The following is a 144,179-nucleotide window of genomic DNA, read 5'->3' as shown; positions in this document are numbered from 1 at the left end:
AGTTCAGTCAGGGGCAATGCCACTGTGGCAAAGTTAGGAATAAAAGACCGTAAAAATTGGTGAACCCCAAGAAACTTTGCAATTGTGTCCTGATCTTTGGGGGCTCCCAACTCAGCAAATCTTTGACCTTGCCCGGATCCTTTTCAATCCCTTTTGCTGAGACACGATAGCCCAGAAAATCCACCTTCTCTTGGTGGAACTCACACTTGGACAATTTTCACATAATTGATTGGCTTTGAAATGCTTCAATACCTCCCAGACCAAGTACACATGTTCCTCCACGGTCTCTAAATACAGTAAAATATAATCCCCAAAAATGAGGCCCTTTTCTCAGCCAGGAAGAATTGGGCCCCTCTCTGGATTTCTGGATCCTGGGCACCCACCAAGGTGGCCATCCAATCTTCCATCCAGGCCAACCTGTCTCTTAGGTCAATGTTCTCCAGGGTGGCTGCGGTCTCTACATCCACCGTGGTTCATTGAGGCTCGTACTTCCAACTCGTGAACATGGGTTCATTGTACTTGGACCGGGTTGCCAGCCTTCTATGGTTGGTGACGTACCACTCTAGAAAAGGCTCATGCCAGCCTGGGGTGTCCAAAGGTAGGGCCACCCCAGACTGGGGATCTCCTGCAAACGTCGCCCGGGCACAAGTCCCCAGTTGGAGTGGCGTACCGGTATCAGTGGCCTTCATCTTGCCCCCCTTTGGTCCTGCTGCTCCATCAGCTAGCTTCTCCTCCTGGCCGGCCGCTTGCTCTTCTTCATGGTCTGACATGTCAGGGCCACAAGACTGTGAAAGTTGGTGAGTTTCAGCTTACTGTCAGGTTGATAGACTGGAAACTTCTTAGGAAGAAAGCATTTATTTTCCAAGCAGATCGATATCTTAGACTATCAAATCTGAAACTGGCAAGTACATTCAAAAGACAATACTTTTACCCCAAAGTTTTCCCGCTCAAAAATTATAATAATAATAACGATAATAATAATGATAATGATGATGATGATGATGATGATGATGATGATAATAATAATAATAATAATAATATTTATTTCCCGCCTCTCCCGACAGGCTCGAGGTGGGTCACAACATCTAATCCCATTAAAATTCCCATTAAAACATCAATCTACTAACTTGACGGCTAAAAATCCCATCCCTCCCCCAATTATCAAAGAGGTGAAGAGGAAAGGATAGGGGAGTAGCGTACACTCCAACTTCTAGGGGGGGAGCGATGTCCCTGATTCGCTGACCCCAGCCTCAACCATAGACCTGGTGGAAGAGCTCCGTTTTACAGGCCCTGCGGAAAGCTGACATATCCCGCAGGGCCCACAGATCACCCGGGAGCTCATTCCACCAGGTAGGGGCCAGGACTGAAAAAGCCCTGGCCCTGGTCGAGGCTAGGCACGCTTCCTTCAGGCCGGGGACAACCAACAGGTTCTCACCCACAGAGCGTAAGGCCCTGTGGGGGGCATAGAGCGATAGGCGGTCCCTCAGGTATGTGGGTCCCAACCCGCATATGGCCTTGAAGGTTAAAACCAAAACCCTGAACTGGATCCGGGCAGCAATTGGCAGCCAATGCAGCTGCCTCAGCACCGGCTGGATGTGGGCCCTCCAAGATGTTCCAGTGAGGACCCTGGCAGCTGCATTTTGTACCAGCTGTACTTTCCGGGTCAGGGACAAGGGTAGGCCTGCGTAGAGCGAGTTACAGAAATCTATTCTGGAGGTGACTGTCGCATGGATCACTGTAGCCAAGTGGTCAGGGGACAGATAGGGCGCTAGTAGCTGGGCCTGGTGAAGGTAGAAAAATGCCTGGCCTGCTACTCTCTTGACCTGAGCCTCCATAGTCAGGGAGGCATCAATGGTCACACCCAAATTCCTAGCTTGGGGCACGATGGTAAGTTGCACCCCTGCTAGGGTGGGTAAACGCGCTGCCTGTTCCCGCCCCCTTCCCCCCAGCCACAGGACCTCCGTCTTGGAGGGGTTGAGTTTCAGGTGACTCTGCTCGAACCATTCTGTCACCGCTTCCAAACATCTGGCAAATGGTTCCGGGGGGGAGTTCGGGTGACAGTCCATTAGGAGATAGAACTGGGTGTCATCAGCGTACTGATGGCAACCCAGCCCAAAGCTCCGTACCAGCTGGGCCAGAGGGCACATAAAGATGTTAAACAATGTGGGGGAGAGGACCTCACCCTGAGGGACCCCGCAAGGGAGTCTATAAAGCCGCGAGAGCTCTTCCCCCACAGCAAACCTCTGGGACCGGTTCTGGAGGAAAGAGCGTATCCAGCACAAGGCTGTGCCCCGTATCCCCGTACCGGCCAGGCGATGGACCAACAGTTCATGGTCCACGATGTCAAAGGCCACCGATAGGTCTAAAAGGACCAACACGGCTGACCCGCCCCTATCCAGCTGGCGACGGAGGTCATCCAGCAGGGCAACCAAAACCGTCTCCACCCTGTGGCCAGGGCGGAAGACAGACTGATATGGATCGAGTGCTGAAGTTTCCTCCAAGAATGCCAGGAGCTGGTCTGCTGCCACCCTCTCCACCACCTTGCCCAGGAACGCTAAATGCGACTCTGGGCGGTAGTTAGCAGGGTCCAGTGATGGTTTCTTTAGGAGAGGGCGGACCACTGCCTCCTTGAGCCACTCAGGAAACTCTCCCGTACTCAGGGAGGAGTTGATGATGTCTCTGAGCTGGCCTCCTATCTTCTAGCCACCTCCCTTGAGGAGCCAAGAAGGACAGGGGTCGAGGGGGCAGGTGTTCTCCTTCAGTGGGGGAAGTCCTCCACACTGGTTAGGTCACGCCTCCAACTGCTCCTTGCAGGGTAATGCAAATTAGCAAGCCTTCTGGGATCGTGGTAGGCTGACCCCTCCAGTCCTGTTGCCCTGCAAGCTCCGAGCAGGATCTTAGAAGCTGAGCTCCTTGATCTGCAAAACAGAAAGCAAACAGAATATGCAAAATTCCTTCACTAAGAGGAAAATAGCCTCGGGGGGCAGAATCTAGAAGGAAGGAAAGGTCAAATCAATTGGAGGTGAAAGAGGCTGCAGAAACCCAGAAACGGTCGGCTATGCTGAATTCAGGGAAGCAGCTGAATTCAGGGAAGCAGCTTTCATCTTCTCCAGCTCCGTCTGCAGGCTTGCAGCCGGAGAATTCCCTCACCCCCGTTCTGGCTGAGCGGGGAGGGGAAGAAATGGCCCGGTTGGAGGCGACCGCGTCTCCTCTGCCTGAGAGACGCGACGCCCCCGGGCAGAATACAGCCGCACCCGGGACCAGCACTGAGAGATTACAAGAGCAGGCTGGTAATGTGTTTGTAACAGGAACTGTGGCTGGGCTGGGAGGTGGGGCAGTGGGCCCCCTCTTTCTACAAACCTCCCTTGCTAGAGCAGAAAATGTGATGGCTGCAGATAACACCAGCACACCGGTTTTCCCCGCCTTTTTAGTACCCTCACTGGCAGAGTGGGGGGGGGGGAACAACGGCAGACTTTGTGGATTCCACAGTCATTAGCTGCTCCTCCACAAGCCCAGACTGCAGCCAGGGTGCAAGAAAAGTCCCTCCCACCCTCCCAAAATAGACGGAGGGAGTCCAGTTCCTCCCCATGCCCAAGTGAAGATACGGATTCCTCATCCACTAGAGGGAGCAGGGGATCCAGAAAGAGAAAAAGATCCTCTTTAAGATCTAGGAGAGCAGCCTCTTCCTCTAGCAGGAGACCAAAGAGGCAGAAAGGGAGGATCTTCAGTCGGCAGCTACATCAGTTACAGTGGCTTCAGACAAGGAGGATGGGGAATGGTCAGGGACAGATTCTGACTGCAAAGAAGTCTCCTCCAGACTTTTTCAAGCAGAACATTTTCAAAGACTTTTGAAAAAGGTCACTAAAAGTCTCAATTATGAGGAGGAGACTGTGACCAGTTCTGCTTCAGGAAAGACCAGGAGATCAGCTAACTTGGATACAAGAGGTTTCAAGAAGCCCCCCAATAAGCTGACAGTATACTCATTTGCTGATGACTTTGAAGATGTCATGAGAGCTGAATGGGCAATTCCTGCTAGTGGGATATCCTTGCATTCTGTAGCCAAAAGATGTTATATGCTTCCAGATGAAACCATGCAGGATCTAAAAATACCACTGGTCGATGCTCCTGTAGTGGCTATGTTATCAAGAGCAGTACTAACCAAAGATGGAGATAACATCCTAAAGGATCCTGTAGACAGAAAGAATGAGACTGTGTTAAAGAAAGCTCATGAAGCCAACTCCTTAGCTATCAGGGCAGATGCAGTTCTTTCTAATTTTGCCAGAGCAGCAGTAGTCTGGACTGATGACTTGTTGCAAGACCCTCTAAGGTTGAGAAGATCTCTTTTAAAGATCAAAAGAGCCTGCCAGTTTGCTGCAGATGCCTCACAAGATGCAGTGCAGTTCTCAGCCAGGGCACAGGGGGCCAGTATAGTAGCCAGGCGTAATCTTTGGCTTAAACACTGGAAAGTGGATACCCTATCAAAATGTAATCTGGCAACGGAAAAATTTTCAGGCAGACCTCTTTTGGGGGAAGGTGCGCTAGACAAAGTCTTAGTAGAGACCAAAGAGAAGAAAAAAGCAATGCCATCAACTTCTCAGAAGGATAAGGAATTAAAAAAGAAATCCTTTCAGTCCTTTCGTTCGTACAAGTCTCAAAGTACCCAGAGATATAGTTTCAGAGGAAGACATTCCTTCCCATACCAGTCTAGATACCAGAGACCCCAGTATCAACCCAACAAACAAAGGGATGGAAATACAGCATCCAAAAAAAAGAAAAAGAAAAAAAATCTACAGCACGACGCCAGAATAGGAGGCCGGCTTCAGAATTTTCTTCCTGCATGGCAGCAGTCCACTTCAGACAAGTGGGTCCTGTCAGTTGTGGAGCATGGCTACAAGATACAGTTTGTTCAGACACCTCCCCACAAATTTGTGTCGTCCCCTATACCGAAAGAGGAAATGAAAGCTTCTTTAGTACAGAAAGCTATTCAACATTTACTGGACATTGGGCCGATAGAGGAAGTTCCAACATCTCAGAGGGGCAAGGGCGTATATTCTATACTGTTCATTGTGCCCAAGAAGTCAGGAGAATGGAGGGCAATTCTGAACTTAAAGGAACTAAACCTATTTGTCAGAAAACAGAAGTTCAGAATGGAGTCCCTTCATTCCATTCTACAGGCACTTCAGGTCAACGATTTCATGGCTTCTTTAGACTTGAAAGAAGCCTACCTACACATTCCAATACATCAAACTTCCAGACAATTCCTCAGATTTGCCTTCAGGAACAAGCATTACCAATACAAGGCATTACCCTTTGGCCTCTTTTCCTCTCCAAGAGTTTTTACCAAGGTGATGGTGACTTTGGTTGCAGTTCTTCGACAAAGAGCTGTTCACATTTATCCGTATTTGGGCAACGTTTTGCTGAGGGGGGAGAGCCTCAGGGAAACCCAGAAGAGTGTAGAGGTTACAGTACGCGCACTTCAAGAACATGGGTTCTTGATCAATTTTCAGAAGAGCAATCTGACACCATTCAGAGAGCTGATTCACTTAGGCACTCTGATCAACACCAAACAAGCCAGGGTATTCCTGACTCCAGACAGGGTGAGGAAGGTGAAGGATATGGTGTCAAAGGTTTGCAAGACAAAAAAAAAAAAAAAGTGGACTTGATGCTCTTGGCACAACTGCTAGGCCTCTTGATAGCAACCATAGAAACATTTCCCTGGGCAAGGTTACACCTCAGACCACTGCAATGGACATTACTGCCATTTCAACGTCAGATCATCAAAAAAAAAAAAAAGACACAAAATGATCTTCATCTCAGAGAGACTGAAAAAGGATTTAAACTGGTGGCGCTCGAAGGCAAACCTGACAAAGGGCCATCAGATTGGCGCTGGTAGCTTTTCAGGATCTACTCCAGGACCAGTATGTCCTAGTCAAAACAGACAACGTGACAGCCAAGGCACATGTGAACCGACAAGGGGGCACAAGAGCGTTGATGCTACACAAGGAGGCAGTTATGATATGCAAGTGGGCAGAAAGCCATGTCCAAGGAGTGAAGGCTCAGCATCTTCAAGGCACCCAGAATGTGATGGCAGATTGGCTGAGCCGCAAGGATGTGGATCCGACAGAGTGGTCAATCAACAAATGTTCCAGCAGATCATCCTTCGCTTTGGAAATCCAATAGTGGATCTGTTTGCCACAGGAAAAAACAAAAAAGCAAAAAACAAAAAACAAAACAGGAAAGTGAACAGATTCATGTCCAGGTTTCCGGAAAAAGGGTCAGAAGGCATAGATGCTCTTCTCCAGAACTGGCCGAAGGGGCTTCTCTATATGTTTCCCCCAACTCGACTGTTGAACAAAGGGTTGAACAAAATCAGAGAGGATCAGGCAACTGTAATACTATTGGCACCCTGGTGGCCAAGGAGATCATGGTTCTCGGGCTTAATACAACTATCAGTAGAGAACCCATGGACCTTGCCAGTGACTCCAGATCTGTTAAGCCAGGGGCCACTTTGGCACCCAGATCCTCAGTGGTTAAAAATGACGGCATGGAAATTGGTAGGGAAGCGCTAGTAGAGTCTGGCATTCCCAAAGAGATTGCGGATGTAATGATTCATGCTAGGCGTCCAGCAACCAGGAGAATATATAATTATACCTGGCTGGCCTTTAAGAAATGGGCACGGAACCGCAATTTGGACCCGATGAAGCCGTCTCATAAAGATATCTTGGCATTCTTACATGAAGGTAGAAGTAAAGGGTGAAGGCCTAATACGCTGCGACATCAGGTGTCAGCCTTAGCAGCGGTGTTGGAGTTCAAAGGTCTAAAAGGCCTTGCAAACAGTAAACTGATCAAAAAATATCTCAAGGGGGCAGCTCAATTAGCAACACCTGTCCAACATAGGTTTCCGACATGGAACCTCTCAAGGGTGCTTCAGGCGCTTACATTTGAACCCCTAAAATCGATAGAATTAAAGTACTTGTCTTGGAAAGTGGCCTTTTTGATTGCAGTTACAACAGCAAGAAGGGTGTCTGAACTGGGTGCCCTATCAATTGCCAAAGATCTATGTATATTCCGTAAACGGTCTGTTTTGTTATGTACAGATCCTTCTTTTGTACCAAAAGTCAATTCAGGGTTTCATTTGAACCAACAAATAGTGATTCCGTCATTTTTTCCAAACCCTTCAGGGGAAACTGAAAAGAACTGGCACAAATTAGAGGTCAGAAGGGCACTGAGATGTTATATCAAAAGGACTCAGGCCTTTAGATTAACAGAGGCCTTATTTGTGGCTTACGGCACAACAAACATAGGTAATAAGGTATCAAAGTCTACAGTGAACAATTGGATAAGACTGTGTCTCAAGCAGGCTTATGATTCACAAGGGTTGAGTTGTCCAAAGAATATCACGGCGCACTCAACCAGAGCCGCAGCCACCTCGGCAGCCTTTAGAACCAGAGCCTCGATTGAGGAGATTTGTAGGACAGCTACATGGTCCTCCTTTACTACTTTTGTGAGGCATTACAAAATTGAGGCTCAGGAGGAGGAATTGGTAACCTTTGGCAGACGAGTCTTGAAACAGGTGGCAGGTTGAATCTGTAAGACGTATATACATAAGCCCACCCTATTTAGCTTGGTTACATAACCAGTGTGGAGGACTTCCCCCACTGAAGGAGAACGAAACATTGGCCTACCTGAAGGTTTCTTCTCTCCAGTGGGGCGAAGTCCTCCAATATATTTACCCTCCTCAATAGGTTGTGTTGCAAAACTGGTGAAAAGCAGATATGTTATGAAAAGTTGGTTTTTCATGTTAATATTGCTGTTCATGTTTAAGTTCAATAATTAAGGAAGTTAAATGATTCATAAAGTTGGTTGGATAAGAACATTATTGGTTGGAGCTTGGCTATTCCAGGCCTGGAGGGGTCAGCCTACCACGATCCCAGAAGGCTTGCTAATTTGCATTACCCTGCAAGGAGCAGTTGGAGGCGTAACCTAACCAGTGTGGAGGACTTCGCCCCACTGAAGAGAAGAAACCTTCAGGTAGGCCAATGTTTCGGTCGCCCTGACCGAACCTAGCAACTTGTCCACTTCAGAAGAAGAGAGCCGCCTGAAGCCATCAAACCTCACTACCAATGGCGGCCAACAGGTCTCCAGTTCATTCACTGTATTAATTGTGGTGGGAAGGTTGCGACGGAGTGACAAGACTTTATCCGCAAAATAGCTCACAAATGCCTCGCAGCCGATTACCAATTGTCTAGTGTTTTGGTGCCCCTCAAGGGCGGTAAGTGATCTAACTATCCTGAATAATTGGGCCGGGCGAGAGCTTGCGGACGCGATTTCCGTGGCAAAAAACTCACGTTTAGCCACTTTCACCGCCATCTCATACGCCCTCATAAACGGCCGATAAGATGTTCTTGTAGCCTCATCACGAGTCTTCTGCCACACTCACTCCAGTCGTCTCACTTCCTTTTTCTTCTCCCGGAGCACCCCCGTGTACCAGGGGGCCCGTTTGAGTTGAAGGCAGAGAGGACATTTAGGGGTGATCTCATCTATGGTGGCCGTCAGGCGGGACTGCCAGTCCCCCACCATGGCCGCAAGTGAGTCGCCAGGAGGCATTGGGTCACGCAGAGCATTCTGGAAACCGAGCGGATCCATGAGTCTCCACGGGTGGGCAAAAATACACCCGCCGCCCAACTGGGGAGGGGGTGGCATCTCGAGCTGGGCCCGCAGGGCATAGTGGTCTGACTACGGCACAACCAAAGCTGTATCCAGATCCACCTCTATCCCGGCTCCAAAAATCAAGTCGCGTGTGTGGCCGGCGTAATGGGTGGGCCCAGCAAAAAATTGCAAGAGACCCAGTGTCGCCATGGATGACACCAGGTCCCCGCCAAGTCCTGAAGAGGGCGCGTCCGCGTGGACGTTGAAGTCACCCAGGATTAGAAGCCTGGGGAACTGCAACACCCCGGCGGCCGCCGCCTCCAGCAGGCAGGGCAGGGCATCTGGCGGGCCATTGGGTGGACGATATACCAGCCAGATGTTCTCACCACCCATATCCAGGTGCCATCCGGGAAAGCAGCCAAGACGATAACACAACCCTCCCTGACCTTGGTTCTGCTAGTTACAGCTACTAAACAGATAATACTGTCTGGTAATGTTGCAAAGGGGAACAAAGCATTTCAGAAAGTTGAGTTAACAGAAGGCCAAAGCAGACAAGCTGGTCATACACAATCCAAAATGGATACACATTGGTTCACCGATCACATGGCAGTAATCATGTGATTATGACACCTTCAATGACTGATCTCCTTCCTCCGGGGCCGTGGACAGAGGGTTGCAATAAGAGAGAAAACATCAAACCGCCGACTACTCACTTCTGGAGTGCCACAAGGGGCGGTCCTCTCTCCTATTCTATTCAACATTTTCATGCGCCCTCTTGCACAACTGGTACCGAAGTTTGGCCTGGGCTGTCATCAGTATGCAGATGACACCCAGCTCTTACTCCTGATGGAAGGCTGCCCTGACTCTCCTCCAGAAACATTAGCCAGCTGCCTGGAAGCAGTGACGAGATGGCTCAAGCAGAGTCGCCTAAAGCTCAGTCCTTCAAAGATGGAGGCCTTGTGGCTGGGTAAGAAGGGCCCATGTGAGGAAGTGCACCTGCCAACCCTGGATGGCATAGAGCTTACTACGGCTCACTCCGCCAGGAACCTGAGTGTGATCCGGGATGCTTCCCTCACAATGGAAGCCCAGATCACAAAGGTAGCACAGCTGGCATTCTTCCATCTCTGCCAAGCCAAGCTACTAGCGCCCTACTTGGCCCCGGAACACCTAGCCACAGTGATCCACGCGACCATCACCTCCAGGCTGGATTTCTGTAACTCGTTCTACACAGGCCTGCCCTTAGCCTTGACCCAGAAACTACAGCTGGTCCAAAATTCAGCAGCCAGGTTCCCTCTTCTACCAGACTCCTTCACCATAACGTGCGTATCCGGTGACATCTGAATGCACCAATGGGCGTACGGGGGCTGGCAGCGGATTGTCTTTAAGATGGGAGAAAGGAGAGGCATCCACCTAGCATTCCGCTGCTGCAGGTCTCGCTGCATCATGGAAACTATGCCTGTATCAGTTTTGGAACCCAAGAACCCAGCCACACCATACAAGCAAAAACCAACAGGGGCCTGAGATCGCAGAAGAAACAATTTGTGTTGAGCGGAGAGCACTAGCATGTGTTGCAGATTACCTGCAGTAAGTAGTGAGAGACGGCTTGGGATGGGGGAGAGAATGTTATACAGGCTGAGAAAAACGTTTTTTTTTAATCTTGTAGTTAGAGAACTACGAAGTGGAACACCGAGTGTTTGCAGACATAGTGGCAGCTGCCCACTCGAGAGTGTGGGGCGTGTGCTGTAGGTACTGTGAGGAAAAAGCATACTGCCAAGAACACAGTTGTCTGGGAAAGAGTTACTCCACTGAAGATGAGGATTCCTCTGATTCAGATGATGCAAACACAAGCAGTGATGAGGCGGAAGAAATGGGAGATTCCGGGGTCGATGCAACTGGCGACATGGCGGAAGATGTGAAAGAACCACCACCTTCATGGGCGCAGACACCAGAGCCGCTGAGGGGTGGGGATTCTATAAAGGGTGAGGAAGAGATGAGGACCTGCATTCAGACTATATTCCCCGATGTAAGTGTGGCAAAAAAGAACTCCGAAGCGGATATAATAAATTTTAGAAAAATTGTACTTTTATAAAAATGTTTTTCTTTTAACACAGGTGTGGGACAGCACCATTGATTTTAACGTTCTGGCTAGTAGTGTTTATGCTGATGTAAACCCTGCCTGTTGCTGGCGCTGTGGTTTCATCAACCTAGCTAAGGAAATTTTAGGGTTAAAGGTGATTGAGATAAATGCGGAAACCCCATATATATTCCTTAAAGTGATGGAATGTGCTGCAGGTGAAAAGCAGAAACAATGCGAAGAGAACGGCCTATTGCAAGAAGATGACGGCAAAACTCGTAAGTCCATCTGATGACCGGGATGGGGTAGTTCATTTGGGGATTCACACAAGCTGTATATTCAATGTCTAATAAAAATGTATCCATTGTGATAAAAGAAAGAGACTAAAGCATTATGGTTCGGGACGAGGGTATATTAAAAGGACTATATTATAGTCCGGGGGAGGCTGGAAGTTTTGGAGGTGTTGAACCACTTTTTAGGGCTGTTACTAAGAGGGGGTATAGGGGAAGTAGAAAAGATGTGGAATCATGGCTCGCCAATCAGGATGCGTACGCATTGCATAAAACAGCAAGAGTGCATTTTAAAAGAAACAAAGTAATCACCGGGGATATAGATGAACAATGGCAGGCGGACCTTGTGGATATGCAAAAATATTCTAAATACAACGGGGGATTCAAATACATTTTAACGGTGATAGACATACTGTCTAAACATGCGTGGCTGGTGGCTCTGAAAGACATGCTTCTGAGGTCTCTGAGGCCTTTAAAACTCTATTTAGTGGGGAAAGAGCCCCAAAGATGTTACAAACAGATATGGGGAAAGAATTTTTAAATAAAAAACTGAGTGAGGTGTTAAAACAACATGGGGTTTACCACTTTGTCACCAACAATGAGGTGAAGGCTGCTGTGGTGGAGAGGTTTAACAGAACTTTAAAGACCAAGATGTGGCGCTATTTTACAGCCAATAACACATTTAAGTATACAGACGTGCTATCTGAGCTGATCAAAAGCTATAAGCACAGCTACCACAGAACTATCCAGACATGAACTGTCGATGTCAATCCTTCTAACGCAGTGGCCATGTGGAGAGGTGTATATGGAACAGTCTCAGGAGCTCTCCAAAAAGAACCCACACTTCGGTTTAGAAAAGGAGACCTCTTGCAGGTGTCTAGAAAAAAAGACAGGTTTGAGAAGGGTTATGAACAGACTTTCACAGATGCAATTTTTATTATAGAAGAGGTGGTCAGCAGGGGTGAGAGGTCTATGTATCATCTGAAAGATTTTGATAGTGAGCGTATATTAGGAGAGTTTTATCTAGAGGAGCTGCAGAAAGTGACCAATTGGAAAGACCGAATATACAGGATTGAGAAAATTATAGAAACCAGAACAAACAAGAAAAAGAAGTGAAATGGAAAGGCTGGCCAACTAAATTTAACAGTTGGGTGGATGCTGAAGACGTTACAGAACCGTAAAGAAGTTTTTCATAGTTTCGGGGGGTGTGAGTGCCTTAAATTTAATGGCAACAGGTGGGGGTGCTGTAGCCAAAGCAGAAGGGGATGGAGGAGGATGGATTTTACATAACCCTACCTAGCAATGCTTCATTGAATCTCTTTCCGAAAAACACCAGCGCATCTTTCACAGTGCGCCTGTTTAAATCTCGATTTGCGTGGAGAGTGGGAGGTGGGCCTGGCTGAAATTCAGTACCCTCACACATGGTTCACCATCACTCATCCCCAGACATTTGTAGATTATGATGATGGTAAGGTGGATAAGAAGTGGAGCTATCATCTGCACCAAGGATATTATGATAACATTCCTCGGCTCTTAGATGCCATGAATGCGCTTATACTGAAAGCGCCGGGGCCATGCCCCATTGTACATTTCTTTTATGATGAAGTGGCGGGAAGAATCAGATTTAACGGGCCCCAAGATTACACTTTCTCATTTGATGATCAACTAGCCACCTTATTGGGGGTTCCAATCAAACAAATAGTTACAAAAGCTATATTTCCCTCCGATATTACTGGAGGGTTAAATTCTTTTTACATCTATATAGACATCATAGACCACCAGTTAGTGGGAGATACAGCAGCCCCGCTTTTACTCTGTATTCCTGTACTAAGGGCAATTCATGACTTTACTACGATCACCTATGACAAACCCCACTATGTCACGATCAATAGACATCACATTGAAACCATCAGCATAGAAATAAAGACCGATCAGAACCACCACGTCTCATTTCGCTACGGGAAGGTCATTGTAAGGTTGCACTTACGACAGTGGAAAAAATTGTGATTGTGAAAGATTACTGGTATCCAGCGCTGTTTAGAAGCTATTATCAATCCCAGGCTGGTAATGGGCTCCCGGGATTTCATGGTGTGCCTGTTATGTATGGGACGGGGGTGGGGGGGATTTTTCGTCATCTTTTCAGGCTGGCTGTACCACTTTTTAGAAAAGGTGTGGATGTTGTCAAGCCACACTTGAAAATGGCAGCTCGTAATATCGCTCAGGATGTTGTGGGGCGTGTTACCCACAGTGTTATGAAAAAAATCACATCCCAGGAAGGGTCGGGCTTTCTGTATCTTAAAAGAAGGGGCAGTATGAAAAGAAAAGCATCCGCCACATGCAAGGGTCCCCCAAGGCCCGTTAAAAGAATCCGCGGGGACACTAAGAAGCAGAGAGCTCCGGGTAAGAGGAAAGGAAAGAAGCAGAAGGCTAAAAAGAAGAAGTTGCTACACAAGTGGCTCAAGGACGTTTTATAAAAAGCCATGGCTTTCATCCCCTGTGGCTCAGGCAAGTGTGTAAAGTCAGAACTGGACTTGTTCCAGATAGCCCCAACGCAGACCTGTATTGAAAAAAGCCTGTATATCGAAGTCCCACCCCTTTCAGCCCTTGCTCAATCGACACCTCTAGAGTTTTACATAGCGGAGAATGGCGAAGATTACCTCGATTTAAATAACACCCTCTTGTATATGAAATGTAAAATTACTCAAGAAGATGGCACCGACATTGCTAACGATGCTAGAGTGGCACTGGTGAACTATCCGATTGCTTCCAATTTCAGTCAGCTGGATGACACCATAGGTGACCACCTCATCAGCCAGAGTAACAACTGTTATCCATACAGAGCATTTATTGAAGCGATGCTCAACTACAGCGGGGAAACCCTAGCTACCCAATTTTCTACAGGTGCCTTTTACAAGCAGGACATCTCGACTCCACCATCTTAGCAAATCCTACCAACGAAGGGTTTTCCAAGAGAGCAACACTGACCGCCACAAGCAGGGTGGTAGACCTTCTAGGCCACCTCCATGCTGACATATTTTTCCAAGAAAAATTGTTGTTAATTGGTGTGGATGTGAAAATCAAACTAACATACAACAAATTCTGCTTAATGAGTGGAGATGGAGATGGAGTACGCTTTAAGCTCCACATGGAGTCTGCTTCCCTTTTCGTGAAAAAGGTGAAAGTAGCCCCTGGCATCCGGCTTGCCCACGCTGAAGCTCTGCTGACATCGCCGGCAAAATATCCAGTAGACCGCACAAGCATGAAGGTATTCAGTATCCTGGCGGGGGCCCGTGTGAGCAACCAAGACAACTTATTTCTTGGTCAGCTCCCCAAAATGGTGGTTATGGGCCTGGTGGACAATGACGCTTTCAGCGGAAGTTTCACCAAAAACCCTTTTCACTTAAAGCATTACGGCATTAACTTTGTAGCCTTGCACATGGATGGAGAGCAGATCCCAGCCAAACCCTTCCTGCCGGACTTTGCAGCAGGAAATAGCGTGAGAGAATACATGAGCCTTGTGCAAACAGCAGGGAAGCACCTTCAGGACAGACCTCTCCTAATAAACTGTGATGAGTTTGGGAATGGGTACACTCTCTTCGCTTTTGACCTGTCTCCAGACCAGGAGTGTGCAGACCATTACTCTCTGATTAAAACAAGAAACCTGAGAGCAGAAATACGCTTTGCTGCGGCATTGCAGCAGATGGTGAATTTGATCATGTACGGAGTGTTTGACAACATGATTGAAATCAACTACAGTTGCAACGTGCTCTTTGACTACATGTAATATGGACACACTCCAGTTATCAAGAGCCTTGCTAAACAACCCTAGCACTCGAAAAAGCTTCTTGGACATCTTCCCAAGTGATCGACTCCCTGCTAAAAGACTGACACAGAGACGTGCATCTTTAGTGGTGAATACACACACACACTACCTCCCTGGAGAACACTGGCTGGCGATATACCTCCCAAATCATAACACGTCTGAGTTTTTTGACTCTTATGGGAATCCCCCCTCTAGCCAGCTCTTTCCCCAGTCTATTATGGATTTTTTAAAAAAGAACTCTGAGATTTGTTTTAAATGGAAAATGTTCCAAGGACCACTGTCTACAACATGCAGCCACCACTGTTTGTTTTTTCTACACCGTCGCTGCAGGGGAGAGGCCTACAATGCTATCGTGAAGATGCATTCCACCAGCCATGAGCAGAATGACAGGATGGTCAGGAGTTTTGTGAAAACCCATAAGAATTTGAGGACTTTACAAAACATGTACACCCATACCCAATCATGTGTTTCTTGTACCTTCTAATAAAAAGCTCTTGAAAAATATAAAACGAATCAATATATTTTATAAGGAAATAATCAGAACCAGAGAAATGCTTTTTCAGAAATGCAGTTTTTATTATTATTATTCTGTCAGCCAGTTTGTCACTTTGTTTTTTTTTTTTTTAGAAGGGGCAGAAAGGGGTGAAACTTTTTGCTTTTTAGAAGAAATAACAGATGCGAACTTAACAGGCGAGCACTTTAGAAATTGAGACTGTGAGCTTTTCAGGTCATCTAACATTTTTCTAGTGGAGGCTGTCCTGGCCACAGAAGAAGGTACGTTGAGCTCTGCCAGAGCCATCATAAACACATCCAGACCTTTAGGCGGGGAGGCTGAAGAGGGAACACGGGTTTGAGTAATAGCCTTTATGAGATCCATCACGTGGCTCCCCATGACAGGCATCCTTCTGTAAGGAAAAGTACCACTTTCATCCCAAGAAGCTACTTCCCGGTTTTGATCCATTTTCTTTAGCAGCACTCGTGCTTTGGTCCTGTATCTGGGGTTTAGACTTTCTAAAACCTCTTCAAAAACATGAGCATTTTTTCATTAATGCCCTGTGTTGTCTCAGGTTGATGTAGATGCAGATCCAGCTTGGTTTTTTCTTCTTCCTCCATTCTCACGTGCGTTAGATATTTCTGAAGGAGAGATCCGTAGAGCTTGGCTTTCTCATATTCAGACAGGTCCCCCCTCTCTAAAATGGTTTTCATGTCATTATCCAATGAATGTACAACCGACTGTCTGATGGTTTCATCTTCCCGAGGTCTGTGAATATTTAGACGCTCTAGTTGCTGACTTGGAACCAAGTACATTTTCTCTGCATGCTCCATCAGGAAGATGTTAAAAGGCTTCCAATTAGCGGGATGGCAAAGTCCAACAGGGATCCTATAAAACCTCCAAACTGCTTCATGACACGGCATTTCTTTGTAAGCGGCGTTTTAGAGCTGCTTAGAGATTTGATCACCACACGCTTTTTCCTCAACACGACCTTCTGACGTGGTGTCAATGGAGTGACCCCCTTTAATATATTTAGAGAGATCTCACTGATAGCCTTGATTAGATCATTCGGGGCAGCACACAAAATAGCTTTCCTGACATGTGGTGGTGATTTGGAGACTATTTTCAAAAGAGTACCATTTCTTTTTAAGCACGTCAACATCCTTCTGCAGTGGCAGGAATCCTCTCCTTGAAAGCTAGAGGGAGCCGTGCGTCACCGCCTTTTGAACTTCCCCACTGCTGATTTTTTGATAACGTAAGATGCAGGCCAGTCAGGGGGGAACATTCCGGTGCATAGCCTGTAAAACTCAGGCGTTGCTGCATTTAAATCTACCAACAGAAAGACGAAAACACTGCAGGAGCTCTAAGAAGCCTATTTGGATGAACAGAGAACTTCAAGAGGAACTAAGAAAGAAAAGGAAAATGTTCAGGAAATGGAGGGAAGGACAGAGCTCTAAAGAAGAGTACCTACAGGTTACTAGGCACTGAAGATCAATCATAAGAAAGGCCAAAGCTGAAGGTGAGCTAAGATTGGCCAGGGAAGCCCATTGTAACAAGAAAAGATTTTTCAGCTATGTGAGGAGCAAACGTAAAGTGAAGGAGGCAATAGGCCCACTGTTGGGTGCGGGTGGACAAACTCTAACAGAAGATGCAGAGAAAGCAGAAAGGCTTAGTGCCTATTTTACATCTGTTTTTTCCCACAGGTCAAAGTGTTTAGGCACATCTAGAGATGGCCATAGCCAAAGGACAGTGTCTGGGTGGCAGGTTAACATGGATAGAGAGGTTGTCGAGAGGCATTTAGCTGCACTGGATGAGTTCAAATCCCCTGGTCCGGATGAAATGCACCCGAGAGTACTCAAAGAACTTTCCAGAGAACATGCACAGAGAGGTGAGTAGCGGGGTACCTCAGGGCTCGGTGCTCGGCCCGGTACTTTTTAACATATTTATTAATGATCTAGATGAGGGGGTGGAGGGACTACTCATCAAGTTTGCAGATGACACCAAATTGGGAGGACTGGCAAATACTCCGGAAGATAGAGACAGAGTTCAACGAGATCTGAACACAATGGAAAAATGGGCAAATGAGAACAAGATGCAATTTAATAAAGATAAGTGTAAAGTTCTGCATCTGGGTCAGAAAAATGAAAAGCATGCCTACTGGATGGGGTATACGCTTCTAGGTAGCACTGTGTGTGAACGAGACCTTGGGGTACTTGTGGACTGTAAACTAAACATGAGCAGGCAGTGTGATGCAGCGGTAAAAAAGGCAAATGCCATTTTGGGCTGTATCAACAGGGGCATCACATCAAAATCACAAGATGTCATAGTCCCATTGTATACAGCACTGGTCAGACCACACCTGGAGTACTGTGTGCAGTTCTGGAGGCCTCACTTCAAGAAGGACGTCGATAAAATTGAAAGGGTACAGAGGAGAGCGACGAAGATGATCTGGGGCCAAGGGACCAAGCCCTATGAAGATAGGTTGCGGGACTTGGGAATGTTCAGCCTGGAGAAAAGGATGTTGAGAGGGGACATGATAGCCGTCTTTAAGTATTTGAAAGGTTGTCACTTGGAGGAGGGCAGGATGCTGTTTCTGCTGGCTGCAGAGGAGAGGACACGCAGTAATGGGTTTAAACTTCAAGTACAATGATATAGGCTAAATATCAGGAAAAAGTTTTTCACAGTCAGAGTAGCTCAGCAGTGGAATAGGCTGCCTAAGGAGGTGGTGAGCTCCCCCTCACTGGCAGTCTTCAAGCAAAGGTTGGATGCACACGTTTCTTGGATGCTTAGGGCTAGTCCTGCGTTAAGCAGGGGGTTGGACTAGATGGCCTGTATGGCCCCTTCCAACTCTATGATTCTATGATTCTATGAACAGATAACCGTAGGGTTTCCTGTGGCATCTTCCTAAGCTTCCATAAAAAGGCCGCTTTCCCAGGGTACATCTGACGCGCCAGAGTCGCAATTTGTAATTTGTCGCATGGATTTTTAAATAAAACAATGTATTTGGCATTCAAATTGATAGTTCTGCTGCTTTTGCCCTGGCAGAATAAATTCTGCACTATGTAAATAATACTTAGATTTCTGTGATGGACATACTTAGTAAAAGCATTTTCAATCTCTGCACTATCAGAAGCACACACCATCAAGTCATCCATGATAACAAGATTTATTTTATTAGGAGGCAACAGATCATCATCATTTAAGCTTGAGGGCAAGCCCTCTACAAATTTGATAAATCCATATCGACTGCGCAGCTCACTATACAATGGCTGCCACATGGTAAAAAAACAGACCATATTTTCAGGCATAACAGAAACTGTAGACTTTGCATTCAAAAGTAAGCACTTTATAAAATAGCTTTTCCCACATTGCTGGGGCCTGCAAGGATAACTGAGAAAGGGTGGAGCCAGCGTGTATCCATTTCAATAGCCATATGGCACGCTCTTAAACCCCTCCTTAAGCACCCGCTCATCATAAACCACCTTCTGGGGTTTTGTAAGATTTTTTTGTTTTAATGACAAAGTTATTTCTTCCTCTTATGATTCCTGGATGGCTCACAGTAATTTTCCCAGGTTCAGAGCTAGAAACGTGTGTGAAAACAAGATCCTTCAAACTGTCAAAAGTTATCTTCTCCCTATTGGCAGAATTCAGAGTTATTCCCTTTACTTTCAAGCATACCTTTTTATTTGATAATTGATAAGCATAAGTTTTGGGTCCCACTGAAACAAACTCTGCCATGCCGGGACTTCGCTCATCAGTTCGCCTATATAATCCCCAAGAGGGGGGTTCCAGTTGCCTTCACCTACTCAAAAATATCACTGAATCTGTGTTATGGTATAAACTTCTACTCCCTAATTTATCAAGGAGATCATAGAATTCAAGCCTTGAATAAGCCGTGGTGAAAGCTGCAATGTACACATTTGTGTTTCCTGAAGGTGTCAGACGGCCCTTTGCATGTTTCCAAGACACACAAGCCACATCCTCGCTGATGAAACTACAAGATGAAGTCTCGTAATTTTCAGAAAATATCAGTTCAAAAAAGCGATCGGGGTCTCTCACAATTTTGGTGGTTGGCAAGTTTGTTCTCTGTGCAGATTTACCCCCACAGAGAATTGAGAAATAGTTTAGCAATCTGCCATTTGGCAGGGTTTGGGGTTATATGGGAGGGTCGCAGAAGGACACCCTCATTTTTCTGAAAATCAGAAATGTACTTTTCCTTATCAGCATCAGTTACACACCACGATGGGTACCCCAAAGCTCAAAGATTTTCACAACTTTGTACCCCAGCCTCAGTGCAAGATGTAATTTGGGTGTGCAAAATGTGCCTTCCAGAGCCCTTTCTTCATCGCTATGCTGACATGTTTCCTGCTGATTTGATTCAGCACAGGTCCTGCAAAGTGTAAAAAAGAGTTTTCCTCTCACCTTGTAAGGTAACACGGGGAAAAAGAGACCTCTGGGGGGGGGAATTTTAACTTTTGCAAATCCAAAGTAATCTTGAAGAGGGCCAAATTGACTCTGAATAATCACAGGGTGGCCTAGAGGGTACATTTTCCTGTTATTCACAAAGGGATACAAGCTGGTGAAATCATAATAAAGGATCTTTCCCCCCGGCTCTACTTTGTAGTAGAGTGTTATGGCATTGGTCCTCCCCCCAAAGAGTGCGTCTCTAGGATGTAGGGGGTCAGGAAACTGGGCAGCCCTAAGGAATGCTTTCACAGACTCATTGGTGTTTTTTAGGTGATTCCACTCATGCTCCCAAATGCTCCTGACTTCAAACCCCATTCTTTTAAGTTCATCACATCTCTTCTTGGTAGCAGAGTAAAGCTGATCAAATGTTTTTCCTATTAATTTATTGAAGTGGTGTGGCTCATAACAGATTAAACATCCATTATGGTGACAGCTTTGAAACACATAGGCTGTCTTCTTACTGTTAACGCACTAATACCCATCCAAATAAAATTTACCAACCCTGTATTCCCCTCCCTTCAGTGCATGATGAATTTGGATATTTTCAGTTTGCTCTATGTAGCTGAGCCATTGAATGGATGAGGTTGAAAACCTCTTTGTCTCCCTGTGATATTCATCAGGTGCTGGAATAGCCATGACAGGGGTGCCAAGAAATTAAACCTGTACATCACCAAACAGACCCCTGCCAGGGTGAGGTATTGTAATGGATCTGTGCAGCGGTGGTCTTTATATGTCATGTTCATAATCTCTTCTCTCTAGAGAGTGCAGGCTTGTTCCAAAATGTGAACATCTAACTTGCAATAAAAAGCTAGTTCTTTTTGGAAATCAAAAGTCATCAATTTGTTTTCCTCATGCCATTTTAAAAAAGCATCGTGATCTTGAGCCATCATCTGATCTACCCCGTAGCATTCAATGGGGAGCAGTGGCCCCACATAATTCTGATTTTCTTTCATGTTGAAAAAGTTTGGGAAGTAACCTTTGCACCCTTGAAAACCTAGAGCTTTAGGAAGTTTTGCCAGGGCCATGGGTAGGTGATTCAGAGAATCAATGAACTTTATGTTGTGACTTTTAATAGTCACACACATTAACTTTCCCCCTACTGCGATTAGTTTGGGATCCAATCTCTCTAAAATCAGTTGCTTTGCAATAAAGTGAGAATCATACCCCTTGGCATTATGTGCTATGAAGGTGCAATGTCTAAACAGTTTTTTGGTAGTAAACTGGTACAAGCATGTTTCACCCTTAAACTCCCAAGATTTACCACACGCAGGCCATTTAGGGTCTGCTCCAAAAGCTTTCCCAAAGGCATAAGTGGAACAGTGCTCCCCATTTTCTTGTGTGCATTCAAAATCATAAAATATATACTTTGATGAAACAGGTGGTTTTTTCAGAGGCTCTAAGTAACACCTGTCATGGTAATCTTCACCTTTTTCCAGCCTTCCCCCACATTGTTTACAGCTTCTACCAAAACACTCCTCATATTTATGTTCCATGCCCCTGTAACATTTGCATTTACTACACCAGAACCTAGAGGGTCAATCAATTTCATTTCCTACAGCCAATTCACAATGCCTCTTTAAGTAATAGTCACTACTACAATACAGACAACAGTTTGGGCATTTCCGTGGTGTCCCCAGGATTGTTTTACACTCTGAAGTACCACACATTCTGCAGAATGTGGAACAGTTATGATAGAGATTGTATATACAATGGCAGTGTTGACAATAATTTCTTGACCCCATAAATGCTTTTATATTAATCACTCCATAGTAATGTTTGTCATGGAGAAGTATGAAATGTGTGTCTGGATATCTCAGAGGCTGTGTTTTAAAAATATGCCACCCCTTGTCTGAACACAGCACCACGTGGATATTTACTTTTAAATGATCTTCAACTATTGCTATGTCATTCAGTCCCACTTTTTTCTGTGTAGACCATCCCAATTCTGAATGTAATTTCCTAGCTGCTTCTAACAATGTGGTGTCGTTCTGATTCTTACCCCTTTTCATAACACCCATGAGCCCTGCTGCTAAGCAGAGGTTGTGGTTATCACTACTAAAATCTATTAGGAAGCACCTCTTTCTTTCAACATTAGAACTGTAAGGGATGAATTTGATCTTTCCGAGAGCACCCCCTCCTGGGAGGTCGTGATATAGTAACAGTTAGGCGCAATGTATCGGTTAAAAGAATCTCTCTGTTACTCTGAATCATGCTTGCAACAAAATCAAGAAACTCAGAAGCATCCAGAAGGGCCTTTGATTTCTTAAATGAAAAGACAGGGTTTTGTATCCCATCCCCGTCTAATCTCATTTGTACCGCATCTCCATCCTCGATGCGATCATTAATTTCATTCAAAATTTCTTGAACCCCCCTTGAGAGCTCATCAATAGCATTTGCAAAAGAAATCATCCTGTTTAAATTAACAAAACGGAATTCTTCACTAACAACCAGAGAACGAAACCTTTCATACGGTCTCTGCCAGGATCTGACCTGTTCCACATAGACTTTGGGGGGAATTGAGGAGTTCAAAGACCCAGTTAGAACCCTGCTTTCCCCGCTGGTCTCATCTGCATTGGGACTGGCTGCAATGTGTGGTGAGGAACACAGGCTTTGGGAGGAATTGGAGCAGCATCAACCAAAGACTGTGATACGTGTGCGCTTTCCCCGTCAGCCTCATCTGTGCTGGGACTGGCAGCAAGGTGTGGTGTGGATACCCCTGATGGGCCATTTATTTCCCCCTGTGATGCTTCAGAGAGATTCTGAGATAGAGCCCCCCTTCCCTGTGTGATAGCCGCAAGGGAAACATAGTGTTTATTAGTTTTAATAAGCTCACTTGCAAATTTGCATGTCAGCTTTTCCATCTAGTCAGCTTGATCCTGCAAAGCAGCATGCTCTTTTTCTATAAGAATTTCTCTCTCCTTGATTTTTGAGAGGCTCTCATAAGCAAATAGATGATATTCTTTTATCTTTTTAGATTAATCTTCAGCAGTTCTAATGTCCTGCTTCCTTTTCTTTGATTTGGGTGGGGCCTGTGTATCGGTTGCTGGTGGGCGCTTCTGAAGTCTACTTCTAGCCTGCTTTTGTGGTGTGGTGCGGGAAATCCCAGGTATAGAATCTAGGAAACAGACACACAGCAGAATTACATTTTTTAAAAACCCAGGGTGCAATAGAAGGCTATTAGTAGAATTATTAAATGCTATATTATTAATGAAAGTAACGCTGAATACCCACTAGTTAGAGATGTTTATGCTTAAATTCTGTTTTCTGCTAACTATCTTTTATATATGAAAAAACTATAATTAACAAACAGATTAGAGTAAAAATGCTCCAAAACCCATGCATTAAAATGGAACAACATCATACAAATAGTGATTTGGCTTGGTTTTCACTGAGACTTTTTAAACATAGAAGTTTGTTGAAAAATATAAAGAGTGCATAGAATTATTGAATGCAGCTATTAATGAGAACAAATTTAAAACACGTACGTGTCTTCAGGTAGAAAGAAAAAGGCTCTGCTTTTTTAGTTTTAAATATTACTTTCCCATGAGTCCGCAAGGCTTTGTACAAGATTCATTAATTAATACCTTCAATAAATCAACACATTACACTCATAAAAGCTCTTCCCCCCACCTCTCTTACACACACACACACATGCACACGCATACCATTTCTGTTAATATTTTATTTTAAAGATAGTTTAGCGGATTGATTTTTAATATCTTACCCGCATCTCTGGCTGTGGGTGTGACATGTGGCCAACGTGGTGTTGGTGTGTCACCTTCAGAAATTACAACTTTAAATATATATAGAGAGAAAAATGATCAGTCATGCATATCTTTTAACACCGTTATTACAAACATGCAGACAAACAAAATCCTCCCTGATACCTATGTATCTTTGAAATTTTGGGGCCTTGTGTGGTTTTCAGCACTGGTTTGAACAGCCTGATTGAGATCTGGATGGCAGACCGGAATAATCATGTTCAAATCACCACTATTAAACAAATCTGAGAGAGAGAGAGAGAGAGAGAGAGAGAGAATAACAGTATTTGGGTGGGGTAGGGGGAGAGAACAGTTGTTTCAAACAATTATAAGTATTTTCTATTAATTAAAATTAATTACCTTCTAGGTCCTGCAATTCAGTTTCCATCCTTGGTATCATTGTGAGATGGATGCTGTGGGATGTACAGATGCCTGCTTTTTAAAGGCACTGGGCTCAACACGTCACTCCTTATCTCACATTCACAGAGACCCTAAACACTGTAGGAATTGTGATGTTTGAATCCTATTTCCCCTTGAGAAATTGGTATTTTTGCTGACTTGGGAGATACTCACCCACCCACCCATCCATCCCCTTCTAACATCTTCCTGTTTCCTGTTTTTCCAGCTTCTACAGGTGGACTGCTTAGCTAAAGCGTGCTTTATCATTTAGAGTACAACCATCTGAGGAAAACTGAAATACACAGTTCCAGATTTCTCACTGTTTGGCCTGCTAAGGCCAGGAGTCCTATATGTTTATCTTTATAGCTATTTATTCTTTTAGGTTATGGGGAAATTTTCCTTGAGGATTTTAGTTTCATCTTAATGTAATTTTTTCTCCACAACCCTACATGTGCAGCACCCCTGTGAGGTACGGTTAACTGAAAATCCAATCTCAGAAGTTAAAAACGGTGTGAGCAAGAGAAACGAATCTAAATATATAAAATCTATGATTCTGAATCTTTCTGAGCACATAAAAAACAGGCTTGTTTTAGAATAGTGTGGTTTGTCACGAGTGGGGGGCAGTGTTCTCAGACCTCTTTTATGGTGGGTGGCAGTCTCCCCACAGATTGTGACATGGTTGGGTTTCACTGGGGATGTTCGGTCTGTGGGGACCCCTTGTTGGGGTAAAGGTATGTATCCCTGGGGTTGCACTGAGAGTGGGAGTGGGGCTGCCCCAGCATCTTTGCCTGAGCAGCAGTTTGTGCCAGTCGCTGTGCTACTGAACAAGGGTTTCACAGTCAAAGGTCACGTTGCAATTTTTCCCCCAGTTCTACCAGGGTTTAGTATCCGCTAGAAGGAACCTGAAGGATATTCATTCTTTAGTTCATATCCTACATCTGCAGGGTGCTGATATTGCCCAAAAGACCGTTGACCAAGGGTTTTACAGTCAAAGGTCATGTTGCATCCCCCCCATTCTACCAAGGTTTAGTGTTCTCTGGAAGGAACCTGAAGGATATACATTTCTTTAGTTCATATCCTGCATCTGCAGGGTGCTGACAGGCTTTCCCCACTGTAATAACAGTTTGCCAAAATCTCAGAATGTGACCTGGACCTCTAGCATAAACACTACTTCCGTGGGGATTTTTTTGCAGATTTGTCAGATACCTCCCCCCCCCCCCGCATCACCTTCTAGCTCCACCGAAAATACATCACAGAAAACACATCACAGAGGGTGTCCAAATGGTTTTTTATTTTATATAAGTGATATTTTTAATATACATTTATACACAGGATCATAGGTAGACTGATAAGCAGTCATGGCTGTAAAATGTCTTATTCAAAAACTTATCAGCTAGAGACAAAAATCTTAGGTGGCCTTTCTGCAAAAGGCAGCTCAAAGCCTCTCCAGGAGCTGGCGAATCATGTATACCATCTATCATTCTGCTCAGCGCTATAATGTGATTCTGATTCATTGTGAAACATTCCAGAGAACATCCAATCACCGTGATGACATAAATTAGAGGCCCCATGTTCAAATGTGCACACACATTTTTTAAAGTTTCATCATAAAATTCACTCCCCCAATTCAAGCATTCGTGGCCCTCTTGGTTACCCAAATCTAGAATACACAATTCACATTTTGCATGTCGAAGATCCATTGAACACCTTTTAATAACAGAACAGAGTACAGATCTCAAAATTGCTGTTATCATTGTGCGTTTCTGCAAAGTGCTGAATGTGAGGTCTTCATCAATCAATCCTGAATATTCTTGCAAGGCTCTGTGAAATGGGATCACGACTCAGTTAATACACACCTCAAATGTATTCTGCGGATGTTGGATCATAGTGTTGCAATTCTCGGCGAACTGTACACTCTGATAACTTCTCTCGGGTGTTGTACACATTTTCACCTCTTCTTCTTTTTTCATCACTGAGGTGAATAGTCGCTTGGCAATACCGCCTGGTACATTTTCCTTGTCAGAGTCCCCACTAAGGTGCCGTCTCCTCAGTGTTGGTTTTCGCTTGGATGGTGCGGCTGGGTTCTTGGGTTCCAAAACTGATACAGGCGTAGTTTCCATAATGCAGCGAGACCTGCAGCAGCAGAACGCTAGGTGGATGCCTCTCCTTTCTCCCATCTTAAAGACAATCCGCTGCCAGCCCCCGTACGCTCATTGGTGCATTCAGATGTCACCGGATACCCATGTTATGGCGAAGGAGTCTGGTAGCACGTGCACTCCCCGGAGCCCCCCACCCCCAAAAAGACCCCTCCTACCAGCCCCCTGCCACACTGTCTGAGACTTCTTCCACCCCTCACGGAAAACCGTTTGGAGCCCCCAGAGCATTCCCTATGCGTAAATCTGTACAACAGGCAGCTTTGCAGGGATGGTTTTTAGCATCAAAGTTCCAAAATTAATTCATTTTGTTAGGGAAGAAATGCAGAGGTGCTTTTTTTACATGCTGGTAATAATGATATTGCCTTTAAGACCCATTATGCACGGGGGTTTTAGCGCACATTCGGGGTAGAATGGCGGCGACTAAAATCACGGATAACGCACGGAGCCGGCTGCAACCGGCTGCAGCTTCGGTGCATGCCGCCGAAAAAGCCGCGTCAGTGAAACGCGGAAGAAAGCGCAGCTTCCAGGTGAGCGGGGCGCAACCAGAAGTGGCGCCCGGATCGGCGCGTGCATAATCGGTTACTCTGGGTTTTGCCGCCGTCGCGCCCCGCCCCGTGTATAACCGGTATGCGTCGCGTCTTCCCCCTCCGCGTTTTCCATGTGACCCGAAATCGCCGTTTCGGCGGCCGTGCATAATGGGCCTAATTGACACAAATCTAGTACAAGGAGAGATACATTCAAAGTGGGTTAGATAATTAAAAAAATGTTTTGAAATTTCCTGGATCTACCATTTAAAAAATCCAGCCAGACCCTGTGCTGTCTCTGCACATCGTTTAATATGTGTCAGGGGGGGGGATTAACTGAGGGCAAGGCTGAGAGATATGCAAAGGATTCCTGTGCAAACCATGTGTTTGAAGCAGAAAATAAATAAATCAGGCATCCATGTATCAGGAGAACAGGATTGTTTTTTAGCATCAAAGATCCAAAATTAATATGCTTATTTTAATCAGGCTATGATACTTTGAAATTAACAAGGATAAAAAATACAGCCATTGCTTAAGCACCAACCCTGGACATTCTGTTGACCTAAGTGATGAACCAGCGGATATTCCCCAACAATAGAAAAAAAACATTACTCACCCCCTCATCACATCAAAACACACTTGCAGGACAAACAAGCAGGCTACAGCAAAGCAATGTTATCTACACAAACATCTACGCACAGGTATTTCGGTGTGTGGGAGGGGCAGCCACACACCAAATTCAACCACACACCATTAGGTCTCTGCACATCCTTTAATATGTTAGCCGAGGAGGGGAGGATGTTAGTCAGGGACTAGGCTGGGAGCTGTGCAAAAAGGATTCCTGCAAACCTCATGTCTGAAGCAGGAAAAATTGCTCAGAGGCGCTCAAAGTGCTGGCTGTATACACTCATCAGGATCTGTGTATCAAGAGCATCTGGGCTGGTACTTTGAAATTAACCATGGACATTCTGTTGACCTAAGTGATTCTGATGTGACACTCCCTCCATGGTTTTGTTTGTATGTTTTTAATTGATCAGTTTTAAGAGGGGCAGTCAGAAATTCCTATATGCTATTTTTTTTTCATGAATCTACTGATATCCTTTTCACAATAAAAAATACTGCTCAGCTCCCCATCGTATCAAAACACATTTGCCGGACAAGCACGCAGGCTACAGCTAGGCGATTGTTATCTACACAAACAGCTGCACAGGCATTTCCGGGACCTGTCAACTTGATGAGGAAAGGTACGTCTATCATTCTGCAGCCTTCCTCATAAATCCTTTTCTTTCTGCTCCTTGACATGGGTACAGCCTCCTGCAATACCACTGGTTCTGGCTCCTCCACTGGAGAGGGGATATGGTGACCCTTCTCTTTGCAGATATTATGCTGTATCATACAGGCAATGATGAGGGGAGTCACATTATCTAAATGGGTATGTAGTATGGACATTAAACAATGAAAACGGCCCTTCAGACATCCAAAGGCACACTCCACCACGTTGCGTGCCCGGAAGTGCCTTAAGTTGTAGTTACTTTGCACACTGGTCCTTGGGCGCTTGTAGAGAGTCATCAGCCATTTGCGCAAGGGAAAAGCCCCATCTCCCAGAATCAGAGCTGGGACCTGAACCCCCTCTATGGTCACGGTTGGGTTTCCAGGAACAAAGACCCCTTCGTCCATGGCTGACCTCAGGTTCCTGGAAGACGTGTCATGCCTCCTTCCAGCCCATTTCAGCATCAGTAAACCTCCCAGAATAGTCCACTGTGCCCTGGTAAAGAACTGAGCAAAAGTCCTTTCTGTTTCCAAACTCCTTTATGCTGCCCTCCGGAGCTCTTAAGGGTATGTGTCCTATCCAAATGTCAAAGAATTCATACTTCACAAAGCACATGTAGAGGAGCAAAAGGGAAGGCCCACGGCAACTGTGATGTCTCTAGCTTGCACAGGAACCATTCTATACACTCCTGGAACTCCTGAATCTGCAGCTATGAAAATGGCAGGCAGTTATTTCCCCCCAAAGCACTTTGCTGGGGGCACCTTCTTTGGGAGGGGAGGTATAACTCAAGCCTCATAAATCTAGTGATCACCAAACTTGGAAGGCAAGTAGAACAGAGTCACCCAGAGATTTACTGTGCGTTTTGCGTCTCTATCGTGCTGACCTCATGAAGTGAACCAGTTCATGCCGTAGCTAAAAATTTGTAATGGTCCATGGTTCATGAACAAGTCACATCATGAACCATGAATTGAACTGCATTTCCAAGTCTGTGCACATCCCTAGTTGTCAGCCAGAGAAGAACATATGTCTGAGGCTGACAGATGTAGAAGAAGCTACCAACCTTGGTCTATATATCATGTGCTTGGCAGATGGAGGTATTTCATACCTCTGAAATCTCTCAGCCAGCTAAATGCAAGTTTTTCTTGACTAAGATCAAAGTATAAGATGTTTATGTTTAAGTATAGTTGGCTAAATTTTCCTCTTGTAAACAAAAATAGCCCATCATGACTTCTTTTGGAATGGAAAGCTGGCAGCACTGTGTATGTTGGAGGATGAGGAGGCAGGGAGAAATGGCTTCAGATCAACAATTCTAATTTCCTCCTTCTTTTTAGACAGTTTTGCACAATAGCTCCTCTAAGTCAAGACATCATATACATGGTTTCATTTTTCATTAAAAAAAAAAAAAAACCTCCCCAGAATTGCACACCCAGTGCTTCTCAGTAACAGGCGTACTCTAAAAACTATGTTGCTGTGCTGTCCCTCTCCTTACCCTTAGCTTTGATTCTCTTTATTGTCTTTGTCTCTGTCACTTTGTCAAATGCCTCCATTTGTCTTCATTTTTCACTCAGCAATGTTCCTCAGACAGTTGGAACCTGCCACTTCTCTAAATCATCTCACCCCAAGCCTCCTCAGCTGTCTGTTCTATAGTGGAGATTTTGTGTGGAAACACACATGCAGCGTGGCATCTCTATCCTCCACCTAAAACCAGACACAAGGAAACACCATGAAAAGAAAGCCACGGGAATTGACTTATTCATTTATTTATTTTACATTTATCTCCTGGACATGATATTTAGAATGTGAAATAAATTCTCAGCTTTCAATGCTCAACCCTGACCATGCAGTTTCAAATCGGTTCTCTTGTGCTTAGTACAACGGAAGTAAAACCAATTGTCTTTGATTTTCAGAGTTGAGCATGCATGGGATTCCATTATACTTCTCACTTAGTTCTATCCAGCTTGTATATGTTAGCACTTTAAAAAAATTCATGCACTATTTCTTTCTCTTGTGTTTTGGGTTGTTATTATGATCTGTAATAATATTGTTGTGCATGTTGGCAGACTATGCATTCATTAGGTTAATGGCTCAGAATGATTGGTTGATGTTTTCTTCATGGGAAGCTTGATGGTTCTATTAAGCATCCATGAGAACTCAGAGGAGGTAACTCCTTTCAGCTGTATGGAGAGGTAATAGTGTGCCTATGTCAAAGAGTAAAAAAGAGCACATAGATCAGGTCAAGGTTGATAATTAAAAATCTTGCATGGCCAAAATCAAATGGGGCCATTTCCTTAAAAGTGAAAGAGAAGAAAGGCATGCAAGCATTCACTTTGGTATAAAATATGTTGTATGCATTAATATCCACTGGAATTTTAACTAGAGGTGAAAATATATCTTTAAAAGTCCCATTAATTTACAAAGGGAAGAGCAACAGAATGAACATAATCCCAGTCCATACACAACCCTGGAAAAGAAAAATTTCCCCCTATGCTTTCCATATGGGAATGAAAAGTCAGATGACTTAAAAATACGTCAGTAAACTAGCATTAAACTAATGTGATATCAGTATAGCAAAATCACTTGCATCTGGATTTTTGGGAGAAGAACTCAGGTTCAGTAGAAGTCAATAAGAACTGGCTGTAGGTACATTAAGTTTTGGTAGCACTCACTGTATATACTGCACAGAAAAGTGCAGTTTGGGGGGTGGTTCTTGTTTTAGGGGTCATTGTCAACATATGGCTGTGTTCACTTGTACATCTTGCGATCTTGGTGAAGCCAGAGGATGACAAAATCTGCCTCTTTTTCAGCTGTATATTTTACCTTCAGATGGCTGAATCATAGAACTTGCCTGAGGACTATGGCTTGTAGATTCGAGTTTGTAGTCATATGACATCTAGCATCTGATATTTGTTTTAGGTTTTAATCTATGTGGATAGAAATGGTTCCCCTCATCATTGAGGAACCACAACTAGCCTTTGGGAATGAGGAGAAATATCTTCCATAAAGGGTCTAACTAAGCTTGAGCATAGTATTATTCAAATTAAAAGTTAGTATTGCAGGTAACTTCATTATTTTTCTGATGACTGGATATGATACACTTGTTTGGTCATACAAAGTAATACCAGTAAGCTTGGAATGTACATGATTCATTGCTGACACTGGGCCACTGAAACAAGATACATTTTTTCCTGACAGAGACAGTTAAACAACAACGCATTAAAGGAAAGACAGAAATAAACAGGATGAAACTATTGCCGAAGGCTTTGCTCCCACTGAAACTGTTTGAGTTATTGTGCATCCAGGACTAAATAGCACACTCAGTTATTGAATCCAAATGAAAAATGGACATTGGAACTGCTACAGATATGAGGGAGCCAAGCACATGGGAAAACTAGTTAGCTGCTGCAGCCAGGCATTCATATGTTGGGGGGAAAGAGACCCCAAAGATACTCCACAGTAGTCACTAGGACTCCTGCCCTCAGATCAGTCATGAGGTTCCATATTATCTGGGTATCCATAAGAGAACAGATACAGTATTATGTGCAGTCCATATTTTTAAAAAATAAACAAAAACAATTGAGAGTCGCATGGGTTGAAATGATGGTATGTAAGGCCTTTTATGTATTGGTTTTTCCTCACTTTTACCATGCATTCCTGTCAGGAGTATTTTTCTCTTCTCACTTCCATTGCACAGGTGGCTTAAGCTTCCCCCCCTTTGCTTCTGCATTGATTTAGCTTCCTTCATGGCTCGATTCATTTTTTGCTATATGTCATATTTTTTGTAAAATGGTTATTTCCCTGGTTTCTTCCTTTCTTGGTTCCCAATTGTGGTTAAAAAAAAATCAGCACTCACAACCTGGGCTGAATCTGCTCTTACTTTGTTTATTTTGTTGTGGATCCTGCTGAGTGCAGATCAATTTGAACTCGGGTCTTCCTCCCCCCCTCCCATTAAAACCGAAATCTGTTCTGCACGTGCTTAGGGAGGCTCAGAAGGGGAGGGGGGAGCCAAACGCAACAGGAGCCTCTTTCTTTTCTTTTCTTGAACAGGAGGGAGGGGGAGAGGATTGGAGACAGCAGAGGAGGGGGGGGGGGAAACCAGGCTAATCTTTACCAACAAAAGTTAGGGCTTCTGCAGCTTCTGCTGAGAGAAATTTAGGGCTTTCCCTTTAAGTGAAGCTTACTGCCTTGGTCAATCAGGGCTTCTCTACCATGGACCTCTTCAGCAAATTCGAAGCAGCTGGAGTTCCTCATGCTTTCTCAGTCCGATTCTTCAAATATTGAGGGTTAAAAGCACTCTAAGATATTGCGGGATATTGCATGATTGCCGGATCAATCATGCTTGTTGCAGAGGGAAAATTTAAATCGAACAAAATCAAAATGGAAATCGCATTCGGTGGAGATGGCAGGAACTCAATCGACCTGGGATTGGAATAAAAGCTCCATGCAGATTCCACCCTGGTTAGCTTCAGACTAATGTCTTAGTTGATTAAGCTATAGCTTACGCTAAAAGTCAGGGCAGATAAACACCATCTCAAGATTTCCTGATTTTTTTTAAAAAGCAGGAATCCCACTATAGTGAGACAGAAATGCCTCACTCATTCCCTTTCATGAAATTGACAAGATAAGAAGGGAGGGAGGAAAGGGCAGACAGCAGCCTTTGAGAACTCAAAGCATTACCCAGTGCCACACTATGTACATGTTGGGTGGAATGGGAGGCATGGCAATTGGTTAGGCCGAATGCTCCATTTAAAAGGCTCATGCAACAGCACTCATCCTCTCTCTTCCCTTCAGTCTCGCTGCTTCCTACCCTTCTTGATACAGTTTGAATTTGCTCTTTTTGTTTATTTCATTTTGTTACCACAAATGAACCGTCAATTCCTTATGATAACTCCAGTCCAAACAAAATGTATAGGAATTGTCCAGGCTATTTCAAATCATTAATGGATCTTTTTATTTCTTCCTTTTATAATAATTCAAATCACAACTAAAACAGGTTCTTAGGTAAATAATATCCCGTTTTCCTAAACTTCCTCAGTGATTGTGATTGCAGAAGGGTATTTCTGTCTGTCTCCTTCCTATATGATGCAACAGTCAATCTATGATCCTGAGTGATTTTTACCATGGTGTCTAAAAATGGTACACAATCCGAGCTGTGTTCTAAAGTAAATTTAATAGTAGGGTGTAAGGTATTTAACCACCTCTCAAATGTATCCCTGATATTATTGTCAATCACTAAGAAAATATCATCTAGGAATCTTGCTGAAAAGACAATGTCCAAAAAAGGGTTAATCTCAGGGTTAAATAATAGCTTATTTTCAAAATCCAGCATAAACATATTTGCGATAACGGGCCCGATTGCTGAGGCCATGGTTACTCCCCTGATTTGTAAATCCTCATAACTAAAATGGTTGTTCTCCAAAATAATATCTAACAAATCCAGGAGGAAATGTGTGGGTGGGTTACAGTTCTCTCTAGACTCAAGAAAGCTCTCCACCACAGTTCTCGCTTCCATGTGAGGGATGTTAGTGTAAAGAGCATTTATATCTAAGGTCATTAAAATAGACCCTGGTGGAACCCTCACTATGTTAATACTGTTAATAAAATGTGTAGTATCCCTAAGTAAAATGTTATTATCAGTTGGTAATAATGCCTTTAAATGAAATCCAAAAATTTGGCTACTGGTTCCAAAGCTGAACCACACTGTGCTACAATAGGCCTCCCTGGTACTGGAGTAACCTTCTTATGGATTTTGGGTAGAATGTAAAAGTGTGGCACTTTGTAAGCAGATTTCAAAAAGGAATTCTGCCTCTAGTTTGGAAACGTAATCCAAACATAAACCTTCATGGACAACTATTTTAATGAGTCTAGATGTACAAGTAACTCTTTGCCAATCAATTATTTTATAATGCTCTTCATTTGACAATTGTCTCATAACCTCCCTATGATATTCACCCTTATCAGCTTGTCTAATAATAATATTCTGATCATTTTGTAGCGTTTTCAGGGCTTGGAATTCTGCCCTGGTTAGATTGTTTTTGTAATGTTTGTGTTGTAACTCTAAATTTCCCGTAGTACTATTTTCTCAAAGGTGTAGATCTCATGAGATCCCTGGGTGGGGATAAATTTGGATTTGATTCGGAACCTATTCTGAGCAATTTGACCAGTGTTGGAAAAATAATTCTTCATCATAAACATAAATAATCTTATTAATTTAAATAAGTCAACTCTGGTGCACAGTGCATTATATTTGTAACTAGTTTCAAAGCCCATTTCTAAAAATGGGCCTTGAAAGGGGAGAAGGGGGAAGGGGAAAGGAGGAGGGCCCCCGGCCGCGGCAGCTTACCTGGTTGTCCAGGCGGGTCCAGAGCTTGCAGAGGCCGGGCCGTTGGGCAGGCGTGCAGGCCGCTCCGGACAGCGGCAGACGTTCACGCAGCCTTCTTGTGGGGAGCCCCCAGCAGCCACGCTCCGCGCGACTGCCAGGGGCTCGCTCGGGCGGCGGCGGCCTGACGCGGCGAGAGGTACTTTGCTTTGCGCCTCCGAGGCACCAGGCCAGCGACAAAGGGAGCAACTGCGAGCTGCACTATGCGCAGCTCATAGTTGCTGGGGCTGAGAATCTTTCACCCAATATCGCATGTCTCCTTAGGACAGGTGGCATACATTATAGGCTTCAATCTTATCATAGAATCAGAGTGGAAGGGACATCCTGGGTCATCTAGTCCAACCCCCTGCACAAAGCAGGATGCTCACAACCCTATCGCCCATCCACTGGACCCTTTTATTTTCTAGAATTATAAAACTTCTGCTTCCAAACAGAATAATTCTGTCCCTTCTACGTCCTCCCACTGGCAGCTCAAGTGGCTCTGCACTGTTGGGTGGGAAAGAGAAGGGGTGGGCAGCATAGTATGAGGGAGGGGGCAAGTCTGATTGGGAGATGATATAATGCCTGGTGAATCAGGGAGGGAAAGTAGACTTGCCCTCACTAGTTTTTGTGCCATCATCAATTCTCCATGAAACCCCTCCTTGCAGCATGTATGGCGATCAGGGCAATCTCTCCGTCAGGGATGTGCAGTGACTCCACTTTCAGGGATTGCTAAACCAAACTTGCAGGGCAACACCTTAATGTACCAGGACCCAGTGCCTGGCTCTGCATGGGGATCCTCAAATTCCTTGGTGGTCTCCCAACATTTTTTATTTTTATTTTTTATTATTATTATTAATGCTTCTTTTCCAGACTGACCCTGATCAGCTGCCCAAACTTAACAACAGGGCTGGCAAGGCCATACAGGGCAGGAGATTTTATTTATTTATTATTTGGGTTTATATACTGCAGTTTCCTATTGGGCTCACGGCAGTTTACACAAGAAAAGAATAATAATAATTCCACAATAAAAGATGCATCTCTTAGACCCTGCAGGGTGCATGGCCATGGTCTCTCTCTTAGCCGTACATGGTCTCAGGCAGAGGTCTTTCACTTCATCTACTACCTGATCTTTGTTTTTGTTTTTTGGAGATGCTGGAAATTGAACCTGAGACTTGCTGTGCAAATGCTCTGCCATAGAACCACAACCCCTCTCCAGAGAGGGATGGGGACTTGAAGGTGCAGGAAGCTGGTGTCCTGACCAGCTTCCTCTGAGGCATGGGGCTCCAGTGCGCCTGTCATTAAAGGGGAGGAGGGTTTAAAGGCAAGAGGGGTCAATTTGCCTGCCCTTTTGCTGTGATCCTGGATTTCTTAGCAAACTCCCATGCCATTACTGTCCAGGGACTGTCCTGCTAGGCTTCCAAGATCTGATAACACATGGGCCATTCAGAGCAGGCCTGAAGAAGTGGTGGTGGTGGGGTTAATCTCCTCCCACTGATAACAAGAGGATTGACGTAATTGACTCTGCAAACATCCTCAATAGTCTCCCACCCAAGTATTAAACGAGGGCTGCTGTGTAACTCTGCCACCTGCACCTCCATGGCGAGGGGAGGGGGGAGAGAACGCCCTGTAGTCCTTGAGGCTATGATCCCAATACATCACTGCCACAGCTTTCTTCGCTAGGCAGGCTGCTGTGCCTGGGATCATCCAGGTATCCATGTACAGCGGCGCCCTGCCCGTGCAGGACTGCGAGGCCCCACTGGCCAAAAATGACCAGAGAACAGAAAGAGGGAGGGGGAGTCCCACTCTTTCTCCAGCTGGCCGCCAAATGCTCCCCCGCTCACCCTCCGTCACTCGTGGGCGGAGGGAAGATACCTGCTTCGAAACCTAGGAGCAGCACGCTCCGTCACACCCAGCCCCACGCTCGGAGCACAGGTGGAGGAGGGACATGGTGCTCTCCCTCTGTCGGTTGCCGCCGCTTTTTCCCATCAGGACCCATACTGGGCGCAGAGGGGAAATCCCTCCAGCGAGCCCAGCAAGTACACAGACCCGGCAGACTCCCGGCCGAGCCCTTTGTTGGTCCTTTTTACGGCAGCCAAGCTGCTCCGCTTGGCTGCCACGGGGAGAAAAGAGAGCTGTGCTCCTGCACATGGCGCATTTATAAGGGCGCCATGAGCCCGCCCTCCCACTCCCCTCCGTGCGCGCCACGCCTGCCCGCTCAGCTGCTCAAGCAACAACGGGAGCGCGTCTCCCTTGCGCTCGCTCCTCCGCAGCATCAACGGCGGGTTCCAGGTAAGTCTGTGCCGCATTTGTCATCAGTCCAAGTTAACAGTATTTGGTTAGACAGATTAGAATCAGTATAAGGTAGCTTCATGTATTCTAAAGCCATACAGCTACGATCCTAGCACCAGAGGAATGCATACATTTTAGTCCTCTGATTAAAGAATGCAAGATTAATTAATAACATTGGTGTGTTCTGTATGAAAGGAGACCACACACACACACACACACACGTGTGTGTGTGTGTGTGGTTTCCTTTCATACAGAACACACCAATGTTATTAATCTTGCATTCTTTAATCAGCTAGTCAAACCATTTTATCTGGACAACCTGCATGTCAGCCAGTAAAGCATAATTCTCTGTTCATTTCTTCACAAGCTGCTGCTCCAGCACAGCTGCTAAAGTAACACTGTGCTGAGCAAAATGGTATATGTAAAACAAGGGCAATTTACATAGAAATAACTATAATCCTTTACATTAAAATTGGCCTGTTACAATCCCAACACCTCTTAGCGGTCATTCTCACTGAGTTAAGCCCCATTTAGGAAAAGCTGCTGCTGCAGCAGAATGAAGTCCATTTTTCAAAATGTGTTACTCTTATGCCAGTCAGCCCTTGGCTGCCAACTCCTCATTTAAAATGCATTACATTCTCTAATTCATTATTTAAGGCTAAACTTGACTAGCTGGACACTAGTGTAATAAACCAAATTGAACGAAGAGGGGATACAAAACCCTCCCGGCATGTATTAATATTCTACTAATAACTGAGGCATGAATGAAACTTATAGAGAAAGGCTGGTACTTATGAATAAGATGCTGGCATTAAGAGATTTGGGATCCATTCCATCTCCAGCACAGGTATCCTCTGTGACTTTGGGAAAGCCTTCCACTCAGTAAAAAGCAGGGGTATTCCATCACCCAGCATTTTCAGCTTCATAAGATGCTCTCAGGTACCAATTGGAAGAGCTGAACATTGGACATACCATTAATCTACATTTTAATGGCTTGAACATGTCTGCTTGTGGGGAAAAGATGACTAGGCAAGTACAATTATATATTGCCTGGTTGCATCTGTCACCCTACAGCCAATGGATCCACCATCATCTCCAAATTAAGGGGGTATTATTTTTGAAAAGGAGAAGGGAATGACAGAGTTTTTAAAATTCAGACTTACAGCTTACCTGAGGGCAGCATTATTCCATGTCCATTTAACTTTGCCCAGGTGATCTGGACCAATGCACACACAGCCAGATGCAAGAAGGTGATGAATTAGCCAAGGCACATGACAGCTCTTGGCTGGGTCAAAGCTGAGTGGCCCTGATGCTTCTGGGACATTCTAATGGGCCACTCTACCCCTGCTTGCCTTTTCAACCCTATTTCTGATGTTCTTGAGTCGCTGTACATCTAGGCAACCTGGGAAAAGTTGGGGATCCTTGTTCAGACATGTGTCTGTTGAGGAAATGGGATACAGACTCAGCCTAGTCTCAGTTGTATACTTAGCTTGACTTAGCTGGTAGAGGTGGAGCCAGCCCCAACTCTATTCAGAATTGTGTGGAGAGAGTGCGGAAATAAAAGCAGATCCAAGACATACAAATGTAATGAAAATGGATTTTTAAAACTGAAAAAGAAACAAAATGAACAGTTTTTAAAATTTATCTCTAGAGTCGACCCAGGGGCATTACTTATGTAAATGGGAATAGGTAGCTAGTATCGGTGTGACCTGAAATGCAATCAAGATGCAATCTACATTTATTGTAATACAGACAATTGGTGCTCAATTAAAGTGGTGAACAAGATGATTAATGAATGAAAGGAAGCTCTTCCTGATTCAAAAAGAAAAGTAATTACATCCAGAGATCCCCAAATGGTTCCTATCTTGACTACTGCTAAGAGGGAATAATAAACGTTAAGGTCAGTTTCAGATGAACAATAACCGTCTTATAGAACTGTAATGAAAAGTTTATGTATTTTGTTCCTTTGAGTGTTGCCTTTGTGATTTTGGAGAGTTAATATCTGATAATGCAGGCTTGCAGATTATAAATCAGCTTTGCAACCTGTGTGCAGGGATCTATATAACAAAGATTTCCAGCAGGAAATGTTGTGTGTGTGTGTGTGTGTGGTGTATGTATAAGCTGGTTTTGTACCATTGAAAACAATGAGGGTGTTTCCGCACAAGGACCAGTGTTGCCAATTGGTCCCACAAAGCGGAAACGCTATTTTTAAAAGTGCAATCTCGGCGTTACGCATACCTCCTTTTTTAGTGGAATCCAGTAGCGTTTCATTCGTTTCCCACAGGTTTCCGGTCTTGCAAAAATCACTAGACAGGAAGCGATTTTTCCTGTGCAGCCAATGGGCGGTTGGTATCATGCTCCAGGAAAGCCCCTTTCCCTTTAATAAAAGTTAAAGAAAAAAAACACGTTGCAATTAATATGCGTAAATTCGTTGCAACGGAGAGCCCCATTTAGCTGGCAGCTGGCGTGTGAGCTGGTGATTCATCGTTGCCACGCTCTCCCGAGTGAAAAGAAAAATCCCCCACGTGTACGGGCACGATTTTCGGCCGAAAATTAAGGGAACCTGCAAACGGGGCTGTGTTGTGCTTGGGGACTTAGGGGAGCTTTAAAGCACTTCTGTGGAGGGACTGTAGCCAGAGAAGCCTCGCTGGGTGAATGAAGGCTCGCTGGTTCATTGCTTTCTGCTCGCTCCGAGAAAAAAAAATGGCGATCGCTTCATCGGAAGTTCGGAGGAAAGAGCCAGGGGGAGAGACTTTGCTGGAACCACAACAATGGGAACGCACAGGTCTTTTTCGCTAGTGTTGCAGATTGTTTGCAAGAGTGTAGCGCTTTTCGGAGGGTAAATCCACTTTTCCCGATTTCCCTTTAAGCGCTACAACGAATCGCTTTTTGTGGGACTGTTTCAGGAGTGTGGCAGATTGTGCGCGACGTCTTGCGGAACTGCAAATTAGTAGCGTTTACAATTTGCAACCCTTCTGCTACTTTGAAGTCATGCGGAATGGACCTGAGTAACCCATTCCATCTTTGTGTTATACTTAATGTGATATTCCCTCCTACTCCAATGCCAAATAATGTAACAGCCTTTACTAATGTCATTAATGGTAGGCAAGCTTGTTTCAGAGATGGGGATTTGATATAGCGATGTAGCAATATGGCTGCAGTTGAAGGTTTAAAGATATAGGACTGCATAGATACTGCACTCTCATGTCATCCCCCTAGACATCATCAGGAGCCAGCCAATGGGGGAAGGGCTTTCTTCAGGTTTTGTTTTGGTTGAGTCCTGCTAAATAAGGCTCATAGGCAACAGTACTAGCCTGGCTGCTTGTGTTGGAAAAAACTCTCTTAGGTCTCTGGATGGGGTCTATTGCATCCCCCTCTGCCTGATTCTTTTCTTTCTTTTTTATTGGAGATGCCAGAGTGCCCCAGAGCCACTACACACCAAGAGAGAATCCCTTCCAGAGCTGCCTCCCTTTTTGGGACCGTGGGCTCTGTCAGTTCTCCTGATTGAACAGAACTCCCTACCGCCCTGAGAAGGCTCCCTGGCCTCAGCTGAGCATGCTGCAAGATAAACATCCCTGACCTCCAAGCCACCTCCCCCATTTGAAAGGAAAGGCAGAAGGCCTGGGCCAATGTAGCCCATGACAGAAGCACGAGGCAGTAAAAGATGAGGCAAAGGGCTGTCATATCTCAGTCAACTTGAAACAGAATGGGGATAGAATCATAGAGTTGGGACCTCTTGGGTCATCTAGCCCGGTGGTCCCCAACCACCAGGCCGCAAAGGCCCTAGCACTGGGCCGCAGCTCCCTCTCCCCGCCCCCCCCCACAATAAGAAACTTCCCAGGCCGCAAGCTTGCGGCCCGGCAAGCTTCTTACTGTGGGAGAGGGGGAGAGGGAAGCAGGGCCGTGCATGCACAATGCAAATGCGCGGCCAGGCCACGCATGCGCACATGTGCATGCGTGGCCGAAAGTGAGCATGCATGGCGTTTTGCGCATGTGCATTTTTGGCTGCGCATGTGCATTGTGCATGTGCGTGCGAGTAGTATGGTAGGGGTACCATTCCTCATCAACTTGACAGGTCCGGAAATGCCTGTGCAGCTGCGTGTGTAGATAAGAATAGCCTGGCTAAAAATATATATAGGAATTTCTGACTGCCCCTCTTAAAACTGATCAATTAAAAAACATACAAAACAAAAGCCGTGGAGGGAGTCTCGCCTGGGAGTCACTTAGTTCAACAGAATGTCCATGGTTGGCACTTAAGCAGTGTTTTTTTTATACTTGTTAATTTCAAAGTACCAGCCCCTATGCTCTTGATACAGAGATCCTGTGTATGCAGCCAGCACTTTGAGAGCCTCTGATCAGGAATCCTTGTGGTCAGCTTCCAGCCTGGCTCCCCCCCCCCCCCGACTAACATCCCCCCCCCTCTCCTCAGCTAAACATATTAAAGGATGTGGAGAGACCTAATGGTGTGTGGCTGAATTTGGGCTGCCCCTCTCTTCCCCTGAAAGGCCTGTGCGCAGATGTTTGGGTAGATAACATTGCTTTGCTGTAGCCTTCTTTATCGTCCTGCAAGTGTGCTTTGATGTAATGAGTGACGTTTTTTTTCTATTGTTGGGAATATCTGCTGGTTCATCACTTAGGTCAACAGAATGTCCAGGGTGGATGCTTAAGCAATGGCTGTATTTTCTATCCTTGTTAATTTCAAAGTATCATAGCCTGATTAAAATAAACATATTAATTTTGGATCTTTGATGCTAAAAAACAGCCCCTGTGCTCCTGATACACAGATGCCTGATTTATTTTCTCTCCTTCAAACACACGGTTTGCATAAGAATCCTTTGCATATCTCTCAACCAGGCCCCACAGTTAACCCCCCCCCCCAACACATATTAAACGATGTGCAGAGACCGCGCAGGGTCTGACTAGATTTTTAAATGGTAGATCCAGGATATTCCAAATTGTTTTTTTTAATTATTATTATCCAACCCTGAATGTATCTCTCCTTGCACTAGATTTGTGTCAATTAAAGGCAATATCATTATTACCAGCATGTAAAACAAAAAAAAAGCACCTACTCTACACTCAGCATCCAACCACGGCTTGATTAAAATAACAACATGAATTAATTTGGGATCTTTGATGCTAAAAACCATCCCTGCAAAGCGGCCTGTTGAACAGATTTACACATAGGGAGTGCTCTGGGACACCGAGGGGTTCTCTGTGTTGCTGGAAGAAGTCTCAGAGAGCGTGGAGGAGATGGTAGGGTTTGGGGGGAGGGGGCGTCAGGTGAGTGTATGTAAAAAAGCACCTCTGCATTTCTTCCCTATACACTCAGTATCCAACTGTGGCTTGATTAAAATAACAACATGAATTAATTTGGGATCTTTGATGCTAAAAACCATCCCTGCAAAGCGGCCTGTTGTACAGATTTACACATAGGGAGTGCTCTGGGTCTCCGAGGGGTTCTCTGTGTCGCTGGAAGAAGTCTCAGAGAGTGTGGAGGGGATGGTAGGGTTTTTTTTGGGGGGGGGAGTCAGGTGAGTGTATGTAAAAAAGCACCTCTGCATTTCTTCCCTATACACACAGTATCCAACTGTGGCTTGATTAAAATAACAACATGAATTAATTTTGGATCTTTGATGCTAAAAGCCAGCCCTGCAGAGCGGCCTGTTGTACAGATTTACACATAGGGAATGCTCTGGGGCTCCAAAGGGTTCTCTGTGTGGCTGGAATAATTCTCAGAGAGTGTGCCAGGCCTGTTAGGAGAGTTTTTGGAACTCCAGGAGTGCACATGCTACCAACATTTAAACGTGTCAATGAGTGTGGGGGGCTCTGGGCTGGGAACTGCCTTTCAAAAGGGAGAAAGGGGGGAGGCACCCTGCTGCAGGACCCACTGCCCCATGGAAACCACACCAGCATATCTACTGTAGAGTCAGGATGAATATATATTTCAATTCAAACACATACCTCTCAGCCTGTATGATCTGGCTTTCTAAGGAATTGCTCAGCCAGTTTGCCTACTGAATAACTCACATATGTCAGAAAGGAAAAGACTGGTTAGGCTCCTCCCCCCGCCCCCCGCCCCCGAAACGGCAGGGAGTGTGATTGTGGTTTGCTGTAGCTTGGCTGTCCAGGGAGTGTGTTTTGGGGTGATTAGTAGAAGGGTGGGGTACGAGTAATGGCTTTTTCTTCTGTTGTGGACTCTTAAAACTGATCTTGTTAATTTCAAAGTAGCAAGCCTTCCCCCCCCCCCTCCATACACAGAGCCTGAAAGCAGCTAGCTGTATACAGTCAATGATGTGAGAGTATCCGTGTTGACTGATTTATTTTTGGAGAGTGGGTGCCCAAGAAGATTCACAATATAAAGAAAATACATAAAATATATCATATAAAATACATACAGAAGCAAATTTTAAAACCACAATGTAGGACTACTTTAATCCGTTGCAATCCTAAATAAAGCTGACAGCTGCTTAGTAAGGACCAAAAGCGCGAGGTTCGGGTGTACAACCCAGAGGAGATTGTTCCACAAGTATGGGGCTGCTGCTGAAAAGGCCCTTTTTTCATGCAACCACCAAATAATCTTCTTTGGTTACTGGGATAGCCAGGCAGGCCTCTCTCAGTGATCTTAATTCCAGGGCTGAGATTTTCTATGCAGTGGTATTTTTGTGTACAAGGAAGCCTTAGGTTGTCGGGGCTCTCACTCGCAATCTGCCATGGTAAGCCGCATGAAGGATCACCATCTCACTGAGAATTAGATCTATATTCTAGGGAAGATCTTGTGATTGGAACACCAACTCAATAATCTGGGTCTTAAAAGCAGCTAAAGGAGATCTTATGTGGACTGGAGCCGTGGAAATGGAGAAAGGGGGAGCGTTTAACTTTTGTCTCAAAGTCGTTTCACCAAGCAAAAAAATGGCCTTCCCCAAGCCTGTGTAGGGGGAAAAGATGGGAATAATACAAAGGCCTGACTTTTTTCTATACCAGGACTTAACGGACCTAGGGATAGGAGGAAAAATTTCCAATGGGGTAAATAACAGATGGAGAAAGTTCCTCATTACCACAACATCAATCTAGTCACACACATACACAAACACCCAACTTCTATCTAGGACCAAATTACATGCTCAGTTTTCTGCTCTGTGTCTTTTTTCCTAGATGCTATTCCTGGGACATCTCTTGCTACCCTACAAAAGCAGGCTCCCCCCTCCTCTCCTATACTTTTGTTTTATAGTCTTGTGTTAATGCCACAACTCGTACTGCTGAAAATTCACAAAATAATAAATACCACAACATAGACAGAGTGTAAAAGAGCACAGACCCCTCCACTTCCCCCCCCAAAAAAAATATTCTCAACACGGAGTGTTTAATCAAGAATTGTATTTATTTGGATTTTTATACAATGTTTAAACAAAGTTATACCCGATAACAGCAATATTCCTACACGTTCTGAAAACCTGCTGCCAGCAATCTGAACAACAGTTTCTACAGATAGAGACAACTTAGTCAGTCAGCTTGGTATAGAGGTCAGAGTGCTAGACACTGATCTTGGAAACATCGCTCTGAATGCAGTTGTGGAGAAAATTTGTAACCTTAAATTTTAAATTTGGAGATTCTTTTACTCTCTGGGAGCGGTGTCATCCTTTCCAGAGTGTTTATCATAATTGACAGATCCGGCACCCCTCAAGAAGCTGTACTTTTGATGGTATGATATCTGGTTACAATAGTCACAGCAGTCGTGCTTCACGGGGCAATGTGCCGCCTGTTTGTGCAGATAGTCGAGGCGGCACATTGCCCCGTGAAGCGCGACTGCTGTGACTATTGTAACCAGATATCATACCATCAAAAGTTACAAATTTAAAATCTTTACACCGCCCGTGGCGCCGCGGGCGCCACGGACTAAATAAAACAGTAAGCCCTTGGAAGGCGGGCTGTGTCCGGGATGAGGAAGGGTGCCGATTGGCCCCTTCCTCATGACAGACTATCGGAGGGACCAATCGGCAGGCGCGAAGCGCCTGCCGATTGGTCCCTCCGATTCCTTGCCGGAGCAACTGCGAGCCGCGCGTAGCGCAGCTCGCAGTTGCTCCAAGCCAGCCGGCCTCTAAGAACCTCTAAGCCAGTGGTCCCCAACCTTTATTAGGCTGGGGACCGGCAAGGCATCGGGCCACGCCTGTGGGGGCCGCCCCCGCGGGGGCCGCGCCCGCGCATCGGGCCGCGCCCGCGAGCCACGCCCGCGGATCGGGCCGCGCCCGCGAGCCGCGCCCGCGGATCGGGCCGCGCCCGCGGGCCGCGCCCGCGGATCGGGCCGCGCCCGCCGGCCGCGCTCGCGGATCGGGCCGCGCCCGCCGGCCGTGCCGGCCGCGCCCGCGGATCGGGCCGCGCCCGCCGGCCGCGCCCGCGGATCGGGCCGCACCCGCCGGCCGCGCCCGCCGCCGCCCAGGGAGCCCCCGGCCTCTAAAAACGCATCGCCGGCACACGAAGATGGCCGCCGGCAAGAAGACCGCGCCAGGGAGCCGCCCGCCGAAGGAGCTGCCCGCCGAGAAGAAGCCACCCAAGGAGCTGCCCGCCGCGAAGGAGCTGCCCGACGTCGCTACAGCCCTCTCACCGGTAAGCTACCTTTCCTCACCCTGCCCTCGCCAGTCCCTCGCTCTCCACCCCCCTGCTAGGGCCCATTGTATTTGGAATACAATGGGCTCTTTTACTAGTTTAATAATAAAACTTCTCTAAATCAGCACTGATAGCTTCAGTTGTCTTCCCTTAAGCTATATATGTGTGCACAATATTTGTCTACCTGCTTGAGTATGGGGGGCCTTCCCACTCTATAGTGAGAATCAGACTTTTCCTCTGCCTGTGTTCTCAGGGGCATCTATGAGCAGAGGGAGAATAAAACATGGTTGTAAAAGAAAGGCGCCCAAGAAGTACAAGTTCAATGCACCCTACCCCTCCACTTGGATGTGAAACTGTTTCATAGGATTGAGGGTAGTAGCTCAGCAGATGCCCAATTGGGCTTTAATCAGAGCATGGTGCATCCAAAAGCAATTTTGGATTTAAATTTTGGGAGATCTGTAGCTATATCTATGATTAGAGACACCGTTGGAACCTGTAATACAGCTCTGAGGAACTGAAGAAATATGGAAATGATGGCAGACTGGGATTACTCTGTAAAAAATCTATAGATTACAAAAAGATGTGAATCTTTACAATTTGTCTGGACAACTAAGTGGACATGAGTTCCAAATAACAAGAAAGAGATACTAAGGCATCTGCATAGGTAATTTTCCCCATGTGTTCGGATTGTTCTTTCTATAAAGATAACATTCTAAAGTAAATCAGTTTGATTTATATTGTAATTAGATGTGTAACAAATTGTACAGCAGTAAAGGGGCTACATTTTTAATAAGTAGTACATACACTGTTTTGTTTTGAGCCAAATTTGAAGCTTTTCACTTTTTGAAAGGAGAGGAAACTCACCTACATAGATCGCCCTGTAAGAACTAGTGGGTTTGAATCTGGCTATCGTACGGTTCATAGAAAGAAAATTGTATTCTTATTTTAGTATTTTTATTTTGTTAAAATATTAATATCCAGCTTGCCGATTCAGTGGAGAATTATGGTTATTTGAACACTTACATTTATTTAGTCATTGTCTAGGCCAACTTTCCCATTATTAAAACCAGAGCCATTAAAGCAGTATGAACATTAAAAACTCTAGGTAAAACAAAATCAGATGTTTGCAATAAATGCGTTATGAACTGTAAACATATTGGTTGTGGAAGGTCTAAACCATGTTGTAGAATCCAGCACTGGGGAAAGCCCCGAGTAAGTACAAAAGGTTAGATTTCCCCCACATATTGAAGGGCATGACACGAAACAAGTGTGCTGTTAGAATTAGGTAAAGGGTAATTGTTCTCCCTCACTCATAGGATACATTTTCTGGCCACAACCTGGTAAATTTGGTTCTTAACACCTAGTACAATTTAGATGGAGATTAAATGAAATATTAGGTGGTTGGCAAGTTAATAAATAAATAAGTAATATTGTTTGAGAACTGTTAGAGCATGGGCACATAAGAGCCTCATGTTGTCTCACTAATGCGCACTCGAGATCAAACAGCCTTGCTATCGGCCTATTCTTACATCAGTCCCTATGCATTTTAGCCAGGCATTTCTTAGGGTTTATATAAAATGTTGCCTGAAGATTTAATTATCCAACTGTAAATTATTACTCCTGTGTTTAGAAAGCATTAAAATCGGGGTGGCTGAATAATAATAAAAGGTTGGCTTTCTCCAATGTATTAGTAAATGTTAATTATCCCAAACTAATGAAATAACAATTTATTATGCATAATTTTATTATGCAATATCAATGCTATACATATATGGTAAAAAGGTAAAGGTAAAGGTATCCCCTGTGCAAGCACTGAGTCATGTCTGACCCTTGGGGTGACACCCTCTAGCGTTTTCATGGCAGACTCAATACGGGGTGGTTTGCCAGTGCCTTCCCCAGTCATGACCGTTTACCCCCCAGCAAATTGGGTACTCATTTTACCGACCTCGGAAGGATGGAAGGCTGAGTCAACCTTGAGCCGGCTGCTGGGATTGAACTCCCAGCCTTACGGGCAAAGCTTTCAGACGGCTGCCTTACCACTCTGCGCCACAAGAGGCTCACATATATGGTAGAAGAGTCTAATTTGCATTAGAAGAATTTACTTGAGTCCCTTATTGTAAGCTATCACAAAAAAACAGCTAATTAGATAAAATAATCCAGAATACAAAAGTGAGGAGCAAAAGATTCGATTTGTCTCACATATTGAAGTCTGCAGAATTATAAAGTATTTTAAATAATGGAATTTGAGAATGGTTTTGGCTGCATGTGAACTGTTTATACAACATAATGCTGAACCCGAGAAAAAGAGACAAAAAAGAAATTCGAAAAGAGGATGACTTAAGAAATTCACCAGGAATTTCTCTAATCAAATAAAATATCTTACAACACTTTCCGTGCTAACAATAAAACAAATGGAAGTAAAACAAAAAGCATACTATAAATTCTAATCTCTATAAAGGCCATGATGTATTATTGACAAAAAATAGAAAAATAGGAAGCAAAATTTAGCTAAAAATTATTGAAGAACAAAGATGGATTGTGTTGGTCCTATAACAATAACGGTGGTTATGGAAGCTATACAAATTAAATCGGAAAAAGTGCCTGGATCAGATGGCTTACCAGATATTTATTAGAGGAATGCTAGATGAAGATTTGGTAAATGCTAATTATCCCAAACTAATGAAATAATACTTTATGATGTACATTTTTTTTGTGTGCTGTATCGTTACTATACATATAGAAGAGTTTAGTTGTACCCCTTATTGTAAACTATCACAAATGGCAGCTAATTAGATAAATTAATTCCAGAATACAAACATGGAAGAAGAATTACAAATTTTCCCAACACCAGAAAACCTGGCCTATCAAAAATTATAATTGTTACATAAAAGCACTTTTACATAATCTGACTTTTCAGTATCTGCCATCAAATAATATGTTCACATAATGTAACACCGGAAGCTCTGCGGAGAATGCCTCTTTCTGATGTCTAACTATAATCATTAGGATCGGGGGGGGGGGGGGGGTGCTGCAGTAAGGGGATCCCTAACCCCGGAGTCAATGTTGATGGAATTTTACATGCCACCCACATAGTCTTTTGATTACCAAGAGGGTACTTTGGAATCCAGTATTTTGGTTGAATAATAATCAGAGAAGTAGTATGGTGTAGCGAGCAGTGCTGAACTAGTACTGGAGAGGTTTGAGTTCAAATCCCCATTCAACTGTAACGGCTACTGTGCAACCCTGGGGCAATCACTCGGCCTAAACTACCTCACAGGGGTTGTTGCGAGAAAATGGAAGGACGAGAAAATCCGTCGTATTTAGGATGACATTTGTGTAATTTAGTTTTATTTATTGGCGGTCCTAATTAAGATTTTAAATATTGTCTTATTTTACATTCAGTTATTTAGAGTACAATCCTCTAAGGAAAATGCAGACGCGTAGTGCAATATTTCTTACTGGTTTGGCCTCTTAAGCTACCAAAACAAGTCTTATATAGCGTATATGCTTATTTTCCAGGATATTTTATTCTTTAGGCTGTGGGGCAATCTCTTTGGAGATTTAGTTTAATCTTGTTGTAACCTTGCAGCACCTCTGTTGTTATGCAAGACCTTTGTTTGTTTGTTTGTTTAGTTCTACCAAGGTACCATGCCTACACAGGTTCATAATTTGCAGCATGTGTTTTTTTTTTAAATCAAAACTTTTTAACGATACAACAATGGTGTTAGTATGTAAAAAGGCACATTGCTTTGGTAAAAGTTGTTTTGGAGGAAAAGGGGGAGCACATTTCTGTTGGACCCCCAAAGTTTTCTTTGAGCTTATAACATTGCTAAGATTTAACAATTAACAAGATCGATGTAAATAATATTTCTGTTTGTACAAGCATCCTGTACTTTGAAAACATCATTTCTTATTTTATAAATATGAGCAGGTTCAGATGTCTGGGCTATTTTGGTGTTTGCTGAAAGGAACCTGAAGCATATACGTTCTTCATGATTTGGGTAGCAGCTAAATAAAATTTATTTGCAATCAGGCAACTGCTTGTCAAAATCTTGGAATGTACTCTGATTGTCTTGCTTTCCATTATCTCCCCAAGCATAAACACCACACTTCCTTGCAGTTCCTATGCAGTTTGAAGACATAGCGCTGGTGGAAAAAAAGCTCTGTCTGAGATGTCTTCACAGAAGTCCTGATTAGAGACAAGCAAGCTGATAATGTTAGACCCTCCCCCGCCCCCCCCCGCCCCCCAAATGCTAAGAAAGGAAAGGAAAGGCAGGAAAATGTTCATCTGTGACAGTTTATCTTTAATCTGTTACTCCTTCAGATCCACAAACTGGTTTTAGACATGTGGTATAGTTGCAAGGGGGAAATGCCTGTTTTTTCAGAGGACCGGACACAGTACAGAAATCGTTAAGACACACGTCCTGTTTTTTGTTTTTTGTTTTTTTTGGAGAGGTCTCTTATCAATACTAAAACAGATACAGGGACCTCAGCCTAGTCCCACCCCAGCCTACCCCTTATACATCTTCAAGAATAACGGAATCTTAAAGTCTGCGCTTTAAGACTCATTAATTTCATTTTAGAGGATTAGCAATATGTTCCCCTTAACCCCCTGCTTTGTTCTAAAGAAACCCTAAGTACAATTGATAAGCAAGCATTTTGCTTTTAATTTTTTCTCCACAACTGCATTCAGAGCGATGTTTCCAAGATCAGTGTCTAGCACTCTGACCTCTATACCAAGCTGATTGACTAAGTTGTCTCTATCTGTACAAACTGTTGTTCAGATTGCTGGCAGCAGGTTTTCAGAACATGTAGGAATATTGCTGTTATCGGGTATAACTTTGTTTAAACATTGTATAAAAATCCAAATAAATACAATTCTTGATTAAACACTCCGTGTTGAGAATATTTGGGGGGGGGGGAAGTGGAGGGGTCTGTGCTCTTTTACACTCTGTCTATGTTGTGGTATTTATTATTTTGTGAGTTTTCAGCAGTACGAGTTGTGGCATTAACACAAGACTATAAAACAAAAGTATAGGAGAGGAGGGGGGAGCCTGCTTTTGTAGGGTAGCAAGAGATGTCCCAGGAATAGCATCTAGGAAAAAAGACACAGAGCAGAAAACTGAGCATGTAATTTGGTCCTAGATAGAAGTTGGGTGTTTGTGTATGTGTGTGACTAGATTGATGTTGTGGTAATGAGGAACTTTCTCCATCTGTTATTTACCCCATTGGAAATTTTTCCTCCTTTCCCTAGGTCCGTTAAGTCCTGGTATAGAAAAAAGTCAGGCCTTTGTATTATTCCCATCTTTTCCCCCTACACAGGCTTGGGGAAGGCCATTTTTTTGCTTGGTGAAACGACTTTGAGACAAAAGTTAAACGCTCCCCCTTTCTCCATTTCCACGGCTCCAGTCCACATAAGATCTCCTTTAGCTGCTTTTAAGACCCAAATTATTGAGCTGGTGTTCCAATCACAAGATCTTCCCTAGAATATAGATCTAATTCTCAGTGAGATGGTGATCCTCCATGCGGCTTACCATGGCAGATTGCGAGTGAGAGCCCCGACAACCTAAGGCTTCCTTGTACACAAAAATACCACTGCATAGAAAATCTCAGCCCTGGAATTAAGATCACTGGGAGAGGCCTGCCTGGCTATCCCAGTAACCAAAGAAGATTATTTGGTGGTTGCATGAAAAAAGGGCCTTTTCAGCAGCAGCCCCATACTTGTGGAACAATCTCCTCTGGGTTGTACACCCGAACCTCGCGCTTTCGGTCCTTACTAAGCAGCTGTCAGCTTTATTTAGGATTGCAACGGATTAAAGTAGTCCTACATTGTGGTTTTAAAATTTGCTTCTGTATGTATTTTATATGATATATTTTATGTATTTTCTTTATATTGTGAATCTTCTTGGGCACCCACTCTCCAAAAATAAATCAGTCAACACGGATACTCTCACATCATTGACTGTATACAGCTAGCTGCTTTCAGGCTCTGTGTATGGAGGGGGGGGGGGAGGCTTGCTACTTTGAAATTAACAAGATCAGTTTTAAGAGTCCACAACAGAAGAAAAAGCCATTACTCGTACCCCACCCTTCTACTAATCACCCCAAAACACACTCCCTGGACAGCCAAGCTACAGCAAACCACAATCACACTCCCTGCCGTTCCGGGGGGGGGGGGGGAGGAGCCTAACCAGTCTTTTCCTTTCTGACATATGTGAGCTATTCAGTAGGCAAACTGGCTGAGCAATTCCTTAGAAAGCCAGATCATACAGGCTGAGAGGTATGTGTTTGAATTGAAATATATATTCATCCTGACTCTACAGTAGATATGCTGGTGTGGTTTCCATGGGGCAGTGGGTCCTGCAGCAGGGTGCCTCCCCCTTTTCTCCCTTTTGAAAGGCAGTTCCCAGCCCAGAGCCCCCCACACTCATTGACACGTTTAAATGTTGGTAGCATGCGCACTCCTGGAGTTCCAAAAACTCTCCTAACAGGCCTGGCACACTCTCTGAGAATTATTCCAGCCACACAGAGAACCCTTTGGAACCCCAGAGCATTCCCTATGTGTAAATCTGTACAACAGGCCGCTCTGCAGGGCTGGCTTTTAGCATCAAAGATCCAAAATTAATTCATGTTGTTATTTTAATCAAGCCACAGTTGGATACTGTGTGTATAGGGAAGAAATGCAGAGGTGCTTTTTACCTTCACTCACCTGACTCCCCCCCCCCAAAAAAACCCTACCATCCCCTCCACACTCTCTGAGACTTCTTCCAGCGACACAGAGAACCCCTCGGAGACCCAGAGCACTCCCTATGTGTAAATCTGTACAACAGGCCGCTTTGCAGGGATGGTTTTTAGCATCAAAGATCCCAAATTAATTCATGTTGTTATTTTAATCAAGCCACAGTTGGATACTGAGTGTATAGGGAAGAAATGCAGAGGTGCTTTTTTACATACACTCACCTGACGCCCCCTCCCCCCAAACCCTACCATCTCCTCCACGCTCTCTGAGACTTCTTCCAGCAACACAGAGAACCCCTCGGTGTCCCAGAGCACTCCCTATGTGTAAATCTGTTCAACAGGCCGCTTTGCAGGGATGGTTTTTAGCATCAAAGATCCCAAATTAATTCATGTTGTTATTTTAATCAAGCCGTGGTTGGATGCTGAGTGTAGAGTAGGTGCTTTTTTTTTGTTTTACATGCTGGTAATAATGATATTGCCTTTAATTGACACAAATCTAGTGCAAGGAGAGATACATTCAAAGAGGGTTGGATAATAATAATTAAAAAAAAACAATTTGGAATATCCTGGATCTACCATTTAAAAATCCAGTCAGACCCTGCGCGGTCTCTGCACATCATTTAATATGTGTTGGGGGGGGGGTTAACTGTGGGGCCTGGTTGAGAGATATGCAAAGGATTCTTATGCAAACCGTGTGTTTGAAGGAGAGAAAATAAATCAGGCATCTGTGTATCAGGAGCACAGGGGCTGTTTTTTAGCATCAAAGATCCAAAATTAATATGTTTATTTTAATCAGGCTATGATACTTTGAAATTAACAAGGATAGAAAATACAGCCATTGCTTAAGCATCCACCCTGGACATTCTGTTGACCTAAGTGATGAACCAGCAGATATTCCCAACAATAGAAAAAAAACGTCACTCATTACATCAAAGCACACTTGCAGGACGATAAAGAAGGCTACAGCAAAGCAATGTTATCTACCCAAACATCTGCGCACAGGCCTTTCAGGGGAAGAGAGGGGCAGCCCAAATTCAGCCACACACCATTAGGTCTCTCCACATCCTTTAATATGTTTAGCTGAGGAGAGGGGGGGGATGTTAGTCGGGGGGGGGGGGGGAGCCAGGCTGGAAGCTGACCACAAGGATTCCTGATCAGAGGCTCTCAAAGTGCTGGCTGCATACACAGGATCTCTGTATCAAGAGCATAGGGGCTGGTACTTTGAAATTAACAAGTATAAAAAAAACACTGCTTAAGTGCCAACCATGGACATTCTGTTGAACTAAGTGACCCCCAGGCGAGACTCCCTCCACGGCTTTTGTTTTGTATGTTTTTTAATTGATCAGTTTTAAGAGGGGCAGTCAGAAATTCCTATATATATTTTTAGCCAGGCTATTCTTATCTACACACGCAGCTGCACAGGCATTTCCGGACCTGTCAAGTTGATGAGGAATGGTACCCCTACCATACTACTCGTGCACGGCCGTGCAATCGCCCTCCTGCTGCTGCCAGTCCCCAGCCTGAAAAAGGTTGGGGACCACTAATGTAGCCCAACTCCCTGCCTGTGCAGGACCCTCACAACTGAGAGGGAGGTTCTGCCTCAAATGCAGTCAGCCAGGTGCCCTTGGGCTCACCCCAGCACCGACAAAGCTGTTCTGCCCGAGCAGCAACACCAGAGGTCCCCTACCCACCCCCATCCCACGGGTCACCTGCCATGAGAAGAGGAGAGGGAAGGGGCAGCTGCCCCCAGGTCCACACAGCCTCTGAACATGCTGCCCGAGTCACCCCGCTGGTTGTGCCCCCCCCTGCCCGGGCGAACAGCTCCAGTGGGACCACTGTTAGCTAGGATGCCCCCACTTGCCAAAGTGGAAAGGGGGGGGGGGGGTTCCAGGCATGATAAGAAAGAATGGCAAAACCCAAGATTCCTAGGCAAGGGATGCACAAAAGTGATTTTCCATTCCTGCCTTACCAGGAAGACTTAGAACTCCTTGGTGGCCTCCCATTCAACTGCTAAGCAGGGCTGAAGCATTTGACTCATTAGACCTGTATGGAATTGCTTGGCCTGTCCCAACCGGAGAGCAAGCAGCACAATATGGATTGGGCTGCTGTGAAGAGTCCTGGCATTCACCCCCCTCCCTCCAGATAAGCTGGCTGTGGGGAGGAAAAGTGGGGGAAAAGGAGGGGGGCTTTTCTCCAGGCATCTTATAAAGAGGCATGCACCTCCTACCCTTAGTCATGGCATCTCCTGAAGAGGGGGAGAACGCCCACAAACCATGCCATCCCTTCCTGCCCCGGCAGCAGGTTCTGAGGTTGGGGGGGCCACCCAGTGTCCCCACCATGAGGAAAGCCCATACACCCCCTATCACGGAAAGGCTGCAAAGGGGCGCCCCACGCCCCAACGAGCTCGAGGAACAGACGCACACACTAACCAATCCTGACTGCAGCTGAAGCCCGGTCAGAATCATTCAAGGAGGTGAGCTCTCAGGTGGAGTTCCTGGAGCGCCAAAAGGTAAGGCCATGCTTTTCTCCAGTGCAAGATGCACGAAGCAGAGGAGAGATGCCTAACCCCCCCCCCCACTCATTCAGCAGCTGCCGGCCCCTTTGCTGCTCTAGCCAAGGCTCACTATCCGTAGGGCAAAACTTGAGAAGGGAGCCCCAGGGTGCGCCAAGTCCACCCACTGCTTCAATCACTGCTGATACGGGGGGGGGGGGGAGCATTCCAAGCAGAGCCAAGCTGTCCCCACTCCTTTCTTGCTTGTGCGTGCCTTCCAGGGCTCTTCTCCGAGAGACCTGCCTGGCCTCAACTCACAGCTAGGTGTGAGTGGGGGGGGGGGAGGGGAAGCTTCTTGCCAGTCTCAACTGCTGCAGAGCACAAGCTGCTCCACGGCATCCTGGAGAAGAGGCTGGGACTCGCACATGTGGCGCCTTTATAGGCACTGCGGTTCCGCCTCTCCATTTTACGTTCTGCACGCTGCAAGCACGCAGTACACCAGGGCTGCTGGGGAAGTCGTGTGCGCCTCCAGCCAGCCCTCCACAGCATCAGCCAGCGGCTGCGGTGAGTCTTTGCTGCCCTTTATTTAGAATACATGTTTGCAAGCATGGAGAGAAAGCCAATCGTACATTCTTTGAAGTCAGCATCAGTGCAGCTCATTTTTAAGTCCTTGATACGTCATCATGAGGTATCCCAAAGCTCCCTCCCTATCTGTCCCTCTAACCAGTCAGGTTACGCGGAGGGCTCTCAGTCTAACCCATCACCGACGAATATATCTTATTTCATTTTATTTCTTTGTTTCAAAGATTTTACTTTCCTTATATGGAGATTCATTTTCTGTTTTGTAGCCATTATATCTGTAGATATAATTAGACATTTTATTCTTTTGACAGATTCAAGGTTACCTTCAGAGATAAATAACTTTATACACGTGGTGTTACAGCAGCCATTAATGAACTTAAAATGCACTCTGTCTGACCTAAGAATGAACCAGGGACAGACTGTAGCAAAAGTGTGTGTGTGACTCAATTGTGTTCCACAAATCTATATAATCCATATCACTGGCCACTGGGAAAGTGGAGGGTAGTCTGTTCTGCTGGCCTGACACTGGAGAGTTTGTCTCTTACTCCATGGCAGGGAACCCTTCCTTGCAGCAAACCTGACCTCCAGTGAGGAGCTCTTTCACATCTATCCTCCTCTGTGGTGATTTGCAGGCAGGCTGCAGTGCTGGCATTCCTGATGTTCAGCCACTTCCTAAAGCAGGCATGGTGGGGGGGGGGGCGGGGTTCACCAAGGTAAAGGTGGCTGGGAGGGGGGGAGAGACTTGAGCCCCTGTGCTCCGTGCTGGGCTCACGGGATGAGCTTTTTGTTGTTGTCATTCTGGGCAGAAGACAGTGCAGAGGACAGCCCCGAGCTTGCCACTTGCTGGCACAGGGGGGAAGGAGGTGGTGGTGGTGAGGAAGGGAGGAGAGGGGAAGGTGGGAAGGAGGGAGGAGGAGGCAGCGACGGCACTAGTGGTGGGGAGAGAAGGGTAGGCATTTAAATTAATAAGTGTTTATTTTTTTAATAAAATCTGTCATGTCTCCCTCTCCCTTCTTCCTGGGATGGGAAGTTCTTTATAAAAATTGAGAAATGCCCAGAGCAACGAATAGGCATACACACTCCTTGGCAGTCATAATTTGTGCCTCTATGAATATGTGGATTTAAATGAATAAGTTTAAATGAATAAGTATATTTTAAAAAAACCCTGTGATTGTGGGAAGTTTGCATGTCAATCAGCCATGCCAGGAGGGGATTGGTTGGCCAAAGTAATTGACAGGGATGGGCAGCTCAAAGTGCAACAAGCAGAAAGCATGTCACACTCTCTTCTACCATTTGTGAGGAGTACAAGATGTCCAAAACATGTGAGAAAGCTTGAGAGGTGTGGAGTGCCGGTGGGTCGCTATTTTTTCTTGTGCTTTGCAATACAACTGGCTTCATGCTATAATTAACAATGCGCAGAAAAGCTCCAAGTTTCTTGGAGAGCAATAATATTGAATTTTTGATGGAAAAATAGAATATCTGCTGACTACAACAGACATCTGGTTCAGCTAGCAACATTCCAGGAAAGATCATTAATGTCATTAGAAATCTGTTGAGTTCTTAACTGTCAATCCTCAAAAGTAATTTTGTTTAACTTACTCTTTATATCATAAATTGTACAGCCATTCCTATTCAGGGAATCAGAGTCTAGTTCTTTTATAGTCCTCATTTTCCTAGACGATGTTTGGGCCCTCCACTCTGCAGGTTGGAATCTGTTGGTTGTCCTGGGCCCCCAGGAAATCCTCCTGGCCTTGACCAGGGACAAGGCCAGAGCCTTTTCAGCTTTGGCCCCTGCCTGGTAGAACAAGCTCCCAGAAGAGCTAAGCACCTTAACAGAGCTGTCTGCAGGGCCTGCAAGACATAACTCATCCACCAGGCATTTGGTTGAGGATGGGAGGGGGTTGACTGGAGTTCGATCAGGCGTCCCACCCTAGCTGAGCATTTCTGTAATATATAACAACTAATGCTGATTGTCTGGCTGGTCTTAGTAAATTATGTTGGGTGATAGTTTGTTCCTCCAGCTTGTGGGTTCTTATGTGTACTGCCATAATGGGGTTTTATGGGAAAACTGTTATGGTTTTAATTGTTAGTTACCTCGAGGTGACAAAGTCGTGAGAGGTGGAATCAATCAATCAATCAGTCAATCAATCAATCAATCAATAAGAAAGTTGTCTGAATCGTTCATTAAAGGAGGAGGAGGAAGTTTGTCACCTCTTATCACAGTGTTAATGCACAGGGTGAGAGGTTGACACTAAAGCTGGTTAAGTTTATAGCTATGGTGGAGCTGATCTAGAGTTTGGTAGTCAGTGTTGCCTGCAACCTGTTTTGAAAAGTCAGAATAAAATTTTGTTGATCAACCATTAATAAAGCCTAGTTTAACCCATATATTTAGGTCTCACTGGTGCTATGGATGCACAACTATATCTCCATAAATAAAATGCAAACCCATATCTTTCCTGAGTTCAGAACTGAACTGTAATAAAATGCAAACAAGAATCTGGACAGTACTCAATTAATGATTTACATCTGCCTTTAGTTTAAATCAATGTCCCTTTGAGAAGACATCCCTTTAGTATTTTCAAGTTACTTTTTATAGAAGCTTGTGGAATGAAAATGAATCATAGAATCATAGAATCATAGAGTTGGAAGGGGCCATACAGGCCATCTAGTCCAACCCCCTGCTCAACGCAGGATTAGCCCTAAGCATCCTAAAGCATCCAAGAAAAGTGTGTATCCAACCTTTGCTTGAAGACTTGCAGTGAGGGGGAGCTCACCACCTCCTTAGGCAGCCTATTCCACTGCTGAACTACTCTGACTGTGAAAAATTTTTTCCTGATATCTAGCCTATATCGTTGTACTTGAAGTTTAAACCCATTACTGCGTGTCCTCTCCTCTGCAGCCAACAGAAACAGCATCCTGTGCACCTCCAAGTGACAACCTTTCAAATACTTAAAGAGGGCTACCATGTCCCCTCTCAACCTCCTTTTCTCCAGGCTGAACATTCCCAACCTATCTTCATAGGGCTTGGTCCCTTGGCCCCAGATCATCTTTGTCGCTCTCCTCTGTACCCTTTCAATTTTATTGATGTCCTTCTTGAACTGAGGCCTCCAGAACTGCACACAGTACTCCAACTGGGGTCTGACCAGTGCCGTATACAATGGGACTATGACATCTTGTGATTTTGATGTGATGCCCCTGTTGATACAGCCCAAAATGGCATTCGCCTTATTTACCGCTGCATCACACTGCCTGCTCATGTTTAGTTTACAATCCACAAGTACCCCAAGGTCTCGTTCACACACAGTGTTACCTAGAAGTGTATCCCCCATCCAGTAGGCATGCTTTTCATTTTTCTGACCCAGATGCAGAACTTTACACTTATCTTTATTAAATTGCATCTTGTTCTCATTTGCCCATTTTTCCATTGTGTTCAGATCTCGTTGAACTCTGTCTCTATCTTCCGGAGTATTTGCCAGTCCTCCCAATTTGGTGTCATCTGCAAACTTGATGAGTAGTCCCTCCACCCCCTCATCTAGTTCATTAATAAATATGTTAAACAGTACCGGGCCAAGCACCGAGCCCTGAGGTACCCCGCTACTCACCTCTCTCCAGTCTGATGAAACACCATTGACAACAACTCTTTGAGTGCGGTTCTCTAACCAATTCCCTATCCACCTGACTATCTGAAAATCCAGATTGCAGTCCTTCAACTTATCCATCAGAACATCATGGGGAACCTTGTCAAAAGCTTTCCTAAAATCCAAGTAAATGACATCAACCGAATTTCCCCGATCCAGCAAACCTGTTACTTGGTCAAAAAAGGAAACCAGGTTGGTCTGGCAGGACCTGCTGGAGACAAATCCATGCTGAGTTCCTTGGATCACCAAATTGTCCTCCAGATGTTTGCAGATAGCTCCCTTTAATATCTGCTCCATTATCTTCCCCACAACAGAGGTCAGACTCACTGGTCTGTAGTTTCCCGGGTCATCCTTCCTCCATTTTTTGAAGATCGGAATAACATTTGCTCTCTTCCAGTCCTCCGGGACATCTCCAGTCCTTAAAGAGGTTCCGAAGATGATGGACAAGGGCTGTGCAAGTTCTCTGGAAAGTTCTTTGAGTACTCTCGGGTGCATTTCATCCGGACCAGGGGATTTGAACTCATCCAGTGCAGCTAAATGCCTCTCGACAACCTCTCTATCCATGTTAACCTGCCACCCAGACACTGTCCTTTGGCTACGGCCATCTCTAGATGTGCCTAAACACTTTGACCTGTGGGAAAAAACAGATGCAAAATAGGCACTATGCCTTTCTGCTTTCTCTGCATCTTCCGTTAGAGTTTGTCCATCCACACCCAACAGTGGGCCTATTGCCTCCTTTACTTTACGTTTGCTCCTCACATAACTGAAAAATCTTGTTACAATGGGCTTCCCTGGCCAATCTTAGCTCACTCTCAGCTTTGGCCTTTCTTATGATTGATCTACAGTGCCTAGTAACCTGTAGGTACTCTTCTTTAGAGCTCTGTCCTTCCCTCCATTTCCTGAACATTTCCCTTTTCTTTCTTAGTTCCTCTTGAAGTTCTCTGTTCATCCAAATAGGCTTCTTAGAGCTCCTGCAGTGTTTTCGTCTTTCTGGGATAGTCATTGATTGAGCATACAATAGCTCTTGTTTGAGTAGCACCCACCCTTCACATGCTCCCTTCCCTTCCAGCATTCTCGTCCATCATGTCTCTGAGTTTATTAAAGTTTGCCCTGCGAAAATCCACATCCGCGTCTGGCTACAAGCTTCCTTGGCTCCCCATCTCAAAAGGAATTCTATGAGGACATGGTCACTTCCCCCTAGGGTCCCCACCTCCTTCACCTCATCCACCAACTCTTGCCTGTTGGTCAGTATTAAGTCCAGTATGGCTGAACCTCTTGTGGGTTCATCTACCATTTGATAAATGAAATTGTCAACCAGGCAGGTCAGAAACTTGCATGACTGAGGACGCTTCGCAGAGTTTGTTTCCCATCACACATCTGGGAAATTGAAGTCACCCATGATGACAAGGTCCTGCCACTTGGATATTTTCTCAAGCTGCTCACAAAGTGCAGCATCCACATCCTCTCGTTGGTCAGGCGGTCGGTAGCAGACACCAACCACCACACTGTTTGTTTTCCCCTCGCTCATTTTCACCCAGATGCCTTCCACTGTAGATATGCTCTCCTTCACTAGAATTTCCTGACAGGTAAGCCCTTTCCTCACATACAGTGCCACTCCTCCACCTCTTTGATCTATTCTGTTTTTTCTGAACAGTTCATATCCATCCACCATTACATTCCAGTCATGAGAATTATTCCACCAAGTTTCTGTGATGCCTACTAGATCATACCTTTCCATCAGCATGAGAAGTTCCAACTCTTCCTTTTTATTGCCCATGCTTCGGGCGTTAGTATAAAGACATCTGAATCTTTTTACTTTTGTTTCCCTATGAGCTGGCCTTGCCGGTTGGGCTGCCTCCAATCGTTTTCCTTCCATACACTCCCTATGTTGATCGTCTCCTTCCCCTAGTGGCTTTAGTTTAAAGCTCTCCTGATTAATCTCCCCAGGTTCCTGCCAAACACATTCTTCGATAAGTGCAGTTTCGATAAGTGCAGTCCATCAGGTCCTAGTAGGCCTTCCTCAAGAAAGCCTATCCCATGGTCCCAGAAACCAAATCTTTCCTGCCGGCACCAACTACGCAGCCAGTGATTCACCTCCATTATCTTCCTCTCCCGACACATTCCTCTTCCCTTGACAGGCAAGATTGAAGAGAATACCACTTGTGCCCCCATTTGCTTGAGCTTCCTCCCCAAATCTTGATAGTCTTTTTTAATAGGAGCGATGGTATTCAGGGACATGTCATTCGTTCCCACATGGACCATCGCAAAAGGGTAGGGATCCGTAGATTTGAGGAGTTTGGGCAGCCGTTCTGAAACATCTTTAATTTTCGCCCCTGGCAAGCAACACACCTCTTGGGTTAGGGGGTCGGGCCCAGCACATGGCGATCCATTCCTCTTAGAAGGGAGTCTCCAATTACCAGTACTCTCCTTTTTTTTTTCTTCTCAACTCCATTTCCTTCTGTCCCCGTGGCCTCTTCCCTTTGTCTTGGACTTCGTTTTGGGACCTCTTCCCTTGTTGACCCTTGCACCTCCTCTGCAAGGGCCTGAAATCTATTCTGGAGCTCCAAAGGCCCCGAGAACTGTCTTGCTCTTCGCCGTTGAGTCTTTTTCCGAACTGTCTGCAGAGGCTCCCTATTATGGTCAATCTCCTTATCCTCTTCAGGACTAGTTGTATTCTCTTTATTCCAAGTTGCAGGGCTCTGGTCTATGAACTCCTCCCCTTTCTTACTTTGGGTCAGAGTAATAATTCTGATTTCTAATCCCCTAATCTTTTCCTCCAAAAGTCTTACCAGCTTACACTTGGGGCAGCTGTAGTCCATCTTGTCTTCTGGGAGGAAGGCAATCATGTCACACTCACTGCAGATGATGGGATGAGTGTCCTGGAGGTCCATTGTAATGTCTAGGCAGTGCAAGTACTGGTCAGCAGTAACTCTCCCCAGTAGCTCTTTCCACGTGCTCTCAGTTGTCTGAGTTCTGTCTCTGGCGAGGAGCAGCCCTTTTTAATCCTCCCAACAATTACCCAGCAATCACCTCACCCAGGCAGCACAATAGCCTCACCTGGTCAGCAGCAACTCTCCCCAGTAGCTCTCTCCACATGCTCTCAGTTGTCTGCTTTCCCTTGGATTCCTGGCCATGGCATCTTTATATTCTTGTCATACACTTTTGTGACATTGTAACTGAGAAAGCAGCAGAAAATTAATTATTTCTCACAGTAATTTAAGTTGTTAGATGTTCCTCCTCAGATGGTGCCATTAAGTTTTATTACAGCTTCAGTACTTTCTTCAAATCATTAAGTCACCAAGACAGTCAAAGCTAATTAAGTGTCTTGCTCTTCTGCTAGCTATTTCACTATCTGCTGACTTCTGGAATTGAGGTTGGGGAAGGCAGAAGGGGGAGAATTAACTGTGGTCAAACTGTCTATTTGAAGGATCCTAAAGTGGCCAGAGAAGAAACCCAAGTGGAGTGTGGAACAGCACTGAATGCGACTTACAGTGTACCATGATTGCTGCACATGCTTGGAGAGGAGGAGATGGGTCATCATGGCTATGTGGTCAGTAGCTAGGAAGGTGGGCAGAAACACGCCACAGGAAGTGGGATAGCCATGCCAATCAGAGGAAGTTTGGGCAGGGTCTTACGCATAGAGATTTGCCAAAGGAATTTAAACTGCCACCCAGAGGCTTCCAGTGCATTTTTTTCCTCCTGTTCTCCAACTCTCCCTTTCTTGTTTTATTCGGTTGCATGTTTTCGTTTTGTCATAACTGGATGATTTTTTTCACAGCTGTGCACTTGGACAGATGTTTTAGGGGAAGATGGGCCTGTGTGCTCACCTCCCCCATTTGGGGAGTCCCTTAAAGAGATCTTGGGGGCTGAGCCATTATGACCAATAATGCACAAGGATGTTACCCTCTCACCATCATGCAGAAGGGAACCCCCGACCCCTGGTATTGCTGCCACCACCATGAGGTGCAATGGATCACATCCACCCCAGAGCTCTGCATGCACATGCACACCTCTGGCTGCCACTGTGTATAATTGGTCTATGTGACATGCCCGGCTCAGGGGCTGTGGCGGGTGCACCACAAAGTGGCAAAGGGATTCACACAGCAGCAGCCACCCTTGTGGTGACCCCAAAAGCTAACAGGGAATGGTGGCATATAAATACAGGGAAGGGCAGCATAGAAAGAAAGAAAGAAAGAAAGAAAGAAAGAAAGAAAGAAAGAAAGAAAGAAAGAAAGAAAGAAAGAAAGAAAGAAAGAAAGAAAGAAAGAAAGAAAGAAAGAAAATGCCACTCTACGGTTTATTCCTCAACAAATGGGCTGGGGGACCAGTTTGCCTGATGTCTAGATCTGTCCCCATGCTGTGCCAATGTTACTTAGTCTGTAATCAATAAAGCGGTGACCTTTTCACTTCACTGAAGAATTGCCCGTGTGTTCTTTTCTCTGCATGACCTCTCCACAATAAGCCTGCAATAACTGACATGCCACTGAGGGTCCTGCTAAATAGGAATACCACATTTGTTTTCCTTACCTACTTTGCAAGACTTATTTTACCTGCAGTGACCAAATTTTACCTGCAGTGACCAAATGGCTATTAGGCTGGGCCTCCTCCTGATGAGGTCTAGCCTTGATTTCTGAAGTATTACCTCAGAGGAGTAAATCTCTATAATTTTATGGGAATTAACTATTTTGTAATTATAGCTGCCTTTTAAGAAGCTCTGACTATGTCAAGCCATATATTCATAATGGAAACCAGTTTTCATGGGTCCAGCATATAAAGCTTCCATATAAAGCTAAACAAATGTACAATAGAATGCAAGAAGAAAAGGAAGTTTCACTGTGATAAAATCTCTGGGTGACATTTTGTCAATATTAGGTAAGAGATTGATATAAGAGTGCTAATATTCACACCCTGAAGAGATTCTCTGGGAATAGTTATCAAAGCCAACACAAGCCATACCTGAAGGCTAGGACAGATAACACACATGCCATGGTATGAAGTTTAAAACACTTCCCATGGAAACAAGGGTTGCCATGGAGATCACCTGGAGTTGAAACAGATCTCCAGATGACAGAGATTAATTTCCCTGAAGAAAATGGCTGCTTTGCACAGTGGGCTCTGTGGCATTATTTCCTGCTAAGGTTGCTTCCCTCTAAAAACATGTTCTCCCAAAGCTGTACCCCCAAATCTCCAGGAATTTTCCAACCTGGAGCTGGCAGCCCTAAGGGGAAGAGCTATCAGTAGTTGGAAGATTAGTAGTGTTTATCTTTTCAGGTATAGAGCAGTCAACCTTTTACCTATATCTAATAAATGGCTCAGATGGGCTAGCTGGTAGGAAATTCTGAGAGACAATGAGGATCATTAACATGAAGGATAGAGCAGGGAGACAGGATTTGAGAGGGACATATGAAGGCTTAGTTAGTCTATGGACACTCTGATGGCTTGGCTGGGAGGGGCAACAATCCAATGGTGTGCTCCCATTATCACACATTTAACTTAAGGCTGTTGGAAAGTTCCTGGAGGAAATGATAGGGGGAGGGGATTCTTCTATCTTTAGACACAATGGAGCGTCCACTGAAAAATCTCACTCTAGTAACGTCTTTAAAAGGCACAATCAGATGTCACCAATACCATTTTATGTTTAGCTTTGTAGTTCTATATACATAGTTTTGGGGCCACATAGATGCAGAGCTAGCCACTTGAGTCCTATATCCAATGTGTATGATAAATGTCCATATAAACTGGCTTCTCAATAGGCATGGAATAAGAAATCAACATGGCCCTAGAACACCATCAGCTGAGAGCCCCCTGCACTAGTAAAAACTATTGAGGTGTGGCTCTGTTTTATTCTGGCTGTTAACAATCCTACAGGGCAGTGATACATTGGGAACAGGCTGAGGCCTCTACCTTCCCTCAGTCCTGCCCTCCACAGGAACTTCCCAGCCCAGAGTGGTCAACCCCAACTGCAGTGGAACATGTAAATGGTTAATTCAGTGCCTCAACCTTCAGTACAAATTGCCATCTAGTTTCCAGATCTGAAAATCTTGTCACTTCCATTGCAGTCCTAAGCAGTGTCACACCCTTGTAAATCCATTGAGTTCTCTGAAAACAATCGGAGGGCCATTCCGCACAAGGATCAATGTTGCCAATTGCTTTCAGAAAGTGGAAACGCTATTTTAAATAATGGAATCTCGGCATTCAGCATACCTTCATTAGTAGTGGAATCCAGTAGCATTTCATTCGTTCCCCTCAGGTTTCCAGTCTCGCAGGAATTGCTAGAAAGGAAGCAATTTTTTTCTGTGCTTGTTCTCGCCCCTGTCCGTCAATCAAACAGAACAGCCAATGGGCGGTTGTTATCATGCTCCCGAAAAGCCCCTTTCCCTTTAAGCACAGGTTTCAAAAAAACACACACACACAAACGTTGCAACGAATATGCATTGATTCGTTGCAACGGAGAGACCCATCTAGCTGGCGTGTGAGCTGGTGATTCATTGTTACCACACTCCCCCGAGTGGAGAAAAAAATTCCCCCCCCCCCGCACGGGCACGATTTTGGGCTGAAATTAAAGGGAACTGGCGAACAGGGGGCTGTGTTGTGCTTGTGGACTTAGGGGAGCTTTAAAGCACTTCTGTGGAGGGACTGTAGCCGGAGAAGCCTCGCTGGGTGAATGAAACCTTGCTGGTTCCTTGCTTTCCCCACTCCGAGGGGAAAAAAATGGCGATTGCTTCGCCGGAAGTTTGGAGGAGAGAGCCAGGGGGAGGGACTTTGTTGCAACCGCTACATTGAGAACGCACATGTCTTTTTTGCAAGTGTTGCAGGTTGTTGGCAAGAGTGTAGCGATTTTCTGAGGGTGAATCCACTTTTCCTGATTCCCCCGGAAATCGCTACAATGAAGCGATTTTGGAGCTAGTGTTGCAGGAATGTTGCAGATTGCTCACGACGTCATGCGGAAACAAAATGTAAGACTAGTGCTATATTAAAGTCATGCGGAATGGCCCTTATTTTCTTACTACAAACCAGGAATACAATTAATCGGTTATTGTTGCAAGCAGCTCCAAGAAAAAAAGGGACTACAGTATTTCTATTCCAATTTGTGGTTGTATTGCAACGTTACCTTATTTCACCACCACTTTCAAAACTGCCTTGTTATGCTAATTTCTAAATGCTTGTGTCTCATTTTAATTGCTTCTAAGACATCTTTTGAAAGTGATAGAAGGTTTTAACCTTTATTTATCATTTCAGAATCAACAATTACAAGAACATATGGCTGACAAATCATTTAAGTAACAGGAGAGCATTATTGCTTGGGTTAGCAAATGCAAGGTGGTGGAAGAGCCAAGAGCAGTTATATTCAGTAGACTTATAATACATAACATAAAGTACAATGCTGTATGAAAAATGTCTGTTTGAAGGACTCCACTTCTGGCCTATATGAGAGTCTCATCTATTTCAGCCAAGGAATCATGTTTTCTGGTACACAGCCATGGGGATGAACATTAGTTTGTCAACCAGTGATACAAAAAGACACATGTAGTGAGTCTTATTCTTACAGGGACTTGAAAGGATGCAGTCAGATTCATCAAAAGATGTCTTGTCTTATAAATATGTGTCTTTTGAATTACATTAACAATTCCCATTGCATTAGTGCCTCCATGCATAAGACTGAGTGATAAGAAGAAAATAAGTGGAATTTGCATGTGTGAAGTAAGGCTAATAAAAGAATATCTTCTCTTACTATTCATATAAAATTAGTTGCTATGTGACTTGAATGGAGAGAACAAGCATATATTCTGATCAATTTGATCTGTGCTGATCAATTTGGCAGCATTTGGCAGCACAAATTTGATTTGTGCTGATCAATTTGGCAGCATTTGTGCTGATCATTATTTTCCAAGCCCTTTGTTAACACCAGGGAATATAAATAGGATTTGTACAAGAATTGGCAAGAACACAGCAAGGTTTATTGTCAGTTCCAGAAGGTCCATTCCACTACTGCTTGATTTTCTTTCTGCAAATGAAGGAATAATGACTCCCCATTTGAATACATGAAAACACAGTTCTTAAGAACCTCAATTGTTCTATCTGCACTTTAAAAAAATGAACTAGTTCCTATTATATAAAATGAAAAGAACAACTCAACCAGTTAGTATTTCTGTCAATCAAGATTCCCACATAAACACATGGCATCTACTTTATTGACTGTTCTGAACAGTCTTCTAGATTCAAAGGGAAGGGTAAAATGTGTGAGCATACAGTGGCTCTGAACTGATTGCACAGTGTGAGGACCCCATCACTAGAGGCATGCAATTTTTTAATCAGTACTTTTTTGGTTTGGATCTATTGAACCCCTCTCCCACCCAAAAAGCTCTCCTGAATAATTATATATGGGCAATTGCTGATCTTGCCCTTTAGCAGGGTGGAACCTGAAGAAGGCCCTGCTTAGATGAGTGAAACTATCAAGGGAGAGCACAGAAGGAGAAGCAATCTTGCAGATGTGAGAGTTCAATACTGATTCCTCATGGGGCAGAAAGGCCGAGCCAGTACTCCTATGGCAGTGGGGTTAATCTCCACTGCCACGTTACATTAGTGCTGGCCTGGCCCTGGCCCAGCCTTGGCACACTTTAGGGCTTCCATTGCCTCGGAGCATGAGAATACAGATGTCTGTGTATTCCCTTTTCCTACCTGGGCACCCATGGTAACATTGTATGTTATACATACACAGTAACATTGTTATACATACACAATAACATTGTATGTTATAACCAGCACTTTGAATTGAACCCAGTAAATGGTGGGCAGCCAATGGCAAGATTGCAAAATGGGTGTCATATGACCTGCCTACCTACTGATAATAGCCAAGCTGCAGTCTTTTTTCCAGTATCTTTAAACCGCCCGTGGCGCCGCGGGCGCCACGGACTAAATAAAAGGCTAAGGGGTTCTAGGGCGGGATGTGTCCGTGATGAGGAAGGGTCCGAATTGGACCCTTCCTCTAGACAGACAATCGGAAGGACCAATTGGCAGGCGCACAGCACCTGCCAATTGGTCCCTCCGATTCCCGGCCCCAGCAAGTGCGAGCCGCACACAGCGCGGCTCGCACTTGCTCCCTTTGCACTTACTCCCTTTGCCGGTGGCCTGGCACGTCGGAGGCGTGAAGCGCCTCCGATGCGTCCGGCTGCCCGCAAGGGAGTCCCCGGCAGCCGCGCAGAGCGCGGCTGCCGGGGGTTCCCTGCCTGCCGGCCTGACGCAGTGAGAGGCGCAACGCGCCTCTCGCCGTCTCAGCCCACCGACCGAGCGAGCCCGGGACCCCCACCGAGCCACAGCGCCATCCCGCGCTGCCTGCAAAAGGGAAGCGCGGAGGCCTCCCTCCTTTCCTCCCTCGCAGCGCTCTTGGCCCACGTGCGGCGCCGGCTGGCTGGCTGGCTGGCTGGCAGGCTGTCTGCCGCTCCGCCTGGCCACTTTGAGGCGGAGAGGTCTCGCGCTACCAGTCGGGATGGCCAGCGAAGGAAGCCGCTGGGAGCCACCGGCCCGTCGCTCCTGGCCCACCCGCTGCTGGAGCCGCCGCCGCCGCGGCGACAGGAGGCAAACAGGCGGGGAGACGAGCTGCGTCGGAAGCCACAGGGACGGCCGTCTGCCCGATCCTTTCCGCCCGCAAAGCGCCTCCCGATCCGCCCCCTCTGTGCTCCGAAACAGCCGTCCGCCCGCCGCCATTACCTGCAAGCCTTTCAAGGCCGCAGGTCCTCGCTGCCGCTAACAACATATCGCCCCCCAGCCCAGCCAGCCAGCAGCAGCTGGCGGGGGATGCTTCGGGGCCGCCGCCCGCACTTACGCGACCCAACATGGAGCGCCAGCCGCCCAGCTCCCGTGACGCCGGCTGAGGCTGCTCCCGCCTGCCGCGCACGCGCAGGACGCCCCACTGCCGCCCATAACTCATCGCCCACCGGACCACCCCACCAGCTGCGGCCGGTGGAGGAAGCTTCGGGGCACCCGGCGGCGCCGGCGGCCCACTCCACCAAGCAGCCCAAGCTGGCCACCTCCACCGGCACCACATGCAGCCACATGCACCGGCCACAGCCTGAGTGCCCAGCCAGCTTCCCAGCCGCAGCTCGAGAATCCTACGCAAGTCAATACTACGCAAGTCCACTTCCTCCTGCCCTCCAGCTTTCCCGCCGCGCCCCCCCCCCCCAAGGACACCAGGTAGGCCGCGAGGTCCCACCCCTCCCAAACGATCCAGGACTTCCACAGCCCCGCTGATGTCTCTGCTTTTTAGGATGCTGTCTAGATTTTCCATAGCTTTCCTCCCCAGGAGCAAGCGTCTTTTAATTTCTTTGCTGCAGTCCCCATCTGCAGTGATCATAGAGGACTCTGGCTCCAAGGAATCCATGACTGAAGTGTACCATACCACTGCTTGTTCATGCCACAGTCCAGCAAATATATACAAATTTGCCACTGCAGAGAAACTCCAGGGAAATCAGTGTGCTGGTGTAGTGACACACAGTCTTCAAAAACAGCTGGGAACTCACTGCAAACAACCTCTAAGTATGTGGACTGGAGCTGATGGATGCTGCTGATGGTGATCCCAAGCAACCCAACCCAGTCTAGGCCGATGGGACTAATGGATAACCCCTCGACAATAACTAGTCGAGGGGCCTGAAAAATTCCAAAAACAAACAGGAAAATTCCCCCCATACCCCTTATTGGAATGAGTCTCCCCAAGGGGCAGAGAGGGGGTCCCCCATTCAGGTACAGGCACCTGAGGATCATACTCCAAATGATTGAGAGTGATAACCCAGTGTCCAGTTCCATGGAACATGAAACACCCTCAATCCTCTGCTTCTTGGGGCCATTCTGTGTCGAATGAATGAAATCTGTGCAGGTACTCCAAACGATGTCCATGGATGGCACACTGTGTAGTTGAAGTTTTTTTTCTTGTAGTGAATGCTGTTGGCGGGGCACTCCCTTGATCAATTACGGATGAGTCATGGTGGCTGGCTTCAAATAGCACACTTGGGCTATGTGCCCCTTCTTACTGCAAGCCTTGCAAATGGTGTTGGTGAACTTGGATGCACTACATGTATGCTGGCCTCCATTGCCAGTGCATGGTCCCTCTGGGTTTGCTGGACTGTGGCATGGACAAGCAGTGGTATGGTATACTTCAGTCATGGAGCCAGAGTCCTCTCTGATCTCCTGATGGTGGATGGCTGTATCTTGTTGTGCTGCTCGTGAGTGCTGGGGCAACACATAGTCTTGGACAGGCCTAGTGCTGTGGATGGAGGTTGTGGCATTGGCAGCATCCTTCAGTGCATCTTTGAAGGTCAGCCCCCTTTCCCCGAAGAGCCAGCTCTGGGTGGCTTCATCCCGGTGACTGCAGACAAATCAATCTCTGTGCCTCCTTGAGGTTAGAGAAATGGCAATCTCGAGCGAGGTTGTGGAGGGCGCCCATGTAATCAGCAATGGTCTCACCCTCCCATTGCACTCATTGAAAGAATACATGGAGGCAGATAGTCTCCCCAGGCTGTGGGTTGCAATGTTCCTGGATGTGCTGGAGGATCTGAGGAAGGAATCAGCTAAAAAGACCATTGCATCAGTGAGAATTGGGAACCAAGAGTATCACACAGAGGAAAAAATACAGCAATATTTTCTTAAGTATTTTAAAGGATTATACGAGACCCCCAAAGCGACAGATGTGGGAATAAAAGAGTATCTTCAGGAAGCCTCAATAGAAAAATTCACACAAGAGCATCAGGAACTGTTAAATCAGGTAATCACAATTCAAGAAATAGAAAAAGCCATATCATCTTTGAAATCGGGCAAACCACCAGGACCAGATGGATTAACAATGGAATTCTACAAGCAAATGAAACATGATGTGACCCTCCCTTTACAACGTACAGTGAATGAAATCATTGAAGGGGAAGCTGGAATGTATCCAGAATCCTGGCGACAAGCATATATTTCATTAATCCCTAAAAGAAGAAGCGGACATAAAATTGCCACAATCTTATAGGCCAAACTCTTTATTGAATTTAGATTATAAAATATTTACAAAAATATTAGCTAAATGACTCATGAAGTGTGCAGTCGATGTCATTCATGAGGACCAAACAGGATTCATACAAGGAAGACAAATGAAAGACAACATCCGTTTTGCCTAGAATGTCCAAATACAGAAGAGGCAGGTCTTCTATTCCTAGATGCCGAAAAGGCCTTTGATAATGTTAGATGGAATTTCCTGTTATCTGCACTTGAACAAATGGAATGCAGAACCAATTTTATGAAATGGATGCAAAAAATATACTTCAAACAAGAAAAATATACTTCAAAGCAAGAATCTTGATCAACAGAATGGTAACGGAAGAAAAAATTATGATTGGAAGAGGAACAAGGCAAGGCTGCCCGCTATCCCCACTTCTGTTTAACATGGTATTGGAAATACTGGCTCATAACATAAGGGCAGATGAAAAAATATCAGGAATCAAAGTTGATGAACAGGTATATAAAATCAGAAGTTATGCAGACGATGTATTATTAACAGAAATAACCCTGGAGACTTTGTACCAAGAGTGATGAATCAGCTGGAAGAATTTGGTCAAGTTTCCAGCTATAAAATTAATAGAACCAAAACAAAGATCTTCTCATTTACAGATGATGAGCAAAAAACGGTTGAAATGCGTGAAATCACAGGCTGTGATGTTAACCCAAAAAAAATCAATTTCAAAATAACTATACTAAGACATGGGGACATATAAAGGAGGAGCTGATGAGATGATCAAAACAAAACTTGTCCTGGTCAATAAAAGACTATTCTCAGATGCAACTAGAGCATAAAGAACTTGACTGGCTCACATATAGACAGCTAATCTCAAGATTTAAATCAGAAGTAAGAGAATCAAGAAGCCAACCTAATAACTGCACTGAATTCGAAATGCTAGTAAAAACAAATAAACCTCACTTGCTAGGCCAAATCTATAAACTTCTGTTAAAATTAGAAACCAAGGGAGAACAGATAAAACATTGCATGATTAAGTGGATGCAAAATTTTGGGCAAAAAATTATGTTAGAGGAATGGGAGGAACTTTGGAGAAAAAACATCAAACTAACAATATGTCAATCCCTGAGAGAAGGGTGGTTCAAAATGTTTTTCCGGTGGTATGTTACCTCCCAAACTTGTAGGTAAGATGACATCTAATGGGGGTAACAGGTGTTGGAGATGTAAAGAGGCAATAGGCTCCTTCTACCATATGTGGTGGACGTGTGAAAAGATCCAAAAGTTTTGGTGTAAAATACACAGGCTCATGTAGGAAATTATGAAGTGTATGTTTCCTATGTATGCTAAACATATGTTGTTGTGTTTCCTCCCAACTAACTTACCAAAGCAACTAAAAGAGTTCTTCTTCTATGCAACCACTGCAGCTAGGTTACTAGTAGCAGCGAAGTGGAAGCAAACATCAGTTCCAGAAGTTGAAGAATGGTTGGACAAGATGGGATAAAGGTAAAAGGTAAAGGTATCCCCTGTGCAAGCACCGAGTCATGTCTGACCCTTGGGGTGACGCCCTCCAGCGTTTTCATGGCAGACTCAATACGGGGTGGTTTGCCAGTGCCTTCCCCAGTCATTACCGTTTATCCCCCAGCACCAAGCTGGGTACTCAAGCTGGGTACTCATTTTACCGACCTCGGAAGGATGGAAGGCTGAGTCAAACTTGAGCCGGCTGCTGGGATTGAACTCCCAGCCTCATGGGCAAAGCTTTCAGACGGCTGCCTTACCACTCTGCGCCACAAGAGGCTCTTAAGATGGGATACTTTGTATCAAAGGCAAGACTGACTAGCATGGTACGCAAAGAACTTCCAGAAAAATTTCAAAACCATTGGAAATGCTTTCTGGATTATCAAGAGACATAATTATCCATAAAAACACAGGATCATTGTAATTAGCCAACAAGTAGATAATGTTAAGATGAGACTGTATTTGAAAACTGACCTATTCTCCTCCCTCTTTTCCTGCACTGTATAATGTACATCAAACCCTTCACCCCCCATCCTTTCCATTAAATAAATTAAAAAAAAATTTTTTAAAGATGCCATTTTGACACAATTAACTCCCATGGAGAAAAATCAACAGCCACTAAAGGACATTAATATTTGACAGGCAGGAGGGCATTACCGGCCCCAGTGAAGACGCTTGCACCTTACGTTAGGTTGGCATAACCGGCCACAGCTTTATTGCTTACAATAACCATAGAGTGTTGGGATTGGAAAAGGTGAGAGCCTGTTCTGTGGTCAGCCGACCACACCCCGCATCCAATTCCCTAGTGGCCCTACCAGGATCCTTTCCCCATCTCCCAGCCGGGAGAGGGGATCCTTGGCCACAGGGCTTCCTACCTGGGAAGCGCCACCCAAGGTACCGCAGGGGGCGCACACCTCCATTGGTCCACCTCAGGCCACCCGGCTGCGTGGAGTCCTAGCCTTCTCCACGAAGGGTCAAATCCTCCACGCACGGCCACCTCTTAAGAGGTCCCAACCTGGGAGTCGGGCCGCAAGCCGTACTCCTCCAAAAACTCAGGCTCTCCCTATGCCACCCTGCCTGTCAGGATTGTAGAATCTCTGTCATAAATTAGCCTGAGTTCCTCCATGTCAGTTATATTACTAGATGGGGCCCGGCGCCTGCTAGTCCCGGCCTTGTAGTTTGTAAGCAATAAAATAGAATAGTGATGTTATGTTAACCTTATCTTGTTATGGGCGGAAAGGGTTGTTTGTCACCTCTTTCAAGGATGGGAGTTTGGAATCCTGTTTTGCTTTCACATATGTCTTTTCTCACTCACCTCCCCCCCTTGGGAACTGTCAAGTTTCGGGCGGGAGAAATGTATTGATAAGCTGAGGCAAATCTGGCTTCTAGTCAGATTTGACTTTTCAGTCCATTGCGTGTAGTGCTAATCAATAAAACTATTTTTCTTTTGAATAAGTTTTGTTGTGAGTTTCCTGTGCGCTTGACATCAAGTCAAATCTCACAACTCCTTTCACCTGCAAAATGCAGGGCGAGGGACATACTTTTTCTGAACCGGGAGAGGGCCTGGATTGGGACCTCTCCCAGGCCGAAGGTGCTGGTGCGGGGCCGCCCAGCTCGGCCATGATGCGGGCTGTCTCGGGGGCAACCCCGGGGCCCGAGGAATTTTTGGAACGTCACATCACCCAGCGCAGGCGATTGTCAAAATACGACCGCCCTACTGGGGATGAACGGTGGCCGGAGCACCTGGGACTGCCTAGCTACGCGCTGGAGCCTGTGGGTGAGACACAGGACTTGCAGTACAAGCTGGACAGGGTGACTAACTGGCTGCAGGACCTCTCGGGTCGGCTGGATCCGGAGGAGAGACGCCGAACACAACGCCTGCTTAAGGACGTGCTCGGTGGGGCTGCACACGATACCAGTGCGCGGAGAGAGAGCGGTGGGTTTGCACTGCAGGAACACGGCATGGCGGCCGCGCAAGCAACGACGGAGGCGGCTGAGGCGCTGGCCAGAGCCCGGGCTCAGCTAGAAATCGAAGCAGAGGCGGAAGCACGCGCAAGAGCGCAGAGGGAGAGAGAAGACGAAGGTGAGGAACGAGAGGACGAAGGCGGCGCCGGCGGCGACGGTGCTGGTGGAGACGGCGCGGACGGAGGCGAGGACGCAGCGGCGGCGGCAGCGGCACGGGCAGCGGCGGACGTCGCGGGAGCCGAGGCGGCGGCAGCAGCGGCGGCGCGTGAGGCAGCGCGGGCGGCCGCGCGGGCGGCAGCAGCGGCGCAGGCAGCGGAACGAGCGAGAGCGGCGGCTGGGAGAGGGCGAGGCATTGGCCGGGGTGCAAGACCCCCGGCCCCGGCCCCAGCACCGGCGGACTGGGGCCCAGGGCGCCTACCTGCCCACCTCCGTGGAGTAGAAATGCGGAACACCTATAAGTTCAAGGCAAAGTTTTCTGGGGACCCCTCCGACTTCCCCACGTTCCTGGTGCACCTCCAAGCCTACATGATGGACATGGGGTTCACTTTCCAAGATGACGCCGAACGAGTGCGTTTCGTGGGGCAAGCCCTGGAGGGCAAAGCCGCCAAATGGTTCGTGGATTTGTACCGTTACCACCCCCAAGCTACCCGCGACTACAACCATTTCATGAGGGCCCTGCGCCAGATGTACGTGGAACCGTTTGAACGGGAGACTGCGGAGAAGAAACTCCGGGCTCACCGGCAAGGAAAATTGTCAGTGGTTGAGTACGCCAGGGAATTTAAGGAGTTGGCTTCCTCGGTGCCGGACTGGACGGAGCCCCAACGTGTTCTGGCGTTTGTGGGGGGCCTCAATCCCACTCTGGCTGATAAGTGCCTCCTCCTGGAAGACCCACTCACCGTCGAAGGGTGGGTCCAGCTGGCCGGAGAAATGGAAAACCGCTTGGAGCGGGCCTCAATGGTGCAAGCACTGGCCGGGAAAACCATGGCGAAGACTTCCACCCCGGTGAAGACCAAGCCCCGAACCAAATTGGAACCGGCGGAGCGCACTCGGCGCATGGAGAAAGGGCTGTGCTTGGGATGTGGCCAAGCCGGGCACTTCCTCGCACACTGCCCAACGAAAGCGGCATCAACCCCGAAAGCTGCGAGCGGCGCCCCATCGAAAGCCCCGCCTGCCAAGAAAACCACCACGAAGAAAAGCGCCAAATCCCTCCTGGTGCCAGTGGCTGCCGTACCGGCGGTGGACGACTCGGAGGAGGGAAGCGGGCTGGAGGACGAGGATCAAGCTGAGGAGCAGTCGGGAAACGAGGACGGTCTGCTGTAAAGGCGCCCCGCCAGCAGGCCGCCAACAGGGGCAAACGCGTGGTGAGTGATTCCCCCTTGCTACTCCTACCGGCCAACCTTTCTAACCCCAGGTCGGGAAAGACGGTGGGAATCCGCTGTATCGTGGACTCGGGGTGCACCCAATCCCTAGTGAGCCCGGTACTGGCCGAGACTTTGGGGGTGGGGAAGGTGGCACTGAAGGAACCCTTGCCAATCACCCAGTTAGATGGGAAATGCGCTCCCGGAGGGGAAGCTACGGCAAAAACTCGCCCCATGGACTTGGACATAGAAAAACATTGGGAGCAAATCCAACCTTTGGTGGCCCCTCACTCTGCCTTCCCTTGTGTGTTGGGGTTGGATTGGCTGAGGGAACACGATCCCCTTGTGAAGTGGAAGGAAGGGACTGTGGAATTTACCTCCGCCGCCTGCGAGCAGCACACGCGGCAGCAGGGTCCTGCGGGATCCGGGGTGGTGGCTGCTTTGGGAGTAGGGGTGGACGCGCTCCCTCCTGAATATCGGGACTTTGGTGATGTGTTCGCGGAGGTGGAGTGCAACCAGCTCCCCCCCCACCGCAAAACTGACTGTGCCATCGAATTAAAGAAAGGAGAGCCTCTCCCCAAAGCCAAACTTTATTCCATGAGCCCGCGGGAGATGGCAGAGCTTAGAGAATTTCTGGATAAAAACCTAGCAAGGGGTTTTATTAGACCAGCCACATCTTCCTTGGCAGCCCCGGTCCTTTTCGTAAAAAAGAAGGACGGTTCGCTGCGGTTGTGTACCGACTACCGCGGGTTGAACGCGGTCTCCACCTGCAACGCCTACCCGCTTCCCCTGATAAAAGACTTATTGGGCCACTTGGGGAAGGCGCGCGTGTTCACGAAACTGGACTTAAGGGAAGCCTATTACCGAGTTCGAATCAAGAAGGGGCATGAATATTTAACGGCTTTTAATACGCCCCTGGGGCAGTTTGAATACACCGTAATGCCGTTCGGCCTCGCCGGCGCTCCGGGCGTGTTCATGAATATGATTAATGAAATTATGCATGATTTATTGTACCAAGGGGTGTTGGTTTACATTGATGATATTCTTGTGTATTCAGAGAATGTTGAGAGTCATGCTAAGCTGGTCCGCGAAGTGCTCCGCCGCTTGCGGAAGCACCACTTGTTTGCTAAACTGTCAAAATGTGAGTTCCACCGCGATGCAGTGGAGTTTTTGGGGTTCCGGGTCTCCCAGGCGGGGATCGAGATGGACCCTGGCAAAGTGCGTGATTTGCTGGTGTGGGAACCTCCCCGCACTAGGAGGCAATTACAAAGTTTCCTAGGATTCGCCAATTTTTACAGGACCTTCATTCCCAACTTTGCCAAGGTTGCGCTGCCCCTCACTGACTTGTTAAAAACCAAAGGGGGGAAGACAGCTAGCCGACCTGGGGCGCCTCTCCCTTGGACTCCCTCCTGTCAGGAGGCATTTGACAAGCTAAAGCTGTTATTTACGTCTGAACCTGTGTTGGCCCATGCCGACCCCTCTAAGCAATTTACAGTACAAGTAGATTCTTCGGACGTAGCAATGGGGGCCGTGATCCTCCAAGAGGGGAGGGACGGGAAATTGCACCCCCTGGCCTATTTATCAAAAAAATTTTCAGCTGCGGAAAGAAATTGGGCAATTTGGGAAAAAGAGGCGGCTGCAGTGAAATTGGCCCTTTCCACTTGGCGGCATTGGCTGGAGGGGTCAGCGATCCCGTTTGTCGTCTGGACAGATCATAAAAACCTTCAGGCACTCAAGCAGCCCCGCTCGCTTTCGGCCAAGCAAATGAGATGGGCGGAGTTTTTTGCTCGTTTCAACTTCTCCCTAAAGCATCTTCCTGGCAAACTGAATTTTTTGGCGGATGCACTATCGCGCCTGCCTCAGTACAATAGCAAACGAGACCCATTGGTAGATACCGTCTTTACCCCCGCCCAACTGGGGATGGCCGCTGTGACGCGCAGCCACACAAAGACTGATACGCCCATCCCAGGGGGCTGGGTCCAAAAGGAGTTGTCAACTGACCCAGAGTTTTGCTCCCTCCGCCCTGATCTGTCTGAGAAGGGGGGGCTCTTTTTCAAAGGCGAAAGACTCTTTGTGCCTGCCGTGGCCCGGGGAAAAGTTTTGAAACTTTGCCACGATGCAAAAACCGCTGGACATTTCGGTTTTGTGAAAACTCTGCACCTGGTCAGGAGACAGTATTGGTGGCCATCCTTACGTAAAGATGTGGAGAAATATGTGCAGGGGTGCCCCATTTGTATTGCCTCGAAACCAATTGGGGGCAAGAAGAAGGGACTTTTGCAACCACAGCCCACCCCCTCACGTCCATGGACTGATGTGACTATGGACTTTATTACAGACCTTCCCCCCAGCCAAGGGAACACTGTCATATGGGTAGTAGTGGATGCTTTTTCCAAACAGGCTCATTTCATCCCCTGTACGGGCGTGCCCTCAGCACCAAAACTGGCCTCTCTGTTTATTAAACACGTGGTACGTCTGCACGGGATCCCGACACGTGTTTTGACGGATCGGGGCCCCCAGTTCGTTTCCAAGTTCTGGAGGGAGCTTCTTAAACTATTAGGTGTGGAGCAAGCCCTCACCTCAGGCTATCACCCGGAGTCAAATGGCCAGACCGAAAGAGTAAACCAAATCCTGGAACAGTATTTACGCTGTTTCATCAATCACCAGCAGGATGACTGGGTTTCCTTGCTGCCACTTGCTGAGTTCGCCTATAACAATGGAGTCCACTCCTCAACTGGGGTATCGCCTTTCAAGGTGGTGTACGGAACTGATTTAATGTCAGCCCCCACCTGGGGACTTAGCTCCACGGAGGTTCCTGACATAAACAAATGGGCAGCATCCATCAGTATGGGCTGGCCAGAGATCGTTGCTAGCCTCAAAGAAGCCAAACATGCCTATAAGGCTCAAGCTGATAAAAAGAGGGTACCTGCTCCTGATTGGAAAGTGGGTGACCTAGCCTACCTGTCTACTAAGAACTTAAGGTGTCAGCAGAAGTCCAAGAAACTTGGCCCAAAGTATGTGGGGCCATTTAAAGTGGTGAAACTGATAAATAATGTGACTGTGGAGCTAGCTTTGCCAAAAACTTATAGGAATGTGCATCCGGTTTTTCATTCCAGCCTGCTGCGAAGAGCTCCAGCCCCGGACGAGTGGCACCCTCCTCCATCTATGCCTGTTCCAATTTACATCGATAAGGACACCCACTATGAAGTCAACCAAATCTTAGACTCTCGATTGCATAAGGGTCGCCTTCAATATTTGGTCGATTGGAAGGATTTCCCCTCTGGGGATAAAGAGTGGGTTGAGGCTGGGAATGTGAAGGCACCCCGCCTTCTCCGGGCTTTCCATCGAGCATTCCCTGATTGTCCTCGCCCGGTTGATGCCGGCTAGGTGGGGGAGTGAAGTTAGTTTTAATGCGGAGGGATGTCAGGATTGTAGAATCTCTGTCATAAATTAGCCTGAGTTCCTCCATGTCAGTTATATTACTAGATGGGGCCCGGCGCCTGCTAGTCCCGGCCTTGTAGTTTGTAAGCAATAAAATAGAATAGTGATGTTATGTTAACCTTATCTTGTTATGGGCGGAAAGGGTTGTTTGTCACCTCTTTCAAGGATGGGAGTTTGGAATCCTGTTTTGCTTTCACATATGTCTTTTCTCACTCACCTCCCCCCCTTGGGAACTGTCAAGTTTCGGGCGGGAGAAATGTATTGATAAGCTGAGGCAAATCTGGCTTCTAGTCAGATTTGACTTTTCAGTCCATTGCGTGTAGTGCTAATCAATAAAACTATTTTTCTTTTGAATAAGTTTTGTTGTGAGTTTCCTGTGCGCTTGACACTGCCCGCCATAAGCTGTGACATAATTAGCAACTAAACAACAAGAACAAAGTTCCACACCATTAACACTGGAACAAAAGGGGAGGGTGGGTGGGAAAGCCTCCTCCGCTCGCAGCTCCGGGTGGGGAAAGAGGCCGAGGCCAGCGCACGTGGCGCTTAAATAGCCTCCCTCTCCCCCCGCCCTTTACGTCCAACGTCGCGCGGGCTTCACGTGCCTCCCGGCACGACGCAACTTCGCGCCTCTTCTTCCTGGCGCCTGCTCCTCCGCCCGTCAAATGGTGGCCAGGTAAGTCTTTGCCTTCTAATATTTTTCTCGAAGGCCCTGACTCTTACTGGACATTTACTTTATGCAATGGTATAACAATAGATCCATCCTCAGTGATTAAACTGAATTGAACAACAAATGGAACAAACTATCTGTGAAGGGTGCCCCCTCTTGAACGTGCCAGGCAGCTCACCCTTCTTTTCCATCTTTCCTTGCAGGTACGTAGGTTATGAAGAAACCACACAGCAGGAACAGTCTTCCAGGTGAGTAAAGATTTATTCCAGCTCTACTACACACCATGCATACACCAACACTCCTAGGCAACAACCACCACCCCACACCTTTCCTGTGACTCTATTTATTCCCCTCTAGGCCCCGCCCCCTTGCTATATATACCTAGTTCCACACCCCTAATCACCTAATCACGTTCCTCCTGCGCCTTGGGTGTTTCCTCTTTCCTCCTGTGCCTCCCCGGCGCTCTCCCTGATCCCCTCTGTGCTGCCCTTGCGCTGCCTGACCCGAGGCCTAGCCCTTCCTCGTGGTGCCAGTCCTAGTCCTCTGGACCCACCACCAGCCAGCATACTCTGCCCTGCCTTACCCTCCTTGTTTGTATCACTCTTTCCCCATGCCCATGCCTCGGTCGAATCCCCCCACTCCGTATTTGACTCCCCAGGTTTGTTCTCTCTCTCTATGCTCTCCTGATGCTGTCTGCCTCTTCCAATCCAGCCACAGCAGCACACGCTGGTCTCTCCATGTCCTTCTGCCGCTGCCAAGCCTGTTGCTGTGCCAAAGTCCTCGCTGAGACCCCTCCGCGTTCAGCCGCTGCTCCAGACCCTCTCCACGGCCCAGGTAAGTCAATTCTCTGGGATTGCTGCTCATAATATACATTGTCTTTTCCTTTTTTAGGTTTTTCCCTTTCAAGTCCGGGTGGGCCCGCACACTATCAACAAAGTTTATTAGTGTGTTAACGTACACTTGATACTGCGCTTTTGGAAACATGAGCAAGTGGTTGTTTTGCTTTATTGAAAACTTTATGGAATTATTTGCATTGAGAGTTTTGATTTAAAATCCCACCCCCCAAGTTGGCTTCACTTCTAAACACAAGTAGCCTATATAGAATCTGGCCAGAGATACAAATGAAAGAAATATGGGTAAAGTCACAATACCTATGCAGAGTTACTCTGGTCTAAATCTACTGCAATCAGTGAGCACAGACTGAAGAAACTTTGTATAGGATTACACTGTAAGAACCAACAGAAGTATATAAGTATGAAAATGACTTAAGGCCATAAGTGAAGGTACAACTAAGCATGGAAAAGATTGCACACTCTTGTTGTTGTTACACCTGAACACCTGAACATTTCTAACATATAATGCTTAGTTTCCTGGCATTGGGCTATTTTTGCAAAATGATGAGATGATGAGAATTGAAAATGCATCAGTCACCATGTTAAAACAACAACAATAATTATTAATTTTTAACCCACCTTTCCTCATCACTCAGGGCAGGTATGAACATTTAAAAACTCATACAGGTTTAGAATTAAAACACTGAATTTCCAAATGCTCCAATTAAAATTCCCTGACAGAGGATGTTTGATAAAGAAGTTGATATTCTAGTCCTCTTCCTCCTCTAGTGATGAGGTCAGCCTCCTTGCTGCCAATACTTGGTGCTGGATCTGGAACACTCGGTGCTAGATCTGATCCTGATAGATTAGTTTCTTGGTCAAATGCCAGACCTTCCTATCCATTGGCCTCTTCCATAAGAACAGAGCTATCTGTGGGGACCGTCCATCTCATTTGGTCAACATGACGCCTATAGACCCTCCCATCTGGCATTACTGCCCTGTAAGACACTGGACCTGTCGCCTCCTGGACTTCCGCTGGTAACCACATAGGCCCATTTGCATAATTCCGGATATACACCCTGTCAGATGGAAAAAACAGCCTTGGTTCCCGACCTCTCAACTTCCCCCCAGGCACCTTGGGTTCCCCCAAATCCAGATGCAATCTGTCCAGCAATGTTGTCAGGTGGCGGCGCATCAATAATTCCGCTGGGCGACAACCAGTGGACACACAAGGTGTCACATGATGTGCTAGCAGGAAACTTACATGCTGCTGGCCCCAGTCCCCGTGCACCAGATGTGCTAGTGAGTCCTTAGTTGTCCTCACCATGCGTTCTGCTTGGCCATTGGTCACCGGACGGAAGGGCGCCAAGAAAATTTGACCTTATACGGGCCCACACAATCTATATGAAGCCTAGACCAGGGCCCCCTGGCCGTCTCCCATGGATGCACCAGGACATGGGCTGCAAGCGGCCGGGACTCCTGGCAGGCAGCACACCTCTGCACCCACCCTCTGCAATGTCCGTGTCCATTTTTGGCCACCAGACATAACTATAGGCCAGTGCCTTCATCCGCACCATGCCAGGATGGCCAATGTGAAGTGCTGATAGCACTCGTGACCACAGCTGCTCCACAATGATCAGTCTTTCCCCCCACAATAGACACCCTTTGTGTACAGACAGTTCTGTACGCCTTGACGCAAATGGCACTAACTGTTCCCCTGGCACCTGTGCCGGCCACCCCCCTCCATGCCCAGTTCAAAACCCTGGCCATTACTGGGTCTTTTGCGGACGCAGCCGCAATATCTCCCGCATGAAGCAGTGGGGCTGGCAAGGTCTCCAGCAACATGACCCCATGTGCCAGGGAAGGGTCCTCGGCTGGTGTTGATAATGGGAGCCTACTTAAGGCACCGACATGGATCATCCTGGCCCCAGGTCCATACTCCAACTCATAATTATAATCACTCAAAAATATAGCCCAATGGAGTACCCGGGGGGACAGAATTTGAGGAGTCTGCCTATGAGGAGCAAACAAACCCAGCAGGGGCTTATGGTTGGTTAAGATGGTAAATGGGGAGCCATAACAAAAATCATGAAATTTCCACACCTCCACAACCATGGCTAGGGCCTCCCTACCTATCTGGGCATAATTCCTCCCCACTGCCAAAAGCATGCGGGAATAATATGCAAGCGGGGTCTTGCGGCCATCTGCTAACCCAGTGGTCCCCAACCTTTTTGTCACCGGGGACCACTCAACGCTTGACAATTTTACTGAGGCCCAGTGGGGGGGGGGTAGTTTACTCCTCTACTCTCAACCACTGCCCTAACGCTCTCTGATTGCTATGGTAATGTTTAAACATCCCTTCAAAATAAGGTACAGACACGCCACAACAATGAACATAAGGAACATTTTATTTTCATGGAAATTTTAACTCATGACAATGACAAATCAATGGGAACCCGGAGCTTGTTTCACTGCAATGAGATAGTTCCATCTGGGAGTGATGAGAGACAATGACACCCAAAGTGTGTTGTAAAGGGCCGGGGGGGGGGGGAGAAGGCGTCCTTTGCGGCCCACCTCCAATTAGTCAACGGACCACATGTGGTCCGGAGCCCACAGGTTAGGGATCGCTATGCTAACCTATGACTTAACACGGCCCCTACCCCATGAGGAGAGGCATCACATGCCAAGATCAGAGGAAGTGCCTCATCGTAGTGTGTTAACACACTCACAGAGGACAGCAAGTTCTTCACATCTGCAAATGACCTATCCAACAGTCGATGTAGCGGCTCTGCCAATGACGCCTTATTGAGCAAAAAACAATGATAAAAATTAAGGAGGCCCAAGAAGGCCTGGAGCTCTTGCTTCGACCAGGGGGTGGGTGCCTCTCGGATGGCTCTGAGCTTACCAGGGGTTGGGTGGATGCCTGCCACATCAATCAAATACCCTAAGAATTCAACATGGGGTACCCCAAATTCACATTTCTCCCTATTCACAGGCAAACCTGCTGTTTCAAAGTGCTTTAACACTTCCCCCAGCCTTTCCACCAGCTGTGCCTCAGTTTCCACCATCACTGGGACATCATCAAAATACGGCACTGTTCGCTTCAGCCCCTTTAAGAGATCTTCAATCAACTGTTGGAAAATTCCCAGAGCCACACTAACCCCAAACTGTAGCCTGTTTACCTTAAAAGCCCCCTTGTGAGTGACTATAGTCTGGGCCTCAGTGGAAGCGGCATCCACCGACAACTGCTGGTAAGCCTGTGCCAAGTCCAACTTGGCGAACAGCTTTCCATCTGCCAAGGAGGCCAATAGGTGACTAATTATGGGCACTGGGAATGCATGCGGGCGAAGGGCTTGATTAATAGTACATTTATAATCAGCACAAATTCAAATTTCACCATTATCCTTTACTGGAGTGACGATGGGAGTCTCCCACCTCGCATATGATACAGGCTCCAGCACCCCGTGTTCCACTAGCTGATCTAACTCGGCCTCTATTTTATGTTTGAGGGCAAATGGTACATGCCGTGGATTGAGCCTGATTGGAGCCACCCCTGGATCCAGTGCTAAGGAGACTGGGGGCCCCCAGTACTGCCCCAGCTTCCCATCAAACACGGAGGCAAACCGGTGGAATAAAGCATCAAAGGCCCCCACGGTGATGCCAAGGGGGCCAAACCAGTCAAATCCCAGGAGACTAGTACGTTGCCCAGGCACCACCACCAAGGTCAGGCTGCCCTTAAACTAATTAAACTCCACTACCACCCGGGCTTTTGCCATCACCGGCACCCAATTCCTCTAGAAATCAGTCAGAGGCAAACCCCTCTCTAACTGCAAACCCCCATTCAGTCGGATGCGCTCAAACAAGGACTCCGCGATGATTGAAAAAGCGGAACCGGAGTCCACCTCCTTGTTACAGGGCAGACCGTTGAGCTTCACTTGGACTGTGATCTTCCGAGCTGACTCCTGCCGCAAATTCTGGTCCAGGTATTCGGGTTCTCATTCTTCTTCCACGGCCACTTCACAGGCTCTGGAGCTTGACTGTGACCATGCCTTGCCTTTCACTTGTGTCGTGTTGGAGCCTCTCTTTGCTCCGCAGACCCTTTCAATATGCCCTCGCTTCTTACAGGCACAGCACCGCACCTCCCTGAACCTGCATGAGCTCCTGGCAAGGGGCCCTCCACAGCTCCCACACCATTGGGGGCTCTCTGCCCTCTCTCTGTGCTCTTCTGTTGGTGCTTTATGGGCCAGCACAGCTCCTGGCCGCAGGCGGTGGATCTCATCCCCTGGCGGCTCCTCCGGCTCTCCTGTCAGACCCCTAGGGCCTCGTGCCTGCCTGACTGCTCGCGTGCTGGCCTCCGCCGCCTCAGCTGCCAGTACCTCGTCCACAGCGGCCTGGAAAGTAAGTGACTGTCGGGCAAACAGCTTCCTTTGCGTTGCCTCATCCCGAAGACCACAGACTAGTCTGCCTTGCAGGGCCTCTTCGAGGTCTCGGAAGTTGCAATGCTGGACCAGTTGCCTCAATTCAGCGACGTACGAGGCAATGCTTTCACCCGGCTTCTGCCTCCGTGCAATTTCCGAGGGCCGGGGGGTGAAGTGGGCGGTCAGCGTGGCCAGAACATTCTCTATGGAGGTTGCTGTCAATAGGGCCGGGGCCACCAGAGCCTTTGCCAGTTCATAAGTCCGGGCCTCGCACACACTGAAGAAAAGTGCCCTCCTCCCGTCGGCGTCAGTGATGCCGTTTGCAATGGCATAAAATTCAAACCGCTCGATGTAGCTTTCCCACTTCCCTGGGTCGGACACGTTGAACTCTTAAATGTGTCCTTGTGTTGACATTCCTTCTCTCTCACTCTCTCTCTGTGGGCCAAAATCCCATTCTCGTCGCCAGTATCAAATAGTGAGAGAGACATGCGTTCTACAAAACCCTTCATTAACGCACAGGGGCACCTAACAACCGGCAACTAATAAAACGCATGCGCAACTTAAATAGTCTCAATACAAAGGAATCGTCTGCAGAGCCTTAAAGGGGCAGTTGCCCAATTAACTCAATACATTACAGTATTGTACTCAGTACATTACAATACATTATTTTATTTTGGGCCTCGACCATAAGCCTCCTTGAATAGCTCCATCTTGCAGGCTCTGCAGAAATGATTTAGGTCTCTCAGGATCCTTCTGATCTCTCCCAGGAGCATATTTCACCAGGCTGGGGCAAGGGCTGAAAAATCATAAATATTCAAAAAAGGGTAGAGCTGGGTTTGATTAAGTCTATTAAGAAGTCAGACAAGTTAATCATTAATAACGTATTAACAGGCTAGAATGTTCCCGGCCGTGCGGGAACACTGTGATAGATGACACATGCAAACACATTTCTTTCTGGCAAATAAAGTGGCCACAGCTTTATTGCAAAACCTGTGTTGGCATAACCAGAAAAGAGTGGGGGGAGCCCCTTCCAAATGGCAAGTGACCTATCCAAAGCCACACACAAACACCAGCAGGCCAACCATTTCAGGGAACCTAGTGACACCTGTGGTCGTGCTTACCCCCACCATTAGGCCTGCTGGGCCCCACGGTTGCTCTTGGTGGAGGCCCTAGAGAACCAGGAATGGGCCGCAGTACATGGTGGGAGGCGGGGAAGTCGGGGGGCGGGGAGGGGGAGCGAGCCCAGTGGCACACGCTCCTTGCAGCCGGATTCAGGATTTTGATTCAAAATAGGACATGGAAGATTTTAGACTAACTTTAACTGCCCTATACTTTTGCCAGTTCGAAAGCACGGCACTGAATTATGTCAATATTCAACAAAAATGCTGTTGTCTTTCTGCTCCTTTTTCAGAATGGTCAAAACATGAACTGTGACTAATATTACGGCATTAGAAAAAAAAGGCTGTGAACATAACTAGTTGCATTAAAATAAGTCTGAGGCAAAAGAGCAAGGCAGGCCTATATTCCATAACACGAAAATAAGTACTGCCAGTAAATGGCTTGCATTTTAGGGCTGACATGCTAAAAGTGTTTGGGAGGGACACACTTTTTCAGTGGCTTTTTTTTTAGTAGTCAAACATTTGTGTGTGTGTGTGTGCGCGTGTGTGTGTTTACACACAAATACCCCTATTTTAGAAAAACACTTAGCCAGAGGAAAAGGGATATGTTGTGAGAGATAAATTATGCAGATAATTTTTCATTAGGCATACACAGAGAAAAGTACAAAGGACATACATTTCCTCAGGGATGCACCTCTGAAACAAGAGTCTGGCAGAAAATAAAAAATGAGGAAAAGGGGAGGTAGGGGGAGGATCAGATCAGAAACAGAGCCTCTTCTGGCAGACTTTAGCTCAGAGCTGGGATGAGAGTGAATGAGCAAAACGCTGTGCCACAGGCTGTTCCTTCTGATGGAGCTCGGCATGACTGTCACTTATTGAGGTTACCACTCCCTGCTTGTTGGGGCAATGCTTTGACCCCATGAAAGAAAATGCCACAGACAGGAGAATGAAAATGGAGGGGAAGGGGAGAAATAAAGTAAGTGAAAGAGTCTTAGCACATGAAAGAGGAACCATGTGGAAATGAACTGGCAGCTTTTTTTTTACCAGGCAGGTTGCCTTTGCTGGAAGGTTTGAGAGACTTAGGCACTTTGCCTCCTGTGGTATAGTGCCCAGTCTTCATTGGGCATGTGCTCTTTATTGCTTTGTTGCTTTTTTCAGTAAGAGAAAATACCGTATATAAATTTTATTTGCAGTATATTTATAGCCAGCCCCTCTTGATTTAGCCATCTCATATCATGGACTGGCCCCACCCCTTTCTCTGCCCATAGTGCCCTTACTGCTTTATTTTTACCACTCCACAGGTTTACAGATCCTGGTAATTGCTTCCCTTGCTCTTGACACTAGTATTTCTACAGTTCTAGAGTTATCCCTGAGTTATCCTTGATTAAGGCATGTTTTTTTTTGTTACAGGGATAAAATATTGCAATATATTTCTCCACAGGTTTACAATTTGATCTACTCATATCCATCTGTTATTCACAATGTTTTATGTATAAAACATGATACATTCAAAACAAATTGATTTGTCCAGTACCTAAACCAACCAGAGATGTGAGAGTGGATGCTATTGACTCCTGTCTGCTAAAATAGAATGTATGACTATCTTCTCCTGTGTTTTTCTTTAAGATAGAAAGAGTCTTCAATTAAAAATGGCTTTTCAGTTAGGAAAGATGTTTTGGAAGGAGATAAGTATTTCTTTGTTGAAGAAGATCTTTTATCTTGGAGAAAGAGAGGCAGAAGGGGAAGGCTTCAGCAATGGGGCAGAGAAATTTTTATGCATGGTATTCTCTAAGTGATTCCTCATTCCTGTCCTATGTTTTAATTGTTGTTTTCAAAGTCAAAGTTAAACACTTTTATTGGCATAAACATAGCAAAACAGCTATATAAAAGACAAGGTAATTCAGATCCCAGGTTACTTGGAAAGAATCCTGTGGAGGAATTTTGAAATGCCTTCAGTTACTTCAGGATTGTGATCCAGTAAAAGAGAGTGCACTACTGTTGAGGGACCGTAAATCTTGCTCGCCCACATGAGAGGATATAAGTAACATTCTCTGAGATGGTTGTGTTGCTCACAAAAGAGAACGTGTTCCATCGACTCAGGTTTCTTGGCAGGACATGAGCAGAGTCTATAAGCATATCGGATTTTAGCATATTGACCTTTAGTCACTGCCATTGGTAGGAGGTCTAGCCTTGTTAGCATAAAAAATTGCTTCAGAGATGACGATTTTAAAGATGTGTAGTACTCCAAGATCCTTCTTGCTGGGGCAAGCAAAGATTTCAAAGAAGATGGGAGAGCATGTTCTGCGTGCTCTGGTGATAGTATTCTGATAGTCAATATCCAAGATTTGTTGCCAGCTGGTATTGTAAGCTTGGTTCTCTTCAAGGTTCTCCAAGAGTTCAATAGACAGGCCTATAGACTTTAGTTTGGTGTTAATCTTCATGAACCAAGGTGATGGAAACTTATCGGACAACATAAGGTAGACTAAGCTCCCAGCTTAGGCACTAAAGTTCAGGTGGAGCCAGCATTTAAAGATACGGAGCCAGGCTAGAGAGCCCAGTTGGGTGACACTGGTCTCCAAGTATATTATGGAGGCATAAATGCACTTGGGGAGATCCAATAATCCACGAAGAAAGACAAATTGCAGTCTTTCTACTCCTACAGGGAGGTCTATGCCCCATACTAGTATGCCGAAGAAAAAATTTGGGATCAGCATAGTCTGAAAAATCTTAATAGGGAGGTTTTGACCTCCCTTAGAAATTGCATTCACCTTGAGATTTGTGCAGGTTGATATTTGGTTCCAGTTTAGGGTCCATTTCAAAGAGTGGTGCAAATGGACTCCTAAGTATTTAAAATGGTGCACTTGCTCAATTAAATGTTCATTTATTTTCTACATGGAGAGCTTTCTGGATTTAGAAAATATATAAATATTTTTCGAATCATAGAATAATAAGAGTTGAAAGGGACCTCATGGGTCATCTAGTCCAACCCCCTTCACTATGCAGGACACTCACATCCCAATTGATCATCTACCGTAACCTGCCACCCCTTTGCCTTCAATCTTCACAAACCAAGGTGATAGAAACTTATTGGACAACTTAAGGTAGACTAAGCTCCCAGCTTGGGCTCTAATTGATTTGGTGAAGTTGATCTAGAGTTGGTTTTGATTGCAATAGTTGGAGAAAACTTGGAAAGGAGGACTGCATCATCCACATACAAAAGGAGGGGGACCGGAGAGCTTCCCAGCATTGGGGCATGGCAGTGGATCACCGCAATGGATGGCAACGGATGGCAGTGGATTCCTGCAAAATTTTAGCTAGATCGGATACAAAAAGGGGCTAGATCGCAGCCCTGTTTAACACCTTTGTTGGCAGATATTCTATCTGAAAGTTTCCCATCCCTGGCACTGTGGATTCGGCAGCCAGTATTGGTATGAAGGTTGCAAATGAGGTGCAAAAGTCTGGAATCCATTCCCATGTCTGATAATGTTTTCCATAGTTAAGTTCTAGGGATGGAATTGAAAGCAGCTTGCAGGTCAAGAAAGGCAATTTGCCACAGGTGTATTTAGCCACAAGATGGTAGAGGGTCAGGGCGTGATCGAGAATGGACTTTCCCGTCATGAAACCAATCTGTTCTGGCCCTACCTTGGTAGCTGACTGCTCCACTAATCTGGATCTAAGATGTCTGGCATAGATTTTTCCAGGGACAGAAATGAGACTGATAGGTCTGTAGTTAGCTAGGAGGGTTGGGCTGCCTTTTTTGAAAATCGAAACAACTACCGCTTCTTTCCAGGAGGCAGGGAAGGAACTGCAGGAATTCATTTTAGTGAAAGAGAAGCAAGAAGAGGGGCCCAATAGTTGGCAAATTTTTGAAAGATTTCTGGTGGGAGGCCATCAGGGCGCCTTGCCGTATCAGAGTTTGGAAATGAGTTCTCTGATTTCATTATCTTTGACTGGAGACCAGTAGGGAGACCCGGGTGTTAGCAATTCTTCATTCCCATCAGGTGGCAGATGTGATCATAGAAGACTTTGGAGAAATGATCCATCCAAGATTCCATATTAATAGTGGAGTTTGGTGCAGATCGAGTGCCTCCGAGGCACGGGCCCACAAGTTGCCAGAACAGCCGATTGTCACAAATTTTTAGAGCCCGTGTTAGGTTATTTTAGGCCTTGGTTAGGGTTAGTTATTTTTTGGATTTAGTCAAGCTGTAAAATTTCTTTCTGGCTTCAAAATATTCTTTGAACCCTTTGGATGTGTTTATATATTTACTATAACTAAACATTACCACTCTAATGGCAGAAAGTGAAATGGCAGAAAGTGAAGAGGAACTAAAGAGCCTGTTGATGCGGGTGAAGGAGGAGAGTGCAAAAGTTGGCTTGAAACTCAACATCAAGAAAACAAAGATCATGGCAGCCGGCCCTCTCAATTCCTGGCAAATAGATGGGGAAGAAATGGAGATAGTGACAGATTTTATTTTCCTCGGCTCCAAGATCACTGCAGATGGGGACTGCAGCAAAGAAATTAAAAGACGCTTGCTCCTAGGGAGGAAAGCTATGGCAAATCTAGACAGCATCCTAAAAAGCAGAGACATCAGCCTACCAACAAAAGTGCGTTTAGTCAAGGCTATGGTATTCCCAGTTGCAATGTATGGCTGCGAAAGTTGGACCATAAGGAAGGCCGAGCGTCAAAGAATTGAGGCTTTTGAACTCTGGTGCTGGAGAAGAGTCTTGTGAGTCCCTTGGACTGCAAGGCGAACAAACCGGTCAGTCCTAGAGGAGATCAGCCCTGACTGCTCTTTAGAAGGCCAGATCCTGAAGATGAAACTCAAATACTTTGGCCACCTCATGAGAAGGAAGGACTCCCTGGAGAAGAGCCTAATGCTGGGAGTGATCGAGGGCAAAAGAAGAAGGGGACGACAGAGAATGAGGTGGATGGATGGAGTCACTGAAGCAGTAGGTGCAAACTTAAAAGGACTCCAGGGAATGGTAGAGGACAGGAAGGCCTGGAGGATCATTGTCCATGGGGTCGCGATGGGTCGGACACGACTTCGCACATAACAACAAATAACTAAACAGTTTCTTCAGCTTCTGTTTCTCAACCCTACAGTGTTTATCAAACCAGCAATGTGCAGAGTCCGAAGGATATGGTTTTTGGCAGGGATACCTGTTCAGGCACAGTACAGCTGATTGAATAGCAAGGGTCAAGTAGTTTTGAAGGCCATCGTTGATGGTACTAGCCACTACCATGCAGTGGCGAAGTGCAAGTGAGGCATTTTTCTCCAAAAGGTCATGGGCTTGCTCCTCAGATTTGGTAGACCATCTGTGAGAAATAATCTGTTTGGCTGTGACATGAGCAAACATATGTTCAGGGCAGTTTGGGCTTGTTAAGATTAGGGTTAGTGGGAGATGGTCACTCTCTGTGCATATGCCAACTTGAAAGTTGATGGTGTTTCCTTTCAGGATAGAGGGGATGATAATATAATCATTTACACTTGTTCCATGTCTTGAACGTAAACTCACCTGTTATGTCTCCTATACTGCATCCATTAAATATAATTTTATTTGCAGGGAGGCAATGATAAATCAAATTATGTGCAGCTGTATTTAGCTCTTTGTCTTTGGAATCCCAGGTAAAAGAGAGGGTATCTGAGCAGACTTCATCCGGGTTTAAATCAATATAGTTATATAGTTCCATATTAGGGATATGCGATTCGGCCTTGGAAACGTCCGTATCGGCCGAATCGCTGCTCCTTCAGACCTTTCTGAATCGAAAACGGTCCAAATTGAGCCTCTATGGGTTTAAAAATGGCCAAATTACCTTGATTTGGTAATTTGGTAATTTGGTTGTTGGCTGCCCCAGGCTCCTAGCTGCTCTGGGTTTTTTTTCTTCCTGCCGAAAATGGCGGCAGGGGGGGAATGGAAGAGTGAGTGGCCAATCAAAACGCCTGTAGCTTTTCAGCTCAGGCATTTTGGCCACTCAGAGAAGCTCTTTTATTTTTAAATCCCCCTGTGCTTTGTAGCCTGCCCGTGAGGCTACTTAAAGCCAGGGTCTGGCTGTTGGAGCTCACTGCTGCTGTGAGCTCCGGCTGTGTGGTTGAGTGCTGCTGACCCAGAGTCTGCCTGCCTCCCATGCTGCCTTGGCTGAGCCTGCCTGTTGGCTGAGGATCATCGCCCATCGCTGGAGAAGACTTCTCAGAGTTTGATTTAGAGAGTTTTTTTCCTGTCCTCTCTTCTATTCTATTTTTCTATTTTTACCTCCCTCTTCTCCCTCTCCCTCCTTCCTCTTTTTCAAAATTTTGTTGGGAGGGGGTCTGAGGGGGGGGACTGACTGGTTTGTTCGCCTTGCAGTCCAAGGGACTCACAAGACTCTTCTCCAGCACCAGAGTTCAAAAGCCTCAATTCTTTGACGCTCGGCCTTCCTTATGGTCCAACTTTCGCAGCCATACATTGCAACTGGGAATACCATAGCCTTGACTAAATGCACTTTTGTTGGCAGGGTGATGTCTCTGCTTTTTAGGATGCTGTCTAGATTTGCCATAGCTTTCCTCCCGAGGAGCAAGCATCTTTTAATTTCTTTGCTGCAGTCCCCATCTGCAGAGATCTTGGAGCCCAGGAAAATAAAATCTGTCACTATCTCCATTCCTTCCCCATCTATTTGCCAGGAATTGAGAGGGCCGGATGTCATGATCTTTGTTTTCTTGATGTTGAGTTTCAACCCAACTTTTGCACTCTCCTCCTTCACCCGCATCAACAGGCTGTTTAGTTCCTCTTCACTTTCTGCCATTAGAGTGGTATCATCTGCATATCTGAGGTTCTTGGTATTTCTCCCTGCAATCTTGATCCCAATTTGTGACTCCTCTAATCCCGCCTTTCTCATGATGTGCTCCGCATACAAGTTAAATAGGCAAGGCCACAGTATACAGCCTTGCCGAACTCCTTTCTCAATTTTGAACCAATCAGTGATTCCATGTTCAATTCTCACTGTTGCTTCTTGACCTGTATATAAGTTTCTTAAGAGACAAATAAGATGCTATGGTATTCCTATCTCTTTAAGAACTTGCCACAATTTGTTGTGCTCCACACAATCAAAGGCTTTAGCATAGTCAATGAAGCAGAAGTAGATGTTATTCTGGAACTCCCTAGCTTTCTCCATGATCCAGTGTATGCTGGAAATTTGATCTCTAGTTCCTCTGCCTCTTTGAAATCCTGCCTGTACTTCTGGAAGTTCTCGGTCCACATATTGCTGGAGCCTAGCTTGTAAAATGTTGAGTATAACTTTGCTTGCATGAGAAATGAGTGCAATGGTGCGGTAGTTTGAACATTCTTTGGCATTGCCCTTCTTTGGGATTGGAATGTAAACTAACCTTTTCCAATCCTGTGGCCATTGTTGAGTTTTCCAAATTTGCTGGCATATTGAGTGTAGCACTTTTACTGCGTCTTTTAAGATTTTGAATAGTTCAACTGGTATGCTGTCACCACCACTAGCTTTATTGTTGCTCAGACTTCCTAAGGCCCATTTGACTTCATGTTCAAACTGTCATGTTCAACTGTAAATTTGCCTCAGAACCCTGACAGAGCTGGCCGGAGGCTGGTGAGTGTGCTCCCTCCCCCCTCCCTTCAGGCCTGCTGGGAAAGAGCCTTTAACGGTCCCTGAGTGAGGGGAGGGAGGTATTTCTAAGAGCAACGCAGGGGAGCCTGAGTGCATGGGTGTGCTTTACTTTCACTTTCTGTCAAACAGTTGGCTGACAGAGAGACTCTTGCCAGGGGTTAGACACAGCCAAGCCATATATATTTCTTCTTTGCAACTCTTTGCAGATTTGAGGACACTGCACAGTGTTATTCTGCAGATGAAACTGGATGCTGTTGCAGAGGTTCTTTTGTGTCCTGTTTCATCTGCACAATAACCCTGTGCAGTAGGCCTCAAGTCTTTCAATTCAACCACAACCTGTGTGGGAGGCCTTAAATGTTTCTTCTCTACCACAACCCTTTCCAAAATAGCCCATTCTGCCTGGGGAGCTGATCTTTATACTCTGCAGGTAAACTGTAATTCCAGGAGCAATCCAGGCCCCATCTGGAAGTTGGCTACTCCAGGGTTGGAAATATTCCTGGAGGTTTGTTGGTGGGACTTCAAAATCGTACAGTGACTCAGAGTCCAGCCTTCAAAGGAGCCATTTTTCCTGCAGTTGGGAGGGAGTAATGCAGGTGTGTCCCTCCTGGACTATGAGCCACGCTGGACCCTGGGGCCTAGGCAGCTGTTACATGACCTGCTGGGGCTGAGGCAACTGCTGCCTTACCTCCAAGCCATTTGAAGCAATTCTGCCAGCCCCTGGGTCCTGGGCAGGTGCTGCACATCCTTTGGGGTCTGAGGCAGCCTCTGTGTGAACTGTAAGGAGCAGAGACTGCCCCCCCAAGGAGCAGGTAAGCAGGAGGGGGAGGGGGGAAGGGAACAGAAGGGAGGGAGTGTGCATGTGTTCTCGCAGATGTGCGCATTTATGCACGTGTGCATAAGTGCCCATGTGTGCACGATCCATGCATGTGTGCACGACCCATGGGGGTTGAGGCAACAGCGGAGGAGTAGGAAAGCAGGAGGGGAAAGGGTAGGGAGTGAATGTATGTGCATGCTTGCGTGCATGTTTACCTACTTAAAGGGAGGGAAGTTTGGAAACCCATTGGTAAAGGAGAAATGGGAGGGGGAAGGGGGGAGTCTCTCTTCTCTGTTTGTGAGTGAGTGAGGGGACAGGAAGCAGGGAGGAGGCTGGGAAACCAATAGTTAAGGGGGAAACTGGGGCAGGGAAGGAAGAGAGTCTCTGTATGTTTGTGTGTGTGTTTGCAAGGGAGGGAGGGAGCCCTGACAAAATTGCCCCAGAGCAGGTATGTGTCCCACATGCCCTCTGAGATTCTGACAGTCAGGACAATTTTTTAAAAATGTTTGTTACTGCAAAAAAACATTTGGATTTAACTGGAACTTTTGTTTTTAAGAAAGCTGTTACTGAGAATTTATAACTTATGCCTCCTGTGCCATCTAAATTACAATGGTAAATTCATTTCAGTAAATTAAATTTTTATAATGTTGTTTCAATGTCCCTGTGCATTTAGAAGTGTAAAAATAGGTCCTCCTAAGCTTTGCCATTGATAAGAAAATGAGACACAAAATTTTATTTTGTTTAGTGACATGTGATCTATCTTAGATTGAATGAAGTTCCATGAGCATAAGGAAACTTCATTTTTAATAGATTAAAAAAACCAGAAAGAAATAAAATTGTTATCATTAGTACATCATATTACTTATACACACTATAATAACAAGATATTAAGAATAACCTTCTTCTAATTCAACTTCAGCTATCTATTTAAATAGTTCATATATGGGCCCCATTGTTCTTGAAAGGCTTCTTCAGCTTTCCCATTGACCATCAGTGTCAGTTTTGCCATTTTGGCCAGATCCACCAGCTTATTCAGCCAGTCTTCTATCGATGGTAATTCTTGTACCTTCCATTTTCTAGCCATTACTAATCTGGCTGCTGTCGTCACGTAAAAAAATAGTCCTCTGGTACATGTCGGGAGGCACTGCGGTGGTAATAACATATAGCTTCATTGGAAAATTAAGACCCCACATTTTCTGCATAATAATATGAACTTTGGCCCAAAATTTATATACTTTATCACATTTCCACCACATATGATAAAACGGACCCACTTCGAACATTTCCAACATTTGTTATTACCATTTTTTTTGCAATTTTGGCAAACACTTTCGGTATTACATATCACCTATAAAACATTTTATACCTGTTTTCCCTGAGAATTTGGCTATTAGTTAACTTAGGAATTCTAGACCATTGTTCAATTGTCACATTCATCTCTATATTTTGCATCCATTTAATCATGCATGGTTTAATCTCCTCCATCTCGGTCTCATATTTTAGTAACACTTTGTATATTTGCCCTTGTAGGTGGGGTTTCTCTTGAATCAATAAATTCTCAAATTGAGGTATAAAAGCCCTTAGATCTAGTGGTTGGCTGAACTCAGCTTTAAATCTGGATAACAATTGGTTATATTCTACCCAATACATTTCTACTCCTTTTTCTAATACTTGTCTTTCTTTAAACCTGCCACTTTTAGCTAGCAAGTCTTTGTAACTAAGGCAGGCTATTCTTTCTTGTTGAGCTTTGCTAAAGTGTGCTTCAATTGGGGATTTTAATATAGATGGAATCGGAGACAGTCTTCTTTTGTACTTCTCCCACACCTTTAAAAGTCCAGCAGTCCAGGAATTCGATACTTTTCTGTGTTTTTTCTGATGGCCACAGTTTCTCATGAAAGTTGCCCCCTACAGCTTCCTTTTCAAATAGCAATTCTCTCAATGACAGTTCCCGTATCCAATCTGATATGTATGTCAATACTGCTGCACAATGGTATAATTTTAGATTGGGTATGCCTTGTCCCCCTCTCTTCTTCTCATCTTGCAATATCTTAAAAGCTATTCTTGGTCTTTTCCCACTCCGTATAAATTTATTAATTGCAGATTGCCACTTTCCCCATGTTCTCTCCGATATTTTCATTGGCAGCATTTGGAATAAAACATTAATTTTCGGCAATACACTCATTTTAATTGTTGCTGTTCGAGCGGACCAAGACAGTTTTAGCTCATCCCAATTCTTATTATCAGACTGAATTGTATTCCAAAGTCTTTCATAGTCATCCGTGAAAAGCTTTTGAAAATCTTTATCTAAGTAGATCCCAAGGTATTTAACCCATTTTGGGTTAACTTCACAGCCTGTGAACTCTTTTTATGGTTTTTGTCTCTGAGTCCAATACACCTTGTAATAAAATGTTAGTTTTAGCTTTATTTATTTTAAATCCTGAGTATAAGCCGAAATCTTTTAGTAAATCTAGTAGAGGCGGGATCGATATAATCGGGTTTTCTGAAGTACAAACTACATTGTCAGCATAGCATTTCAAATTAAATTCTTCTCCATTAATTTTGATTTTTGAGATTTCCTTTGTACTTCGTATCTTATTTGCCAACATTTCCAGTACCAGATTGAATAATAATGGGGAGAGTGGACATCCTTGTCTGGTACCTTTATCATGATTGATTTCTTTGTGAGCATTCTGTTAACTAAGATTCTAGCTTCCTGGTTCGAATATATATGCCTAATCATATTTTTAAAATTATCCCCACAGTCAATTGTTTTTAAGGTTTCAAACAGAAAATCCCAATAAACGTTGTCAAACGCTTTCTCTGCATCATCAAGAAAAATAAAAGCTGCATTCAGTTTTCGCTGATGCACGTATTCTGCCACATTTAACACAAAGCACATGTTGTTCCTCATTAACCTTTTTGGCATAAAACTTGTTTGATCTTGATGTACCATATTGCTAATGCACTTTTTCAGTCTCTCAGCTAAAATTTTCGCAAAAATTTTGTAATCCACATTTAATAAAGAGATTGGCCTATAGGAATTGGGCAACATTCTGTCTCCCCCTTCTTTGTGAATCAGCATTATCGATGCTTGATGCCAGGACTTTGGTAGGGATTTCCCAGGCTCACCTATGACCTCATTTACCAATTGAAGCAGATTGGGAGAGATTACATGTCCCAACTTCTTGTAATATGTTGAAGTCAGTCCATCAGGTCCAGGTCCTTTGTGCTTTTATCGCAGTTATGGCATCATTAATTTCTTGCATGGTGATTCTTTGGTTTAAGATCTTCCTGTTATAATCCGTGAATTTCTTTAATGATATCCTTTGAAAAAAATCTTGCAGGCTCCATATTCTGTTCCACTTTTTCATATATACCTTAAAAAAATTTAGTGAGACATAAGTGGATGTCTGCTTCTTTGGTATAATTTCGTCCCTCAAATTTTAATTTAGATTTGAAAAGTTTTTTGCCAGCTTGTTTGCCAGCTACTTCCATGGTTTATCTGCCCATTCAAAATTTTTCTGCTTGAGGTAGTCAAGCTTCTTCCTCATTTTTTCCAACTCTATGATGTCTCTTTGTATTCTCAATAATTTTATTTGCTTTGCTAGCTTTCTTGTTTGTTGTTGCTGATGTTGAAATTCCAATTGTTGTAACTTTTCTTTGATCTCAGTTTTTTTCCTTTCTTATTCTCGCTGTTGTATTTAAGCGAATAAATATACCTCTCATAAAGGCTTTACTGGCATCCCACACAGTAGCCAAAAAAACATCTGATGTTCTATTCAACTGAAAAAACTCATATTTTTTGGGTCTTTGGATCATCTAGAAGGTAATCTCTCATTCTGCACCTCCTCATTCCAACTCTTTTTACAGATAATTCAATTTGCAAAGGGTTGTGATCTGCGTAGGTGTTTTGTAGTATCTCTGAATATGACAATTTTGAGAGCATTTGTCTTGATGATCAACATTGATCCAATCTGGAATATGCATTGTGTCTGTTCAAATAAAAGGTATATTGGCACAGCTTAGGGTGATGTTCCCTCCACACATCGACTAGTTCCAACTGCTGGAAGTTAGATCTAGCTGAAATTGGCAAACTAGATCCTGCTTTTTTCGATGACTTATCCCAGTATGGACCTTGTACTGCATTAAAGTCTCCAATTATCATTACCTCATTCTCAAACAGATCTTGATGTTGAGCAAAAAATTCTTTGTAGAAGATCTCTTTGGCATTATTAGGAGCATATAGATACACCAACATAAAAATTTGATCATCTGGTAATTTGATCCTTAAAGAAACATAACGGCCATCAGGATCGTTGGATACAATTTCAACGTTTAAACTCTGATTCTTAACGTAAACCACAATTCCTCTTTTCTTTATATTGGCCAAGGCTACAAATTCTGCTCCTAGATTTTTGTTTCTTAATAGGCTCTGGTGTTTCTTTATAATGTGAGTTTCCTGTAAACAAAGTATGTCTGCCTTTAGCTTTTTTAATTGATTGAAGATTTTAGATCTTTTGCTCGGCGCATTTAATCCCTATTATCTTCATTGACTCCATTTCTATTTCTCGAATATAGCTCCTGATCCTGATGCTCTCTGGTGGTCCTGTTTCCGTGTCTGTTTTTTCTATTCTTTTGCCAGTTCTGATCCTTTAGCTAATATGTCCACCAATTTCTGTGCTTCTTGTAAGGTTTTTATGATTTTTCCTCCGGTTGGTAGGATGACTTCCAATGCAAATGGGATTCGCCAGAAGTATTTTGTCCAATATTTTGTCCAATTAGGATTTGTCAGAGGAAATGAGATTGAACCCATTTTCAGAGTGATTCTACTGGAAGATCTTGGAAGATGCTAACTTCTTGGTCTTCAAGGGTGAAAGGATCTAGCATAAGGAAACTTTATTCAACTTAAACCACTTTCCCATTGAAGAAAGAGCCATTTAAGATTCAGATACCTTTATTGGCATAAAATTTGATATGCATAAAACAAAATTTAAACCAGAAACAGATTCCAGGCGTAGACATATGGACAACAGTAATAAAGCCTTATGTCGTACAGTCGATCTGCAGCAGAGATAGATTGGTTCTTGAGATAATTGACAGAATTTTTGCAAGATCCATTATCAGAGAAGGCTTCTTTACACTCAACAATATTTTCACCAGATGTTTCTCATCAATGCACAGATACTTCAGTTTTCCCATAACCCCCCCCCCAGATAATGACGGAACATCTGAAATTTGGGGATAAGGGAATCTGGTACATTGCAACCATGCAGACAGCTTCTGTCATTGGGGGGGGGGGGTTGAAGGAAGTGGTCTCTTGATAGGTTTGAAGGGAAGATATTTAGGTGTGCAAGGAGAAAGGCCCTTTTTAGGGAATAGTCATCTAACACATGAAGATTTGGGGCATTGATTTGTAAGACCAGGGGATGTCCCAGTGGCCAGGTGAACAGATCCTGTGGGTTGATGTGCCTATTATATGAGCATCCTGGTCTTCTAATCTTTTTGTGATCAGCTTCAGAAGTGTGCTCTCATCATAATTGACTAGAGTAGATAAATCTAATCCTAAACAACAAAGTTTATGAAAAAATACTTCATTAAAGCCCTTAATAAAATAGGGATCGCCTAAAAGGTTAGAAATTAGAGATAGTGGAAGAAAATGGAAGTGGATTTTTAACCAGCATTTGAATGTTAATAGCTAGGCTCTGGTTTCTAGGGTCTGTTGACCAAGCTCTGCTATGAGTATATAGTTTGCGACATATTTTGGTACATCCAACAATTGCCTAAAAAAGAGAGATTGACATGTTTTAACTTTGTTGCTGAAGGCACAAATCCAGATTGGGCTTCCAAAAAGCAGTTGGGGGATTCTTTTAGCTGCATAGATTTTCATTGTGCCTGAGAAATTCCTATTACCCTTCTGGTTGAAAATTTTTGCCAGTAAAGCCAATTGTCTCTTAGAGGATTTGACAATCTTCTCCATATGGTATGTCCATTTCTTTTTATAGCTAAAATTCATACCAAGATATTTGAAGTGATATACTTGCTCGATTTGATTGCTTCACACCTTCCACTGGTATTTATGTCTTGCTTTGGCAAAGACTAAGATCTTAGTTTTCTCATAATTAATGGTGTTTTTGGTACAGTAATCTATAAAAGTTCTAAGATCTTATTAGGCCTATTTGAGTTCTTGATAGTAAGATTGTATTTTCCGCGTACAGTAACAGTGGTGTAGATCTATTACCTACCGAAGGAGGGGGGGTAACCATTGGCTCTCCCAAAAAGAGCAGAGAGATCACTAAGAAAAAGATCAAATAAATGAGGAGCAAGAATGCATCCCTACTTCACTCCCATAGTAAAGGGCATTTTATCAGTTAGATTCCCCTCTTTTGAATACTTTACTTGGAAGACATTATTACAATGTAGTTGTTTTAATAAAAGTAATAGGTGGTCCTCAATGTTTAAATCTGCCAATTTCCACCACAGTTTTTCTCTCGGGCCATTTCAGTAGGAGGAAAATTACTTAGGCTGGGGAAAATCTGGTCAATGGACTAGTAAGATCGCCATCATTTCTGATTTTGTTCTTTTAGAATCATAGAATAATAGAGTTCTTCACACATTGTTTAATGCACTTTCAGTGCTCTTTAGAAGTTGATTTTCCTGTTCTGCACAGGAAAAGCCAACTGCAAAAGCACATTCAACGTGTAGTGCTGTCAGAACCCTGTTATTTCTTCTACCATTATTTAGTGAAGTTTATGTAGCTAGGTATGTAGAGTATCAGCCCTGTAGGAGTTGGGGCAGCTTGTCTCCTGTTGCTTTGTTTATGGCACCTGATGTTCCTTCCTGCATTCTACCCCTTCCCTCTTGCTGACTCCTCTGCTCCTTCCTCTCCCTTTCCCTTGGAAAAGAATTCCTTATCTGAGTGATGGCTATTTGATGTTCCGAGAAGAGGCTTTCTTTCCAGCGTCTTGTCAAGCAGTATACATGTGACCCTGCGGCAACAGCCCTTTCAGCTGGTCGCTGGCATAGCCGGCGAAGGCCTTAGGGTCCCAGTGTCACACAACCACCCAGAGCGGGGCCCCTCTCAGAAAACTTGAGCGGAGGAGGGCGATGTTCCTGTGGTTCATCTGTGGCTTGGATTGTGCCAGAGGGCAGGAAGTGGGGAGGGGTATCAGCAGCACTGGAGTGCATGGGGCTAGGCACCACCTCAGCTGTCCTTCTCCCCACGCTCTGCCCTGCCTCGCCTTCGTTGTGAGGGGAAGGGACCTGTATGAAGAGGAGGAGAGCGGGGAGTTGTCCATCACTTGCGCACAGAAAGACAGCGGGATCCAGGGCCAGGCTGAAGCCAGGGCAAAGCCATCCCCAGGCATCCACCTACCCGCCAATCTCCCATCCCCCCCCACTGTCTGTGCTCCCAAAAACCTTCCAGCCATCTCCAAGGACACCGCTGGATGGGAGAGGAAAGGCAATGGGGAGGGCAGGGACACACGTGTGGCTCCCCTGGCTACCTGTGGAGTCCTGGGGGTGGCAATGCGCGGCAGCGAGTTGGGAACAAGGCATGGGGAAATGGCAGCCCTGTGAGGAGTGTGGCCCTGTGAGGAGGGCAGAACCAGGGAGTGGCGCCATCCTGGGGGCGACGCTGGTGGTGAGCGAACGGCGCAGCGGTGATTCTGGGGCAATCTGCAGCTAAATGACGGGTCCTTGTGGTGGGCGGGGACACGGTCCCAGGGAGCAGCGGCATCCGGGGGGCGGCGTTTGACGCGGTCATGCGGCGCAGCGACAAAGTCAGGCCGATGGCTGACCGAATGGTGGCTCCATGCTGAGGGTGGGTGCAAGGGCAGAATCGGAAGGCGCGCTTCACGCGCCACCCAATTAGGCCATGGGGGGGGGGGCGGACTGACAAGCGGAGAGGCCGATCAGGAGGCAAGGGGCTACTTCATGATTTTTGAGCACGAACTCAGCCCACTCCAACCCCTCTTACTGCTTTATTAAGAGGGAAAGATATAAACACAAAAGCATAAACCTCAAATAAAGCCTTTTCATCTTAAAGGTGACCCAGGACACAGTCTTCGTTCTGCTGCTTCAGACCAACTCAGCTACCCATCTGAAATCAATCATTTACAGAGTACAAAGATAATTTCCCTGGAAGAAAATGGTTGCTTTGGAGGATGGACTATATGGCTTTATATGCCACTGAGGTCCTTGCCCTCCTGAGTTTCCATTGCCAAATCTCTAGACTGCCAGGACTTGGCAACCATGTCCATTCATGCTGATATCATCCATTCATATCCATCATGCTGATATCATCCATCATCCATTCATGCTGATAGCTTTGTGCCAAATGCTTTGTTTTTTTTAGTAAGTTTTGGAGTTCTGTGAAGGGAAATTAGTGGTTAGGCAGGAACGTTGATGTGGCATTCACATATCAAGCTTCCACCAATTTGTGAAATTAAGTGCCATATCTACATGATTTTGTTCCTTTATAGAGAAAAAAAAGACTTTAGCTGACCAAAAAGAGAATTATATGCCTACAGGAAATACATCCAACATTGCAATCACAAAATAACACAATATATGAGTGGCAAATCACAGCCACTGACTGACGGGTGGAGGGTGGGCAGAAGCAGGATGCAGCGGTGCAGCAGAAGCTGCAGTGTGCACAGTGGCAGCAGAGCGGTGGGCCCAGGCCACCTATATAAGGCACCACATGCTGGGCTCAGTCTCTTCTGTCACCAGTCGCCATTGGTACAGTTTCCCACCCACCCAATGTTGATTAGGTGTGGGTTTTGTTCTTTGTTTAATTATGTCACAGTGGTTTAAAAGGGGGCACAAAGTAAAAACCTGGTTGTTTCAGGGCTGAATCCCTGACTGGGGGAGGTCTCCGTAAGAGATCGGCTCAAACAGGAGTGTGGCCTACCCGGATAGGTGAACCAGGGGCTCTGAGCCAGGTAGCTGGGTGGCTGAATGAGGCAGATGCCCATCAGCCATCCACCAAGCCAGTTCCCTGGGGGGTAGGTCTCTGGGGGCAAGGAACCCACCATCCCAGCTGGGATGAGGTGGGTACCAGGGCGCCCGCAGAGCCATGACATCAGCAGCTGGATGGCTCTTCACCTTATGCCAGGCTAACCCTCTGGCTGGAGGATTGTATGAATAAAATCTGTGGCCTTATTTGCTGCCAACCTGAGTCGCGTCTCGCTTGCCTACATGCCCTCCTGCCAGTCAATTGGCTTCTGTTGTTGTTGTGTCTTGCACCTTTTCAAATGATCTAAAATATAAATTGAATACTAAATAATAAATAAATTCTCTCCTAGTATAAACATTAGATTTTTTAAAATTCCCAAGGAATTTGTGAATTATAAATTTCAGTGAGTTATACATTTGTAAGTTATAAATCAAATATGTGGGGGGATTTTTCCCCCTTTCATCAATCTCATTACTTCTTGGTCCTAGCATGTCTTTAAATAACTGTATTTTTATTTATTTTTATTCATTCACTTTGTATACTGTCATTCACTATGACATCTTGGGGCAGTGCACAAAGAACCAGTAAAATACAACATACATCAAATTGTTTTAACAGTAAGAACAGATCATAACAGTCATAACATTATTTTTAATGGTAAAAATGATCATAACAGTTATACCAGTCAGCATTCAATATAGGTACAGGCTGCAAGGGAGGCCTCCTGTCACTGGCTTTCAGTCAAAAGCCTGGTGGAAGAGCCCTATTTTGCACACCCTACAGAAATGTTTGTTAAGGCATCGATCTCATTGGGGAGCTCGTCCCATCAGCTTGGGGCTACAGTCAAAAAAAGCCCTGGCTCTTGCCAGGGCTAGGCAGACTTCTTGACTGTAGCACATAGTATGACCCTAATGTGGTTAATTCTTCCATAAGAATTGTTGAAAGGTGATCTAAATGTGGGTTCCCTCCCAACTTGCAGAGCAAACACTCTAACCTCTTACACGATGCATGCACCCTCGTGCTGTTTTTTCATATGACAAGTGTAGCACAGCAATCATTTGTCAGCTCAAAAACTGTGGATCTGCTATCCCTGATTTTCCAGTGTCATATCAGGCAGTAACAGCTGTAAGAGCCTTGCTGGGAAATGGAAATGTGTAGCAAGTGTCAGTGACGACTTTAATTAAACATTTCAGGCTAACCCCTATTTAACCTTTCAACAGGCTCTGGTTATCATGGAGTTCTTTTGCATGACTCTAACTTGTTTAACCTTGGATTTATGCTTTGATCATGCAAACACTTCTTAAGGCTAAAAGGATGTTATCTGGTTGTTATCTCAGGATAAATGATTGTGCAAACAATCCCTGGGAGTTTTGCCATAGATTTCTAGGGAGGAAAGATTTCACCCTGAATATTAATTGGACTTGGTGTTTTCCTCCCCCCAAATGCCTTTTTCTTCAAAGCCATATGAAGCCAAAAGGGAGGAATAAATAATTCCCTGCAGTTGTCACCTAGCACTAGCAAAGGCCAGCAGATGAGTTTATATATAGCTTATGCTGGTGTGTTTCCTGTGAATAAACTATCAAATACTTAAAATAAATTGCTTGTCCTTGTATCATTACTCACTCCTGAGATGATTTATAAACCAATTACATGGTGAGTTTTCTTCCCTTTCATCAACCTTATAGATTATGGGTCAATTATGTAGTTTTCTCATACAGGGTATTGCTCAGCACTGTCACAAAATGACTGAAACTGCAGATAGTGGCCAACAGCAGTTTCTTCACACCTGCAAATATCCATGTCTTAAGGACAACTTTCAAGATAATTCCCCTTTCTCACATTCAGTGCAAATCTGTGCCTAGCTACAGAGGCCTTCTTGAACATGTATATATTTTATCAAAATATTCTTCCTCAGTACGCATTGTCACAACCCAGGGCACTCTACCTATGTGTGTGTGTGTGTGTGTAGGTAGGAGATGTAGAATGTAGGCACAGTCCTAAGGAGAGCAACAATGACAGGGCTGATAAAAGAGCAAAGTGAGGCAGGAACAGCAAGGGTGGCACTGTCAGATAGGTGGCCTACCAGTATTAGGTCCTTGTGGAGCAAGAAACATTTGGAAAGTTTGGATTTTAGTAAAGCTTTAAGATAAGGTTCCCCATGATGTTCTGATGGATAAATTGAAGGACTGCAATCTGGATTTTCAGATAGTTAGGTTAGGATAGGGAATTGGTTAGAGAACCACACTCGAAGAGTTGTTGTCAATGCTGTTTCATCAGACTGGAGGGAGGTGAGTAGTGGGGTACCTCAGGGCTCGGTGCTCGGTCTGGTACTTCTTAACATATTTATTAATGATCTAGATGAGGGGGTAGAGGGACTACTCATTAAGTTTGCAGATGACACCAAATTGGGAGGACTGGCAAATACTCCGGAAGATACAGACAGAGTTCAACGAGATCTGAACACAATGGAAAAATGGGCAAATGAGATGCAATTTAATAAAGATAAGTGTAAAGTCTTGCATCTGGGTCAGAAAAATGAAAAGCATGCCTACTGGATGGGGGATACGCTTCTAGGTAACACTGTGTGTGAACGAGACCTTGGGGTACTTGTGGATTGTAAACTAAACATGAGCAGACAATGTGATGCAGCGGAAAAAAAGGCAAATGCCATTTTGGGCTGTATCAACAGGGGCATCACATCAAAATCACAAGATGTCATAGTCCCATTGTATACGGCACTGGTCAGACCACACCTGGAGTACTGTGTGCAGTTCTGGAGGCATCACTTCAAGTAGGACGTAGATAAAATTGAAAGGTTACAGAAGAGAACGACAAGGATGATCTGGGGCCAAGGGCCCAAGCCCTATGAAGATAGGTTGAGGAACTTGGGAATGTTCAAGCTGGAGAAAAGGAGGTTGAGAGGGGACATGATAGCCCTCTTTAAGTATTTGAAAGGTTGTCATTTGGAGGAGGGCAGGATGCTGTTCCCGTTAATGGGTTTAAACTACAAGTACAACGATATAGGCTAGATATCAGGGGGGGAAATTTCACAGTCCAGTAGTTCAGCAGTGGAATAGGCTGCCTAAGGAGGTGGTGAGCTCCCCCTCACTGGCAGTCTTCAAGCAAAGGTTGGATACACACTTTTCTTGGATGCTTTAGGATAGCGATCCCCAACCTGGGTGCTGCGGACCACATGTGGTTCGTCGACTAATTGGAGGTGGGCCACAAAGGACGCCTTCTCCCCCCCCCCCAGCCCTTTACTTCATCCCCCCCAGCCCTTTACAACACACTTCGGGTGTCATTGTCTCCCATCACTCCTAGATGGGACTATCTCGTTGCAGAGAAACAAGCTCAGGGTTCCCATTGATTTGTCATTGTCATGAGTTAAAATTTCCATGAAAATAAAATGTTCCTTATGTTCATTGTTGTGGCGTGTCTGTTTCTTATTTTGAAGGGATGTTTAAACATTACCATAGCGATCAGAGAGTGTTAGGGCAGTGGTTGAGAGTAGAGGAGTAAACTACCCCCCCCCCACCGGGCCTCAGTAAAATTGTCAAGCATTGAGTGGTCCCCAGTGATAAAAAGGTTGGGGACCACTGCTTTAGGATACTTTGGACTGATCCTGCATTGAGCAGGGGTTTGGACTAGATGGCCTGTATGGCCCCTTCCAACTCTATGATTCTATTCTATGGTGAAGGCTGCAAACTGCATCATGGAGGTGAGGGGTGGTGGGAGGGAGTGGCCTCCATTGGAGGGGAGAGTTCAAAGCCCAGCCCGGGGGCCCATAGACACCACTGTAGAGTTCCTCACCCAAAGTATGAAAGCTGGGGGCTGTTATTTGCCTGAGGACCCCTCTTTCCCCTCCTTGACCACCAGAATGTGGGCAGCCTCCCAAATGTCCGCCCCCCTTTCTTCTTCCCTTCCTCCCCCACAATGAGCTTTCCCTACAAAGTTCCTCCAGCCCCCAACATGGAGCCTTCCTAATACTGTGACCCCCTTTGGGTCACCGCACCGTGACGGCGGCAGCACTCTCAGCAACCCAAAGGGGTCATGGCATTAGACAAGTTGAGAACCACTGCCATGACTGTTTCAATGAGTGTTATGTGGAGCACTAGATATCTTCTAAGAGTGTTACTTAAGCCGGCATGTTACCTTTATTCACTGGCCTTTCTATCTTCTCTTCAGCCTCAGAACTGTTTCCTCAGAAACTGGTGCAATGTATCAGGGTATAAATAAATCTCTAGGAAGGTTCAAACCAAAATATTTGAGTTTTCCATATTCTTTCTCTGTATGATTCATGAGCTTGCACAATGCAATTTAGTACATTTTTCTTAAGCAGCACCATTTCCTCCCTTTCTATACTGAAAAAAATGCTGATTGGAGTTGCTCAGAGAACCTCATGCTAACACACAATATCAGATGAAAGTTATACTGTTATTTTCTTCCAGAGATGAAAGACAGTCCACATTTCATAATGTTAGGATATGCCATATGTACAATTCTACCCAATCAGTCAAGACGATATTTTACTATTCTCTGTATTAATAACTTATATTGTCTCTATTCTATATTTCTATCTTTATGAAAATAAAATAATAATAATAATAATAATAATAATAATAATAATAATAATAATAATAATAATAATAATAATAATAATAATAATAATAAAAAAGATATACCACACATATATCTCTCAGTCCCCAGGAATCTTGTGAAACATTCTGGGACCTTGAGGAAATGTGGACTCCCAATAATTGTTCATTTTTACAAATCTTGCCAATATGCCCAGTTTTATATAATCCACATATCAGGATTTTAAATAGCTTTTATTCTCACTGAGCAGTGTATCTTCTTGAGGAAACTTCACAATTTCTCTCCATTTAGCTATGTACAAACAGAAGGAAACAAATAAAAGGGGGTGGGGAGAGTGGTCTAATAGCTTTGTATAATGTATTTGTCAAGTTGCCTAAGTGGTTGGAACATGAATGAGGGATAGCACTGAGCTCTATGGAGGACTGCAAAGGTCAAAGGACTTCTGAAAGGCTGGGATGTGCTGAGACCATACCCTGGGAGCCCTGATTCATCTGGGTGCAAGGAAGCAGATACATTAGGGATCAGTTTTTGAATGATAGTTGGGTAGGGGCTGGATGATATGAGGGGTAGAACAGGGGATTCAGAATGGCCTTGGCACTTGCAGGAAAAACAGCTGTGCTCTGAAAAACTGGATTTCTCCTCCTAGATTTTCTATCCCTTTCATCAACCAAAACAGAAACCGCAATCAAGAAATCTAAAGGAAGTGGATCCTGGGAAGGGTAGCCATGAAGGAACTAGAAAAGATGCTTAACTATAATCTTGGTGACCAAGATCAAGATAATTCATACTATAGTATTCCCCATTACAATAGATGGATGAGAACACTGGGCAATGAAGAAACTTGATTCATTTGAAATGCAGTGTTAGAGGATAATTTTATGAATATTGTGGACTGTCAAAGAGAAATCGTTGGGTTCTAGATCAAATCAAGCCTGACCTCTCTGAAGGAGCTTAGTTTAGTCCACTGATCATATTATGAGAAGAGAAGACTCACTTTAAAAGATTGTTGTTTTTTTATGCTAGGAAAAGAAGAAGATGAAGCATCAGATGGATCAACTCAATCAAAGAAGCCAAGGCTCTTGGTTTGCAAGAGCTGAATAAGACTGCTAACAAAAGGACACTTTGGAGGACATTAATCATAGGATTGCCATGAGTCAAAAATGACTTGATGGCACTTCACACACACAGTCACTTTTACAATATCTAGCCATCATTGTTCTTTTTTGTATTAAAAACTGCATCCCCTCCTCAATCTGTAGTTAATCTTTCCAAAGAGTTTTATTTCCAAAGCATTCTAAATTTTGACTATCTTCTCTGCAATTCTGGAAATATTATCTTCAGGTCTAGTGCCTTTTGTTATAACACAGTGTTCAGAAGTTTTCAATATTTTCAAAAAATTAGTAAAACTTTGAAAACAAATGCTGCTGTATTAAAACTTGTCGGGAAGCAATGAGGAAGAATGACACGGAGAAGGATTTCCTGCGAAAGACCTCTCGAACAGAGGGGAATCCTTTATTTATACATACACGTAAATCATTTCAAATAATCCCGCGAGGTAGCGTGGAGCAAACTGATAGGCTTCAAGTAATCCTGCGAGGTAGCATGGAGCAAACTGATAGGCTTCAAGTAATCCTTTTAACATATGAGGTAATTGTTGTGCTGTAGTATCCTGATTGGTCTAGGTTAGATGCAGAGGTGCAGCCTCAGAGAGCGTGGTTTGCCAACGCCCCTAGGCCTAATCTCTACATCTCCCCCTTTTTTGTTTTAAGGCAATGATAAGCCCGATACATGTTTCGGCGCTGAAAAGTTTCATGGGATTGGCAACACATTACCCATATTTTATCACTGTGATTTTTGGGTGTCCAATTATGAAATGCCGAATTTTTTGAATGACAACAAAAACAAAGACCTGGCATTGTGCGCTGCTATCGAAATTGTTGAAAGCGCTTAACTTGTGAAAAGTTCCCCGCAAATAACTTTGATTTGTCTACATTTTGTAATTCAGCCAGCACCATCTCAGGTGAATTAAAGGGAGTGGGGATAAATGACATAGAAGCTACCAACAGAGGGGATTCATAGATTAAAGACACATTTTTCCCATGAAATTGAAACATATAAGCAGCATGGCGGACCCAGTGATTAGGCGCAGACATATAATGCGGAGTGGCAACCCCACTTGGTAAAAACCCACACATACAACATAACCAAATAACAACAGAATTAAAATGTAAGGCTGTTATAACAGCAGCAAGAAGGTTTTCCAGAGTTTCTGGAAGTCCTTGGTCCTTGAGTTGCTGCTCGGCTTGATCAGACAGACCCTTTATTGCACTCCAAGTCACTGGGGGGTTTGGATGTCTTCCCTCCCCGTTTTCTCTTGACCACGGGCTCCATCTCCTGCAGCTGCAGGTTGAACTGAGGAATTGGGTTGCTTAACCCCTGATGCCAACCATTAAGTGCAGGGCGGACACAACAAGCAGGAACCCACCCAGAGGGAAGGGCAACTGCTGCGTAGCCCCAGCCCCAGGTCATCAATGGGACTGGCCCGTACCACCTCGGGTCTGGTAAATGACGGTATTGATCCTGGGCCCGAGGAAGAGGGACGTCGGTCTGGAAATGATGCTGAGTCCTAGCTAAAAATTGAGAATTAAAAGAAATAAGATTAAGATGATTTAGAGTAAACAAAGTACTTGAAAGCAGGGATTCCTTGTCTAAAAGGGAAATCCCAATTCCCCCTTTTTGTTTTAGTTTGTCGAGCATGCGTTTCAGGGTCCCATTGGCACGCTCTACAATAGCTTGACCCGTGGAATTATAGGGAATTCCAAGGACATGTTTGATGTTCCATTGCACACAAAATTGAGCAAAAGCTGTGGAGCAATATGAAGGCGCATTCTCTGTTTTTAGGGTGCCTAGAACACCCATGACTGAAAATGCTCGGAGTAAATGTGCATGGAAGTGTTTTTCTTTTTCTCCTTTTTGCATGGTAGCAAAGATGTACCCAGAGTAGGTATCAATGACTACATGGAGATGCTTCCAAGGGGAAAAGGGTGGAAAAAGAGTGACATCCATCTGCCAAACTTGGTTAGCTCCAAATCCACGGGGGTTCACCCCAGTAGTCGGATAGGAGGCCTGATTAGCGCATAGTGGACATTGGCGCACAATAGCCTGTACTTCTGCCAAAGGAAGGTGGAATCCCCTGGCTAATGCCTTTGCATTTTGATGAAGCAAGGCATGACTCTCAATTGGAGAGTGAACAACAAATGAAACAAGAGAATCAGCTCCAGGAAAAGGCTTTTCACATGAGCTACATACATTGGAGCTGTTCACTGTTACAGTGATTTTTGTACAGCTAAAAACACACTTAATAGTTGTTCATCACATACTGGAGACAAATATGAATATTCAGTTACAGATAAAAGATTACAGAGATACAAACTATCAGAATTTAAATTAAATTAAATTAAATAGTTGAGACTCAGAAAGACCAGGGCCAATACTGCTGCTGCCAGTTCCAACCGGTGGCTGATTATCTGCGGACCTGTAAACTTACTGTACCATATACCATCTGGTTGTTGCCAGATTAAGACTCCTGGTGAGGGAGATCCATCGGTAAACACCGTCTCTTGGGACATCAGTAATAACCCTTTTCAAAGAAAATGATAACTGAAAATGTTAGAAACAAGATAGAGCAAATACTCATTTGGAAGGAAACCTGGAGGCTTAGAGCTTTCATAGTGCTCAAGCATTGGACCAAACAAATTCAAAGAAAGAGAGGGACTCCATGAGTCATCTGTTAAGGGCTGGAATGGCTAGAGCTCCAAGAGAGAACTAATCTCCACACATTCCAGTGACCAAACAAACAATTGACCTGTGAAAGATTAGGCCTGTCTGATATAAATCAGGTAGCCTGAGTCAAAACAAAATGTAGGTCCTCCTTTAAATAGACAACCCAAAAAAATTGACCAAAAGAAAATATTCTAACTGCTAATTACACATTAAAAAATTGATGATGTAATAAAAACTGTGGCCACATTCCCCAAAGAGGTTCTGTGCCTTGTTTTTACCCAAAAGGTAGCAAAACATAAAATAAAGACAAAAGGATTTTGTCTTATTTAAAAATTTCTACCTCCATTGTAGCCAGGCATTCCCCTGACCTATAAATATTACGCAGCTAGACAGCTCTGACTGATAAAGCTCTATTGAGGCATAGCAGCGTTTCAGTGAGCATACTTCCTAACTGCTGACCAAAAATTTTAAGACAGAACTCCACTCCCCCCCTTCCTCCTTGAAGCGGGGGGTCAGGAAACAAAAGCTAAAGTTCTTCCTGGGCTGTAAACAAAGGATCATTCCTGTGCTACGGAAAACCTTTTAGTTGTGTAGATTAGTGGGTGATAGGTAAGAAAGCAAGATAAGTTTCTAACTAAGCTCCTAGCGTAGGAACTGGAAAAAGAGAGCCTGATTCCAAATCGCTAAACAGCACTCCTGCTACTGCAGCTGGAGGCTCTACCAATTACAGCCAAATGTTAAATTTCCAAAGCACGTTGTAGAAGAGAAGAAAGCTGAAAAACTAGAGAAAATGCATACTTTGTAAGAGGAACAGAAATTTTAATAAGGTCAGTTACTAAGAATTAGTGATCCCTGATAAAGATCGTTGCAAGCATCTGGAGAATGAACAATATTCCCGAGGGCTTTACCCTGAGTCAAAAGAAGCTTGGTAGTCACCTATGCCAAAATCCCAGCGAGATTTTATCATGCTTGCAATATCTGGATCACGGCCCAAACCCTGAATAATGCATCTATTTTCTGAAATACAGTTTTCTTTAGCTAATTTCTTGAGCAATTCAGCTTGGGCTTCCTGATTATTAATCTGTGCCTCTGTAAGGTGCTTGATGAAATCAAGAAAGAATTCAGAGACTTTCTGCCTAACATTAGTGATCCCCTCTATCATTCCTTGAAAATAAGAGGATTGTAAACCATTTTCCTTTATAGCCTTGTTCAACTCACGCAGAATTGAATAGGGAATGGCTTCCCACATTAACGGGATCTGCCTGTTTTCCCCTTCCCCACGTGGTTCCCCCCTCGTTAAAGGAAAGAACGCTGGGGTTTCTCCCTCCCAGTCCTCAGAGAGATCGAGCTGACCGGCCTGATGGGCAGCTCGAATCGCGTTAACGATCTGGGAGTGGCCCCCAGTCCTTAATGGCTGCGAGGCGACAGGATTGGGAGCGGTCAATGTAACGGCCACTGGTAAGAGAGTGGGATAGGGAAGGGGTGAAGGTGCAATATTTTTCAATAGCAGATTTCCAGCTTCTGGATTCATGACTTCCAGCGCTTTGTGTACTTTCTGCCATGTCAATAAGATCAGCATGGGAGCATGGGGCTCTGCCTTTAACTCCCTCCCTATTTTTTCCCAGTCTCCTAGTCTTCTGGTCCCCGCTAAAGGGTACCACGGGCACTGGCAAGATACTTCTTGTTTCAGTTCCCGGAGGTCCTTCACCGAAATCGCCTCTCCTGTGCACTGTCTCACTGCCTGTTGCAATTCGTCAGCATGCTTTACCTGTTCCTTAGACAATGATTCCCCCATACTCACCAGGGAGCCGTAGCTGATTGTGCACGAAGACTCTTTTTCTGGTCGCAGTGAGCACAGGGCCTGGGATCACGTCGGGGGTCACCACTTGTCGGGAAGCAATGAGGAAGAATGACACGGAGAAGGATTCCCTGCGAAAGACCTCTCGAACAGAGGGGAATCCTTTATTTATACATACACGTAAATCATTTCAAATAATCCCGCGAGGTAGCGTGGAGCAAACTGATAGGCTTCAAGTAATCCTGCGAGGTAGCGTGGAGCAAACTGATAGGCTTCAAGTAATCCTTTTAACATATGAGGTAATTGTTGTGCTGTAGTATCCTGATTGGTCTAGGTTAGATGCAGAGGTGCAGCCTCAGAGAGCGTGGTTTGCCAACGCCCCTAGGCCTAATCTCTACAAAAACTGAACATACAACTACTTTTCTTAAATATAGGAAGAAAACAGCATTGATTTCCATTAGCCCCACAGTATCTCCATGTTGGAAATGCCTGTAAATGATTACTGAAGAAAAAATCAAAGTGTTTGTTGGATATTTTTGTGAAAAGAGTTTTTTGGAACACTAGTAAACCAAAACAAAAACAAAAACAAAAACTCTACATGAGCATTCAAATAGATTTTGAGTGTTACACAAATCTCCTTTGTTACACCCTATTCTCCTGCTTGCAGCATTTATAACAAGGCAGCACATGATTATCCCTTACAAGCTGTCAGGATCAGCCCCCTGATTTCTGCCATGCTTTGAGATTGTCCAGAGAGACTCCATCTTTTGTAGATTGTGTGTTTGTAGAACCTTTGTAACCCTTTTTATGACCCTGATCTATTTCACTCCTGCTGTGACACTTGGTTGCAAATGTTGCTCTGCATTTTGTTATCTACAAAAAAGGGCACCAATTGCACCAAGGACGCGGGAGCCAGAGACGGTCTGGCAGGAAACCCAGGATGGCACCTGGAAGCGAGGGGGGGGGTGTAATTCCACCCTGGGAAAGTGGGGACATTTGGGCGGGAGAAATGCATTGATAACTGCTTGCTGTCTATGTATAGCTCAGTTTCGACTTCAGACGTTAGTGTTCAGAACTACTTCCAATAAAGCTTTCTATTAATCCAGAAGCCTTTGACACAAGCTTAAGTAATGCATTAGCAAATAACCACAATGATCCAAGAATGTAAGCATCATTAAACAACTTAGAGTTTTCGTGTCAATATTGCATTACCTAGCATGTGAACTGGAGCACTGCTTGACATGAAATTCTACTTATCTTTTATTAATAAACCTGAGACCCACCTACTCAAACTCAGTTTTGTTTTATTTAGAAAGAAACTACTTGACAACTATGCTTTCCCCTGTATTGCATTTATATGGATTACACCCCCCACCCTTGATTCAATTAAATCCTGTGGATTTTGTAAAATTCAAGATTGGGTTTGTGAAAGAGATATCTTACATGACAGGGATCTGATCCAAAACTCTAAATTCTCCATGTGGTATTCCGGACTTCAATATGCTAGATCTTTCTCCGGATACATAAATGATTTCACAAATGCCCATCTTAGAAAAGCCTTTGCTTCTGTAAGATTTCAGACCTTCCCTTCTGTGTACTTGCATGGGACATGTAATCGAGTCTCACCAGAATGCCTTTGACAATGTAGGTTTGCAGTTGTGCTATAACATGGACCATGCCATTTAAAAAAATTACTCGGAGGAGGAAATGGAGGGGGAGGGTGGGTGTGAGTGTGGGCCAACGCTATAGTGAGACTATTATTTTCCCCTCCATATGGTCTCTTCCGTGGTTGCTCACCTGTTGCTCACCAGTGGTCCATGCAATTTAGGGTGGTAAATCCAATTTTCTGGATTCTCGAAATTGTGAGTTAAAAATAGCCAAATCACAGCCCGTTTACTGGACAGCCGTGGGATGTCGGCTATGTCATGTGGAGGGGGTTCTATATGCCACCAACATGTGAAGGCTGTTCTCGTGTGGAAATGGCCTTTTATTTCACTTCACTTATTTTATTCTGCATTTTTAATTTTCTTATTGTGATCTCCTTTTTATACTGTGACATATATTTTACTGTTTTCATGCTTTGTTTGCATGATTGTTATGCTTTTGGCTTCAACAATAAATTTCAATTCATTCACTGCTTGATGTTCTCTGCATCTGCCAGGTTGATAGGTGTAAGATTCTTGCAGCTGAGGATGGGCATTGTGCAACTTACATGTTGCAGGGTGTAAAAGGGCCACTACACAATGTGGTGTAACATGATAAGGTGGATATTTGAGCAAATGAGCAAATGTTCTGGAGATACGTTATTGTGCAGGAATAATATGTTAAATAACATCAAAGATGAATTTATAATGGGGGGGATCAAAGAGACATTCCAGAGCAGGTTAAATGGATTTCCTACATTAATTTTTTTTCCCAGTGAGCTTTTTTTTTTTCCCAGGCAGCTTGCTTTTGTCTCACTGGTGCAAGACAATAGTTCTGGTGATGCAGTATCAAGTTCCACTGCGGCATCAGCACATGGAACGGGAATGAGAGCCTTTTCAAAGAATTATTGCATTGGCAGCCTTTGGCTATTCAATAAAATTCCTCTCATATAAAATTCAATCTTTCAGAAAAAAAGGATGCTAGGATATGTCTCTTCCTAATACAGCTGGCAGTAAAAGGAGCAGCAGCCCTTTCAACGTCCTGTTGGAGCCTCCCTGTTTTCCAAGCATAGCCCTTTCATTCCCTTGGCCCAGTTAGTTAATGGAAGACATTTCTAAGCCTGTCAAGCAGACCAGCTTTGTCCCAAAACCCACTGAAACCCCTTCTTTGTAGCTTACAGGCTACCTCAAAGGATCACTTCAGCCCCACATTGTCTGTATGTCCAATGCCCTAATTCTAAGACTGTAGCACTGGAGCATTGTGGACATCCATTTGGGTTTGGCACCTCTAGCTGGCATTCTAAGCCCACTCAGCAAAGACTAAATGCAAAAGAACCAGTAAGAACACTAGAGAAGTTGCTATTCTAACTATGTCCAATACATATTTCCTCTGATTCCCCCTGCAGGACACTCTTCATATTCTGTTTAATGATGCACATTGCAGATTTTGCGTAGTCCAAAAAGATGGACCAGTAGTTTGATACAGAAAGGCAGGTTAACTCATGCTCAGCCTAGCAATATCAGCAGAACAGAAAGCCATCTGATCAAAGAGACAAAATTTTAACACAGGACAAAATACCTGACTGACCATTCCATTCACATTCTGACTGTTTCTTAAGGTATCCTAGGATTCCCACTTCTCCTCTGCTCCAAGCTGAATGAGCAGACAGGTGCCACTTAATTCCATAATGCAATGAAAACAATCTTTGTGATTAATATGTGTTATAACAAGGCATGGCAAGGTAATAAAACTGCAAAGGTTTTGGGGAGCCTTCAGGGAAATGCAGTTGTGTCAGTCTAAAGCAAATGCCCGATGAAGGAGCTCCCTTTTGCAGGCCCTGCAAAATTCTGCTCACTGTGTTGTTGGAATAAGGAGACCTCTGTTGCACGGTCAATGGAGTTAATGTTTTCAAAGCAGGTAGAATGATTAACAAGATATAACCACCTGCTGGGAGGGGAAAATGAGACCATTTTCAAAAGCATGCCAATGGTGGGTAGAGATGCTGTGTCAGTATTGTGTGTCCCAAGATGCTTGCCAAGGAAGAATAATACAATCTGCATTCCATTGGCATGTCAGCTGATCTTCCCTTTCCATGTTTCAGCATGGAAAGTGCTCATTCATTCCCTTTGAATGACTCACCTTAGAGGCACCCCCCCTAGATTTTATGGCTTTCACCTAAACCTTGGGCCACATCCTGCAGTTTCTTTGAATGCAGATGCAATCACCTCTTGTCAAGTTTTCTGTGCTATGAGAACAGCACAACAATAATAAAATACTTCTGTGTTTAACTAGCAACTCTTGGATTGGCCCCCATGGATCCTCCTGAATCACACAAGAGTTCTTGCATAAATGAAAAGTCAGGAAAGATATGGAAAGTAGCCCTTCTGCTAAGTCTACCTGACTGCATTTCCATTTATGCAAGACTTAGCACAAGGCCTATTTTAGTACGCACACATATGTTAAATACCTTCTTTAGTCAAAGCATATTATGCTTTAAAATCGAATTGTAGTGACTGCATCAAATAGGGTGTCTTTTGTTTTATTTTATTTTATTTATTTTAGATTTTATACCACCCTTCCATACGGCTCTGGGCGGTTTACATATAACATCATGGGGTAATTACATAGAATATTGCAACACATATAACAAATATAACAATCATAACATAACATGTCAACCAGAACAATATTTATACAGGAACAGGAACACTGACACAGCTTTGGGTTGGTCAGTTTCTTTGGTCATCGGAGGGGGTGTCTGGGGGGCAGTGGGTGTTTTTGGCCTGGTCAGTCTAAAGCAAATGCCTGATGGAGGAGCTCCCTTTTGCAGGCCCTGCAAAATTGTGCGATTTCTGACACGGCCCATATCTCTTCAGGGAGCTCATGCCACCAGGTGGGGGCCAGGATGAAGAAGGCTCTGGCCCTTGTTGAGGTGCGACATGCTCCTCTGGAGCCAAGGATCCACAGCCAGTTGGAGGTGGCAGAGCGAAAGGCTCTTTGGGGGGTATAGGGAAGGAGTCAGTCTCTCAGATACACTATGGCCTTAAAGGTGATTATCAAAACCTTAAGCTTAATCCAGAATTCCACTGGGATCCAGATGAGTTGTTGGAATGTAGGCTGGATGTGGGATCTCCATGGTTATTAGTGAGAATCCTGGCCATGGTGTTCTGTACTAGCTGTAGTTTCCGGATCAAAGATAAGAGTAGGCCTGCATAGAGCAAGTTACAGAAGTCCAGTCTAAAGGTGACCGTTGCATGCATCACTGTGGCTAGGTTTTCCAGGGCCAAGTAGGGCACTAGTAGCTTGGCTTGGTGGAGGTGGTGAATTGCCAGCCATGCTATCTTTGTGACCTGGGCTTCCATTATAAGGAAAGCATCCAGGATCACACCCAGGTTCCTGGTGGACTGAGCTGTTATGAGCTGCACTCCATCGAGGGTGGGCAGGCGCAATTCCTCCCATCATCCCTTTCTTCCCAGCCACAGGACCTCCATCTTTGCAGCCACCTCGTCATGTCTTTCAGGCAGCTGGCTAATGCTTCTGGGGGAGAGTCAGGATGGTCATCCATCAGGCGGAAGAGCTGGGCGTCCTGCGTATTGGTGGCAACCCAGCTCAAACCTTCTCACCAGCTGAGCAAGAGAGCGCATGAAGATATTAAATAGGATAGGCTCCTTGTGGAACTCCGCATGTGGCCTGGTGATGGCTAGATATTCTCTCTCCTATTGCAACCCTCTGTCTGTGACCCTGGAGGAAGGAGATCAGCCATTTGAAGCCCCATATCCCAGCATCAGCAAGACGGTGATCTAGGAGCTCATGATCACCTGTGTCAAACACTGTCGACAAGTCTAATAGTAACAGCAGCGCTGACCTCACTCAGTTTAGCTGGCTGCAGAGGTCATCCGTTAGGGCAACTACGCTGTCTCTACCCATGGCCAGGCCAGAACCTGACTGAAATGGGTCAAGGGCTGAAGTTTTCTACAGGAATGATGATAATGTTGGTCCACAGCAGCCCTTTCGACCATCTACCCCAGTAATCCACGCGACAGTCACCTCTCGAATAGATGTCTGTAACTTGCTCTACGTGGGCCTTCCCTTAGGCTTGATCCGGAAGATACAGCTGGTGCAAAATGCGGCTGCTAGGGTCCTCACTGGGACATCTTGGAGGGCCCATATCCAGCCTGTGCTGAGGCAGCTGCATTGGCTACCGGTTGTTGCCCGGATCCCGTTTAAGGTACTGGTTCTTACCTTTAAGGCCCTCTGCGGTCTGGGACCCACATACCCTACGCTCTGTGGATACAAATTTGTTGGTCATTCCCGGCCCCCGGGAAGCACACCTGGCCTTGACCAGGGCCAGGGCCTTTTCAGTCCTGGCCCCCACCTGGTGGAATGAGCTCCCGGAAGAGCTACAGGCCCTGTGGGGGCTTTCTGCATTCCGCAGGACCTGCAAGACTTCTGCCAGGTTTATGGTTGAGGCCAGCGTGCAGAAGATCTTCCCTCCCCCCTCATCGAGCCCTACTGGGCTGTTTGGGTGGATTAAAGAACGAAGATCAACCCCTCTGTCCACTGCTGGGGTCTATTAATGGATAGAACTGGGTTGTTTTGCCGCTGATTATTGGATGGTTATGGTTGATTGATTCAATTTTAGATGTTTAATTTTTTTTAATTTATGGGTTTTATTGGGATTTTTATGGGATTTTTATGCTTATTGTTAGCCACCACGAGCCTCCATGGGAGTCGCAGGATAAAAATATAATAAATAAATAAATAAATAAATAATAATGCTAGATGCAGAAAGTTGTCACTCCTGTGGAGCCAAGGATGATTTTTTGAGCTATGGGCATACCACTGCTTCTTTTAATCCCTCTGGGAATTCTCCCATTGAGAGGGAGAGGTTAATTATTTCCCAGAGGGGGGTCTCTGTTTTTAGGAGCCACGATGGACATGAGTCCAGGTGGTTGGCCTCATTGTTGCCAGCATCCTGTCCACTTCATCTAATGAGAGTCGTCTGAAGTAACCCATTGTTCTCTTCAAAGACAGTCAAAGAGCCTGTAGTTGACTTTCTGTGTCCAAAGTTGGAGGAAGGTCATGGCGGAGAGTTGAGATTTTGTCTGCGAAGTGACTTGCAAATGCCTCACAGCTCATGTCCAATTGGCTATTGTTTTGGCACCCTTCGTCGAGGGCAGTAAGGGATCGGACTATCCTGAATAATTGTGCTGGGCGTGAGTGTGCAGACGCGATGCTAGTAGAGTAAAAGTTGCATTTCACTGACTTCACCGCCATCTCATATGCTCTTAACTGCATTCAATAAGATGTTCTCAATTAATCATTGTGAGTCTTCCTCCAAACTCACTCTAGTCATCTCCGTTCCCATTTCTTCCTGCAGAGCTCCTCGGTGTACCAGGGTGTCCACTTGAGATGGTGTCAGAATTCAAGACTTGTAGATAAGAAAACTTCTATTTTGGAAAGTTTCTTTCTTCTCAAGCAAAGGCATCCAACAAGGAAATAGGCAGAACTGAGACTTCACACAGGGAAGCACATATGTAAAACATAAGAACATCCCCTCACTTCCCTCCTATGGGAAGGTGATGACTCGGGTTTCAGGATGAGACAAAACATTCAGCTAATCAGGGTTCCAGGCACAGGACAAGCAAACTAAGTCAAAGGGAATTCAACCTCCACACAGCATGTTGTGGGAAGCAGAGGCACTAACGATGTACATGGCCTTCAGGAGTGAAAGAAACCAACATAGCATACACCAGACCAAATGGACATAAACATAAATCATAGCAACCAATTAAACCACATGGCAGAATATCTAGGATTCTGACAGATGGGAGTGGAGAGGACATCTGGGGAGCTATCTCTTCAAGGGCAGCCAGCATTCTGTAATGCCAGTCACTGACCAGCCCATCTAGAGAAGTGCTGGGAGGCATTGGGTCTTGCAGAGCATTCAGAAATCCAATTGGATCCATAAGTCTCTGCAGGCAAGCTGAAATGTGCTCGGCGCCCAACTGAGGGGTAGGTGGCAAAATAAGCCAGGTCTTCAGGGTATAATGGTCCGACCATGGTATGGCAGTAACCGTGACCGGATCCACACTCAACCCCACGCCAAAAATCAGTTCCAGGGTGTGACCTGCTTGGTGGGTAGGGCCAACAACAAATTTCAAGAGCCTTAGTGTCACCATGGCTGATACCAAGTCCAGCCCACTGCCAAAGGCAATTCCACATGGCTATTAAAGTCTCCCAAAATTAATAGTCTAGGGAACTGTAATGTCCAGGTGGCCTCCACCTTCTTTGGGTGTTTTTTTGTTGTTCTATTCAGCAGCATAGATGAAGGGAGGGAAGATGGCATGGTATAGTCCAATATTGGAAGATAAGCAGGGTCAGTACTTGGATGGAAAACCACCAAAGAATGCTCTGCAAAGAAGGGCAATGGGAAACCACCTCTGCTTCTCACTTGTCCTGAAAGCTGTTTTCTGGGGTCACCCTGTCATTTGTGACTTAACAGTACATATGGAACACTGATCAGCACTTCATCACGCAGTAGGTTTTGCACAGTGTCTTGGTCAAACAGAACCATGTTATGTAAAACAGAACCATGTTATGCTATCACCTAGCAGGATCCAATCCATTGATTTTCAAAATTATCTGGAAGCTCCAAAGATAAATATAGGTAAATAAGTATTGATAAATCACAAAATGGTTCTATATTTCCATGGGCCCTTTCCCAGTGTTTCTGGGAAATACAACCAACGGGTTATGACTGAAAGTAATCTGTGTCTTGCTGGCTCACAATACTTCAGGCAAAGCCTTCTCAAAAGCTGCCCTAGGATTGCTGCAGCCTGGAAGCAACTTCTGCCCAGACAAAGTAGATTCTGTTGGGCCAAACATATTGATAGGACTTCTGTGACCTGGCACCCGAGCCCTGTTTGAAAGGTGCATTGAGTAGCTGTCCATGTCCATTTGTTCCAAGCCAGAGACCAGGAATCTGCACATTATACTGTTGTCTTGTCTGCTGTCACCTGCAGATGTGACCAACTTGAATATAGTATAGAATCTGGTGGCTCAAATACAGTCTGCTCTGTCTTCACCAAGGTGATGGAATGAAGGTTCTGCAAGCAAGAAATTTGAGCCATGATTCAGCAAAATAAAGGCACTGCAAGGGATTTAAACCGCAGCTAAGAACAAGCCAAGGAGACAGTGAAAGGAGGAAGAGAAAGACCAATCAGATGCATAATCTCTTGAACAATTCAAATGCTAAATGTAAAGCATGGCACATTTTTCTTTCTTGTTGCCACCTAGTGGTTTAAACATTTTAACCCTGGCTGCTCTCAAGAGTTCAACAGCCATCCTTGTCTGTTTCCTGCCTGTTTCACTAAGCTCCGATAGCACCTCTTTTGACCTCAGTAATTGGGTTCAAAACTGTGGATGAATATTATTAACTAGTAATAAAGCCCATTTGTAAAAATGGGCATGTGGAGGCTGGTGGCATTGCACTCAGAGATGCAATGGGTGGAAGGATGGGGGTCGAGGAGGGGCATGCGCGGCCCCCCAGGCCCCGGCGAGGTGCACGCATTGGCGAGGTGGCGGGAGGTGGGACACTGGTGGAGGGGAGAGACAAAGCCATGGGCCAGGGCTGGGAAGCAGGGGCTGCTACCCCGGCAACCAGGGCACAGGGGCCAGCGAGGCAGGGGGCAGCAGGCATCAGCGTGGGGATGGAGGTCAAGGGAGGTTCGCCCTCAGCGTGATCCATGGAGGGCTTGGGGCAAGATGGAGCTCGAACGGAGCAAGGCATCACCCCCCAGGCCCAAGTGAGGGCTGAGTGTTGGCATGGCAGCCAGAGCCAGAGTGCCAGTGGAGGGGGAGGGCAAGGCATTGGGGAGGGGTGGGAGTCAGGTGCGGCTCCCCCACCTACCGTGGCAGCTGTGCTGGCGGCGAGCATCCCTGCTGCAGGCGCGGCATGGGGATGCGGTCCGAGGAAGTGCGGGGCAACACCCTTCCTGTGTGCATGCACAGGAGAGCACAGTCAAGGCATGGGGGCAGGGCCGGCGCAGGCATCCCTGGGCCAGTGCCAGCCGCAGGTGGGTGCCTCCCTGGGCCACGGGGCATAGCAGTGGCAGTCAGAAGGCTGTGAGCGGCCCCTAATGGAGCAGCGGACAGGCGAGGCAGTGGGAGGTGGCAGCGGCGGTCGGGGAGCTGGGTGTCCCAGCGGGCTGGTGAAGGTAGTCGCATGCGCGGGGCAGCGTGGCCGGCACAGCGAAGTGTGTCTTGGCGGAGCGGCGGTGGAGCTGGGTTGGGGCCTGAAAGACCGCGGCGGTATATGGGGTGGGTTGGGGGGGTTGTCTCGCGGTGGCGGGGCACTTATCTCTGGCCATGGAGGTTGTCTCAGGAGGGGTGCAAGGTGCCCCTCCCTGGGCGGCGGCATCAGCTGCCACCTCCAGCTGGTGGCCAAGGGCGGGCAGCTGGGCGTGGGAGGCCGGGCAAGTTCAGCACCCCGAAGGGAGGAAAGAAGCAGGGCCACCGCGTCTTTGATGCGGTGATCTGGCTCCTTTCCCCCCGGGGAAGTCCTTGTTGGAGCGGGAGTGCAGAGGCGAGGACGTGTGCCTCGCCGGAATGCAGAGCTGAAGACGGACCAAGCAGCCAATGGGGAGGCGTGCTCTGCACGCCTCTCTATTGGCCACTTGGCCCCCGAGTGCCTCTCAGAGGGGCGAATCAGGAGCCGCTTCGCGGCTCCTGATTTGCCCCTCCGAGTTTTTATCACGGACGGCGCCCGCCCCTTTCTCCTCCCAACTTGCCCTTGGGGCTTTATTACTACTGCTCCGAGTGGTTACAGATGGTCCCCCCTCCTGGGAGAATCATTCTGGAAGTTAGCAATTCCTAACCTGAGTTCTACTTCTGTGTGATCCTTAGGCATATATGAGAATCTTGGGCCATCTTTGAAGCACTTTAACAATGGAATAACTCCAACTGCATAACCATGACGGGTTTGTCAACAACAGTGCAGAACACTGTGTTGAGCCCCCCCCCCCCGCGCTGATAGCTGATAATGTCAACTTGTAAATGTTTTAGAAGTATCTCATGGATTATTCACTGCTGACTTAATAACCTTACATTTTATGGGATTATGGTTTTCAGGGGCAAGAAAAAGTGCCAACCTAGGACTCAGCTGCAGTGATGAGAAACTGCTGAAGTCTCTGATTTATTTTCTGCTGGTGCCAGAGTTCTCCTTTTTATTTACTTTTTAGAAGCATCAGAATAGAAATTATTAATAATGGAATAAATAAAAAAGAGCAAAAGACAAGTGTAGAAAAGACTGGGACCTTTTAGAAAAAGAAATCACAATCCAGGATATATCATCCATTGTTAAAGATGCTGGAAAGTTCATTATTATGGTGGTTGTCTCTGTGTTTTAACAGAGCATACACATTGCAAAATATTCTCACTTCCTTATCCCCTGAAGTTGCATGAATGGACTTTGTTTTCCTTTACCCATCCTTCCCCTCTTCTGCTCTGTTTCTTTTCTAACAAACATAATGGAATGACAGCCAAAAGGAAAAAAAAGACTCTGAGTCTCATAGGCTTGGTATGGTGGCAAGAACAGCAGCTTTTGCAGTGAAGCTCCATTTTCACAAGCAAAAAGCAACCCCATAGAGATTGTTTTGCTAATACCACATTCCCACTGTAGGGTCCCCACTTTGATTTTAGACTGTTTATGAGAGGGTCAATTGGGGGTGGGGTTCAGTAAGCTTTTGTCGAAGGGGTAGGTGGAAAATGCCAGTTCTATGAACCTTCTATGATGCCTTAAAAAAAAAAATTCCTCATCATTCCTCAGTCAGCCCACAATCATCATAGAGAGAAGCCAGAGACTTGGTCTCCTAATTCATCTATCTCATACATTTTTATGATACTCTTTCTCCAAAGAGTTCAAAATGGCAAATACTCTCCTTCCTTTCCCCTTATCCTCACACCAGCTTTGGTTAGTTTGTATGATTGGTCAAATAGGTCTTCCAGCGGTCTTCATGGCTATTGGGGATTGAAACCTGGTTTCCTAGAGGGAATTATAGTGATATGTGTTAACAAAATATAATCTATACCACTGTCACATCCTGAATTGAAGTTCAGATGCTGCAATTGCAAAAGTCTTGACCCTTAAAGTCCTTGACCCTTAAAGTCCTAGATGGCTTGGTTCCTATATATCATAGTTTAGGGGAGACTTTGCTTGTGGCATATTAGAAACAAAACAGGAACTTGATAAGACAAGGGAAATCCTGAAAACCATAATAGCCTAACTTGCACAAACTTGTAACAAAAGGCTCACCAAAGTAGGAAAGCTATGCCGCAGGTTTTCTAAAAATGTGTCCTTGTGAATCGCTCAAACTAAGCATTGGAAACATAACTGAAGAATGTGTCTATTTCTTGAGAAAATGCTTTTCTGAAGGGAGGAAGGCAATGTTTCTTTGTGTGTTTCAGATGATAAGAGGCCTTACGATCACTTGAGAGCTTCTCTATGAGCAGTTCATATGAGGCTAAGGGAGGGGGGGAATCAAGGCAACCCCACCATGTGAGTTAGGTTCATTTTGCTGGCAACGATGAAGCCTGCTTCCTGCTGGGAAGGGGGAATGTTGTACAAGCCTCCATTTAGATTGGCCCCTGACAACAAAGTTGAGTTATTTAAACATCACTCCAATCACACAGCAGAAAAGCAGCTCCTATGTGCAAGAGGAGAGTTTAAAGTACTCTTTAGACTGGTAATAATGATACAGCTTTTATTTCAAGGAATTCTTTGAGGCAGAGTGAATGTTTTTTGCCTGTCATATATACTCGCATATAAACCGACCTACATATAAACTGAGGCGTCTAATTTTACCACAAAATCTGGGCAAACTTATTGACTCTCATATAAGCCGAGGGTGGGAAATGCAGCAGTTACTGGCAACTTTACATTAATTGAGGCACCAGTAGGTTAAATGTCTTTGAATACTTATCTCAAAGAAAAAAACAGCAAACTAGCTCTGTAAGTGCAAAAGGGGGCCAGCAAACCAGAGCAGAACAACAGTACCCAAAGTTGGCAACCTATTACAACAAGTACAACAGCTACCAACCTGGGAGAATGCACTAACTACAGCTACAGTGCCCCCTGGACAAAACACTGAAATAAAGAACTGTAAAACTCGAGACAAGACTGAAGATGGCGCCATAAAAAAGCTGGACTTCTGTTCAGCTCTTAAGCCATGCCGAGGGTCAGGAGCTTCTGCACCTGGCTGACCTGAGCAGATACGCAAATCTGCTCGCCGGTCGCCCCAGGAACCGGGAACGGCATCCTGAGGGTCCTACAGATCCGTGGGGAGGTAGGGGGACCGAACTCCCCGGATTAATAGCGGCCTGTGCTCAAGGTCACGATGGCGTCCTTTTCGCAAACAACTTTACAAGCTTGAAACGACCAGCTGACCTTACACTCTTTCCAGACCATCTTTTACAAGATTGACAGCAGCGTTGACAGAAGCTGAAGCTCACAACAGTAAGGATTGAAAGCTTTCTGGCTTTTCTCTTTCTTCTCCCACAAGCTCTTCCCTCCCCCCCCTCAACCAATTCACAAGCGAATTCCCTCTTTCGTCGAGTGAGAGACTCCCAGCTAATTATACCCACTAACCAAACAAAGAGAGAGCTTTGAAGATTTGTTGGTGAAAGTTCAGTGGGGGAATTTGACTTGATACGGAGATCGACAAACTGATAATTTGGGATCGCTCGTGCTCCCGCGAGACCTCACGAGACTTTCTGTTTATAGTCTGTGACTGCCTAGAACTATGGAAGAATTAACTGAGGCACAGCTTTTCCATTTGTTATGCAAAGGAAACTCAAAGATACTGAAAGCAGTCAATAAGCTGGAAAAGGAAATCCGTGGGACTAAGGGGGAGCTTTTGGATGGAGCCCATGGTCCGGAGAGACCAGCTGATGACGTAGCTCAGCTAACAATAAATCAAACGAAACTACAATGTCTGGAAGTTAATCAACTGGAGGGAGAGAGTGCCAGAGATGTAAAAACCCAAAGTACCTTTGAAGAACCTGGGAAAACAGATTCAAGGAAGGAAAGTACCGAAAACCTGGAAGTCTATTCAGAGCAGGAAATGATTTGGATCAGCAAAATAAAAAGAGTCTATTCAAAAGCGACAGCAACCAGGAAGCTATCAGGAGATATTCCTGTGCGACCAGAGGAAGAGATCCAGATTGATAAAGGATTCAGAGTCTACTCAAAGGCGACTGCAAGCAAGAATCAAGTAAGAGATTTCTTTGGCCCTGACAGAAGGACAATCAGAAACACTCTACTATGGAAAAAAACACAATTTCATTTTCTGCAACCACCTGAAGGACGAGTTGAACAATGGAGTATTCTCCTGGCTTCCTGTGGGAAAGACAACAGTAGTAACTTTTAGGACAGGACCAATATATGAAGGAACTGACTTTATATCATCTAAGACAATAATAGAATATATCCTTATAATAGATTATACCCTCATATGTATCAACAACTACTTTGCTAAGAAAGATGGTAATAACTCCTAGATCAGGATTAATATGCGATGGGAATTGAATATGTATGTCAATATGTATGCTAAAAGAGGATGACAAACCATACTTCATAGGCATTAACAAGACGGCAGTAGTAATTCTTGGGTCAGGGACAATTTATGGAGACTGACCTAATATCATTTAAGTTAATAACAGAATGTATTCTTATAACAGATCAGACTCTCATATGTATTAACAATCACTTGACTAAGAAAAATGGTAAAAACTTCTAGATTAGGAATAATATGTGATGGGAACTGAATATCTATGTTAAAAGAGATGGCAAACCATATCAGCTGGTCGCTTTTTTCTTCTCAATTTCTCTGTAAATGCTTTATATAATAATAAATAATGAAATTATAAAAAAAAAAGAACTGTAAAACTCAATACTGAAAAAAAGAACTGTGAAAATCAATTTTTAAAAGAAACACAACCCCAGGAAGAAAATGCAAAAAATGCTGCCCCTTAGAAAAAAAGAAGAAATAAACATTAGGAGGAACATTAAATCCCAAAGCACCCCAAAACCCACCCACCCCACCCACAGAAACCAAAAGAATAGTTTGGAAGAAGTGAAGGCAAAAGGTAAAAAAAAAACCAGAGTCCCTCACTCAAGCCGTTGCTGTCCTACAAGCAGCCATAGCAAGCAAACTTCAGCTTGCAGGAGGCTTGCAGAAGCAATGTAAGCTAAAGCTTAAATTGGATTCTGAAATCGGACTGACTCTCCTCATCATGCAGCTCTCAAGTCTCTCTTTGCTAAGTTGATGCTAATCAATCAAATTGCTTGGAGCCCCCTGTCACTAAAGACTTCTCTTTGTGAAAAATTAAACCTTTACAGTACTTTATTTGTTTATACGGAACTTTTAAGCTTCTAAAAATGCAGTCCCTCATAGTAACGTTTAAGCTTGCAGCTCTATCACAAAAACTGATGTCTTTATCTTAGTTTATCTTTTTAACAACCAGAACAACAACTCTCTTTGGGTACTGTAAGAATAAGAAAAACTGAAAGACACAGCATAAGTGGCATAAATTAATGTAATTGCAATTAAATTAATGTAACTACAGCTTATCTTTTAGGATTATCTGCAGTAAATTAATTATATTGAATTCTTGAGCCAGTACAAACATGTAGAACAGGCAACAGAAAACAATATTGGGAAACACTGAACCAGTCCCTTGGGTTTCCCCCTCCCTCATTTTCCTACAAAGAGACTCAGAAGTCTGGACAAGTATCACACGGACGTTGGCTCTTTCTGCCAGATTTAATTCCATTCAATCACAATCTGAACAGTATGTGGTATGTACAGCTACATGATTCCTCCACTCTTCCCTCAAAGAAACTTATTCATGGACAACAGGGAATCTTTAATTAAGCAAAAGTGGGGCTTCATGGTGGAGATGGGATAGGAAAGGCTCCTTAACCTTTTCCCTGCCAGCCATTTGGATTTGGGGAGGGGGGAGAATGTAGCATCCATCAACCTTTTCCTCTTTACATTACTATAAGAAGATGAAGGGCTGGCAGGGAAAGTCTAAGTCATCCTGAACATTTGCTGTTCCTCTATCCAAGCGTGTGGCCTCTCAAAAATGCTTTCGTTTTTTCTTTTTTCTTTTAAAAACAGAGTCTGAAGGAGGAGTCACAGAATAAAGAAGTTTTACCTATGAAGAAAAACAGAATTTGGTTGTATGCCTGTTTTCTTATTTATTAGACTGATCTTGACCTTCCTCCAATGTATCTTAGAGAAGCCAATATGGCAGATTGGAAATTTAAACTAATTCTCCCCTCCTGACATTTTACCAACTGTGCTGCACTGGCTGTTTGAGAGAAAGCCTCTGTCAGCATCTAGATTTAAGAGATATTATGTTCATTTATGATGCATCTTTGCCACCATCTGTATTGACAGGCAGGAGGGCATTACCGGCCCCAAAGAAGACGCTTGCACCTTATGTCAAGTTGGCATAACCGGCCACAGCTTTTATTGCTCACATAACCTGGAGTGTTGGGTTGGCAAAGGTGAGAGCCTGTTCAGTAGTCAGCCGACCACACCCGCACCCATTTCCCTAGTGGCCCTGCCAGGATCCTTCCCCCTTTCCCAGCCGGGAGAGGGGTTCCTTGGCCACAGGGAATCCTACCAGGGAAGTGCCACCCAAGGTACCGCAGGGGGCGCACACCTCCATTGGTCCAAACCTCAGGCCACCCGGCTGCATGAAGACCTAGCCTTCTCTGCGAAGGGTCAAATCCTCCACGCATAGCCACCTCTTAAGAGGTCCCAACCAGGGAGTCAGGGCCGCAAGCCGTACTCCCCCCAAAAACTCAGGCTCTCCCTATGCCACCCTGGCACAAGGGCAAGGCCATTTTAAGGCCTTGCACCTGCCCAACACTCCTCCGCCACCAACCACTCGCGAAGTGCTGCCCAAATATCGTGCAGCCAGAAGTCTGTACCCCAGTCCGACAGGTGCACCCCATCAGGGCGATACAGCGCCTCCAACATGCGATCAATATCAGGATGGGAAATCACCGTCCCACCCCACCCTTCCACAAATAACAATTTTGTTAACTTTCCTAACTGCCATGTTCACCCCTTTCGGCGATAATGCATGGCACCACTTACGCCGCTCAACTATGGCTGACCAGAAAATCTTGGCACCAGGCAAACGTTGCCGCAGTACCGTCAAGTCAGCCATAATCAAATTAACAAGCTGCAACCCTTTAACCTTGGTAACATCATTCCCCCCAAGATGTATCATGATGGCTGCAGGCACACCGGCCTGGTACACCTGTGCTGCTACCATCTCCAGAAGCACATCTCCAGATATGTGCTGCTACCATCTCCACTTCATCCCCCTGCAGCCGGACCAGCGAAGATGAATGCGATCCTCAAGGCCCAGGTGCGATCCCCAGCCAGAGCGCTCTGCATATAGACCAGCCCGATACACGTAGCTGTGGCCCATGAAGAGTACTTCCACAGGTGAAGCCATGCGCCCTGGAACAATGAACACGTTAGCTGCGAGCCGGGGGACGTACATACAACTTATACGCTCCCGACTTCCAACGCCCAAGGCCCATTATCTCCTGCGGGGACGCTCCATCCTGGTATGCCTGGGTAGCCGCTCCGATCCTAAAGGAATGGGTCCCGTAATGGCATGGATTCAAGCCCACCCGACGTATGCAGGATTTCAGAATAGCCGTGAATTGAAGCCTGGAGAGGCACAAACCATCCTGGTGTATGAAAAGCACTCCGTCAAGCTTAGGCCTGACCGCCAAATATGCCCTCAAGTTGGCCACAGGGCATTGCTCCCCTGGGGCCACCCCACGCAAATTGACCCACGTGCCCCTTCCCAGCCGATCCGTCTTGGACCTCCGCAGCCGAATGCTGATGACGCCCTTTCCAAATGCCACGTCCGTGCACGTGAGTGCCACGGTCCCCGGGGATGACCTGGAGGGGGCGAGGAATTCGCCACATCTGAAAGCCCCATGGAAGGCCAATGTAAATGCCACCTGCACCAACGTAACCTCATACGAGGAATAGCAGACGCACCCTAATGCTCCCACTAAACGCTCCAGCAGCCTCCTGGAAATGGGTCGCCTCCCATCCCTCCGGATAGGGTCGCTCCTGTGCCAACCCTGTAAGGCCCTCCTGGCCATAAATGAGGACCCTGGATCCCACCCCCCTAACAACTTGCTGAAGAAAGACAATCCCGACAGCCGCACCCGCAGTGTCCCAGGGGACAAGCCCTTGCCCCTCTGGCACGCCAGGTACTGCAGTACCAATGGCTCCTCCAGCGGCCACGGGGACTGGGAGCCCATTCGCTTGGAAAACCGGCTGAAGGCTTCTGCCACCCCTTCATACGCCCTCCAAGTCGTCGGTGCGAGGGAGCCCAGGACCCCTTGGAGTATCACTCGACGCCAAGTTTCCATAGGCTGACCGGAAACTCCTCCGGCTCTGGGTGCACCCCTGGTGCGATCTGCCAAAAACGGTTGATCTGCAAACGAGACAAAGCATCTGCAGCGTCATTTATCTTTCCCGCTACATGCCTGGCGGAGAACGTAATGTTCGCCTCCAAGCACGTAAGCACCAACCTGCGGACTAGCCTCATGACCCTTTCCGACCTGGAGGTTTGTTTATTGACTATGTGCACTACCATCTTGTTGTCACACCAGAAGGTGACCCTTTGGTTGGCAAAACGGCCCCGCCAGAGGACCACCGCCAGGAGGATGGGAAAGAGTTCCAGGAAGGTAAGGTCCCTCCGTACACTGTCTGTCCAGGCCTCCGGCCACCTGCCTGCGCACCATGACCTCTTGTAAAGTACCCCGAAGCTGATGCTCCCAGCCACATCGGTGTGAACCTGCAGCGAATCCTCCAGGGCCAACGAGGTCTGCCAAATGGCCACCCCATTGAAATTAGCAAGGAACCGGCACCATACCTCGATATCCATTTTCATGGCCGCCGTGACCCTGATATGATGGTGCCGCACGTGCACGCCGGCCATGGACCTGGCCATGCGCGCGCAGAAAGCCCTACCTGGGGTCACCACCCTACAAGCAAAGTTCAGGTGCCCAAGCAGCACCTGCATGTCCCTGAGTAGGCACTTGCGTCGCACGGCCATGTCCTCCAGCAGCTGCGCCAGGGTGGCCAATTTGTCCGGGGGCAGCTGGGAGGATCCCATTTCTGAATCATGCAAGATGCCAAGGTAAGTCAACCTGTGCGTTGGGCCTTCCGTCTTGTCAGCAGCCAACGGAACCCCCAATTCTGCTGCCAACCCCTGGAATGTGGCCAGCCTGGCCAGGCAGTCCCCCATCCCCGCCGGCCCCGCAAAAAGAAAATCATCGAGTTAATGGGTCGCCTCGATGAATTTCCCCCATTCCTTGACCGCCCATTCCAGGAACGTGCTGAAAGCCTCAAAGGCTGCGCAAGCTATTGCGCAACCCATGGGCATGGCCTTGTCCACATACCATGCCCCTTGGAACTTCATCCCCAGAAGGCAGAAATCCTCAGGTTGCACCGGGAGGAGGCGGAAGGCAGACTGCACATCGCATTTCGCCATCAAGGCCCCCCTTCCACATGCCCTGACTATAGCCACCGCATGGTCAAAAGACGCGTATTTGACCGTGCAGAGTGCTGGGTCAATGTGATCGTTGACCGAAGTCCCCCTTGGGTACGATAGGTGGTGAATGAGGCAAAATTGTCCCACTGGTTTCTTGGGCACCACCCCGATAGGAGATACCCTGAGGTTGGGCAAAGGCGGGCGAGGGAACGGGCCTGCAAGACGACCAGCCGCCCCCTCCTTGGCCAGTTTTTCTCTCACCACCTCCGGCATACACTCAGCCGATCTGAGATTGCCACTATCCGTGGCCACTCTATCCCCTGTAAAAGGAATGGGAAAACCTTCCTCAAAACCGGACAACAGGTACTCTGCTGCCTTCCTGTCCAGGTACCTAAGCAGCCAAGGCTGCAAAGCCTCCAGCCGCACCGGTGTGGGGGCCTTGGCTAGGGCATCTTGCCCGCTGGCCTCAAGCGGTCTTTTGTGCTGTTGAAGGTCCTGGGGCTCCCGACCCTCCCTCCTTCCGTTGGAAGGATCGGGCCCCACGAAAGGGCTGCTGGCCCCCAGCTTCCTTGCCACACCCACTGCCAGGATGACTGCTACCACACCTTTCGCAAACATGTGAGTAGCGGCAAGACCTGCGGCTACACACTGCTCAATTATAGTCCCAGCACACTGGACCACTCTCCCATCTGGTTGGAGCCGACCACCGCTCTTTCTCCCTCTGTGGGCGCATGTGAGGGCCCACCTTGACCAGCCAGGTGTCCTGGTGCTTCAGATCCCACCGTGCTCGTGGGTTGTGGGATGCCATTTCGCGGAAGCACCGGTCGTACTCGAGGGCTGCCTCATCCCCCCCGAGCTCCCGTGCCTCCAGGATATGTGTCAGGTACCTATCCAGGTGCCACCCGTGGTCCAGGTATGCTGCGCTCACCAGTGCAGAATATTCCATAAAACCCCGGAGCCAGTTAGAGAAGGATTGCTCGCACCGCAGTGCCTCCTTCTTCTTGGCGTCCTGGCGCCGGCCAGTATCCCCTTTCTTCGAGGTTTGCCAAATGAAGGCAAATACATCAACGAAATACCCCTCCAGGGCACGCTCCCGCAGCTTCCGCGGGAGGTGAACACCTGAGGGAGCTTCCGTGTCCATGTAAAGCTTGGGCGGTTCGGTCACCATACCCTCCTCCCTTTTCACATCCAACAGCCACTTGGCCGTGCCCCTCCGCCTGTGGAGCCACGATGGGAGGCCCGGTGTAAAGGCCCCTGCCAACCAGTGCCATCCATCCTGGTGGGCCTCCAACCCCCCCTCCTCTGATGATAACTCACCCGACGATGATGAGCTGTGAACAGCGCACCTGCGCCCATGGCAGCAATTGCCCCGCCTTTTCAAGTGCCTCGCGCGAGACCGGGCTCCATAGGCATGGGTGCCCCTCGTGTCCGAGCTGGCTCCACTGCGTAGGGTGTCAGAGGAGCTGCCATCCTGTCCAGCCACCCTGCCCCGAGTCCCTGCCTCCCGCTGCGCCATCGCTGTACTGCGCCCTTGCCATGAGGTCGCCATGCCTTCCAGGGGGTCCCCCCCGCCTGCTCCACCCCTCCGTGCCAGAGGTAGAGCAACTGGAGCCAGGGCGCCCCGCCCGGCCGCGCTGAGCCACCCCTTGCTGCCATTCTCCCGCCTGCCTGTCGCCCCTGCGCGCCCGGTCAGACCCCTTGCGGCTGCCGTGGGGGGGCCCTGATCTGCCCTTCTGGCTGCCCACCCCCCGGCTCGGGCCGGCTGCGCCCGTCCGCCCGCTGGCTGGGGACCCAGGAGAGGTGGTCCCATCCTCCGCCTCCTGCCTTGAGCCCCGCAAACGAGGGGAGCCCTGGGATGCCCGTGCCGATGCCCCATCGCCTCCCCTCAGCCGCCGGTCCACCCGCTTGGCCGGGCGCCCCCCGCTTGGCCGGGCACCCCCATACTCATGGCCCATGCTTGGGCCGCACCTCGCCCCGCCGCCTGCCGGGCACCGCCGCCGCCCATGCCGCTCTCGCGCGCAGGGCACTTGCCCTGCGGGCGGGCCCAGGCTGCTTTCCTGCCCCGTCCACCGCACGCTGCCCGGCTCGGGCCCGGCGTTCCGAAGATTCCCCCCCGGGGCTCCCCACCCGGCTGCGCTTCTTCGGTGCCATTGCACCTAATGAGCTCTGTTCACCGCCCCCCTCCAGAGGCAAGGCCTCCCCCTCGCTCCCCGCACTCGCCCGCGGCCGAATGCCTCGGGCAGCCGGAGCCACCGACAGGAAGCCCCACCAGCCGAAATTGCGCCGATCTGGGAACCTGCTCCAAACCCCGACACGTAGGCCGCAGTTGCCGCAAGCGAGGGCTAGACGCAAGCCTCCTCCGCTTGCAGCTCCGGGCGGGAATAGAGGCCGAGGCCAGCGCACGTGGCGCTTTTATAGCCCGCCACTTCCCCACCCATTACGTCCAGCGTCGGGCCGTCCTCTACGTACCTCCTGGCACGTCACCACTTTGTACCTCTTCTTGCTGGTGCCTGCTCCTCTGCCCGTCAAATGGTGGCCAGGTAAGTCTTTGCCTTTTATTGTTTGCTGATCTTGTACTTGCATACAGCTTGCACACAATGAGCCTCTCAGACTCAAGACTCTCAGAAAAAGGCAGGGAAAGAAGTATTTTAGATAAATGTATTGTTCAATGATTCATTCCTATTTATTTTTCAAGTAATGAAACAGAAATATTCTCAAGTATTAATCACTTCAAATTCTTCTCCTGTGTACCTTTTACATGACTACTTATCCACTGCCAGGTATTTTTAAGCATAATAAGTACCGTATATACTTACATATAAGCCGGTCCGCATATAAGCAAAGGTACCTAATTTTACCACAAAATCTGGGCAAAGTTATTGACTCTCATATAAACTGAGGGTGGAAAATGCAGCAGTTACTGGTAAATTTACATTAATTGAGCACCAGTAGGTTAAATGTCTTTGAATACTTATCTCAAAGAAAAAACAGCAAACTAGCTCTGTAAGTGCAAAAGAGGGCCAGCAAACCAGAGCAGAACAACAGTACCCAAAGTTGGCAACCTCCTACAACAAGTACAACAGCTACCAACCTGGGAAAATGCACTAACTACAGCTACAGTGCCCCCTGGACAAAACTCTGAAATAAAGAACTGTAAAACTCAATACTGAAATAAAGAACTGTGAAAATCAACTTTTAAAAGAAACACAGCCCCACAAAGAAAAGGTAAACAATGCTGCCCCTTAGGAAAAAAAGAAGAAATAAACATTAGGAGAAACATTAAATCCCAAAGCACCCCAAAACCCACCCACCCCACCCACAGAAACCAAAAGAATAGTTTGGAAGAAGTGAAGGCAAAAGGAAAAAAAAATCAGAGTCCCTCAGTCAAACTGTTGCTGTCCTACAAGCAGCCATAGCAAGCAAACTTCAGCTTGCAGGAGGCTTGCAGGAGCAATGTAACAATAGGCTGGTTGGAGCAGGCTTTTATTTCAATTACTGTATATACCCGCATATAAGCCGAAGAGCACTTTTTCAATGTGAATGTGAATCCAAAAGAATATACGGTACTTGTCACCTGAATTTATTTAAATTAATGTCATAAAATGGTAGAACTTGCATGAAGAAAATATTGCACAAAGGAGGGTTGTTTTATTTTCTCCCCTCCCTTTCTCACCACTTTTATCTATTCAAGTCAAGTCAAGTCTTAATTATTACGGTACTAGACCAGTAGTCAAATTACAAGGTATATAAAAACATCTGGCATTAACAAGATAAAAGAATCATTGATAACTTAAATATTATATAAGATAAAAACATTCCAGCTATCAGAATCATTCTGGTTTTAAAACTCACAAGCATTATCTCAAGCAATTGAGACTCTCTCTACCTAAGTTGCTCCGAATCCAACCAGCTCTTCCCTGTTTTGATTGCTCTCCAAGCAAATCTGGCCACAACAGAAGTTATTTCTGTGCTTTTGTCTGACAACATGTCTGTGATTGCCTCTGAGTTGGGCTTATTCTGTAGGGAAGATATAAGTTCTCCCATGAATTGATCGTATAGCCTACATTGGAGTAATACCTGTTCAAAAAAATTGTTCAAAAATTGACAGATATCTGCGACCAAGGATTTTCACAACGTTATGGGCTGGGCAAGCAAGTTAAGGGACCAGTCCACTTATAAATTTCTTTCCAGTTTTGATATAATCATGGTGCAAGAATCATGGCTTTAAACCCAATTACCATGAATGGTTATGCCACATACACACTAGCGGCTCTAGCTTCTACTCATGGCAGAGCCAAAGGCGGGTTGGGAATTTTGATTGCTACATCATTGAACACAGTAGTTAGCCAACTTCCCTCTTATTCACAAATGGCTATGGCAATTAGCATTTGCTGCCAGCAGACTTCATTCCTGGTTGTCAATGTCTATATGCCTCCCGGTAAGACCAATGCCCAACTGGATAAAGATTGGGAGGGCCTGGAAACATATATACTAGAATTGATAAACACCTATCCAGCAACATATGTAATTGTAGGAGGTGACTTTAATGCTAGAACTGGACCAGATGACAATAAGCTTTATGTTAACTATAAATCCAATGAACCTGATGACGAATATAGGGTGCTGCCTTATATAAGATGCTCTAAAGCAGTGGTCCCCAACCTACGGGCCGCGGCCCAGTGCCGGGCCGCAAAGGCCATGGCGCCGGGCCGCGGCTCCCTCTCCCCGCCCCCCCGCAGTAAAAAACTTCCCGGGCCGCAAGCTTGCGGCCCAGGAAGCTTCTTACTACGGGAGGGGGGGAGAGGGAATCAGGGCCGGGCCGCGTGGCCGTGTGGGCGCGGCCCGATGAGCGGGCGTGGCCCATGTGGGCGCGGCCCGCAGGTGCGACCCAATGCGTGGCCGTGGCCCGTGGGCGCGGCCCGATGCGCGGGCATGGCCCGCGGGGGTGCGGCCCGCGGGCGCGGCCCGATGAGCGGGCGCAGTCCGCACGGGCGCAGCCCGATGCCCTGCCGGTCCCCAGCCTCAGAAAGGTTGGGGACCACTGCTCTAAAGACCTTACATGTAATTACGCAGGATTCCTTCTGACCCAAATACTAAACCGAATGGATCTATGTAAGTTAAATGGCTCAGTAAAAGGGGATCACCCAGCTGAATTTACATATTGGATGGGGGATAGAAGTAGTGTAATAGATTATATCATTGTATCAAAAAATTTTGTCCAGTGCATAAGATCATTCAAGGTAGCATCCTTTTATGATAGCAATCATTTGCCTTTGAAAATGGTATTTAATCCCCCCATAGCCAACCTGTGGTTAAACGGAAGAACTAGTGGACCCACAGATTCTGAAATCAAGATATGCCCAGTTAGATGGAATGCCAACATAGATAAAACCATGGCAGATTTGTTAGACTCTCATGCTTTTAGAGATATGTCACAGAGATTCTTAAACTGTGAACAGATAGATACTGGCATAATGGCCTTTGAACAACTGGTAGGAGGAGTACAGATGGCCCTAAAAAGTCTGAATATGAACCAGAAGCAGTTGGCAAGTAATCTGTCTAAACCTTGGTATGACAGAGAATGTAGGCAATGTAAGAATTCCCTAAGAGCTAAACATAGATCCTATCCAAGTTCAACCATACTACCAGAGATTTGGGGAAAACACTATCAAGAACTTTATGAGGCTCTGGACATCTCTGAAACATGCCAAATAAACTGGATAATCTTCCCCTATGGCCTACTGTTCAACTTTCTTAGATCAAAAATTTGATAGGTACACTGCGGTCGGGTAAGGCAGGTGGATTTGATTTAGCCCCCCCCGGACCTAATTAAAAGAAATGCAGAATGGTGGGCACTGGTATTGGCCAATTTATTCATGATAATTGATAAGACGGGGAAAATTCCAAAGGGTTGGGAGGTGGAAATCATTGTACCCATACATAAAAAGGGGAATCTGAATGACCCAGCCAATTATAGACTGATAAGTCTACTAAGCATAATAAGCAAACTCTACGCAAAACATCTTCAGTGGAAACTTCGGGATTGGCCAGACAAAAATAATTTTCTGGCAGACGAACAAGGAGGATTTAGAGAAGGTTGTTCAACACAAGATCACTGTACAATACTTGATCATCTCGTAGTTAAATACTCTTCCAGCTCTATGACAACCCTGTATGCAGCTTTTGTTGATTTGAAATTGGCTTTTGACTCTGTGTCAAGGGAATTACTATGGGAGAAATTAGTTAAGACTAACATAGATAAGCGTCTTCTATTTTTGTTACATGCTATGTATGAAAAAAAGAGCCTCTTGTGGCGCAGAGTGGTAAGGCAGCCGCCTGAAAGCTTTGCTCATGAGGTTGGGAGTTCGATCCCAGCAGCCGGCTCAAGGTTGACTCAGCCTTCCATCCTTCCGAGGTCGGTAAAATGAGTACCCAGCTTGCTGCTGGGGGGTAAACGGTCATGACTGGGGAAGGCACTGGCAAACCACCCCGTATTGAGTCTGCCATGAAAACGCTAGAGGGCGTCACCCCAAGGGTCAGACATGACTCGGTGCTTGCACAGGGGATACCTTTACCTTTACCTTTATGTATGAAAATACTACCATCAGAATTAAGTGTAATGCCCATGGTCATCTGACTAATTCTATTAAAGCACTTAGGGGAGTTAAGCAGGGTTGTGTTTTATCACCCCTACTGTTTAATTTCTTTATAAATGATACGGTTGAACATTTTCAGAATAGTGAATTACATCCCCCCAGATTAGCTAACAAACATATCTCGCTACTGCTCTATGCAGATGACGCTGTGCTGTTATCAAGAATGCCAAATGGAATGAGAAGGGCCTTGATTCTACTGGGTACTTACTGCTGATTGAACCAGCTAGAGGTCAATCATTCCCTTTTATCTATTAAAGTGCTCTAGATACACCTTAATGTGCTTGGGAGGGGGGGCATAGTATTTATTATTGCTTTGCCAGCCTTGAAATGGGAACTGGAGGCAACTTGATTAATAGATTGAAAGGTTGTCAAGTTTTACTAGAAGCTCTATCAAGAAAACTTTCTGCAGCTTAAATGCTATTTTTTTCTCATTTCAGACACAGCAATATGATATTCCTCAGTGAATTACAAAAAAACACTCTGCTTCCTACAGTGATTGTTGTAATTTAGAGAAATGTCCTTAAAGGAATATATTGGGTGGGAGTTTCCAAAGGATCACTGCCGGCTAGGAGGAGGTGTTGTAGGCAGGAGGACTAAGAGAGCAGTCAAGGAAGCTAGGAAGATACTGTTTGGGAATAAACAAGTACATTTATTTTTACTTTGGTATGGCGCATTCTGCACAGCAGCAGCTCCACCAGGCCACTGGCAGTGTGGTGCTGCACAGCAGAAAGCTCCACAGTTTGCTATGTCCCCAGGGAGAACACATTTCGATGCTGGATCTGCTCTACTGCCAAAATGTGTTTTCATAAAATGTGTTTTCAGTGGGACATCTGGGCTGAATCTGCATGGAGCTTTTATTCCAATCCCAGGTCGATTCAATCCCTGCCCTCTAAACTGAATGTGATTTCCATTTTGATTTTGGGCTATTTAAATTTTTCATCTGCAACAAGTATGATTGATCTGGAGTGACCCTACCTTTCCCCTGCGATATCCTGAAGTGGATATAACCCTCTATATTTGAAAAATCAGCATGAGTAAGCATGTAGCTGTCTGCTTTCCCCCAAATAACTTGCTGCTGAGCCTCCAACACTATAGAAAAGCCCTGATTGGTCAGGGCAACAGTTCCTGGTTTCCAGGTTGCAAGGTTTCCTTTAATGGGGAAGCCCTAACATCTCTCAGCAGAAGCTCCAGAAGCCCTAACTTCTCTTGATGGATATTTTCCTCTTGGATTTATTCCCCCACCTCTGCTATCTCCAGTCATCTCCCTCCCCCCCCCCTAGTTCAAGAAAATAAAGAGGCTCCTGCTGTGCTTGGCTCCCCCCTCCCCTTCTGAGCTTCCCTAACCATGTGCAGAACACTTTTCTGTTTCAATGGTGAAGGGAATAGAGGAAAATCTATCTGAATTCAGCAGGATCCACAACAGAATAAACAAAGTAAGTGCAGAATCAGCCCTGGTGTCCCGCTGACATGTGTTTCACCAGAAAACAAAGAACTGGTGGAATAGTTTTGTCGCACAAGGAGAGGCGTTCTTTTAATTATTATTATTTTGCAGAGAAGTGGGATTGTGCTCCATGCAATCCCACCTTCCTGCAATATAAACATGATTGCCTAGGTCTGCCTGTGGCAAACTGCCATGAAGCCAACCAGGGCGAGGAGGAGCCAGGCCTGGAAAGCCCAACTCTACCCTGTCCACATAGGCCTGTTGTGGGACAGGCCCTGCTGGAGACCACAGCAGCGAAGTAAGTGCAAATTCTTGCACATTCCCTTTGTTGTTGTTGTTGTTAGGTGCAAAGTCGTGTCCAACCCATCGCGACCCCATGGACAATGATCCTCCAGGCCTTCCTGTCCTTTACTATTCCCCGGAGTCCATTTAAGTTTGCACCTACTGTTTCAGTGACTCCATCCAGCCATCTCATTCTCTGTCGTCCCCTTCTTCTTTTGCCCTCGATCACTTCCAGCATTAGGCTCTTCTCCAGGGATTCCTTCCTTCTCATGAGGTGGCCAAAGTATTTGAGTTTCATCTTCAGGATCAGGCCTTCTAAGGAGCAGTCAGGGCTGATCTCCTCTAGGACTGACCAATTTGTTCAAAGGACTTGCAAGAGTCTTCTCCAGCATCGGAGTTCAAAAGCCTCAATTCTTTGATGCTCGGCCTTCCTTATCGTCCAACTTTTGGAGCCATACATTGCAAATAGGAATACCATAGCCTTGACTAAATGCACTTTTGTTGGCAGGGTGATCTCTGCTTTTTAGGTTGCTGTCTAGATTTGCCATAGCTTTCCTCCCCAGGAGCAAGCGTCTTTTAATTTCTTTGCTGCAGTCCCCGTCTGCAGTGATCTTGGAGCCCAGGAAAATAAAATCTGTCACTATCTCCATTTCTTCCCCATCTATTTGCCAGGAATTGAGAGGGCTGGATACGATGATCTTTGTTTTCTTGATGTTGAGTTTCAAGCCAACTTTTGCACTCTCCTCCTTCACCCGCATCAACAGGCTCTTTAGTTCCTCTTCACTTTCTGCCATTAGAGTGGTATCATCTGCATATCTGAGGTTCTTGGTATTTCTCCCTGCAATCTTGATCCCAATTTGTGACTCCTCTAATCCCGCCTTTCTCATGATGTGCTCCGCATACAAGTTAAATAGGCAAGGCCACAGTATACAGCCTTGCCAAACTCCTTTCTCAATTTTGAACCAATCAGTGATTCCATGTTCAATTCTCATTGTTGCTTCTTGACCTGCATATAAGTTTCTCAAGAGACAAATAAGATGCTCTGGTATTCCTATCTCTTTAAGAACTTGCCACAATTTGTTGTGCTCCACACAATTAAAGGCTTTAGCATAGTCAATGAAGCAGAAGTAGATGTTCTTCTGGAACTCCCTAGCTTTCTCCATGATCCAGCGTATGTTGGCAATTTGATCTCTAGTTTCTCTGCCTCTTCGAAATCCTGCCTATACTTCTGGAAGTTCTCGGTCCACATATTGCTGGAGCCTAGCTTGTAAAATTTTGAGCATAACTTTGCTAGCATGAGAAATGAGTGCAATGGTGCGGTAGTTTGAACATTCTTTGGCATTGCCCTTCTTTGGGATTGGAACGTAAACTGACTTTTTCCAGTCCTGTGGCCATTGTTGAGTTTTCCAAATTTGCAGGCATATTGAATGTAACACTTTTACTGCATCGTCTTTTAAGATTTTGAATAGTTTCTAGCTAGCTTTATTGTTGCTCAGACTTCCTAAGGCCCATTTGACTTCACATTCCAGGATGTCTGGCTCCCGGTCAGTAACTACCACATTGTGGTTATCAGGGATGTTAAGCTCGCTCTTGTATAATTCTTCTGTATAATTTTGCCACCTTTTTTAAATCTCTTCAGCTTCTGCGAGGTCCCTACCATTTTGGTCCTTTATCATACCCATCTTTGCATAAAACGTTCTCTTCATATCTCCAATTGTCTTGAAAAGATCTCGGGTCCTCCCCATTCTATTGTTTTCTTCTATTTGTTTGCACTGTTCATTTAAGAAGGCATTCTTATCTCTTCTAGCTTTTCTCTGGAATTCTGCATTCAATTGGGTGTATCTTTCTCTTTCTCCCTTGCCTTTCACTTCCCTTCTCTCCTTAGCTATTTCTAAAGCTTCCTCAGACAGCCATTTTGATTTCTTGCATTTCTTTTTCTTTGGGATGGTTTTAGTTGCTAACTCTTGTACAATGTTGTGAACCTCCGTCCATAGTTCTTCAGGCACTCTGTCTATCAGATCTAATTCCTTAAATCTATTTGTCACCTCTACTGTATATTCATTGGGGATATGATTTAATTCATACCTGAGTGGCCTAGTGCTTTTCCCTACTTTCTTCAATTTAAGCCTACATTTTGCAACAAGGAGCTAATGATCTGAACCACAATCAGCTCCTGGTTTTGTTCTAGCTCTTGGCAACTGAGGGCCTGATCTGTGGCAGGCTCAAGAGGCAGCCTGCCCAGCGGCTGCATCATGTGGAAGTGCGGATTTGCCAGTGCGGGATCGGCCTATGTCTCTCATATGGTTAAATACAAACTTATTAAACTTAATAATTCACCAGCATGATATTCTCCATGCTTCTTTGTTGTGAAATGACATTAATATCAATCCACAGAGAGCAAGTTTATTTTAACTACATAGAAATTCATGTCTTGGGTAGCCCTGCACGACATACATCATAGCTTCATTGAGCTACGCAAGCCCCTTCGCCAAGACAAGGCAGTGATTCTTGAAGGGGCTTAAACACGTTATAGAAAGAGTATAAGTGGAAAGTTCAGCCAATATTTGAATGAAAAATCCAAACTTCTTCCTGACCGGAACTCCCTTGTCATGGTGAAGGGGCTTGTGTAGCTCAGTGAAACTATGAGCTATGCTATACAGGGCCACCCAAGATGGACAGGTCATAGCAGAGAGCTCTGACAAAAGGTGATCCACTGAAGTATCAATGCCATGAAAACTCTATGGACAGTTGTTGTTGTTAGGTGCGAAGTCGTGTCCAACCCATCGCGACCCCATGGACAATGATCCTCCAGGCCTTCCTGTCCTCTACCATTCCCTGGAGTCCATTTAAGCTCACACTGACTGCTTCAGTGACGCCATCCAGCCACCTCATTCTCTATCGTCCCCTTCCTCTTTTGCCCTCAATCACTCCCAGTATTAGACTCTTCTCCAGGGAGTTCTTCCTTCTCATGAGGTGGCCAAAGTATTTGAGTTTCATCTTCAGGATCGGGCCTTCTAAGGAGCAATCAGAGCTGATCTACTCTAGGGTGTAAACTGCACGGAGCTTTTATTCCAACCCCAGATCGATTCAGTCCCTGC

At 45.8% G+C, this 144,179-nt stretch overlaps 1 long non-coding RNA gene across 1 annotated transcript; it reads left to right on the top strand.

Moving 5' to 3' along the window:
• The first annotated feature begins 36,259 nt into the window (after positions 1–36,259).
• On the top strand, positions 36,260–109,292 carry LOC143832294 (uncharacterized). The gene is made up of 4 exons (XR_013229189.1): positions 36,260–36,553; positions 79,736–79,780; positions 80,244–80,366; positions 108,897–109,292. It is a non-coding gene; the product is annotated as an uncharacterized LOC143832294 (long non-coding RNA).
• Positions 109,293–144,179: the final 34,887 nt, after the last annotated feature.

Source organism: Paroedura picta, chromosome 3 (genome assembly GCF_049243985.1).
Source record: "Paroedura picta isolate Pp20150507F chromosome 3, Ppicta_v3.0, whole genome shotgun sequence".
Lineage (NCBI taxonomy): Eukaryota > Metazoa > Chordata > Lepidosauria > Squamata > Gekkonidae > Paroedura > Paroedura picta.
Note: the sequence above shows the minus strand (reverse complement) of the source record. Positions and strands in the feature narration are given on the sequence as shown.